The sequence below is a fragment of the Microcaecilia unicolor genome, chromosome 8 (assembly GCF_901765095.1).
Source record: "Microcaecilia unicolor chromosome 8, aMicUni1.1, whole genome shotgun sequence".
NCBI classification, from domain to species: Eukaryota; Metazoa; Chordata; class Amphibia; order Gymnophiona; family Siphonopidae; genus Microcaecilia; species Microcaecilia unicolor.
In genome coordinates, this window is record NC_044038.1 from 41400738 (window position 1) to 41544916 (window position 144179).

The 144179-nt window shown below is 44.7% G+C and overlaps 1 protein-coding gene across 1 annotated transcript; it reads right to left on the minus strand.

Moving 5' to 3' along the window:
• Nucleotides 1-759: 759 nt before the first annotated feature.
• Nucleotides 760-82619, minus strand: LOC115475834 (LITAF domain-containing protein-like). Its single transcript, XM_030211864.1, has 4 exons — nucleotides 82565-82619; nucleotides 3873-3963; nucleotides 2665-2827; nucleotides 760-1683 (listed from the first exon to the last, which is right to left on the minus strand). The coding sequence occupies exons 2-4, from the start codon at nucleotides 3961-3963 to the stop codon at nucleotides 1575-1577; spliced, it is 363 nt and encodes a 120-aa protein (XP_030067724.1). The 5' UTR covers nucleotides 82565-82619; the 3' UTR covers nucleotides 760-1574.
• Nucleotides 82620-144179: the final 61560 nt, after the last annotated feature.

Below are 144179 nucleotides of genomic sequence, written 5' to 3' on the forward strand. Positions count from 1 at the left end.
TTTGGCTAACGTTTGGAGAACAAAACCCCCTTCCTCAGGTCAGGATAGGATACTGTAACAGCACTATACTGTATTGACCTGAGGAAGGATGTTTTGGCCTCTGAAAGCTAAATGTATTAGTCCAATAAAATGGTATTATTTTATTTTCTATATTTGTTTTATTTCTATTTGTTAATTTGTAAACTGGTGATTGGTACTTGTTAGTTTTTTCAAATTTACACCTGCTGTCTTTATATTTTGCACAGTATGGTATTTATGGTATTTTATGCTAGATGGGGGGGGGGGGGGGGGGGGCGCCAACTGACAGTCTGCATGGGGGCACCAGAGACCTGCCCATGAGACTCCCATTTCCACACCCATAGCCACACCCCTTTTGAATTGCACAATTAAAAACTTTTGAAGGGAAAAAAAGTTAGAAGAGCTTTAAAGGATGGTCTAGAGTCTGTACAATGTGCAAGTACGATTTTCCTAGCAATGTTGGGAATAATGCCCCAACTTGTGCTGATATCAGAAACCTGCAGAACACATTTTTGTTTTCTGAAAGGTAGCATAAAACAGGCTTGACACTTCATGTTGGTCAACCTGGAAATGCTAATCTCATTCCTGGTTTTGCTGTATTTCATGCATTGAGGTATAATCCTGTTTTCCTTATTGAAAATAGAAGTACAACTCCAGATGGACCGGAACAGGATAAGATGACAAACCTGTCTGGAAAAACAAACACACACCCACCACATGTGCAAATCTTTTGGGCAAAAGTCAGCTTTCAGAAACTAATATATTTTTCCACAATAAATATACAGCCAAAAGGTATAACAATATATATTATTTGTGCCTCTATAACAAACAGAAGATGCTGAATTTGGTAAGTTCAGAAGAACATATTTTTCAGCTGAGGATATCTGTTGCAGTGGTAAAATGAACATACATTGTACTGTGTTGGATCTTGTATTGTACTGTTTTGGGATCTTGCCAGGTACCTGTGACCTGGATTGGCCACTGTTGGAAACTGGATACTGGGCTTGATGGACCTTCGGTCTGGCCCAGTTATGACAACACTTATGTACTTATGATAAAGTTACATTTCCTGTAAGGCCACTGATTTCAGATTGTGGCCCTTAAATATTTTTTTTTTTAATGTGTGATGGAGAGGGATATAGGGGAGGGTGGGAAGAAGGGGGTGAAAAATTGGAAACATATAACAGCTTTTAAACTGTGGATGATAAGCACTGCAAGTAAAATTGTTTTATAAACCTTGGGAGACTTGTGTAATAGCTGGACAACTATCCAATTGTTGTGTATAAGCAATGTAAGACATGTAGTTCTGTAAAGCTTGCATGACTTATATTATTTCTTTCTTAATAAACAAGATTATGGGGAAAAAGTGCGATTCTGACACGATTCAAATCAGTAGAATGAAACTTCATTTTACATGTTAAAGAAATTACCAACAAGCAAAATGTATTCACTGAGCTGGTAAGCCTAAAGCAGCTGCTATCTCAATTAAATTGAGAATGTACAATTTTATTAGCTCTAAAAATGTGTCTTTCTACAGTTTGTATACATGATTCATTTTACAGCCGTTTGTGTTTGTAAATATGATGGTTACAGTTAGGGCAATAATGGTTCACATCCTGGCATGCGTCAACGCAGAAGGGAATGAGACAGCAACCTGCAATGCATCTGAAACAAACAAACAAACAAACACATAATCAGAGCCATATACAATACTGGAGGCCCTACTGCAGCATTTAAGACAGAAGTGGGCAACCTGCGGTCCACAGGGAAGTATACACAGAAAACAGCCCACACAGTCCTTAGTAACCAGAGTTTTGTTGTCAGTGGAACCACTGAAGGATACAATAACAGGACAAGACAGTGTTAGCAACGGTTTGGAAAGACAAGTTTATGGTAACAGACTATTGTGCTATTAATTTATGTTCATTCAGCCATCACATTTAGGACAATTTAAGAATACTCAAATACTAAACTCCTTTAGAAGATGGAAAATGCAATATCACAGTGAGGGGCATTTTCGAACGCGAACACCCATCTCCATGGGCGCCTATTTCCGTGAACGGGACAACCCATATTCAGGGCCGGTCTTAGCAAGTTCGGGGCCCTGTGCAGACCAATTTGGTGGGGCCCCATCCTAGCCCCGCCCCGCAAAGAAACAGATAGATGATGCAAATTTCTGCTTTGCAGATTTTTCACCATATAAAGTTAATGGGAAATTTCAGAACACAAAAATGAAAAAGTCAATGAAGGGGTGGGTCTTTTACGTAGGCGCGCTAGCGTTTTTTGCACACGTTAAAAATAGGCGCGCACTAAATGCTAAAGGTGCCCATAGGAATACATCGACATCTTTAGCATTTAGCGCGCGCCTATTTTTAACGCGTGCTAAAAACGCCAGCTCATCTACGTAAAAGACTCCTCGAGTGCCCCGTTCTTACAGGATTATATTGGGTTTCACAGTCTCTCATTTTATAAATGGTAAATAGCTCTACATTTTGCTTTTTTTTTTGCACTTTTCTCAAAGACTATGGCAAAATATTTTCACAAATATTCCTAATTATCAGTAAGATTTACATAGCATTCACAAACAGGGAGGATGATTCTTAATACTTCCTTTCACTAAAGAATCTGTATATTTCAAATACTCACCCAACAATAGCTAGTCCACCACATAGAAGCCAAGTCAGTAACCCTGCAGAGCGTTCGGTCCTAGTTGTGATATTTTGGTGGCACACAGGGCAAACTGTTACCGCAGGCGTATCTGCAAAATTGGATCCAACAACAACCACCGCTGGTACAGATGTCACCACCGCTGCAGAGCCACCATACAGAAATAACAACAGTGTTATAATGCTTTCATTATTCCATTTTTAAATATATAAAAGCAGTGAACCATAAGGGCAGAACTAGCAGGAGATGTCAATCAGCATGGAGTGAGTGACCCCAATCCAGGTATACATAAGGGCATAATTATCACTCTAATAAAGTATTCTAAAATAGTGTCATCATTAAATTAGTATCTCTTTAGAATTACAGTTGAATATTTGCTAATGAAATTATTCAATTCAAAAACTTCCTTAGAGGAGTGTAATAAATGCATAGAATTGTAAAAATTTAGGGCCCTGTTTACAAAGGCTAGCGTTTTTAGCACGAACTAAAAATTTGCATGTACTAACCATGTAGATGCCCATGGGTGTCTATATGGTTAGTGTGCACTAATTTATAGGTGGGAGAAGAATAATCACCGGGGGAGGGGGGGGGAGAATGCACAGACAGCCAAAACCCGAACCTGTCTTTCAAGCCGGTTTCAGTGCTGAATCCGAAACTGAAATTCAGTTGATCTCTTATATCCTTAGTATGCCCTTACGCGGGTCTTTCCTGCATGCTAAGGCCAAAATGGATGATTTTCCATTTATTCCAGTTAATTGCCATGTGCTCATGTTGCCATTAGCGTGGGGCCATTAACAAAAATTAGCACATGATCCCTTTCTACCACCCATTTTGCAGGCAGTAAGAGCTTACTTGCTAATCCTGCATTAATCAGTTAGTGTGTGGCAATGTGGATGTACTGATTTTTGCCATCATGCCCACTCATTGCCCCTCCCCAAGCATGCCCCCTCTGAAAAAAAAAAATCAGAAATTGTTTTTAGTGTGTGGTTAGTGCGTGCACATTGGGATTTTACCACGGGACAGCTCAGCACATCCCATGGTAAGCCCTTTTAAGATGCAGCAAGCACATGCTAACGTTTAGTGCAGCTTCGTAAAAGGATCCCTTTGTGTAATACTTCTGTGATCAGCACTGGAATTATAAAATGCATGGCACACTCTGTAATTCTTTCACAGCTAAGCCAACATACCTGCTCCATGGGGTTGTGCATAAGGTGGTGGTTGTGGATATGTGGCAGCCATTCGTGTTGTATCCGAGATAGGATATTTGTCGGTATTCATCTAAAATAATGAATGCTTAGAGTGATTTCTCAAAAAAATAAAATAAAATCCTTTTGCCTAATGTTCAAAATGGATTATGGTTTATTTATTTTATTTATTTAAAAATGTATAACTAAAACTAGGTGGTTTCTAATAAAACATTCACAATCCAATATGCATCATGAAAAAATACAATACACATCAAAATACACAGTAACAAAGTCCCCATAACATCATCAGAGCATATTCAAAGAAGTGCAGCCACAAAAAGTCTAGTCTTTAATAATTTCTTGAGCTGCACAAAACTATCACAAAGGCAAAGCTGTCCATATACTGGATCTCCTGTATGCAGATATATCTCAGTCTCATGCAAAAGAAAACTGTCTCTATTGCACAAGTCACATCCAAAGTAGAAGGCAACCAACATTTATTTAAGAAAACTTCTATCAACAATCACAGGTAGGAGAGAACATTCATAAGCAAATTATTCCTAAATATGAGGAGGTCAATATTTAGCCACAGCTAGCAACATATAATTTTTCTCATTAATCTATTAAAATATTTGAATATGATTCTTTGCCATTAATGCCATTTTTAAAGGAATTTATTTTGTGCATGGATGATATTTTTTCCCTACAAATTGGGATCCTGCCAGGTATGGCCTCTGAAACAGGATACTAGGGGCCCTGTTTACTAAGCAGCATTAGTTATATAACCATGTACGTGCCTACAATATCCTTATAGGCGCCTACATGGTTAGCGCACGTGCTAGGTGTAGGCAGGCTAAAAATACTAACGCACCTTAGTAAACAGGGCCTAGGTTTGATGGGCCTTCAGTCTGACCCAAGATAGCAATTCTTATGTTCCTAGGAGCTGTCTATCATTGTATATGGAATAATGTTCACTTATAATAATTTTACACAAAGACCAATTACTTTGCTGACCAAGAACTGCAAAGAATGTTACGAGTCTAGTAAAAAATAACAAAAAAAAGCACTGGGGTGTGGATTAGGAAGCAAGTAAACAGGATGAGTTGCCTAATTCCACGAGGAAGACATTTTGGCCAGTCCTGGTTTAATCTTACATCCTAGAGTTGAGGGTTATTTATTATGCCTGGTTCTACCCAGTGAAATTAGTGGTGTTATGTCCCATAATGCACTAGGATGGGGCAGACAGAAATCCAGGACTGATCTAAAATCTCCTTCCTGGAACTGAGTGACTTGGAAGCTCTATTGAACTGTACTACAGCCTTATTGCTGTCCATTATTATTAGCAGCTCACTTCAAACCTGCCCTGATGTCCTCAGCCAGTCAGGTTTCCAGTGTAGGTGCAATGAATACGCATGAGAAATTTGCATATCCTGATCTCCTGTATGCAGATATGTCTCAGCCTCATACAAAAGAAAACTGTCTCCATTACACAAGTCACATCCAAAGTAGAAGGTAACCAACATTTATTTAGGAAAATTGCTATCAATCACAGGTAAGAGAGAATGTTCATAAGCAAATTATTCCTAAATATGAGGAGATCAATATTTAGACACAGCTATCAACGTATAATTTAAAATGCTGAATATACACATAACTTAGAAAGATGTTTCAAGTAATGCTTGCTATCAGGGGTGGCCTAAGAGTACTTTAGGCCCCCGGGCACTGAGATTACTCTGGGCCCCCAACCCCGCTATGCCGCTGCTGCCTCCACCACGTATGCCCCACCCCTGCCGTGCTGCCTCCCACCGTGTTGCGGCTGTTCCCCTCCACCTCCTACTTTGAAGGGCCCTGGTGGTCTAGTGGCTATGGCTTCTTCGGGGGCAGGAAATAAATCCCCTCTTTCCTGCCCACCCGCTGCCTCTACTCTGCCCGGTGCGGCGCCATGTTTACAAAATGGCTGCCGAGACTTCCTACGTGTGAAGTCTCTGCAGCCATTTTGTAAACACAGCAGTGCAACAATGGAGAATAGCGGCAGTGGCCACTAGACTGTGTGGGCTATAGTGTGCGGCAGCGGGCAACTGGGCAGAGCCTCTGAGCCCCCTAGAACCTCTTGGCCCTCGGGCACTGCCTGGTTGCCTGAATGGTCAGTCCGCCCCTGCTTGCTATATTTGTGGCCTGCCTAAATATTTAGACAGTTGCCTCTAAGTCTATAAATTTCACACCCATGTTAAAGCTTAGCATGCAAGGTTGCATGCAGAAGTTACATAATAAGGTCAGTTACACATGTCTTAATTGACTAATTAGATGCTTATTGACTGTAACCAGTGACTGGCTATAATTGACGTTAATTGGCACCAATTAGCAATCATGTGCACAACTTCCTTTAGTTGGTATTCTGCAAAATGTGTACGCAGGCATCAAGGCAGAGCTGAGTTGTAGGGTTTGATCTGAGGCAGGCGGTACACCTGCTGAAACACAGGCCATGTTGGGTCTCTTTGTATCTACTGTTGATGCTTTGAGAATAAAATATGCATTTTTCCACCCTGGGACATATTTTAGTTTTTGTGTTGAAGCCCTCACTCGTCCCTACTTTGATTGCTGTGTTCAAGTTATTTAACCCTCCATTGCTCCAAGTACAAAACTTAGACTGTGAGCCCACTAGGAACAGAGAAAGTGCCTGCATATCACATATGTAAACTGGTTGTACCACAGAAAGGTGCTATATCCAATCTATGATGCTTTAATATAGAAATTGTGCTCAGCATGCACCATCCTGGTACCCACCTTTAGGTGAGCTATAGCCAATCACTCACTTAAAGGGTAATTATACAACAGGTTGCCTAGATAGAGCGAGCAGATGCATTAATTGTAGCTGGAACGAAGCTGTGGTCACTTACGCAGTTGTAAAAGTTAAGGTATAAAGTATGCATACAAATTGTGCTCCATCCCAGGACATGCTTATACCCAATTCAGGTAATTGTACACATGAGGTAATTGTACAAAGGCATTCATATATGCAGAAAAAGTCCATTTATTCAATTCAGTTCTTGTATACCGCTAATATCCCCTTTCCAAGGGTTCAGTGCGGCTTAAAAGCAGATAGTGTTAGTGTGAGGTATGAGAACATTAGCGATTATTAGTGTAATGCATGAAACTAAAACATTAAAGGAAAAGATGATGGATGATACTAGGAAGTAGAAGTCATGATAGATTATTATGAAGCAGTCTAGGAAGAGAAAGGATTTTAGCCTCTTCCTGAAGTTGAGGTAGCTATTTTCTGTTCTGATGGGAATAGGTAGAGCGTTCCATATTTTGACTCCAAGTATGGGGAATAGAGAGCTGAAAATCTTCTGATTTGGAATTGTCTTTTGAAATGGTGATGCTAGCATTAGTTGTTTCCGTCGGTTAGACTGGACCAGATATAGCGAAGTAGTCTTAGTCAGCTGTTCAGAGGTGAAGCCCTGTAAGATTTGAAAAACTAAACAAGCAGCTTTAAACCTGAGTCTTTCTGCTGTGGAAAGCCAGTGTAGTTTGTTTAGATGAGTTGAAACACTAGTATATCTATTAAATCTGTATATTAGTCTTGCAGCTGTATTCTGTATGATTTGCATATTTTTTTCCTGATATTGACAGTTAATACCAAGAAATAGAACATTACAGTAATCCAAGTGAGGTAGGACTAACATTTGGACTAGTAGTGCGAAGGCTTTTTGGTGAAAAATGGTCTGACTAGACATAGCTGTCTCATTTTGAATAATGTTTTCTTCCATAGCCGATTAATATGGGAGAGAAGGTGAGTGAAGAATCGAGCAAGATCCCTAATACTCTGGTTTCAGATTCAACGGTAAAGCTTTGATCATTCAACAAAGATATTGATGATGAGACCTCCACTCTCTGATTTCGGAACCACATGACCTTGGTTTTTTTGCGCATTCGGTTTCAATTTATTGGTTCAGGGCCCAGGTGCTAACAGCAGGCATATCATTCGCTACAGACTGAGTTGGATCTTTGATGCTGTTACAGATAAGAGAAGCAGGATGTCATCCGCGTATGATAATAGTAGTTCATTAAGTCCCAGGTGTATTGAGGCAAGGGATGACATAAAGAGGTTGAACAGGATCAGTGACAGGGGAGATCCCTGCGAGACCCTACAGTTAGTAGACCAGTAGTTGGAAAGTTTGTTGTTTAGCTTGACAGACCCAAACTCCACCCCTGCTGTCACTCTCCATAGGGAACACTTTTCTCTCTGCAACTTATTTCATCACCACTCCCCTTAGGCTGGGCTTCCTCCCACCGAGACCCCCCCCCCCCAACTTTCTAACCCATTTGCAGGGACCTCCCTTCCCCCAAGGGCTTCTGGATAAAAAATCTCTTTGTATCTTCTTGTAATATCTCATGTGTATTACTCTCCCTCCAGCAAATAAAAGATGATTTTCCTGGTGGGGTTCCTCAGGGGTCAGTGCTAGGACCGTTGCTCTTTAATACTTATAAATGATTTAGAGATGGGAGTAACTAGCGAGGTAATTAAATTTGCTGATGACACAAAGTTATTCAAAGTCGTTAACTCGTGAGAGGATTGTGAAAACTTACAGAAGGATCTTACAAGACTGGCAGATTAGACGGCTAAATGGCAGATGACGTTTAATGTGAGCAAGTGCAAGGTGATGCATGTGGGAAAAAAGAACCCGAATTATAGCTACATCATGCAAGGTTCCACGTTAGGAGTTACGGACCAAGAGAGGGATCTGGGTGTTGTCGTTGATAATACACTGAAACCTTCTGCTCAGTGTGCTGCTGTGGCTAGGAAAGCGAATAGAATGTTGGGTATTATTAGGAAAGGTATAGAAAACAGGTGTCAGGATGTTATAATGTCATTGTATCGCTCCATGGTGCAACCGCACCTTGAGTATTGTGTCCAATTCTGGTCGCCGCATCTCAAGAAAGATATAGTGGAATTGGAAAAGGTGCAGCGAAGGGCGACGAAAATGATAGCGGGGATGGGACGACTTCCCTATGAAGAAAGACTAAGGAGGCTAGGGCTTTTCAGCTTGGAGAAGAGACAGCTGAGGGGAGACATGATAGAGGTATATAAAATAATGAGTGGAGTGGAACAGGTGGATGTGAAGCGTCTGTTCACGCTTTCCAAAAATAGGAGGACTAGGGGGCATGCAATGAAACTACAGTGTAGTACATTTAAAACAAACAGGAGAAAAGTTTTCACCCAACGCATAATTAAACTCTGGAACTCATTGCTGGAGAGCATGGTGAAGGCGGTTAGCTTGGCAGAGTTTAAAAAGGGTTTGGACAGTTTCCTAAAGGACAAGTCCATAAACCGCTACTAAATGGACTTGGGAAAAATCCACAATTTCGGGAATAACATGTATGGAATGCTTGTGGTTTGAGAAGCTTGCCAGGTGCCCTTGGCTTGGATTGGCCACTGTCGGTGACAGGATGCTGGGCTCGATGGGCCTTTGGTCTTTTCCCAGTATGGCATTACTTATGTACTGGTTCCATCACAGGAAATCATCTTCTCTTGTCCTCAAGGGCCAATCTTAGGTTTTGCTCTTCCTTCTCATTGGAACAACACAACCCCACACAATATCATCAACTTTATTCAACATATAACATCATTTTTAACCCGTTTCCTTTATATCTATCACTCCTCTCAGTGATCTTCGACCTTATTTTATTCATCATTAACTTTTTTTCACACCACTTCATTTCCCTCCAAGTAAGTCACTTTCCAGCTTATTTTCGAAAGAGAAAGTCGCTCGACCCAAATCGGGAGATGGGCGCCTTTCTCTCATGGGCGCCCAAATCGGTATAATCGAAAGCCGATTTTGGGCGCCTCCAACTGCAGTCTGTCGCGGAAACGAACAAAGTTGACGGGGGTTTGCCGGAGGCGTGGTGAAGGCGGGACTGGGGCGTGTTTATCGGCTGAGGAGAGATGGGTGTGCTCGGCCGATAATGGAAAAAAGAAGGGCGGCAGTAGCAAGAATTTGGGCCGCTTTTTTTGGACCCTTTCTTTTTACAAACAAATCCCCCAAAAGTGCCCCAACTGCCCAGATGACCACCGGAGGGAATCGGGGATGACCTCCCCTGACTCCCCCAGTGGTCACTAACCCCCTCCCACCAAAAAAAAAAGAACTTAAAAAACTTTTTTTTTCCAGCCTGTATGCCAGCCTCAAATGTCATACCCAGCTCCATCTCAGCAGTATGCAGGTCCCTGGAGCAGTGGGTGGAGTGGACTTCAGGCAGGTGGACCCTGGCCCATCCCCCCCCCTACCTGTTACACTTCTGCTGGTAAATGGGAGCCCTCCAAACCGCCCCCAAAACCCACTGTACCCGCATCTAGGTGCCCCCCTTCACCCATAAGTGCTATGGTAATGGTTAAGAGTTGTGGGGAGTGGGTTTGGGGGGGGGTTGGGGGGCTCAGCACCCAAGGGAAGGGAGCTATGACTTGGGAGGTATTTAACTTTTTTTTTTTTACTTGTTACAAGTGCATCCTAGGGTGCCCGGTTGGTGTCCTGGCATGTGAGGGAGACCAGTGCACTACAACTCCTGGCCCCTCCCATGACCAAATGCCTTGGAGTTGTTCGTTTTTGAGCTGGGCAGCTTCGGTTTCCATTATTGCTGATACCGCCCAGCTCAAATCCGCCCAAATCCGATGCATTTGCCCGGCACCAACCGTATTATTGAAACAAAAGATGGACGCCCATCTTTTTTGAAAATACGGTCTGTCCCGCCCCTTCGCGGACCCGTCTTCGGAGATAGTCGCCCATGGAGATGGGTGTCCGTGTTCAATTATGCCCCTCCCTGTCCCCCATTACCAACCATCTCCACCCAACAATCACTGGACATGTTATCAGTGATTTTTTTCTTCCCAACCAGGATCTCTTCTCTCAGAGATAACCTTCTACTCCTTCTTTCCGTATTTAAACTTCACCATTTTGTATTAGTTTAAACTGGATACCCAGATTAAGCAAAACTCTGACTAGGTCACTTTTTTTCTTTTTTTCCAAGCAGGGGGACATATGAACCCTTCCCTAAAGGTAACACAGGGGGCAACTCTCGGTGGCCATTTTGAATCAGCGCCAGGACCAGAGTCAGCGAGAAGCAGTATGCAGGCGCTCCAGACAGGAAAGAGGGGGCTCTTTTCTGCCCTGAAGAGGTCACTAGACCACCAGGGCAGTATAGTAAGGGGAGGGGAGGATAGGACATTACTAGGGCCTGCCCGTCTGCCCACCAGCCTGCCCGTTTGTCCGGAAATCTGGACAAACGGGTAGGCTGGCAAAACCCGCCTGGTTGCCCGGCCATGTCCTCAAAAAGAGGACATGTCCGGGTAAAACCGGAATTATAGTAACCCTACTCTAAAGGTACTTTTTCTGCTGGGATTCAGATTTACCAGCCTTTATCAAGGATCTATAAATACTCCAGGGTTTTACTGCTAGAGAGCAACCACCACACCCAACCAGAACCATACAGATGATTCAGCATAAGTTTAGCTCTTGCAAAAACTAAAACCAACTGTTACTGAATTCCCAATGTGCCACCAATTTGCCTCTCCCCAAGGTTGTGAGGATCAGATTTTTATTTCCCTTATTCTAATTCAGCTTTTTGCATACAGTCTATATGCATAGTTTGCCCCATATATTTTATTACACTCAATGAATTAATCCCCTCAAAGTGTGTAGAAATGCTCCCATGCACCTGTCTGTCCCTATTTGCATGCAGGAAGCTGAAGGACCCTTCCACATCCAGCAAAATGTAACAAGTTCAGCATTTCCTGGGCAGCTCTACTATTTATTTATTTGTTACATTTGTATCCCACATTTTCCCACCTATTTGTAGGTTCATTGTGGCTTACATAGTACTGGAGAGGCCTTTGCAGGCTCAGGTGTGAACAAATATAGGGTGATGTTGTGGTAAGATCAAGTTCATGTGGTATAGCCACATTAGGGAATCGTAGAATGGAAGAGTTGTGTTATGTCCAATGATGCGTGCTTTAGTTTGATCGTGTTGCTCAGATTGGGCATTTAGGTCAGGTCATTAGGGTATGCCTTCTTAAACAGGTTAGTTTTTCGTGATTTCCAGAAGTTTAGGTGGTCGTATGTCGTTTTCAAGGCTTTTGGTAATACATTCCACAGTTGTGTGCTTATGTAGGAAAAACTAGATGCGTAAGTTGTTTTGTATTTATGTCCTTTACAGCTACTACAGCAAGCAGACTGACAGTTCACCTTCGAAAGAATAAACCTAATTGTGTTTAAAAGCACTTTACCAGGATTTTGTTTCTCACTTTACTCTCATCAAAACCCACTGTACAGGAGGGGTTTAATTATTTTCTTTTCTCGGTCTTGTTTTATTTCTATTTATTACCTTTACAGGTGAGATAGAGATAGACATGGGAAAAGCCTCTGCTTGTCCCTGGGATCAGTAGCATGAATATTGCTACTATTTGGGACTCTGTCAGGTACTTGTGACCTAGGGTTACCATATTTGGTGCCCCCAAAAAGAGGACCCATGCCCCGCCCCATATTGCCCCACCCCTTTCACACGCCCCGCCCACACACCTCCCTAAGGGTGTTCTATCCCCTAGTCCCCTCCCCTTACTCTACTGCCCTGGTGGTCTAGTGACCTCTTCGGGGCAGGAAAGAGCCCCCTCTTTCCTACCCGGAGCGCTGCCCTGCATTCTCTCTCTTCCCCTTGCAATGCTGACGGGCCCGGCGCCGATTCCAAATAACTAGTCTTGCAAGGCCGCCTCAACTCTCGGCAGCCATTTTGAATCGGCACTGGGACCATCAGCATTGCAAGGGGAAGAGAGAGAATGCAGGGCAAAGCTCCGGGCAGGAAAGAAGGGGCTCTTTCCTGCCCCGAAGAGGTCACTAGACCCTAGGGCAGTAGAGTAAGGTAAGGGGAGGGGATAGGACACGATTAGGCCCACCCACCAGCCTGCCTGTTTGTCCTGAAATCCGGATAAACGGGCACGCTGGCAAAACCCGCCCGGTTGCCCGGCCATATCCTCAAAAAGAGGAATATCCGGGTAAAACCGGACATATGGTAACCCTATTGTGACCTGAATTGGCCACTGCTAGAAGCAGGATACTGGGCTAGATGGACCATTGGTCTGACCCAGTATAGCTATTCTTATGTTCTTATGACTAAAATGATACCACACCACCTTGCTTCCTGGAATCCTCATGCTCCTCCTTCCTACTAGCTTCTGGTCTAAAACAAGCATTTTCTAAGCCACATTGTACTTTCCAGAGCCAAGGTTTGCTTAATTTTATGCTAACACACACTGGGCCTAGAGAGACAGCTTTTCCCTGATTAAGAGCCCCTCTGACCCAGGGGCCCCTAATCCAGGATATATAGTGAAAGGGGGAGTTACATAAACAATGATGCCCCGACACTCAGAACTCCTGCAGTAAGCCAACAGCATAAAAACTATATCACTGGAACAGAGCAGAAAATTAGCTCGCCAATGCTCAAAGGAAATAGTATGCAAATCATATGTGCACTGGTAAAGCAAAAGCAAGGAGGGGGGGAAATGTTTGGCTCTTGAGCAGAAAAGTTTTGGAGTAACGTTTGCATAAAATTTATCACTACTACTACTACTTATCATTTCTAAAGCGCTACTAGACGTAAGCAGCGCTGTACACTTGAATATGAAGAGACAGTCCCTGCTCAACAGAGCTTACAATTTAATTAGGACAGACAGACAGAACAAACAAGAGATAAGGGAATATTAAACTGAGGATAATAAAATAAGGGTTCTGAACAAAGTGAATAAGGGTTAGGAGTTAAAAGCAGCATCAAAAAGGTGAGCTTTTAACATAGTAACATAGTAGATGACGGCAGAAAAAGACCTGCACGGTCCATCCAGTCTGCCCAACAAGATAAACTCAGATGTGCTACTTTTTGTGTATACCTTACCTTGATTTGTACCTGTCCTTTTCAGGGCACAGACCGTATAAGTGTGCCCAGCACTAGCCCCGCCTCCCAACCACCAGCCCCGCCTCCCACCACCGGTTCTGGCACAGACCGTATAAGTCTGCCCAGCACTATCCCCGCCTCCAAATCACCAGTCCCGCCTCCCACCACCGGCTCTGGCACAGACCGTATAAGTCTGCCCAGCACCATCTCCGTCTCCCGCCACCGGCTTTGCCACCCAATCTCGTTTAAGCTCTTTAGGATCCATTTATTCTGAGCAGGATTCCTTTATGTTTATCCCACGCATGTTTGAATTCCGTTACCGTTTTCGTTTCCACCACCTCCCGCAGGAGGGCATTCCAAGCATCCACTACTCTCTCCGTGAAAAAATACTTCCTGACATTTTTCTTCAGTCTGCCCCCCTTCAATCTCATTTCATGTCCTCTCGTTCTACTACCTTCGCATCTCCGGAAAAGGTTAGTTTGCAGATTAATACCTTTCAAATATTTGAACATCTGTATCATATCACCCCTGTTTCTCCTTTCCTCCAGAGTATACATGTTCAGGTCCGCAAGTCTCTCCTCATACGTCTTGTAACGCAAATCCCATACCATTCTCGTAGCTTTTCTTTGCACTGCTTCAATTCTTTTTACATCCTTAACAAGATAAGGCCTCCAGAACTGAACACAATACTCCAGGTGGGGCCTCACCAACGACTTATACAGGGGCATCAACACCCTACTACTACTACTATTTAGCATTTCTATAGCGCAACAAGGCGTACGCAGCGCTGCACAAACATAGAAGAAAGACAGTCCCTGCTCAAAGAGCTTACAATCTAATAGACAAAAAATAAATAAAGTAAGCAAATCAAATCAATTAATGTGAACGGGAAGGAAGAGAGGAGGGTAGGTGGAGGCGAGTGGTTACAAGTGGTTACGAGTCAAAAGCAATGTTAAAGAGGTGGGCTTTCAGTCTAGATTTAAAGGTGGCCAAGGATGGGGCAAGACGTAGGGGCTCAGGAAGTTTATTCCAGGTGTAGGGTGCAGCGAGACAGAAGGCGCGAAGTCTGGAGTTGGCAGTAGTGGAGAAGGGAACAGATAAGAAGGATTTATCCATGAAGCGGAGTGCACGGAAAGGGGTGTAGGGAAGGACGAGTGTGGAGAGATACTGGGGAGCAGCAGAGTGAGTACATTTATAGGTTAGTAGAAGTGATGCTTTCTTCTGCTGGTCACACCTCTCTCTATACAGCCTCACAACCTTCTAGCTAGGGCCACCGCCTTGTCACACTGTTTCGTCACCTTCAAATCCTCAGATACTATCACCCCAAGATCCCTCTCCCCATCCGTACCTATCAGACTCTCCCCGCCTAACACATACGTCTCCCTTGGATTTCTACTCCCTAAATGCATCACTTTGCATTTCTTCGCATTGAATTTTAATTGCCAAACCTTAGACCATTCTTCTAGCTTCCGTAGGTCCTTTTTCATGTTTTCCACTCCCTCCGGGGTGTCCACTCTGTTACAGATCTTAGTATCATCCGCAAATAGGCAAACTTTACCTTCTAACTCTTCGGCAATGTCACTCACAAATATATTGAACAGAATCGGGGGGCCCCAGCACCGATCCTTGAGGCACTCCACTACTCACCTTTCGCTCCTCCGAGCGAATTCCATTCACCACCACCCTCTGGCGTCTGTCTGTCAACCAGTTCCTAATGCAGTTCACCACTTTGGGTCCTATCTTCAGCCCATCCAGTTTATTTAAGAGCCTCCTGTGGGGAACCGTGTCAAAAGCTTTGCTGAAATCTAAGTAGATTACGTCCATAGCTCGTCCCTGATTCAATTCTCCTGTCACCCAATCAAAGAATTCAATGAGATTCGTTTAGTATTATGGAAGGATCTTGGGTAACATGATAATGAAAAAGCATGATATTAGTATAACAAGCAAATATCATAAGATAATACTGGATATATGTGGGGGAGTTCACATTTGTTGATCTTTGTGGTATGCCTTGTTAAAGAGATGGGTCTTCAGTAGTTTGTGGAAGTTAGTTAGTTCATAGATTGTTTTTAAGTTGCGCGGCAGCGCGTTCCAGAATTGTGTACTCAAGTAGGAAAAGGTTAACGCATGCGTTAGTTTGTATTTTAGACCGTTACAGTTAGGGAAGTGAAGGTTGAGGAACGTGCGGGATGATTTTTTAGCATTCCTGGGTGGTAAGTCTATCAGGTCTGACATGTAGGCAGGGGCATCTCCGTGAATGATTTTGTGAACTAGGGTACATATTTTGAACGTGATGTGTTCTTTAAGTGGGAGCCAGTGTAGCTTTTCTCGTAGGGGTTTAGCACTTTCATATTTTGTTTTACCGAATATGAGTCTAGCTGCAGTGTTCAGGGCTGCTTGAAGTTTCTTGATTATTTGCTCTTTGCAGCCAGCGTAGAGTGCGTTGCAGTAGTCTAGATGGCTGAGTACCACTGATTGTACTAGGTTACGGAAGACTGTCCTTGGGAAGAAAGGTCTTACTCTTTTTAATTTCCACATTGAGTGGAACATCTTCTTGGTTGTGTTTTTCACGTGGTTTTCAAGTGTTAGGTGTCTATCAATGGTAACTCCAAGAATTTTTAGGGTGTCTGAAATTGGAAGATTCAGTTTTGGTGTGTTAATGGTGGTGAATTTGTTCGTGTTGTGTGGAGAGGTGAGTATTAGGCATTGGGTTTTTTTCTGCATTGAGTTTCAGCTGAAATGTATCCACCCATGAATGCATGATATGTAGACTTTGGTTGATGTCATTGGAAATTTCCTTTAAATCTTGTTTAAATGGGATGTATATCGTTACGTCGTCTGCATATATGTATGGATTGAGGTTTTGGTTTGATAGTAGTTTGGCCAAGGGTATCATCATTAAGTTGAATAAGGTCAGTGAGAGGGGGGATCCCTGTGGAACTCCGCATTCAGGTATCCATGTGGCTGATGTAGTCGAATTAGATGTCACTTAGTATGATCGTGTGGTTAGGAACCCCTTGAACCAATTGAGAACGTTGCCTCCAATTCCGAAGTACTCGAGCATATGTAGTAATATTCCATGATCCACCATGTCAAAGGCGCTAGACATGTCAAATTGTAGAAGTAGTATGTTCTTGCCAATAGAGATCATTTGTTTGAATTTTGTCATTAGAGTAACTAGTACCGTTTCTGTACTGTGGTTAGACCGAAATCCTGACTGGGAATCGTGTAGTATTGAAACTTTGTCTAAATAGTTTGTAAGTTGTTTGGTTACCATCCCTTCCGTTATTTTGGTTATTAAGGGAATGGATGCTACTGGCCTGTAGTTGGTTAGTTCACTAGCACTTTTCTTTGGGTCTTTGGGTATGGGGGTGAGTAGAATGTTTCCTTTTTCCTTCGGGAAGAGTCCATTTTGTAACATATAATTCAAGTGGTTTGTAAGATCTGTTATAAATTGTTGAGGGGCAGATGCCATTAGGTTGTTTGGGCATATGTCTAATTTGCAATGAAATTTGGCAAATCTTTTGAGCGTTTGGGAGATGGGATCCTCCGATTGTATCTCAAAGTTGGTCCAGGTTCTATCTGCTGGGTATACACCAGGGTCTATGTCTAGACTGTCGAGGAGTTCGGCGTAGTCGATGGTACTGACAGGTATTTTAAGTCGTAGTTGTACAATTTTCTCATTGAAGTATTTCGCGAGATTGTCTGCGCCTGGTGTATCTTTGTTGTTGGTTGTTACTGGTGTGATATCTAATAGCTTGTTCACGAGTTGGAAGAGTTTATGTGTGTCCTTGTAGTTTGGTCCAATTTCAGTTTTGTAATATAATCTTTTGGTTTGTCTTATGGTATATTTATATTTTCTTTGAAGTTGTTTCCAGGCGTTAAGTGTAGGGTCGTCTTTCTTTTTATTCCACGCTCGTTCTAACCGTCTAACTTGTGTTTTTAGTTTTTTCAGTTCTTCATTGAACCATGGTGTTGAGCTCTTTCTGTGTGAGGTTCTGGTTTGAATTGGGGCAGTGATGTCTAATATTGATCTACATCTATCATCCCATTCTAGGAGGAATTGGTTTGTGTCTGCCTTTATTGTCCATCCGGTCTATTTTTCCTCTCGTGGAGTAGGTTTTTCGTTCTTGTTTGTTAATTGGGTCTTTCATTCGCCATTGGAGGGAGATGTATGCTTTATAGTGGTCTGACCACGGTGCTGGTGTCCATTTTGTATTTGTTGGTATAAGGTTGGAGTCGGGGTCGAATTTGTGTGAGATAATATCTAGTGTGTGTCCTTTAGTATGAGTTGGTTGCGTGTTAGGTCCGTGAAGATCCTATAGTTGTAAACTCTTTACATTCTTGGGTGTTTGTCGAGGTAAGATCTTCAAGGTGTAAGTTGATATCTCCGATGATGATAAGGTTTGAGGTAGAGTCACAGGTATTCGAAATGAAGTCCATAAAGTGTGTTTGGGCATCTTGCCAGTTACCTGGCGGTCTGTAGAGTAGGATTGCATTGAGGTGTTCTTGCAGATTTAGGTGATTGATTCTAACCGAGGCGATTTCAAGTTGTGGCAGAATGGATTCAGCTGTGGTTGTGATGGTGAACTCGGACTTGTATATCATAGCTATTCCTCCTCCTCTTTTTCCGTTTCTTGTCCAGTGGGTAATTTTGTATCCTAGTGGGGTCTTTAAGGTCGTGGATCCAGGTTTCAGTGATGAATAGGAGGTAGTGATCCAGTCTAAGATCTCTGTTTTATTTACTACTGATCTGGCGTTTACGTATCCCATTTGGATTTTTTTTTGTTGTTGTTACATTTGTACCCCGCGCTTTCCCACTCATGGCAGGCTCAATGCGGCTTACATGGGGCAATGGAGGGTTAAGTGACTTGCCCAGAGTCACAAGGAGCTGCCTGGGCCGGGAATCAAACTCAGTTCCTCAGTTCCCCAGGACCAAAGTCCACCACCCTAACCACTAGGCCACTCCTAGGTTTGGTTTGGGAATTAGATGTGTTAATTTTTATTAATTGCCTGTTTTCTTGGTATCTTGTTTTGTTGTGTCCTTTATTTCCTTTCTGAGATGAGAGTGGAGAGGTACTGAGGAGCTGCAGAGTGAATGCACTTATAGGTCAATAAGAGGAGTTTGAACTGTATGCGGAAATGGATAGGAAGCCAGTGAAGTGATTTGAGGGGAGGACTAATATGAGCATAACGACACTGGCGGAATATTAGTCGTGCAGCAGAATTTAACAGATTGAAGAAGAGAGAGATGGCTAAGTGGGAGACCTGTAAGAAGCAAGTTGCAATAGTCTAAGCGAGAGGTGATGTGAATGAGGGTTCTGGTAGTGTGCTCAGAAAGGAAAGGGCAAATTTTGCTGATATTATAGAGAAAGAAACGACAGGTTTTAGCAGTCTGCTGAATATATGCAGAGAAGGAGACGGAGGAATCAAAGATGACCCCAAGGTTACAAGCTGATGAGACAGGAAGGATGAGAGTGTTATCCACAGAAATAGAGAATGGGGGAGGAGGAGAGGTTGGTTTAGGGGGAAAGATGAGAAGCTCAGTCTTGGTCATGTTTAGTTTCAGATGGCGCTGAGACATCCAGGCAGCAATGTCAGGCAGGCAGGCTGATACTTTGGCCTGGATTTCGGCTGAGATTTCTGGTGTGGAGAGGTAGATCTGGGAGTCATCAACGTAAAGATGATACTGAAAACCATGGGATGAGATCAGAGTACCAAGGGAAGAAGTATAGATGGAGAAAAGAAGAGGTCCCAGGACAGATCCCTGAGGTACACCAACTGACAGTGGGATAGAAGTAGAGGAGGATCCACTGGAGTATACGCTAAAGGTACGCTGGGAGAGATAAGAAGAAAACCAGGAAAGAACAGAGCCCTGAAATCCAAGTGAGGACAGCGTATCAGGGAGTAGGCTGTGATCAACAGTGTCAAAAGCAGCAGATAGATCGAGAAGGATGAGGATAGAATAGAGACCTTTGGATCTGGCCAGGAACAGATCATTGGAGACTTTAGCAAGCGCTGTTTCAGTTGAATGAAGGGGGTGAAAGCCAGATTGAAGTGGATCAAGAATAGCTTGAGATGAAAGAAAGTCAAGGCAATGGCGGTGGACAGCACGTTCAAGTATCTTGGATAGGAAAGGGAGGATGGCGATGGGGCGATAGTTAGAAGGACAGGTAGGGTCCAATGAAGGTTTTTTAAGGAGTGGTGTGACTATGGCATGTTTGAAGCAGGGGCGTATCTGCGTGGGGCCTAAGGGGCCTGGGCCCCCGCAGATTTTGCCCTGGACCCCCCTACCGCCATCAACTCTCCCCCGCTGCCGTTCTTACTTTTGCTGGCGGGGGACCCCAACCCCCGCCAGCCGAGGTGTGCTTCCACCTGCCGCTGCCGTAAAAACATCTTCTTCAGCCGGCGGGGGACCCCAAACCCCCGCCAGCCGCCCCGCGGTGTTTGAAATTCATCTTCGGCCTCCGTGGCCGTGCTGCTGTGATAGGCGCTGTTGAAATCCACTTCGGAGTCTGACGTCGTTGTACGTTGTACGTGCTGCGACGTCAAACTCCGAAGTGGATTTCAACAGCGCCTATCACAGCAGCACGGCCACGGAGGCCGAAGATGAATTTCAAACACCGCGGGGCGGCTGGCGGGGGTTTGGGGTCCCCCGCCGGCTGAAGAAGATGTTTTTACGGCAGCGGCAGGTGGAAGCAGACCTCGGCTGGCGGGGGTTGGGGTCCCCCGCCAGCAAAAGTAAGAACGGCAGCGGGGGAGGGTTGGCGGCGGGAGGGGGGTGGAGAGAGTCACATTGGTGGCGGTGGGGGCTCGGCGGTGGGGGGGGGGCGGCGGCGGCGGGGGGGGGGGGCTAAAATGTGCCCCCTCCCTCTGGCTCTGGCCCCCCCTACCGCCGGAGTCCAGATACGCCCCTGGTTTGAAGGCATCAGGAACAGTCGCAGTGTACAGTGAAAGATTGAGGATATGATAGATAAAAGGGATGACAGTAGGAGAGATAGTGTTAAGTAGATGGGTGGGAATAGGATCAGAGGAACAGGTAGTTGGTTTCGAGGAGGAAATAAGATGTGTAGTTTCCTCTGCTGCTCAATGTTGGTGTAATTGTGGTTAACAGGGCACCTTTCTACATATCTGGTGGACAGGGGCATAGCCAGACCTCGGTGGGAGGGGGGTCCAGAGCCCGAGGTGGGGGGGGGGGCACAGTTTAGCCCACGTCCCCCAGCCGCCGACCCTCCCCCCGTCGGCTCCGCCGCCAGGTACCTTTGCTGGCGAGGGTCCCCAACCCCCGCCAGCTGAAGTCTTATTCAACGCCGGTCAACTCTGGCGCCTTCGCTGATGATCTGTTTCTGACTCCTGACATCCTGCGTGGTAGCCCTGTGCAGGATGTGCACGTAGGACAACAGGAGTCAGAAACAGATCATCAGCGAAGGTGCCAGAGTCGACCAGTACTGAAGACTTCGGCTGGCGGGGGTTGGGGACCCCCGCCAGCAAAGGTATCTGGCAGTGGCAACGGGGGAGGGTCGGCGGTGGAGGAGGGTCAGCAGCAGCAGGAGGGGGGTCCAAGTAGAGGGGGCCAGGGCTTAATCTGTGGGGGCCCATGCCCCCGTGGCCCCACCTAGCTACGCCTCTGCTGGTGGGGCTAATGGTTTTTGGTCTTATTCGAGACATTTTTGGTATATTGATTCAAGTAAATATGGGTTATGGATTACTGCATATCAAACCTATGGAGCTGCCGAGGAAGTATTGTAAACTGACTTAACATTATGGCGACTGGTCATTTAGCCTTGGCATCTGTTTTCTGCACATTTAAATATAAGCTTTTTTTTTTTTTTTAAACTTGGAAGGCTTATATTTAAACTCAGGAAACAGGCGCCAATGTGTGCTTTCACTTTTGGGTTTGCTCAGACTTGTGCACAGTTTCTCGCTACTGGCGCTTAGGAGCTTGCACAGGCTTCCTTCTGCTTCAAAATTAAAGAAAAAAAATTGCAGATTTTAAATAATGGAAAGAGGATTTCTCACAATTCTGACACTCTAACGCCTGCTCCGCACTGGCCTTATTTTTTCAGCAATAAGGTGGCTTCTGTTTTGTGCGCTGTTCTCTGAGCATTTGAAGGGAATAGGAAATGACCTCATTAACATCCGTTTGACTACATTAGCGTGCTATTTGCGCTAATCTCTGGCACGCTCGCTAGAGCCTCTGAGCATTCTGCCCTCACTAATGCAGGTGCTAGTCTGGCGCTGATGACCTCGAGCACCCATGTTTGCTTCTGAGCATCAGGGCCTAAGTGAATTAAAGTAATTGAAAAGTGGTGACCCTCTATATAACTGACCCAGTAGCACATCTTGTAAATGAAAGTTTATCCACTGCAGAACAGGAATAGGATTTGGGTGTGGTACAGGAAAACACATGGAACCCAGTGGCCTCACATTTAAAAAGTAACCTAACGCAGCTGAGATTCAAAATATATACCCACATCTTTTATATGGTACTAGCAGTTGAGCCCGTAAAAACGGGCTGGTATTGGGGTTTGTTTTCCTTCCTTCCTTCCTTCCTTCCCCCTCCCCCCCCCCGCGAGGTCGCCACCGCTACCGTTTCCCCCCCCCGGAGTCGCCGCCGCCACCATCCCTCTACCCGCCCTCCTGTGACGTAACGTCAGCGAGGGCGGGACACAGGCAGGGAAGGAAGGCCGACGGCAGCTCAGCTGATGTGCGTGCTGCGTTCCGGCGAATGGATGTGTAAGTTTAGTAGCGGAGAGAGGGCCCGGGGGGGGGGGGTAACGGTAGCGGTGACCTTGGGTGGGCGGGTGGTGGGGGGGAGCAGTATCAACCTCGGCGGCGCAGTTCCCTCTCTGTCCCGCCCTCGTCATCACGTATTGACGCGGGGGCGGGACAGAGAGGGAAGTCTCTACTGCGCATTTGCGAGTGAGTCGGTCACTCGCCGTTTATATGTTTGATTTGTCTTTTTTTTTTTTTGTTTATGTCTATGACTAAGCTTTTTTTTTAGAGAATAAAGCCCCAAACGTTTCTCTGAACGCCTAATCAATATGATTGACAGTAAAGCTAATTATGCTGGCCTGAGTATGCAAATATTTTATCTGTACAAAGCTAAACATATCTTCAGGGGTGGTGAAATGCAAATGCGGCCCCTAAATATACATGTATAACTTTATGTGAATAAGTTATCTGTACAGAGTTATACAGCTATTTGGCAACTGCCTTTTTCCAGAATGTAATATGGAGAGCTGCTGAATTTCAGCACTCTGTATAACCTGAGGACCTGCCCTCAAAATATCTCCACCTCACTAGAGATGGTTACATTTTACTACTACTACTACCACCATTTAGCATTTCTATAGCGCTACAAGGCATACGCAGCGCTGCACAAACATAGAAGAAAGACAGTCCCTGCTCAAAGAGCTGAAGTGTTCCAGAAGCTGGAAAAATTTTTGAAAAGGCCTGAGGTTGCCAGTAACACTTGCCAGTTATATTAAATCCTGGAGGAGTGGCCTAGTGGTTGGGGTGGTGGACTTTGGTCCCGGGGAACTGAGGAACTGAGTTCGATTTCCACTTCAGGCACAGGCAGCTCCTTGTGACTCTGGGCAAGTCACTTAACCCTCCATTGCCCCGGGTACAAATAAGTACCTGTATACAATATGTAAGACGCATTGAGCCTGCCATGAGTGGGAAAGCGCGGGGTACAAATGTAACAATAAATAAATAAATATTGAGCCATTATTCCACCATGCCTGAAACACAAAGACAGCAAAAAATGGCCAAAATATGCATTTGAGACAAGGCTGCAGTGATGCACAAAGCAGGACATGAACCCAGAAAAAGTGGGCAAGGAGTTGCAGGGATGATAGTGCCTAACCCAAGTTATATGGAGGCTAATTTTCAAAGCACATAGACTACCACGTAATTTTATAAGTCAATGGGGCCAACATTCAGACCACGGAAGTTAGACCAGCTAACTCCTGCGGTTGGTGCCGAGCCCGGATATTCAATGCTGGACTCTTTCTGGTGACTGGCATTGAATATCCAGTTTATTTTTAACCGGTTTAAAGATAGCTGACTAAATCGATATTCAGACTTAGCTGGTTATCTTTAAGCTGGCCAAAGATATCCATCATTTTCACATGGCCAAATATGGCCACTAAAAAAAGAAAAAAGCAGAGAGCCAGTTATATTTGGCAATATAACCAGCTAGCTGCTAACCGGGGATGTTCAGTGGATATAGCCAGTTATCCCCCGCTGAATATTGGCGGATAGCCGGTTAAGCGCTATTTAACTGGTCAGCAGTTGTACTGGCTGGTAAAATAGCATTGAATATCAGGGGAATGTGCGCCATAATCTGGTTTATAGGAACAGAACTGTGAAACGTTGACTAGTGGCATTCACAAACCATAAAGCACTACTAAATGGACTTGGGAAAAAGCTACAATTCCAGGAATATAGTAACATAGTAGATGACGGCAGAAAAAGACCTGCATGGTCCGTCTAGTCTGCCCAAGATAAACTCATATCTTGAATTTGTACCTGTCTTTTTCAGGGCACAGACCGTATAAAAGTCTGCCCAGCAGTATTTCCCGCCTCTCAACCACCAGTCCCGTCTCCCATCACTGGCTCTGGTACAGACCTTATAAGTCTACCCTCCCCTATCCTAGCCTCCCAACCACAACCCCTCTTCCCCCCACCTGCTCCGCCACCCAATTTCAGCTAAGCTTCTGAGGATCCATTCCTGCTGCACAGGATTCCTTTATGCATATCCCACGCATGTTTGAATTCCGTTACCGTTTTCATCTCCACCACCTCCTGCGGGAGGGCATTCCAAGCATCCACCACCCTCTCTGTGAAAAAATACTTCCTGACATCTTTTTTGAGTCTGCCCCCCTTCAATCTCATTTCATGTCCTCTCGTTCTACCGCCTTCCCATCTCCGGAAAAGATTTTTTTGCGGATTAATACCTTTCAAGTATTTGAACGTCTGTATCATATCACCCCTGTTCCTACTTTCCTCCAGGGTATACATGTTCAGGTCAGCAAGTCTTTGGTCATACGTCTTGGAACGCAAATCCCATACCATTCTCGTAGCTTTTCTTTGCACCGCTTCTATTTTTTTAACATCCTTCGCAAGGTACGGCCTCCAAAACTGAACACAATACTCCAGGTGGGGCCTCACCAACGACTTGTACAGGGGCATCAACACTTCCTTTCTTCTGCTGATCACACCTCTCTCTATACAGCCTAGCAACCTTCTCGCTACGGCCACCACCTTGTCACACTGTTTCGTCGCCTTCAGATCCTCGGATACTATCACCCCAAGATCCCTCTCCCCCTCAGTACCTATCAGACTGTCACCGCCTAACACATACGTCTCTCGTGGGTTTCTACTCCCTAAATGCATCACTTTGCATTTCTTCGCATTGAATTTTAATTGCCAAACCTCAGACCATTCTTCTAGCTTCCTCAGATTTCTTTTCATGCTTTCCTCTCCCTCCCGGGTGTCCACTCTGTTGCAAATCTTAGTATCATCCGCAAATAGGCAAACTTTACCTTCTAACCCTTCGGCAATGTCACTCACAAACAGGGGCGTATCTGGAATCCGGCGGTAGGGGGGGCCACAGCCAGAGAGGGGGGGCACATTTTTGCCTCCCTCCCCCCCCCGCCGCCGCCGCCGCCTCTCTCCACCCCCTCCCCGCCGTCAACCCTCCCCCGCTGCTTACTTTTGCTGGCGCCGAGGTCCGACCCGCAATCTCCGTTTTTCGTCTTCCTCCGTGGCCATGCTTCCAGGAAGTAATGCTGCAGTGCTGATTCGTTGAATCCAGTTCGACGTCTGACGTCAGACGCCGAACTGGATTCAACGAATCAGCACTGCAGCATTACTTCCTGGAAGCATGGCCACGGAGGAAGACGAAAAACGGAGATTGCGGGTCGGACCTCGGCGCCAGCAAAAGTAAGCAGCGGGGGAGGGTTGACGGCGGGGAGGGGGGCCAGGGCGAAATCTGCGGGGGCCCAGGCCCCTGTGGCCCCACGCAGATACGCCCCTGCTCACAAATATATTGAACAGAATCGGCCCCAGCACCGATCCCTGAGGCACTCCGCTACTCACCTTTCCCTCCTCCGAGCGAACTCCATTTACCACCACCCTCTGTATAGAATGTTTGTACGTTTGGGAAGCTACTAAATGGACTTGGGAAAATCCACAATTCCAGGAATAACATGTATAGAATGTTTGTACGTTTGGGAAGCTTGCCTTGGCCTGGATTGGCCGCTGTTGTGGACGGGATGCTGGGCTCGATGGACCTTTGGGCTTTTCCCAGTGTCGCATTACTTATGTACAATCAGGACAGCCTGACATCAATAATTACAGTGTATTATGAAATGCAGCCTATGATACTAGCATGAGTACTATGAATTGCAGCACAATGGTCATAAAACTTGATGGTAACAGATTACAGTCTAAGGTGATTCATTTAAAGGATGACTATGCTGATGTGTCCATACAGGGTTATGTGAACAGTTCCATAAGGAAGAGAGTAATGGGCATGGTAAAAACAAAATAAAATCTGCAAATTCTTAATCATTTGGCACTGGCCGATGTACTACAACCTCAGGAGCTGTCTAAACAGAGTGATTTTCAAAGATATCCACAAGAAATATGCATGAGATATAGACTAGACATTCTTTTTTGTGTGTTGCCAATGTTCTGGGACTCATTACATCCCTCCCATCCTCTGTTGGTTGGAGCTGTCTTACATACATTTTGGAGCTGCCTTAAAAACTAATTTTTTCTCTCAAGCATTTGACATGTCTTTGACCTCATGGACAGCCATGGCTTCAAATTCTTCCTGCTGTTTTTTTTCTCTTCTATCCTTTTTCCTTTTTCTATCTTAACCCTCTTAATTCTGTGCTCCTCCTTTCTTCTTCCTCTGTTCTCTATCCTTTTTTCTTTGTCTAAACCCCAATTCTCTGCTCCCTATCTTCTTCCTGTGTTCTCGTCTATTCAAATTGACAAATTAAAGGAATAGTAAATCAGCTGGACCAGATGGCATGTACCCTAGGGTAAAGAACAAACTCAGACATGAAATTGCTGATCTGCTGTTAGTGATTTGTAACCCGTCGTTAAAATCGTCTGTAATACCTGAAGATTGGAGGATGGCCAATATGACGCCAATTTTTTTTAAAGGGTTCCAGGGGTGATCCGGGAAATTACAGACTGGTAAGTCTGATGTCAGTGCCAGGTAAAATAGTGGAAACTATTATACAGAATAAAATTATGGAACACAAACATGGTTTAATGGAACTGAGTCAGCATGGGTTTAGTCATGGGAAGTCTTGCCTCACCAATTTGCTTCATTTGTTTGAAGGCATGAATAAACATGTCAATAAAGGTGAGCCAGTTGATGTATTGTATCAATTTTCAGAAAGCTTTTCCTCATCAGACTCCTAGAAAATTAGTCATGGGACAGGAGGCAATGTTCTGCTATGGATTAGGAATTGGTTATTGGACAGAAAACAGAGTGTAGGGTTAAATGGCCATTTTTCTCAATGGAGGAGGGTGAATAGTGGAGTGCTGAAGGGATCTGTACGGGGACCGGTACTATTTAACACATTTATAAATGTCTGGAAATCAGAATGACAAATGAGGTGATTACATTTGCAGATAACACAAAACAATTCAAAGTTGTTAAAACATGTGGACTGAAAAATTACGGAAAGACCTTAGGAAATTGGACTGGGCATCCATATAGCTGCTGAAATTTAATATGGACAAGTGCAAAGTGATGCACATTAGGAAGAATACTCCCAATCATAATTACTTGATGCTAGGGTCCAAGAAAAAGATCTAGGTGTCATTGTAGACAATACATTGAAACCTTCTGACCAGTGAGCGGCGTGGCCAAAAAAACAAACAGGATGCTTGGAATTATAAGGAAAGGAATGGTAAACAAAATCAAGAATACTATAATGCCTCTATTGGTCCATGGTGCAGCCTCACCATGAGTATTGCATTCAATTCTGGTTGCTCTATCTCAAAAAAATATATATATATAGCGGGATTAGAAAAGGTTCACAGAAGAGTGACCAAAATGGTAAATTGGATGGAACTCCTCTCATATGAGAAAAGGGTAAAGAGGTTTGGCCTCTTTAGCTTGGAAAAGAGATGGCTATGGGGAGGTATGATCGAGGTCTACAAAATCCTGAGTGGTGTAGAACCAGTGGCATACTGAGGGCGGGGCGGTGGGGGCGGTCCGCTCTGGGTGCACAATGCGGGGGGGGGGGGGTGCAGGGAGCAGCCGTGCGGCTCTTGGCTCTGCTGGTTCCCTGCTCCCTCTGATGTTACTTCCTGTTCCGGGGCAGAGGGAACCTGTGGAGCCGACAGCTGCTCCCAGCACCCCAGGAGCTAAGAGCAATTCACCCTGGGGGGGGGGGGGGGGGGGGAGCAGCAATCCGCCCCAGGTGGCAGCTGATCAAGGAACACCACTGTGTGGAACAGGTAACAGTGAATCGACTGTTTTACTCTTTCAAAAAGTAGAAAGACTAGGGAACACTCAATGAAGTTACATGGAAATGTTTTTTTCACTCAAACAATATAGTTAAGCTCTGGAAGTCATTGCCAGAGGATGTGGAAACAGCAGCTAGCATATCTGGATTTAAAAAAGGTTTGGACAAGTTCCTGGAAGAATTGTCCATAGTCTGTTATTGAGTTGGACATGGGGGAAGCCACTGCTTGTCCTGGGATTGGTAGCATGGAATGTTGCTACTGTTTGGGATTCCGGAATCTTGCTATCCTTTGGGGTTCTGGAATGTTGCTACTACTTAGATTTCAGCCAGCTATTTGTGACCTGGATTAGAAACAGGTTACTGGGCTAGATGGACCCTGTCTAAACCCTAATTCTCTGCTTCCTTTATTTAATTTTCTTTTCCTGTCTAATTCTTTGCTCCCCCTTTCCTGCCATTTACTGTTCCAAACTATGTAGTTTCACCTATCTGTTTCGTTTATTCTGTTCTATTGAATTGCTGGAGGTTTTTTTTTAGTCTTTTTGGGCCCCTTTTACTAAGCAGCAGTAAACCCAACGCGGGCTTGCAGCTCACTAAACGGGAAGTACCACCGGGCTACTGCAGCAGCCCGGCAGTACTTCCCAAAACTAATTTTTTTGTAGTGCCGGAGTGTACCCGGTGGTAGTTGGGCAGTGCCGCGTGCTGGGTTAGCATGGGAGTCCCTACCGCCACCTCAATGGGTGGCAGTAAGGACTCCCCCCCCCCGGAAATGGCCGCGTGTCAAGTACTTTACTTGCCGCACGGCCATTTCCTGCAGGAAAGAGAGACTTCCCTTTTACCCGCTGCGGTAAAAGGGGGCCTTGGAGCGTGTGAAAAACATGTGCCGACTCCAAAGCAGACCCCCTTTTGCTGCAGCCTGGTAAAAGGGGCCCTTAGTTATGATTATAAACTGCATTGGTCTGTATCATACGAAAGGTGATATATTAAGCCTGAACAAACACAAAACAAATTCACTGTCTCCATTGTATACAGGTGTAGCTCATCTATACATTCATTGTGGATATCCTGAAAACCTTGCTGCAGAGTACTGGTATACTAGAAGATCTAGTCTGCAAAGCTGCATCTTCCCATAAGTGTTTCTAAATAAATTAAAAACTACCTTTCCTGAAAAGGTTTTATATCTAGTGCCCATATACTTACACAGCTTTAAATCTTTGGCACTGTGATTCATGACAGGAGATCTAGGAGAAATACTAAATTAAGTGTATGACCAGGGCTGGTGTTAGGCAGAGGTGACAGGAGCGACAGGAGGGTTCACACAGGGCCCCGCGGCCCTCCCTCCGACTCCCCGCCACTGCCGCGATCTGACTCCTTGCCTCCCCTCCCCCGAGCCACAGGGTGCCCTCCTGGCACGTACCCGAACCACCGTGGTGGTCTAGTGGAGTCTTCGGGGCAGGAAAGATCCCCAGTCTTTCCTGCCCGCTGCCGGCGCTGACCCCCTTGTTGCCACATTGCTCTTTAAAAATGGCTGCCGAGACTTGATTTGTCTTTATTTGAAATTTTTAAAAAATGTTTAAAACACATCTTGCCAACAAGGGGCACGGCCAGGTGGGGCGGGGCTAGGTGGGATGGGGGAGCCCCATTGAACTGGTCTGCACAGGGCTCCGCAATTGCTAAGACTGGCCCTGTCCATGTCGCACACACGTCCACGGTCTATGCATGCACTTGGGCCAAAGAAAAAACACCTGTCAGAGTCTTCATGTCTCCCCTAACATGTTCGGCAAATCTGGTATGGAGAGGACACCAAAAATAGTTATTAGGATGATTGTTTTTCTATCCCCTCTATCCCGGGAAGAATTGCCCCTCTCCCATGGTGGACACAAGTCCAAATGGGCGAGGGGAGTCCTCCAGAAAGCTGAGAATATATTGACTAAGCATGACCTCTTTTATCTGACTCCTGATACCCATGAATATCAGTAAGTGAATAAATATCCTATCCATACTTAATTTGGATTAAAAAGATTAAGCATTCTGCTAGTCCTTATCTAAGAAGGAGAGAGAACAGGTGGTAAAGGGATAGATAAAAGTTTATTGATTCTTACCAACACAGTACAAGGCAATCAGGCACATCAATCTGATTTCAGAGATCAAACAGGCAGCATCTCTGGAAGAATCTGGAAAGTCTCCAAACTCCACCCAATTTTACCTTCTTTATATACATTTTTGAGTTCATTGAAAACTAATGCATTCTCATTGTTTCTAATGGCCAAGTTGTTTATCCCAAACTTGTTAAACCACAAACTCCGGTACCACCCCTATTCAACAGAAAATTGCCCCACTCCTGCACCTGTCATGATGTTTTTCAGATAAACACTTTGTTTTCTAACTGAGATTGGGTAATTCCACTCTATAACTGGCACTTCAGAGTTTCCATTTTGTTTTCACACTTCTTTGCCCTTTCTTTTCCACTTTAGGCTACTCAGGTCTCAGTTTTGGCTTAAAAACTAGGCCAAACTTTTCCAGTAAGTTTCTAGTTATGCCAACCATCAGAGTTTTGACTTGGCCAATGTCTCTAGTAGCCTGAGCTCTATGGCTCAGCCCTCCACCATTCCAGTGGGGGGGGGGGGGGGTCTCTGGCTGTATTATATCTTATCATTCCCCTCTTGTCACCCCATAGGCGTAATTTGACTGTTTCATTTGGGGGGGGGGGGGGGCAAAGAATGGGTGGAGCATATTAGCATATCATTTGCATATATACATATGCAAATGATATGCTAATATGGAGGAAGGAATTGAAATTTACAGGCAAAATATCACAGATGCACATTTCAAAAAGCTGACACATTTCAATTAATAAATTATGAATAAAATAATTTTATCTACCTTTGATCATTTAGTTTTTCTATTCGCTTTGGTCCCAGTGTCTTCTGTTTTATGCAGTGTCTTCTTTCCAGTAGGCTTCCCTCTGCTCCCCACCCTCCCAGTCCCATCCATCTCTTGCTCCTTCCCTCTGCTCCCCACCCCTCCCAGTCCCATCCATCTCTTGCTCCTTCCCTCTGCTCCCCACCCTCCCAGTCCCATCCATCTCTTGCTCCTTCCCTCTGCTCCCCACCCCTCCCAGTCCCATCCATCCTCTGTTCCTTCCTTATGCTCACCATCCCTCCGTCCCATCCATCTTCTGCTCCTTCCCTCTGCTGTGCCTGACCTCTCCCAATCCCATCCATCTCCTGGTCCATCCCTCTGCTCCCCACCCCTCCCAGTCCCATCCATCTCTTGCTCCTTCCCTCTGCTCCCCACCCCTCCCAGTCCCATCCATCTTCTGTTCCTTCCCTCTGCTCACCATCCCTCCATCCCATCCATCTTCTGCTCCTTCCCTCTGCTGTGCCTGACCTCTCCCAATCCCATCCATCTCCTGGTCCATCCCTCTGCTCCCCACCCCTCCCAGTCCCATCCATCTCTTGCTCCTTCCCTCTGCTCCCCACCCCTCCCAGTACCATCCATCTTCCCTCTGCTCCCCACCCCTCCCAGTTCCATCCATCTTCCTTCTACTGCCCCCCCCCACAAGGTCCAAGATCATGACTCCATTTACCCCCTCTCTTCCTCCCTCCCTCCGGCGCAGGCAACAGTCTTCAGCTTTTTCAGCGTTCCTGGCAGCCGTAGCGATGTACATGCTGCCTTCGGTCTGCCCCGGAAGCCTTCTCTTCAAGTTCCTGTTCCCACCTATGCGAGAACAGGAACTTGAAGAGAAGGCTTTGGGGCAGAGCCGAAGGCAGTGTGTACATCGCTACCGCTGCCAGGAACGCTGAAAAAGACTGCTGCCTGCGCCGGAGGGAGGAAGGAAGAGAGAGGGGTAGACGGACACGCTCCTCTCCGTCCGCTTGGCTTCCCTGCCCTCTCTGTCTGCGTCCCGCCTTCCTCTGACGTCAGAGGAAGGCGGGACGCAGACAGAGAGGGCAGGGAAGCCAAGCAGATGGAGAGGAGCGCGTGCCTGCATGTGTTTTTTTTTTTTAAACTAATGGCGCGGCGGCGCCACGTCATCATTTGGGGGGCATTGACCCCCCCTCAGCCCCCCCCCAGTCTACGCCTATGTGTCACCCCTACTGGTGTGACACAAAGCTAGTTTGTCACCGTCTATTCCAGAAGGTGTCAAACTATCTCAGGGGAGAATACTTCATACCCTTGCCTCAAACTTTCGATCAAGGGGTAAATTAAAGGAGGGATACGGTAAAGCAGTGGTTCAGCGAGTTTGGAAGTACAACTATATATGCAAAAATCTTAATAATAGAAATCTTAATAATAGATATATTTCAATCATTGTAGCTAATTCATTTCCTTAAGCAAATCATATGATTATATACTTCTTATCCAAACCATGCATTGATTATATGTTAATTATCTAAGCTATGCATTGATTACATATCGATACGCTATGGGTTACATAGTGAGTAGCTATTGCTTACGATCATTAAACCATGGTATAAGTAATGTCCCATGTGTAACATTTCTCTAAATAGTGCTAGGTGCTTGCTCTCGTGCATTTGCATAGCGTTTGGTCCACCGCATGGGGAGATAATCTAATGTATTCTCTCCAGTGGTGTCCTGCAGGCTCTTTCTTGCTTATAGCAGTTTCAATTAAGCGTTCTACTAATCCTCTAGCACATGGGATTATACAACATCCAACTAACACAAATATAGCTAGCACTACTATGATGGTGGTTGCTGCTGAGATGATAAATGTCTTCCATTTACCAAAGGCTTTATCCATCCAACTTGTCCAAGACGGTGCAATCTCAGCCTTTTTTTTCTTTCAGAAAGTAAAGCTAAAGAAGTAATCTACCTATGTTTAGTATTCATTTTATACTGGCTTCATGCAACTTGCAATCATTATAGCAACTTGTGATAGATGCAAAATTAACCTGCTTTACCAAAATTCTCTCACTACCCACCACACTGTGTTCCTAAACCGTACTTGTCTTTCAATAAAGAAAACAGCAACAGCTTGGTTGGTTTATGTAAGCAGAAATATGGGCAAGAAAATGGCCGCTATAGGAAAGAGAATGCTGCCTTGATGATTTTGGGTCCAATCCAGTAACACAGTAACCTAGTAGATGATGGCAGAAAAAGACCCGCACAGTCCATCCAGTCTGCACAACAAGATAAACTCATGTGCTACTTTTGTGTATACCTTACCTTGATGTGTATCTGCCATTTTCAGGGCGTAGACCGTAGAAGGCTTGCCCAGCACTAGCCCCGCCTCTCAACCACCATCCCCGCCTCCCCCCACCGGCTCTGCCACCCAATCTCGGCTAAGCTTCTGAGGATCCATTTCTTCCGAACAGGATTCCTTTATGTTTATCCCATGCATCAGGGGCGTAGCCACAGGCGGGCCTGGGTGGGCCTGGGCCCACCCAATTTCGGGTCAGGCCCGCCCAGCAGCAAAGTTCCTGACAGCGATTCCAGTCGCAGGCTCCGCTCACAGTCACAGCGATTTCCACACACTGCCTGCCGGCTGCCGCTCAATCTCCTTGCACTACTAATCGCTAACCCGGAAGTCTCTCCTCTGCAGGAGAGACTTCCAGGTTAGCGCTTAGTAGTGCAAGGAGATTGTTGAGCGGCAGCCGGCAGGCAGCATTTGGGAATCGCTGCGACTGCGAGCGGAGCCTGCGAGTAGAATCACCGTCAGGAACACTGCTGCTGGGCAGGCCTGCAAGGAGGGTGAGATGCTGCAGCTGCACGGGGGGGGGGGGGGGGGGGGGAGGGATGATGGGGGAAAGATGTTGCATGGGGGAGGGAAGACGGGGGACACAGCAGCTGCACAGGGGGAAGGGAAGATGGAAAGAAAGATGCTGCACAGGGGGGAGGGAAGATGGAAAGATGAGGCTTGGTTGGTGGGTGAGGGAGATGCACGGGGAAAAAGGGAGAGCTGCAGCAAAGGGGTGAGGAAGGAAGTAGTCTTGGCTGTGTATGAGGTGGAGGGGAGGGACACATGCTGCATACAGAGGGGATAGGTGGGGAGGGAGAGAAATGGTAGGCATAGGGGTGGAGAGGAGGCAGAAATGGTGGGTATAGTGGTGGAGGGAGGGCGGAGCAGAGAAAATTTTGTGCCCACCCACTTTGGGCTCAGGCCCACCCAAACCTGGCTGTCTGGCTACGCCACTGCCACGTATGTTTGAATTCCGTTACCATTTTCATCTCCACCACCTCCCACGGGAGGGCATTCCAAGTATCTACCACTCTCTCCATGAAAAAATACTTCCTGACATTTTTCTTGAGTCTGCTCCCCTTCAATCTCATTTCATGTTCCCATCTCTGGAAAAGGTTCGTCTGCGGATTAATACCTTTCAAATATTTGAATGTCTGTATCATATCACCCCTGTTTCTCCTTTCCTCCAGGGTATACATGTTCAGGTCAGCAAGTCTCTCCTCATACGTCTTGTAACGCAAATCCCATACCATTCTCGTAGCTTTTCTTTGCACCGCTTCAATTCTTTTTACATCCTTAGCAAGGAACGGCCTCCAAAACTGAACACAATACTCCAGGTGGGGCCTCACCAACGACTTATACAGGGGCATTAAAACCTCTTTTCTTCTGCTGGTCACACCTCTCTCTATACAGCCTAGTAACCTTCTGGCTACGGCCAGCGCCTTGTCACACTGTTTCGTCGCCTTCAGATCCTCAGATACTATCACCCCAAGATCCCTCTTCCCGTCCGTACCTATCAGACTCTCCCTGCCTATTGTGTCGGGGGTCTGTAAACAACACCCACGTGGACAGAGGTTTTATCATCTCTTTTTAAGGTGATCCATATCGCTTCTTCCTTTCCCCAGGTCCCTGTCATTTCAGTTGCCTTGATGTCATTTCTCACATACAGAGTTACTCCTCCGCCTTTACGACCATCTCTATCCTTCCTAAATAGATTCTAGCCTGGTATGTTTGCATCCCATTCATGGGAACCATTTAGCCACGTCTCTGTGATTGCAACAATGTCTAAGTCAGCCTCCAACATCAAGGCTTGAAGGTCATGAACTTTATTGCTTAGACTGCGAGCATTTGTGGTCATAGCTTTCCATCTACATTTCCTAGTATGTATTTCAACTTTAGTGATTTAGGGGTGTCTTTTCTCTTTGGGTACCTTCATATCTTTTTGTTCCACCTTCATTACTTTTTCTTCTGCCTCAGTTCTATTTTCAGGAACATCGTAGTGCTGTAATGGAGCAAAAGAATTCTGTAGGGGCAACACTTGTGAGGGCGGATGCTTGTGTCACATAACAAAGTCTGCCTGAGCCTACCGTGAACCATCTATTCTTAGGTGGTTTTATCCTAAGACTAGTAAAAAAGCCCCGTTTCTGATGCAAATGAAACGGGGGCTAGCAAGGTTTTCTTCTGTGTTCATGTGGGAGTGTGTGTGTCCCTGCCCTCTGCCCTCTCTCCCTTCCCCTGTGCTGTCTGTCCCCTCTGCTCTCTGTCCCCTCCCCCCTGGGAGTCGAGTCCTTCAGCGTTAAGTTTCCTGCTGTGCTGTGTTTGTGTTACAGAGATAGTGAGGGCTTCTGCCCTCTCTCCCCTCCCCCCTCTGAGTCCTTCACTGTTACAGAGAGAGTGATTTGATTTCGTACTTTGCTGTGTTTTCCTTCACTGTTTGTGTTACAGAGAGAGCGAGGGCGGGGCAGACACTCATGGGGAAACCGGATATCTCTCCCCCTTCACACTTCCGGCTGGAGGCTTCATTTAGAACGTTGGTGGTGCCTTTTATATATAGAGATATGGGGGAGGAGGAGAGGTTGGTTTAGGGGGAAAGGTGAGAAGCTCAGTCTTGGTCATGTTTAGTTTCAGATGGCGCTGAGACATCCAGGCAGCAGTGTCAGACAGGCAGGCTGATACTTTGGCCTGGATTTCGGCTGAGATTTCTGGTGTGGAGAGGTAGATCTGGGGGGAGTCAGCGTAAAGATGATACTGAAAACCATGGGATGAGATCAGAGTACCAAGGGAAGAAGTATAGATGGAGAAAAGAAGAGGTCCCAGGACAGATCCCTGAGGTACACCGACAGTGGGATAGAAGTAGGAGGAGGATCCACTGGAGTATACGCTAAAGGTACGCTGGGAGAGATAAGAAGAAAACCAGGAAAGAACAGAGCCCTGAAATCCAAGTGAGGACAGCGTATCAAGGTGTAGGCTGTGATCAACAGTGTCAAAAGCAGCAGATAGATCGAGAAGGATGAGGATAGAATAGAGACCTTTGGATCTGGCCAGGAACAGATCATTGGAGACCTTATCAAGTGCCGTTTCAGTTGAATGAAGGGGGTGAAAGCCAGATTGAAGTGGATCAAGAATAGCTTGAGATGAAAGAAAGTCAAGGCAACGGCGGTGAACAGCACGTTCAAGTATCTTGGATAGGAAAGGGAGGAGGGAGATGGGGCGATAGTTGGAAGGACAGGTAGGATTCAATTAAGGTTTTTCAAGGAGTGGTGTGACTATGGCATGTTTGAAGGCATCAGGAACAGTCACAGTGGACAGTGAAAGATAGAGGACATGACAGATAAAAGGGATGACAGTAGGAGAGATAGTGTTAAGTAGATGGGTGGGGATAGGATCAGAGGAACAGGTAGTTAGTTTTGAGGAGGAAAGAAGATGTGCAGTTTCCTCTTCAGTGATTTCACATAACGAAGTCTGCCTGAGCCTACTGTGAACCATCTATTTTTAGGTGGTTTTATCCTTTGAGGCAGTGGTGTGAATTTGGCTTGATTCTGTGCAGTATGATTTTGTGCAGTCTTAAAAGTTGCTTTAAGTGCATCTAATTCCTGCTTTACTTTACTGAGCTCCTGTTTTAAACTTGTGAGCTGATGACAGATAGGACAAGCCTTAAGTCTCCAGATGATTGGCCTTGAAACCAAAGCACCACAATTATTACAGAGAATAAGAGTCATCCTGTTTTGTTGGAATGGGTATGAAAAGGTATGCTATGATGGGGTTAACAGTGTGCAAGAATTAACTTTACTTCTCAGCCATGCACAGGCAAGCAGAGACAGTTGTAATTTGGGTGCAGTTAATTTGTGATAAGAGTGTATTTAGGAAAGCTATATAGGAAGTGTCAGTCTTGGTTGGGACAAGGGGATGACAAGGTTTAGTCAAGGTTAAGAAATGCACCAGAAATGTGCAAAACCACCGCTCTAGGGTAGGGAAAGCCAGGAATAAAGCCAGCACAAGTCTTATCTGTGTGAGTTTCCTTCAGGCAGGAGTCAAGCAAGGACTTGGAGGCTGCCCAGCTCTCTCAACAGAAGCCACACCTAAGCAAATTGTCTGCAGGAAAACCAGGTGGTTTGTGTGTTCTTAGGATTTATTTTTGTTACATTTGTACCCCACGCTTTCCCACTCATGGCAGGCTCAATGCGGCTTACATGGGGCAATGGAGGGTTAAGTGACTTGCCCAGAGTCACAAGGAGCTGCCTGTGCCTGAAATGGGAATCAAACTCAGTTCCTCATTCCCCAGGACCAAAGTCCACCACCCTAACCACCAGGCCACTCCTCCACAGATTCTATGTTTTCATACCACAAAAGTCAGGAAATAACAAATCTCTTTCCAACAAACTAATCAATAGAAATAAAACAAAATAAAACATGGAAAAGAAAATAAGATGATACCTTTTTTTATTGGACATAACTTAATACATTTCTTGATTAGCTTTCGAAGGTTGCCCTAACACGGCTACCAAACGTCTCTACTCAATAAACTAATAAATCTAAACTGAAGAAAATCAGGTGAATTAAAATTAGAAGAAATTTATCAGATTAGGTCTGTGCCTGGCACTTTAAAGTTAGATGAAACAATTGATCCATCCCAGGAGTACATATGTATTATAAATAATTCTGAAGAAATATTATGTCTAATTATAGGATGACTTGTTATAGGAAGGCATTTTGCATAACAGCCATACAAAGCAGGCAGAACAGCAAGAATAACTCGTATCCACTTCTGCATTTAATTAATATCTTCAGCCAAGGATCGGAACGAAACAACAACAACATTGTCTACAAAGTCAGTACACAGAGGCATAGGAACAAAATTTACAAGTTAGTATGAGTTTAAATCAGGCTTCAAAAACAGATTTTAATACTTATGTACTGGATAATTTAACAGAACGCCACAAGCTAAACTGTCATTGCTATTACTAATACAGATGGTCCAAAGTATTTAATTATGGTGCTGGTTAAAAAAGGCATTTTATGATCAAATTACGTTACAAAAAACTTGTAATTTGTCTAGGTTTTTTTTCATTTAAAAACAGAAAGCTTGTCTAAACTAATCTTGCAACAGTACTTTACATATGAAACCTTCCCACAGAATGAGATTATGATGTGATAAACTTTCCCTTTTAGTATTTGAACATGGTATCAATATGTGACAGAATTTACAAGAATATTTCACAGACTGAACTTGTTAAGCTGCCTTACAGTGTTGGTTTACCTCTGATTTTAAAAGGGATCAAACAGAATCCTCCTACCTGCACAACTGAGATCCAGCGCTGGGAAATCTGGATTGGAAGACTTGTGGGCTGGTTATATATGACAGGTGAAAGGGCAGTTTCCACTGTGATGCAGGCAGCAAGGGTGGAACAGAAGATGCTGTTCACAGATGATTAAAAAAAAAAACCAAAACAAAACTGGAGAATTAGGATATTGGAGAGGCCAAGCAACCAAGTGTCTGGAAGAAAACTTTCAGCCATGTGTGGGTTTTGCACTTATGTCCCGGTGTGTGCTGATATTTGTAGTCCTGATTCTTCTCCTTTTTAGACAATATGGACCAGATTCAGTAAATGGTGCCCAAAGTTACATTACTTTATCATCTTATATCCCACAAAAGTCATCAAGCTCCATGCGGGTAACAATAACTAAACTGAAGCATACTTCAAAGATTTACAGTACAAAACTTCCACAGTCAAAAGCAGTGAAAGAACATATCAAACCTGAGCTCATGAAATATATATATTCCCCCCCCCCCCGAATGCTTTGGGGGCTGCACTCCTGCTCTCTTTCCTTTACCGTGGGGGGGGGGGGGGGGTAGTTAGATGGTCCCCCTTCCCTTCCAGCCCAGCCAGAGGAAAAAACCCTTCAGGTTTACAGCATCAAGTGACTCGCAGTTTCTTTTCCTTTCAAAGCTTTAATGGCTGTTTCAAAACAGGGCATTAATTCACAGTACAGAGACAAACTGCCTCTTCACACTCCTTCCCTGTCCCTTCTGTTTCTCCGGGAAAGGTTGCCTGTCTGTCCAGCAAGAAGCAGCTCTCTCTCTCTCTCTCTCTCTCTCACTCTCTTTGCTCTCACGCTTGTACAGCCTGTAAAAACCTCTTCTAGGGTTTCCTGAGTTGTGAGAACAAAGCAGTTACAAAGCCTTTCACCCTCCTCCTCTGGCTTGCTCTCTGATTCCCATTCCATTAAATCCCCCCTCCCCCCTTCTCCAGCTGTCTGCCGTCTCCATGATCTGTATCCATCCACCAATCCTCCTCCCTCCCCCTCAGCCCCCTGGGATGGGTAGTCTTCCTCCTGCGGCTTCCCAGAAGGCTTCTGTCCCCGCCAGCAGTGGTGTGCTGGTAAATTTTTAACAACAGGCTCTCTCCCCGGTCCACCTCGGCGCTCCCCCCATCCTCCTCGGTGCCCCCCATCCACCTCTGCACCCCCCACCCACCTCTGCGCCCCCCCCAAAAATTGCAGAGCTGGCTATACCCGGGGGGGGGGGGGGGGGGGGCAGCCAACACATTACTCTCTCCAGGAAAAAAAAATTAAATGATCCCAGGTTCCAATCTAATTCATGTTTAATATGGGATAAAATGCCATAAATAAGTAAATAAACATAAACTTTGAACGTTCAGCAACTGATTCTCAAAGTGGACATATTCCAAACACTATAATGAAAATAAAATTATTTTTTTTTCTACCTTTGTTGTCTGGTGACTTTGTTTCTCTGACCATGCTGGTCCAGTATCTGATTCTGCTGCTCTCTATCTGTTCCCTTGACTCCGTTTCTAGGGCTTCCTTTCCATTTATTTCTTTTCTTTCCTCCTTTCTTCTTCATTTCTGGTCCTCCGCATACTTGACTGTACAGTGGATCCAGCTTCTGCCTATTTTCTCCATCCATGTGCAGTTTCTCTCCTCACTTCCTTTTCCCTCATCTAATCTCCTTCCTCTATCTTCCCTCCATGTCCAGCATTTCTTCTCTCTCCCTTCCCTCCCCTCCATCCATGTCCAGAATTTCTCTTGCTCTCCCCACCATCCATGTCCTGAAACTCTCCTCTCTCCCCTGCCCCTCTCTATCCATCCATACCCAGCAATTCTCTTCTCTCCCCTGCCCCCTCTGCCCATCCATGCCCAGCAATTCTCTCCTCTGCCCATCCATGCCCAGCAATTCTCTCCCCTGCTTCCCTCTACCCATCCATGCCCAGCAATTCTCTCCCCTGCCTCCCTCTGCCCATCCATGCCCAGCAGTTCTCTCCCCTGCCCCCCTCTACCCATCCATGCCCAGCAATTCTCTCCTCTGCCCAACCGTGCCCAGCAATTCTCTCCCCTGCCTCCCTCTGCCCATCCATGCCCAGCAGTTCTCTCCCCTGCCCCCCTCTGCCCATCCATGCCCAGCAATTTTTTTATTTATTTATTTGCATTTGTATCCCACATTTTCCCACCTATTTGCGGGCTCAGTGTGGCTTACAATACATTGTGAATGATGGAAATACAATTTGTTGCAGTACGATTATGGGTTACATTGTGAAGAGTTATGGGAAGACAAAGTAGAGTCAGGATATCATTTGGGAATAGAACAATGGAATATAACAGTGGGGAATTGATAGGGCGATAAAACAAAAGCAAGGGAACATAAAGGTCTAACAATTTTATCTGTGGGTAGAGTTTTAGGTGTGGTGAAAATACGGGGGAAGAGAATTCAGAAGAGAGTGTATTGATGCGTATCTATTAGTGTGTATGGACTTCATGTGTTTTGATCCTTGCAGTAAATTTTCTCGAAGAGATAAGTCTTCAGTAGTTTGCGGAAGTCGGTTAGTTCGTAGATCGTTTTCAGGTTGCGTGGTAGTGTATTCCAGAATTGCGTGCTCATGTAAGCGAAGGTTGATCCGTGCAGTACTTTGTATTTTATGCCTTTGCACTTAGGGAAATGGAGATTGAGGAAGGTTCGGGATGATCTTTTAGCGTTTCTGGGTGGCAGGTCTATTAAATCAGACATGTATGCAGGGGCTTCACCGTGAATGATTTTGTGGACTAAGGTGCATACTTTAAAAGTGATACGTTCCTTGAGTGGGAGCCAGTGTAGTTTCTCCCGTAAGGATTTTGCACTTTTGTATTTTGGTTTTCCGAAGATGAGTCTGGCTGCTGTATTCTGGGCTATTTGAAGTTTCCTCAGTATTTGTTCTTTGCAGCCTGCATATAGTGAGTTGCAGTAATCCAGATGACTGAGTACGAGTGATTGCACTAGGTTGCGGAAAACAGATCTTGGAAAGAATGGTCTTATTCTTTTTAGTTTCCACATGGAGTAGAACATCTTTTTGGTTGCGTTGTTCGCGTGAGTCTCAAGTGTTAGGTGGCGGTCAATAGTAACTCCAAGGATTTTTAAAATTTCTGACATTGGCAGATTTAGTTTAGGTGTGTTAATGGCGGTAAATTTATTCGTGTTGTATTGGGAGGTAAGTATGAGGCATTGAGTTTTTTCTGCGTTCAGTTTCAGTCAGAATGCATCTGCCCAGGTGTTCATGATGTGTAGACTTTGGTTGATTTCGTTAGAGATTTCATTAATGTCTTTTTTGAATGGAATATATATCGTTACATCATCGGCATATATGTATGGGTTAAGGTTATGGTTTGATAGAAGTTTTGCCAGGGGGATCATCATTAGATTGAAAATAGTTGGTGAGAGGGGGGATCCTTGCGGTACTCCACAATCTCTCCCCTGCCCATCCATGCCCAGCAATTCTCTCCCCTGCCCCCCTCTGCCCATCCATGCCCAGCAATTCTCCTCCCTCCCCTGCCCTCCCGCTCCCATCCAGGTCTAGCGATGTCCTTCGCCCCCCCCCCCTCCTCCCCTGCCGCTCCCATCCGTCAGTTTCAAATACCTGCCTCGAAGTGCCGCATTATTTAAGGCCTGCCTGCTGCCCATCTCCAGCTGCCTTCCCTGCTTGTTTCTCAGGAGTTCGGTTCGCACCCTTAGTCCCACTGCGGGAAAAGGAAATGACGTCAGAATGACATCAGAAGGTGGGACTATGGGCACAAACCGAACTCCTGAGAAGCAAGCAGGGAAGGCAGCTGGAGACGGGCAGCAGGGCTTTAAATAAGGTGGCACTTCGAGGCAGGTATTTGAAACTGACGGATGGGAGCGGCAGGGGAGGATGGGGGGGGCGAAGGACATCGCTACACATGGATGGGAGCGGGAGGGGAGGTAAGCATGGCGCCCTCCTGCCATGCTTACCTCGTGCAATGGAGCCGGCTCGCCCTGTACAACAACCGGCTCGCAAGAGCTGTCAAAATTTAACAAGCGGCTCTTGCGAGCCGGTGTGAGCCGGCTCCAGCACACCACTGCCCGCCAGGGTTTCCGGGAGTTGAAGTCCCCCTTCCTATCTCTAGTCTCCAGCTGTCCCTGCCCCTCAGAGAGCTGATCCACCCGACCCTGGGGATTCTGGGATTTGTAGTGAAGATCCCTCTTACAGGTTCGGGTAAGTCTTGCCTCTTCCCCAAGCTCCCTCCTGTGTCTCCTCCTCACAATATATATATACTAGCCGTTGAGCCCGTTAAAACGGGCTAGTGTGGGGTTTTTCCAAGGCCCCCTCCCCTCACCGCTGCAGGCCCCCCCCCAAGGTCGCCGCCGCCACCCCTCCACCCAGCCCAGGCCCTCTCTTCGCTATTGAACTTACGTCGCCGAAATGCAGCACGCAGATCAGCAGAGCTCCCGTCGGCCTTCCTTCTCTGCCTGTGTCCCGCCCTCGTGTGAAGTAACATCGGCGAGGGCGGGACACAGGCAGGGAAGGAAGGCCGACGGGAGCTCAGCTGATCTGCCTGCTGCATGTCGGCGATGTAAGTTCAATACCGAAGAGAGTGCTCGGGCCGGGTGGAGGGGGGGCAGCGGCGGCGACTACGGGTGGGAGCGGTAGCGACGTCGGCTGTTCCCTCCTTCCCCTTTGCGCAGTTTCCCTCTCTGTCCCGCCCCCGTCATCACGTATTGACGCGGGGGCGGGACAGAGAGGGAAGTCTCTGCTGCGCATTTGCGGGTGAGTACGGCCACTCGCCATTTATATGTTTGATTATATATATATATATATATATATATATATATATAATTTATTTATTTATTTAAATAAAGAGCTATCTTTGCAGGCTTCTAAAATGACAGTAATTATCTATTTGTCTACTACTATTACCACTTATTTCTAAGGCGCTACTAGACGTACGCAGCGCTGTACACTTGAACATGAAGAGACAGTCCCTGCTCGACAGAGCTTACAATCTAATTAGGACAGACACACAGGACAAACAAGAGCTAAGGGAATATTAAAGTGAGGATGATAAAATAAGGGTTCTGAACAAGTGAATAAGGGTTATGAGTTAAAAGCAGCATCAAAAAGGTGGGCTTTTAGCTTAGATTTGAAGATAGCCAGAGATGGAGCTTGACGTACTGGCTCAGGAAGTCTATTCCAGGCATATGGTGCAGCGAGATAAAAGGAACAGAGTCTGGAGTTAGCAGTGGAGGAGAAGGGTGCAGATAAGAGAGATTTACCCAGTGAACGGAGTTCCTGGGGAGGAATGTAGGGAGAGATGAGAGTGGAGAGGTACTGAGGAGCTGCAAAGTGAATGCACTTATAGGTCAATAAGAGGAGTTTGAACTCTTGCATTACTCATTCAGTCTTTGGATATTAGTTTTTATTCATATGCAGATGATTTTCTTGTGATTCACTATGTAAAACCATTAGATATTGAATTAATACAAATTCAAAATTGCCTTGCTGAGGTGGCAATCTGGTTACAAAGGCACCATTTGATACTGAATCCAGATAAGACTGTTACATCTTGGATTACAGGTTGTGAAACAATTCCTGCTGTAATAACTACACTATTTGATAAACAGATAACAACGGTGAAATCTTGTAGGTACCTAGGAGTCATTATTGACTCAGTTTTATCGTTTAGTGAACAAATATCAGAAACAGTCAAGAAATCATTTTACCATCTGCGAAAATTGCGTTCTATTAGAAACTCTATTGATAAAACTTCACTATGTACCTTAGCACATGCATGTTTTACAACACGTCTGGATTACTGTAATATCGTCTATGCAGGTCTTACTAAGATTAATATAAAACGGCTACAGATGATACAGAATACTGCAGCTCGTATTATCTGCAGAGCGTCAAAATATGATAGGATTACACCTCTTTTATACCACCTTCACTGGCTCCCAGTTGAAGCCAGAATAACATTTAAGGTTCTTACTCTGGCTTTTAAAGCTCTACAGACGCCTCAATATTTAGCCAACGTTATTTTACCATATTCACCTACACGAACACTCCGATCACTTACCAATAACAGACTAATAATTCCATCACCACAAAAGGCTAGATGGGAATCTACTAGAAATTCAGCTTTTTTTCTTTCTAGCTCCCTCTCTCTGGAATTGTCTTCCTAAAACTATTAGATTGGAAGAATCGTATGTTAAGGATCGCAAACTTCTAAAAACACATCTATTTCAGAATACATTTGACAGTAATCTGGGATGAAAAAGGGGACAGAATGAATACACAGTAACAAATCATATGTTTTGCTTATATAAATTTATGATTGGATTGTCCACTGATGTTATTACTTTTTAGAATGGATGTTTTTAACTTGCTGTGCTTTCCTGTCAAATAAATGGAGTTCTTATATGTTATTTTAAATTTTGATATTTTATTGTTTAAGATGTAAACCATTCTGGTTTGTGTATGCAATAAGAAACGGTATAGAAAATAAATAAACGATAAACTGTATGTGGAAACGGATAGGAAGCCAGTAAAGTGACTTGAGGAGAGGACTAATATGAGCATAACGACACTGGTGGCATATTAGTCGTGCAGCAGAATTTTGAACAGATTGAAGAGGAGAGAGATGGCTAAGTGGGAGACCTGTGAGAAGCAAGTTGCAATAATCTAAGCGAGAGGTGATAAGAGAGTGGATGAGGGTTCTGGTAGTGTGCTCAGAAAGGAAAGGGCGAATTTTGCTGATATTATAGAGAAAGAAACGTCAGGTTTTAGCAGTCTGCTGAATATGTGCAGAGAAGGAGAGGGAGGAGTCAAAGATGACCCCAAGGTTACGAGCTGATGAGACAGGAAGGATGAGAGTGTTATCCACAGAAATAGAGTAACATAGTAACATGGAGGGGCATAATCGAACGGCGCCAGCCATCTCCATGGCCGGGCCATCTCCGGGGCCGGCGGGCAACTGGACAGAGTCAACCGTATTGTCGAAAAAGATGGCTGGCCATCTTTTTGTTCACTAATACGGTTGGGGCCGGCTTGATGTTGAGATTGCCGGGTTTAGAGATGGGTGGCTTCGGTTTTCGCCCATAATGGAAACCCGGCCCAGCGATCTCAAACCCGGCGAAATGCAAGGTATTTGGTCATGGGAGGAGCCAGCATTCATAGTGCACTGGTCCCCCTGACATGCCAGGACACCAACCGGGCACCCTAGGGGGCACTGCAGTGGACTTCAAAAATAGCTCCCAGGTGCATAGGTCCCTTACCTTGGGCGCTGAGCCCCCCAAATCCCCCCCAAAACCCACTCCCCACAACTCTACACCACTATCATAGCCCTAAGGGGTGAAGGGGGGCACCTACATGTGGGTACAATGGGTTTTGGGGGGGGGGGTGTTGGAAGACTCCCATTTAGCAGTACAAGTGTAACAGGTGGGGGGGATGGGCCTGAGTCCGCCTGCCTGGAGTGCACTGGACCCACAAAACACTGCTCCAGGTACCTGCATACTGCTGTCAGGGAGCTGGGTATGACATTTGAGGCTGGCATACAGGCTGGCAAAAAACTGTTTAAATATATATATTTTTTTGGTGGGAAGGGGTTGGTGATCACTGGAGGCGTAAGGGGAGGTCATCCCCGATTCCCTCTGGTGGTCATCTGCTCAATTGGGACACTTTTTTGAGGCTTGGTCGTAAAAATAACTGGACCAAGTGAAGCCGGTGAAATGCTCGTCAGACCCAGCCATCTTTTTTCCATTATCGGGCGAAGCCGGCCATCTCGTAAGCATGACCCGTCCCGCCCCGTCCTGCCTTCTGTACCCTGCCAACACGCCCCCTTGAAATTTCGCCGGATCTGCAACGGAAAGCAATTGAAGCCGGCCAAAATCGGCTTTCGATTATACCGATTTGGCCAGATTCAGGAGATTGCCGGCCATCTCCCGATTTGTGTCGGAAGATGACCGGCGATCTCTTTCAAAAATATGCTGGATAGTAACATAGTAGATGACGGCAGAAAAAGACCTGCACGGTCCATCCAGTCTGCCCAACAAGATAAACTCATATGTGCTACTTTTTGTGTATACCTTTCCTTGATTTGTATCAGCCATTTTCAGAGCACAGACCGTAGAGGTCTTGCCCAGCACTAGCCCCGCCTCCCAACCATCAGCAAATCCCATACCATTCTCGTAGCTTTTCTTTGCACCGCTTCAATTCTTTTTACATCCTAACAAGATACGGGCTCCAAAACTGAACACAATACTCCAGGTGGGGCCTCTCTCTATACAGCTTAGCAACCTTCTCACTACAGCCACCGCCTTGTCACAATGTTTCGTCGCCTTCAGATCCTCAGATACTATCACCCCAAGATCCCTCTCCCCGTCTGTACATATCAGACTCTCCCTGCCTAACACATACGTCTCCCGTGGATTTCTACTCCCTAAGTGCATCACTTTGCATTTCTTCGCATTGAATTTTAATTACCAAACCTTAGACCATTCTTCTATCTTCTGCAGATCCTTTTTCATGTTTTCCACTCCCTCCGGGGTGTCCACTCTGTTACAAATCTTGGTATCATCCGCAAAAAGGCAAACTTTACCTTCTAACCCTTCAGCAATGTCACTCACAAATATATTGAACAGAATCGGCCCCAGCACCGATCCCCGAGGCACTCCACTACTCACCTTTCCCTCATCCACCACCATCTGGCTTCTGTCCGTCAACCAGTTCCTAATCCAGGTCACCACTTCAGGTCCTATCTTCAGCCAATCCAGTTTATTCAAGAGCCTCCTGTGGGGAACCGTGTCAAAAGCTTTGTTGAAATCTAAGTAGATTACGTCTATAGTACGTCCTTGATTCAATTCTCCGGTCACCCAGTCAAAGAATTCAATGAGATTCGTTTGACACGATTTCCCTTTGGTAGAACCATGTTGTCTCGGATCTTGCAACTTATTGGCTTCCAGGAAATTCACTATCTTTTCCTTCAGCATCGCTTCCATTACTTTTCCAATAACCGAAGTGAGGCTTACCGGCCTGTAGTTTCCAGCTTCATCCCTATCACCACTTTGTGAAGAGGGACCTGCTCCGCCGTTCTCCAATCCCAAGGAACCTCTCCCATCTCCAAGGATTTATTAAACAAATCCTTAAGAGGACCCACCAGAACCTCTCTGAGCTCCCTCAATATCCTGGGGTGGATCCCGTCCGGTCCCACGGCTTTGTCCACCTTTAGGTTTCCTAGTTGTTCATACACACTCTCTTCCATGAACGGTGCTATATCCACTCCACTCTCATATGTACTTTTGCCAGTCAATCGCGGTCCTTCTCCAGGATTTTCTTCTGTGAAAACAGAATTATCTATTTAGCAAATTTGCCTTTTCTTCATCATTATCTACATAGCGGTTCGCAGCATCTTTCAGTCTCACAATACCCTTTTTAGTCATTTTCTTTTCACTAATATACCTAGCCATTTGTTCTTCCGCTTGCGCTTTTGCCAGACGCATCTCTCTCTTGGCTTCCTTCAGTTTCATCCGGTATTCCTCTCCGTGTTCCTCTTCTTGAGTTTTTCTGTATTTCTGGAACACCAACTCTTTAGCCTTTATTTTCTCAGCCACTTGCTCGGTTTCCTTTTTCTCTTGCTTTAATTTACTCTCCTTACATAAAGGTTTGTGGCCCTATTTATAGTTTCTTTCAGCCTGGACCACTGCCGTTCCACTTCTCATACGTCCTCTCAGCCCATCAGCTCCTTCCTCAGGTATTCCCCCATTTTACCAGTCAGCATGCTTGAAATCCAGGACTTTGAGTTTTGAATGGCCGCCCTCCACTTCAGCCGTCATATCAAACCAAACCATTTGATGGTCACTGCTGCCCAGGTGGGCACCCACTCGGACATTTGACACACTATCCCCATTTGTGAGCACCAGATCCAGCGTTGCTCCCTCCCTCATGGGTTCCGTCACCATTTGTCTGAGCAGAGCACTTTGAAAAGCATCCACAATCTCTCTACTTCTTTCCGATTCCGCAGACGGAAACTTCCAATCTACATCTGGCAGATTGAAATCTCTTAGCAACAGCACCTCTCTCTTCTTTCCCAACTTTTGAATATCTGCGATCAGATCTTTATCTAGTTCCTCCAATTGTGTCGGGGGTCTGTAGACAACACCCACATGGTTCTATCCTCTCGTTTTAAGGTGATCCATATTGCTTCTTCCTTTCCCCAGTTGCCTGTCAGTTCAGTCGCTGTGATATCATTTCTCACATACAGAGCTACTCCTTCACCTTTACGAACATCTCTATCCTTCCTAAAAAGATTATAGCCTGGTATGTTTGCATAACCATTGAGTCACGTCTCCGTGACTGCAACTATATCTAGGTTTGCCTGCAACATAGAGCAGAGGAGTGGCCTAGTGATTAGGGTGGTGGACTTTGGTCCTGGGGAACTGAGTTCGATTCCCACTTCAGGCACAGGCAGCTCCTTGTGACTCCATTGCCCCATGTAAGCCGCATTGAGCCTGCCGTGAGTGGGAAAGCTTGGGGTACAAATGTAATAAAAATAAAAATAAACATCAGGGCTTGAAGGTCATGAACTTTATTGCTTACACTGTGAGCATTTGTGGTCATAGCTTTCCATCTGCATTTCCTATCTCCCCCGCTGCCGGTTCGTGCTTTAAAAATGGCCGCCAAGACTTCCAGAGGCGGCCTCGCGAGAAGAGAAGGGAGTCGCTGGGCATGGGTGGATGGAGAGGAGAGAAGGGTCGCTGGGTATGGGTGCATGCAGGGCAGGGGAGAGGAGGGGAGAGAGAAGAAATGCTGGACATGGATGGAGGGGCGGGTTGAGGAAGGAGATGAGATGAGGGAAAAGGAAGAGAGGAGAAAAACTGCAAATGGATGAAGAAAATAGGCAGAAGCTGAGGACCAGAAATGAAGAAGAAAGGAGGAAAGGAAAGAAATAAATGGAAAGAAAGCCCTGGAAACGGAGTTAAGAGGACAGATAGCAGCAGAATCGGATACTGGGCCAGCATGATCAGAAAAACAGTCACCAGACAACAAAGGTAGAAAAAAATCATTTTATTTTCATTATAGTGTTTGGAATATGTTCACTTTTGAGAATCAGGTGCTCAACATTAAAAGTTTATATTTATTTACTTATTTATGGCATTTTATCCCACATTAAACATGAATTAGATTGGAACCTGGGATCATTTAATTTTTTTTTCCTGGAGTAATGCATTGCCACCCCCCACCAGGCTCTCTCCCCGGCTATAGCCAGCTCTGCAATTTGGGGGGGGGGGGGGGTACAGAGGGGGACCGGGGGGGGGGGGGCGCAGAGGGGGACCGGGGAGAGAGCCTGTTAAACATTTACCAGCACACCACTGGGTGGAGGTGACCTGGTTGAGAATTCAAGTTTAATCTTGTGAACCTTATCATGAAAGAACTCAGCCAGAGTCTGGGGGGGGAAGTGAAGTGGGGGTTAGAGGTGAAGGCACTTTGAGGAGAGAGTTCAGTGTGGCAAAGAGATGTCAAAGGTTTGAGCCAAGAGAATTTGTCAACTGGATGTAATAGTCCTGTTTGACAAGTAAAAGAGCAGACTGGAAGGAGGTCAGAAAGAATTTGAAATGTATGAAGTCAGCATGGGCACGGGATTTCAGCCAAAGGCGTTCCGCAGAGCAGGCACAGGAATGTAGGTAGCGGATTCTAGAGGTCAGCCAAGGCTGGGGTTTGTTACGTTTTACAGGACGGGGAATGGGAGGAGCGAGAGTATCCAGAGCAGAGGAGAGAATCTAAGAAAGAGGGGAAGAGAATGCCAGCATAATGCTGCCTGATAACAAAAGGGACGCGCCAGGAAGAATCCACGCAATGCGCTATTCTATAAAGGGTGCTCTGAGCTGAGCACTCTGTATAGAATAGCACTTAGGGACCCTTTTACTAAGCAGTGGTAAAAAGCGCCAATTAGGGGCCATTCTTCTGGCATCTTTAGCACCTCAGTGCATCCTGTGCTTTTCCCTGAGCCAATCAGGGCTCTTTAGCGCTTTCGTGCCCTTGACATCCAGGACATCAGTGCCTGGTCTTGCTCTTCTTCTCGCCTCCCAGGTTAAGGGTGCACTCTTGCAGCTTGTGGCGCTCAGGACTGCTGTGGCCCCTGACCTGCTGCTGCCAAGGCTCTTCTGCCTCTAGGGCACAACAATCCTGCCTCACAGCAGCAGAACCCAGTGTCCTGTGAACCAGCACGGGAGCACTTCCAGGTTGCAGGTACCTGCGACTCTGCCCTCATGCCGGTACATACACTGCCTGGGCTCCCGAAGTAGCTCAGGTGAGCGCATTTACACTCGCCTTGTTGTTTTCTCATATCTTAATTAGTGCCAATTAATATCAATAATTCCTAATTAGTGAGCAAATTTCTTTGCGCACAGATCTGAAATCCATGCCCAAATTTAGGTGACCTTTATAGAATCCGGGGGTATGAGAACAGTTCTATTAAATGAGCCTATTCTATGAAGGAAAATAGGCACCTAGCTTACTTTTTAGCAGGGGTTCTCAACCCAGTCCTTGAGACACACCTAGCCAGTCAGGATTACCACAATGAATATGTATGAGAGACTTCCATACAATGGAGGTAGTGCATGCAAATTTATCTCATGCATATTTGTGAGTATCCTGAAAACTTGACTGGCTAGGTATGTCCCGAGGACTGGGTTCAGAACCCCTGCTTTATAGATTACCCCCCCCCCCCCTGATATTCAGAGCTATTAAACTGGCCAGAGCAGCTGCTGGCTAGTTAAATAGTGCTTAACCGGCTATCCGCCGATATTCAGCCAATTTTTAAAGCCGGTTTAGAGGCCATATTTGTCCACATGAAAACATGAGATATCTTTGGCTGGTTTAAAGATAGCCAGTTATCTTTAAACTGGCCAAAAATAAACCTGATATTCAATGCTGGTCACCGGAAACAGCCTGGCATTGCATATCTGGACTCCGTGCCGACCGTTGGAGTTAGCCAGTCAACTCCCGCGGTCTGAATATATCGGCCCATATTAGCTTAACCAGATACATGTGTGTATGTATTGTGGCGTGTAAATCATTGGGCATATTTGGGAGATGCATGTGTAATGTAGAGTATTTTAGGTGTATGTTGCATCTGCAAAGTAAGTGTTATCAAAAATAAGTACATACATGCAGAATAGTATGCAGCTAGATACTGTCATTTGCACACACATGTATTCACAATCATTTATTTATTTGTTGCATTTGTATCCCACATTTTCCCACCTATTTGCAGGCTCAATGTGGCTTACAATATTACATCATGTCAAGCGTCATTCAATAGTAGATACACAATTAATTACATACAGAACAAGTGTAGACAGAGGATATAATCAATTCAGTAAAAAAGAAAACAGTCAGAATATCAAGTGACTAGCGATGTGTTAGAAATCCTATTATTGATTATTATGGTAAGTCTTGTTCAAAAAGGTAAGTCTCTAATGATTTTTGAAAGTTGATTAGGTCGTGAATAGCCTTCAGATCCAGTGGCAATGAACTCCACATCCGCGTGCCAATGTAGGAAAAGCCAGACGCATGTACTAGCCCGCATTCTAGACCCTTACAGCTAGGGAAGTGAAGTCCCAGGAATGCGCTTGCTGATCTTCTAGCATTTCTGGGTGGGAGATCAGCAAGGTCTGACATGTAGGCCGGAGCACGTCCATGAACAACCCCATGAACCAGAGTACACACCCCGAATACAGTACGTTCTTCAACTGGAAGCCAACGCAGCCTCTCTCCTAGGGGCTTAGCACCCTCGCACCTTGTCTCTCCAAACACCAGTCTAGCTGCGGTGTTCTGAGCCGTCTGAAGCTTCCTGATATTCTCTTCACAACCAGCATAAAGTGCACCGCAATAGTCTAGATGACCTAGCACCACCGACTGTACCAGGCTGCGAAAGATACCTCCTGTGAAGAAAGGCTCCAATCTCCTGAGTTTCCACATTGACTGAAACATCTCCCCAGCCGTATTCTTCACATGGCCCTCAAGTGCGAGATCTCGATCAATGGCAACTCTGAGAATCTTCAGGGTGTCTGAAAGAGGAAGGGAAAAGTCTGGTGTGGTAATGCAAAAATGACTAGAATGCTAGCATTTACATGTGTATCTGTCACCTCCTACCTGATGGCTCAAACGAATAGACTTGTGTATTTTAGCCTCTCAAATATTTGCACATGTACTTTCTTCGCAGAGGGAGCAGGTGCTAGCAGAGTAGTGTAGCTGGCAAAACCTTTGCAAATGTAAAACCTTATTTGTGATCTCTAAATTTTCATCTTAACGTCGTAACATAGTAGATTATGGCAGATAAAGACCTGTATGGTCCATCCAGTCTGCCCAACACAAACTCAGAGCATAAGGTGTGATGTGATACTATATATGTATACCTGATCTTGATTTGTCCTTGCCATTTTCAGGGCACAGACCGTAGGTGTCTGTCCGACACTGGGCTTGTTCTCCAACTACTGAACCTGTCATCAAAGCCCCACTCCAGCCCATCCAAATCTGTCCAGCCATGATCAGGGCACAGACCATAGAAGTCTGCCCGGCATTGGCCATGCTTCCCAATTACTGGAGTTGCCAAGTTTTATTTACTTTTGGGGTTCTATATTAAAGCTTAGCGTGCGCTAACAGACATTAGTGTGTGTTAAATGCTGTGTGTCATATTTTATACCTATGGACTACATGGTATTTAGTGCATGCTAATGTCCATTAGCATGTGCTAAGCTTTAGTAAAAGGGCCCCTTTGTTTTGCTTTCAGAAGCTGGATTTTATCTTCATGATTCACTTACTTGTTTTTTTTCCCCCTTTAGATTAGCCAGTATAAAAATTCTGACTTACATAAGGACTTACTGTAGCAGTGCTCACCTACAGGGCCAGTGTTAGGAGGGGTGGGGCAAATAGGGCAGCTCCAGGGGGCCCTGTGGTCCAGGCATCTGTTCCCCTTCTTCTGTAAAGGAAATGTTTGTGCTTGACATTAAGTTCTGCCTAAGTATTGTTATCATCTACTATAATAAAACGCACCTCCAACGTTCTGAAGCTGACTCTGTGGCTTCAGTGAAGGGTTCGTAACATCGTAACATTCAGTGAAGGGTTCGTAACATTGTAACATTCGTAAGTCTGTCACATCTCTCTATGCTCCGCCCTCGCATCAAAACGTGATGACGTCGAGGGCGGAACAGTGAGAGTGAAGGCAACTGTGCACAGTTAAGACGTCGAGGGACGTATCACATGGAACTGTATGGGAAGAAGGGAGGAGCGTCAGGAGAAGGGGTCATTTTCAGTGAGTGAAGACAACGGTGCACAGTTGCTAGGCAACAGTACGCGACGTCGACGGACCTATCAGAGGGAACTGTATGGGAAGAAGGGAGGAGCCTCAGGCAATGGTACGCAACGTCCAGGGACCAATCAGAGGGACGTGTATGGGAAGAAGGGAGGAACGTCAGGAGAAGGGATCATTTTCTCTGAGTGAAGGCAATGTGGCTTGAGGGGGGCAGTGGAGAGAGGAGAATCGCTGGGTGGCTGGAGGGGGGGCAGGGGAGACTAGAATCGCTGGGTGGCTGCAGGGGGGGGGGGCAGGGGACAGAGGAGAATCGCTGGGTGCCTGGAGGGGGGCAGGGGAGAGAGGGATGGGTCCTGAGACCTGACAGGGGGCGAGGGGATCCTGAGACCAGAGGGGAGGGGGAGGGGTCCCCACACCACAGATGGAGGGGGGAGGTATCTCTTGTCACACACACACTCTCTAGCTCACAGTCAGTGTCTTTCTCTCTCTCACACTCACACAGTCTCTCACACTATGTCTCACACTGTATCACATTCACTCTCTATGTGTCACAGAGTTACTCTCACACACTCTCTCGGTCTCACAGAGAGTCTGTATCGCACACATACTCTCTCACACTTTCTCTGTCTCACACACTCTCTCTCTCACACACAGTGTATCTGTGTGAAACACACTCTCTCTCTCACACTCACTGTGTCTCACATACGCACTCGTACACACTCTCATTCAAACACACACACTGTCATTCTGACACATACTCTCTCTCACAGACACACTCGCACCCAGACTCAGTCTCTCTCTGTCACACACCAGACACTCGCACATTCACTTTCTCTCTATCACACACACTCACTCTCACACACACTCTCTGAAACATACATACTCCGAGGAAAACCTTGCTAGTGCCCGTCTCATTTGTGTCAGAAATGGGCCTTATTTACGAGTACTTGTTTCCTTGAAAGTACATAATGAGTTCTGCCTATCATATTTAATGTTTCTTGGCAGTACATAATGAAGTAATGATATCATAGTTAATATTCTCTTGAAAGTACATAATGGACTCCCATATGAATATTTAATGCTGCCTTGAAAGTACATAATGGACAGGAATTGATAGCATTATCATATTAAATGATGAAGTAATTTGTACTAAATGGAATGACAACATGTTTAGGGCTAAGGATGATGTTTCACATGAATCTCTGGAAACCTGGCCAGTTCCTGTGGATGCATTAAGAAACTGTCTCAACCTTAACTGCACTTCAGCCTTATTCAATTGAATGAGATCATGTTTATTGGTCAGTATAAAAGCTGGGAGTTAAAGGCGGACAAATAGAAGTTAAAATTCAGAATGGGAGCAGGAGTGCTACCCAGGCACCTTGTGCCCACTGAAACTCTCTGCCTGGCTGCACCCCAAGCCTCCCAGTCGCTGGCAGAAGATGTTTATGTAATAACCTTTGACCGCCTCTATAGTATATGTCTGACAGAGATATACTCGAAAGAACCTGAAGCAGAACATCTCTCCACCACAGTCCATCTCCTCCCTTCCCATCAGCTTCCTGATCTTTAAAAATTTCCCTTCTCAGAGGGGCCCCAGTGCAGTGGCCATCCTAACAAGCTACTTCCGGCTGCCCTGAAGCTTTCCCTCTCCCCTCCCCACCCCTCCCCAACATAATTTCCTGTTTTTTCCTGGGGAGATCGCAGAAGAGAGGGAAGGCTTCAGGTCAGTCGGAAGCATCTTGTGAAACTGGCTGCTGTGCTGGGGCCCCTCTGAGAAGGGAAATACATTTTTTAAGAAGACCACAAGGTTGGGGAAGGCAAAGAGACAGACCATGATGGGGAGAAGAGTAAGAGATTTCTGGACCGCATAGTAGCAATGCAGGTGGGGAGATCGGAAGGACGGGGGAGGAGAGGGAATCAGGGATCAGGGTCCCCCTCCTTAATTTCTGCCATGGGCTCCACCATGTCTAAAACTGGCCCTGCTCATCTATCAAGCCTATTGTTGGTATGTACTGTCTTCTCTACATGTGTGTGTTGAGGGGGGGTTAATTCTATATGTACGTGTGCAAGTGTGCGTAAACGCCAATATTCCAGCTACACACTATTCTATAAAAATTTATTTATTGCATTTGTATCTCACATTTTCACACCATATGGCAGGTTCAATGTGACTTACATATTGCTAAAAAAGGCGGTTACAAAATTTAGACTTGTAGAAATCTAGTACATAATACAGAAGTACAATAAACGCTTAGGTTGATAAATTAGCATATTGTGAGAGAGGTTAATATTATTGTTTTCTATTTCTGAACTTTTTGTGATGTATGGTGGTGTGGGATTAGGCAGATCCAGGGGGGAAAGACGTCTTGAAAAGATGTGTTTTCAGGTTTTTTCTGAATGGTGTCTAAATGCAGTGGTGGATAGTTTGAAGGTTGGTGGAGACATGGGCAGGGCACACAGTGATGTGTGTAAATGGTAGTCCACTATAATTTATACACGTATCTAGGCATGGGCATTTATACCAGCTCTATGGCTGATGTAAGCAGTTGCGCCTAAGATATACATGTGTATTTGTCCTGCTACACTAATGTTCAAGAAAAGTAGATGCCTACTGTACTTTAAAGAATAGGCTATGAATAGATGCCTTTTAGGGAGAACTTGTTGGGGGGGATGGGGTGTCATACACCTGTAAACAGCATTTTACATGGCTTTGGTAGGTGCACCAGAATACAAATGCATAAATGTAAGTTGGGTACAGTAGGTTTTTGGTGGGTTTTGGAGGGTCCCCATACAATATGGCAGACGGACAGGAGCACTAGTGAAGAGCTCCCAGGCCAACAGTGCTCCCACACTGATCTGGCCCTCCGAACCACAACTCACAGACCGACCCGAACGACCAACATCAACAAAAAACAACAGGGGTGAGCCGTAGCTGTACTTCATGGCTTCGGGCGGCTACCCCACGGCACCATTGGCGACCAACCCTGACCACGCGGCCAGCGGTGAACTTGACCACGCGGCTAGCAGAAAAAGGCCCACTGACTAAAAGGTCACGGAGCTGCTGCGAGTTGACCCGATCGGGAAAGAACCTAGAATGGGAACATCTGACAGGCAACCACGTTCAAAGATGCGGCAGCCTCACAGTAAGCTGTTGCTGACCCGGGCAGACGACCTCCCAAGGAACTAGAGCGGAAGGCGCCGCCGAAACCGAGACATCCCCGTGCACCCCACCACAACACCTCCCTGCCCCGGGGCTGCGGAACCACCCAGACAGACCTCGACTCCCACCCGCACCCTGGATGAACAGTCCATCCGGGAACTACAGCGAGAGGAGCCCGAGCACAGCAACTAAAGAGAGCCCTACAGACATCCTCAACGGACGGATCGATGCTGAGAGTGGCTCCCACCCAACCTCAGGGCCTCAGCACTACCACAAACAGAACGTCGGAGCCTACCCATAATCGCAGCACCGCCGGATTACCAGCGCCCCTGCACACGATGTGTAGCATGGAGAGCAGCGAGCGGCTGGTTATCCGCGACTGCAGGGTGAGGTGAAGGAGAGGAGCGCCACACACGAGGCAATAAAGCCGAGAGGACAGAGGAGACGAACAGCCCGATAGATCACAGAAGTATGGACAAGAGTATTCACAGAAGTGGAACCCATTTCCAGCAAACTGAACCCTATTCCCTGGAACAAAGACACTTATACAAAAGAGAATTAAGTAGAGTCATAACTAAGATCTTTCTTGTTTGATCTTGTCAGACGGTACCTGCTTTTTACTTGTTTGTATTTGTTACACGGTACTTGCTTTTCACTTGCATATTATCTCTTTGACTGATAATATGTCATCTAATTGCAATAAAGAATCACTGTCTTAATGGTAAACTCTAAGCTTCTCATGCACATGATAGCATTATACCAAACTGTAGCAGTACTTACTGTCTTGGGGTTGACTCAAAGTTTTTGATGCACATGATAGCATTTTTGTTGGCTGACCTCACGCTTTCCATATAGCTGATAAGATGTTATTTAATTGCAGTAAGAATCACTATCTTAGTTGTTAACTCTAAGATTCTCATGCATATGATAGCATTATACCAAACTGTAGCAGTACTCACTGCCTTGTAGGTTAAATATATGTCCTCTAAGCAGCGTAAAACAACAGTCTGAACTGTAGTAAAACCTGCTGTCGTGGGTGCTAACATATGCTTATTTTGCATCTAATAGCATTATACCAAATCGTAGTAGGAACTACTGTCATGTTCTCCATGCTCTCAAGACATTTTATAGCAGGACACTGAGCTGCAGCAGAACTATACTACAAACGTGGACATTGGAAGTATTGCTAGGCTGTATTATTACGTGTTTAATGTCTTTAAACCCTAAATGTTTTCAAATGCTTTTTATGCATCACATAGCATTATACTGAACTACCCAGCAACACCAAATACACTAACATCAACATGAATACTAACAAACTACTCCTAATCATCTACTGTCTCTACCTAATTCTTCATGCACTAACAACCCCTCTCGCAGACAATAATCTACCCACAGCATACAAACCATGCACACAACCCAAATACAACACACCTAACCAAAAGATTAAAAAATGGAATGGACAACCGATCACCTACGGAAACAACCAACAGAAAGGAAAGAAGGGACACAACAAATTCAAAGACCAAGAAGACAGACAACTAATAAAAATCATCACATCCCCAAACCCAATTGAACCCCACCGAATAATACAAATGGGTTATATAAATGCCAGATCTGCAGTTAACAAAACCACGACAATAACCGATTGGATCAAAACAGATAATCTCAATTCTCTACTTATAAGTGAAACCTGGATTCATGACCTCAAAGACCCCATAATTTTAGAACTATGTACAAGATCACCCATTGGACAAGGAACGGAAAAAGAGGAGGAGGCATAGCTATAATCTACAGATCCCAATTCACCGTCACAACAACAGATGAATCCATACTTCCCCAACTTGAAATTGCCTCAGTCAGAATCAACCACCAAATCCTACAAGACCACCTAAACCTTATTCTGTTCTACAGACCACCAGGCAATTGGCAAGACTGCCAAACACACTTTATGGATTTCATATGGAACTCTTGTGTTTCTTCCCCAAACCTCCTCATAGCAGGTGACATCAACCTCCACCTGGAGGATACTAACTTAACAAACGTGTGTGAATGCAAAGACTTCCTTCAATTATGGGAACTCCAATGGCCAAACATAAACCCCACCCATACTAAAGGACACACACTAGACACTACTGTAATCATGGCTGCTACCTAAGGGTCACGGAACAAAGAGCTCCGTAGACCCCGGCCAGAATTCAGCGACAAACAGATGAGATTGGCTGCAGAACTGCGGGAACGGACGCTGACCCGATTCAAAAACCATCAGAGCGTTCTCTGTGAAACCTGTTGGACGATTCAGCCGAGAATGGCGAGGGCAGCGACCACCAGTCGAGCTGACCGACCTCATGGCCACCAGTCGGCCTAACCAAACCCACGGCCTCACAAATAGACTAACGGACGAGAAAACACCACTAAACGAACCGACCGACCAACGGCCATCTGCCCACCGACAACACAGGAAGAATCGCTAAGTGCAGGGAGAGGAGAAGGTGCAAGCAGTACCTCGGCTGATCCGGAACAGGGAGAGGCTGCTGCTCCTCTCTCCAAGTGAGTCATACATTGTCCTGAGCACACAAACATCCCTTCCGCTTGCTAACCTCCAAAACAGGTGAACTTGGCAGCCGTCGGAGCAGCGACCACCTGGGAAAGTGACCGAGCCAGAACATCCACCTACCTGGATTGCCGACCACGAGCCAAAACACACGAGCCGCACACTGAGAGGACACATCGTGAGGAGCTCCGTTGGGAATCGTTCCGAGGATCGGCTTGCCAGCGAACCCCACTGCATCACTGTCGGAGTGTAAACCCCAGGAGAACCCCAAGCAAAGGATCCACACACGTTGAGAGTCCAACCCGCCCAAGCATTGGCTTTGCCGACCACAAGGTCTCACACAACGCCAGCATGCTCCTCGGCAGAAACAGCCCGGGTGCGAGTCAGGGTGGATAGGAGAGGATCCCAGCGGAGTCTTCCGAGATGCGTTGAGACACCCACACTAAGACCAAGTGGGTAAAGAGAACCGAGGAGTTCAGTCGCAACCTCCGACACGAACCTCCCAGACCGAGTGAGGTTGGATGCGAATCACCAGACTGACTCCAATGGAAAATACGGCGATCTCCCAACGCCTCAGAACATGAACACTACACGCCTGTCCCCCATCCGGTCCAGCCAGACAGGAGACAGATAGCCGGCGACTGCGAAGTTGGAGACGAGAGGAACTGAGGAACCTGCCTGCTCTAATGCAGCGGAGGCCCGACAAAAACTAATCATTTTGTTCAGGTTGTTCAGAAAGTACCCTTCTTCATAGACTGAGACTGCATTGGAAAGATCTCTCTTGTTTAAACGCGCCGAAGTAGGGAAAAGACATTGGGGAGGCCGCCGCCGCCGCCGCGCGCGTGACTGCGGAGCGAAAAGGGCAAGCCTTAGACTGCCTCAGGTACAAAGATAACATGGTTAGCCCTCTTCAGCAGAAATTTACTACTGTACTGTACTGCTGCATGTGGACCGATTACATGAGGCAGCTTAATAGCTTAACATCTTTGTCTAGCTAGGCAGAATACTATCATTGATGTACTGTATTACCAAATTATCTGAAGGCTTTAACTGATTGATTGCTTGAAAGACTTCTATACGCTAATCAAGCAGTTAACTCCATGCTTTGTTGCATAACCTGCCACATGCGAACTGAATACCTAAGATATCTCACTAACTTAGCATTTTTGTTCTAATCTAGGCTGAATATAACCATAGATGTAATGTATTACTGAATTACCTGTTCACTATAATGGTTTGATTGCCTGATTTACTCCCATACGCAGTCAACATGAACATCAACAACTTGCTCATGATAATCTACTTCCTCCCCAAATCTACCACGCATGGACCACTCCCAATATAAACAATAATCTACCCACAGCACACAAACCCTACAGACAACCCAATTACAACTCACCAGACCAAAAGAATAATAACCAAATAAAAGGAAAAACAAACACATTTGGAAACAACCAACAGAAAGGGAAGAAAGGACACAACAGAACCAGATACCAAGACAACAGACAACTAATAAAAATTAACACATCCATGTCCCAAGCTGAACCTTACTGACAAATCCAAATGGTATACGTAAACGCCAGATCAGTAGTAAATAAAACAGAGATTATAACAGACTGGATCACTTCAGACAATCTTGACCTACTATTCATCACTGAAACCTGGATTCATGACCTTAAAGACCCCATAATCTTAGATTTATGCCCACCAGGATACAAAATTACCCACTGGACAAGAAACAGAAAAAGAGGAGGAGGAATAGCCATAATATACAAATCCGAGTTCTCCATCACAGCCACAGCCGAATCCATTCTGCCACAACTTGAAATCGCCTCGGTAAGAATTAACCACCCATACTTGCAGGAACATCTTAACACAGTCCTGCTCTACAGACCGCCAGGTAACTGGCAAGATTCCCAAACACACTTTATGGACTTTATCTTGAACACCTGTGTCTCTACCTCAAATCTTATCTTAATAGGAGATATCAATCTGCACCTTGAAGATCTCAACTCAACAAGCACCCAAGAATACAAAGAGTTCCTACAACTATGGGATCTTCACAGGACAAACACGCAGCCAACTCACATCAAAGGACACACACTAGACTTCGTCACATACAAATTCGATCCCAACTCAAACCTTATACTAACAGACACAAAATGGACACCAGCACCATGGTCCGATCACTATAAATCAAACATCTCACTCCAATGGCGAACGAGAGACTCACCGAACAAACAAGAATGAAAAACCTATACCACAAGAGGAAAAATAGACCCGGTAATATTCTGGTAACAAATCTACTACAACGGATGGACAACAAAAGCAGACACAAACCAATTCCTCCTGGAACGGGACAAGAGATGCAGATCCATATTAGACAATATTGCTCCAACCCAAACTAGAACCTCACACAGAAAGAATTCAATACCATGGTTCAATGAAGAATTGAAAAAACTTAAAACACAAGTTAGAAGGTTAGAACATGCATGGAATAAAAAAAAAAAGATGACCCCACATTTAACACCTGGAAACAACTCCAAAGAAAATACAAATATACCATAAGACAAACTAAAAGACTATATTACAAAACTGAAATTGGACCAAACTACAAGGACACACAAACTCTTCCAACTCGTGAATAAACTACTAGACACTATACCAGTCACAACCAACAGTAAAGATGCACCAGGAGCAGACAATCTTGCAAGATACTTCAATGAGAAAATCGTACAATTGAGACATAAGATACCTGCCAGTACCATCGACTATGCTGAAATCCTTGACTGTCTGGACCTAGGCCCTGGCGTATACCCAGCAGACAAAACCTGGACCAACTTCGAGACATTATCAGAGGATATCATCTCCCAAACGCTCAAAAGATTTGCCAAATCTCATTGCAAACTAGACATATGTCCAATCAACCTTATGACATCTGCTCCTCAACAATTTATAACAGACATAACAAAACACGTGAACTACATGTTACAAAATGGACTCTTCCCGAAGGAGAAAGGAAAAATTCTGCTCAGCCCCATACCCAAAGACGCAAAGAAAAGTGCCAGTGAACTAACCAACTACAGACCAGTAGCATCCATTCCCTTAATAACCAAACTAACAGAAGGAATGGTGACCAAACAACTCACAAACTATCTAAATAAATTCTTAATACTCCACGACTCCCAGTTAGGATTTAGGTCTAACCACAGTACTGAAACAGTACTAGTTACACTCATGACTAAATTCAAACAAATGATTGCAACTGGAAAAAACATACTACTCCTACAATTTGGCATGTCAAGCGCTTTCGACATGGTTGAACATGGAATACTACTACATATCCTTGAGTACTTCGGAATTGGAGGCAACGTTCTCAATTGGTTCAAGGGATTCCTAACCACACGATCATACCAAGTGACATCTAACTCGACTACTTCAGCCACATGGATACCTGAATGTGGAGTCCCACAGGGATCCCCCCTCTCGCCGACTCTATTCAACTTAATGATGATACCCTTGGCCAAACTATTATCAAACCAAAACCTCAACCCAGACATATATGCAGACGACGTAACGATCTACATCCCATTTAAACAAGATTTAAAGGAAATTTCCAATGACATCAATCGAAGTCTCCATATCATGCATTCATGGGCGGATGCATTTCAGCTGAAACTTAATGCAGAAAAAACCCAATGCCTAATACTTACCTCTCAACATAACATGAACAAATGCACCACCATTAACACACCAAATCTGAACCTCCCAATTTCGAATACCCTAAAAATTCTTGGAGTTACCATCGATTGACATCTAACACTTGAGAACCATGCGAAAAACACAACCAATGTGGAAATGTAAAAAAAAGACCTTTTTTCCCAAGGACTGTTTTCCGCAACCTGGTACAATCAATGGTGCTCAGCCATCTAGACTATTGCAATGCACTCTATGCCGGCTGTAAAGAGCAAATAATCAAGAAACTTCAGACAGCCCAGAACACTGCAGCCAGACTCATATTCGGTAAAACAAAATATGAAAGTGCTAAACCCCTACGAGAAAAGCTACACTGGCTCCCACTTAAAGAACGCATCACGTTCAAAATATGCTCCCTAGTCCACAAAATCATTCACGGAGAAGCACCAGCCTACATGTCAGACCTGATAGACTTACCACCCAGGAATGCTAAAAGATCATCCCACACATTCCTTAATCTGCACTTCCCCAACTGCAAAGGTCTAAAATACAAACTAATGCAAGCGTCGAACTTTACCTATGAGCACACAGCTATGGAATGCACTGCTGCGCAACTTAAAAACGATTCACGAACTAACAAACTTCCGCAAACTACTGAAGACCCATCTCTTTAATAAGGCATACCACAAAGATCAACAAATGTGAACATACTCCACTCCTCCAAATACATTCAGAACTGTCATAATATCTGTTTGTTATACTACTATCATGTTCTACTATTATCATGTCACCCAAGATTCTTCTGTAACACTAAATGTCTACTTTCTAATATATTTCCACTATTCATGATGTATTGTAAGCCACATTGAGCCTGCAAATAGGTGAGATAATGTGGGATACAAATGCAATAAATAAATAAATAAATAAATAAACATACAAAATTCTCACAGGAACTAAATATCACAATAAAAGATACAAAATGGACAGCCATACCATGGTCCGATCACCACAAAGCGAACCTCTCTCTTCACTGGCAAACAAAACATTCACAACACAAACAAGAACAATCAACTTACACCACGAGAGACAAAATAGACCCACTAATATTTTGGCAACAATTCTATGATAACGAATGGACAACACCAACAGACTCACTCCGATTTCTCCATGATTGGGACAACAGATGCAGAACCATATTAGACAACATAGCACCACTCCAAACCAGAACCTCACATAGAAAAAAACTCAATACCATGTTAATAAAGAACTAAAAACACTTGAACGTGCATGGAATAAGAAAAAAAATGACTCTACACTCAACGACTGGAAGCAACTACAAAGAAAATACAAATACACTATCATATTATATTATAAAACTAAAATCAGTCCAGGCTACAAGGATACACATAAACTCTTCCAACTCGTAAATAAACTACTAAATACCACACCAGGTTACTTCTAATAACATAGATACCCCATCAGCAAATAACCTTGCTAATTACTTCAAAGAGAAAATCATAAAGCTACGAACTATGATACCCAGCAACATAATTGATTATACAAACCTCCTTGAGTGTCTAGATCCAATACATGGGGAATATCCAGCAGACCGAGCATGGACCAAATTTGACTCGCTATCGATCGAAAATATCTCCCAATCACTCAAAAGATGCGCCAAATCGCAATGCAAATTAGACATCTGTCCTAGTAATCTGATAAGAAATGCCCCTCAACAATTCATAACAGACCTCACGAGACACCTGAATTACATGCTGCAAAATGGTCTCTTCCCAAAAGATAAAGGAAATATTCTACTTACTCCGTTACCTAAAGATGCAAAGAAAAGTACAAGTGACTTAACCAACTATCGCCCAGTAGCATCTATCCCGCTAATAACCAAACTTATGGAAGGTATAGTGATGAAACAACTCACTAACCACCTAAATAAATACTCAATCCTGCATGAATCTCAAACAGGATTTCGATCGAACTACAGCACAGAAACAGTACTAGTAACCCTAATAAATACATTTAACAAACAATTGCAACTGGCAATAACATACTTCTCTTACAATTTGACATGTCCAGTACCTTCGACATGGTCAACCATGGAATATTACTACATATCCTGGAATACTTTGGAGTTGGAGGCAACGTTCTTAACTGGTTTAGAGGATTCTTGAAAACAAGATCATACCAAGTAACAACTAACGCGGCAATATCAGCCCCATGGTTACCTGAATGTGGAGTTCCCCAAGGATCCCCCCTCTCACCAACCCTCTGTAACCTAATGATGATACCACTAGCCAAGCTATTAGACAATCAAAACCTTAACCCATACATATATGCAGATGATGTCACGATCTACATCCCGTTCAAACAAGACCTAAAGGAAATCACTAACGAAATCAACCAAAGCTTCCAAATCATGCACTCCTGGGCGGATGCATTTCAGCTAAAACTCAATGCAGAAAAAACATAACGCCTAATACTCACCTCACAACACAACCCAAATAGATTCACCACCATAACCACCCCTAACTTTTCCCTTCCCGTCTCAAACAATCTGAAAATTCTGGGAGTCACCATTGACCGAAATCTCACACTTGAAAACCACGTGAAGAATACAATGAAGAAAATGTTTCACTAAATGTGGAAACTCAAAAGAGCAAAACTGTTCTTCCCAAGGACCATCTTTCGCAACCTGGTACAATCATTGGTATTAAGTCACCTGGACTATTGCAATGCACTTTACGCTGGTTGTAAAGAACAGACCATCAAAAAACTTCAAACGGCCCAGAATACTGCAGCCAGACTCATATTTGGAAAAACAAAATATGAAAGTGCAAAACCCCTAAGAAAGAAATTACACTGGCTCTCACTGAAAGAACGTACCATGTTCAAGATCTGCACGATTGTTCATAAAATCATCTATGGAGATGCCCCGACCTACATGCTAAACCTCGTGGACCTGCCACCCAGGAATGCTAAATGATCTTCCTGCACCTTTCTCACCCTACACTTTCCCAGCAGTAAAGGTTTAAAATACAAACTAACACACGCAACCAGCTTTTCCTACATGAGTACACAAATGTGGAATGCACTACCAACGAACTAAATAACTTCCGCAAATCTCTAAAAACCTCTCTCTAACAAGGCCTACCACGAGAACCCAACACCTAAACTCCTTTATTCAGAATGTCTTACTCTACAACTGCTTGACCAGATCCTCTTGTTTTCTTTTATCTCTTTGTAACACCAACTGTATTCTTTTCCCTGTTATGGCGATGCCATAACAGATCTTTGTAAGCCACATTGAGCCTGCAAATAGGTGGGAAAATGTGGGATACAAGTGCAATAAATAAATAACTAAATAAATAAATATAAGGGGGTAATGGTGAGATGTGTACCTGGGACCTTTTATGTGAAGTCCACTGCAGTGACCTCTAGGATGCCCCACTGCTCTGCTGAGATGTTTGTGTGATCAGTCTACTCAGAATGCTCTGACTGGGCGGGGGGAGGGGGGGGGATACATCCCATTGGCTTGTTTTTGTGTGGTTTTTTTCCTTGGAAAATGGTCCCTAAAAAGATACACACTGAGCACAAAAAGTCTAGCAAATAGCCTTTTTCGAAACAAAAAAAAGTTTCACTATTGGATTTTTGGATGCTTTTCACAAAATGTCCAAAACTGGATTTAGACCTCATATCAAAAATGCCCCTCGGTATATGTTAAGGATTTGGTTAAGAACCACCAAGTTAGTCCAACAAACAAGTGTCATCTACAACTTGCTTGTTGATCCTACATGATAAAATGGAATGTGACAACCAGAATACTTTACTCAAATCTCCTTGGAAACTGTTTCCTTGTGGGAAGAGTGGACATCAGAAATTAGAAAGTCCAAAAGGCAGCTAATAGATTGAGTCATTAAGGATGTAGATAGGATAATTAGATGAGAAAAAAAACATATGGTCAGTTGTCTATTAGGTCATTGGGTATGGCAGATATAGCACTCTTGCATAAGAGATTTCTGGTTTGGGCTGGGAAAAACTCAGGTGTCATGGTATGCATTGAAACCAGTTACATAAATCAGATTACGAGAAAGGTCTCTCTAATTATAAGGAAGTAGATGCAAAGAAAGGTGAGGCTGAGATAATATTTCTGGAAATACTGCTTGCTGCATACGCTTTGTAGAGCTATAGAAATGCTAAATAGTAGTAGTAGTAGTAGTAGTAGTGCTACATGCTCCACCAGGAAATTAGAGGTGAATTTTGGAAATTAGTATCTGCCTTTGCAAAGGTCTATTTTTAATACTTCTCAGTATTCCTAGGTCACAAGTTGATTTTCAAAGGGCATTTCCTCCCCAAGTTTTCCTTTAAAAATTCTGCAGTAAGCTGGTGCCACAGGGAGGTTGTAACCTATGCACTTTATAAGGCTCTGGTGGCAGTTCATCACGCAACATGTCATCACTCTGACACTTCATCAACTGAGAGTTCCATCACTTTCAGTATTTTTTTTTTTTTTTTTTTTTTTGCTTCCAACTCCCAAAACAATGAGAGAGAAAATATGTACTAATTATCACTTTCAGAGTATACAAGTATATATATAACGCCGATTTTTAAAAAAGGTTCCAGGGGAGATCCGGGAAATTATAGACTGGTGAGTCTGATGTCGGTGCTGGGGAAAATGGTAGAGGCTATTATCAAAAACAAAATTATAGAGCACATCCAAGGACATGGATTACTGAGACCAAGTCAGTACAGCTTTTGTGTGGGGAAATCTTGCCTGACCAATTTACTTCAATTCTTTGAAGGAGTAAACAAACATGTGGACAAAGGGGAGCCGGTTGATATTGTGTATCAGGATTTTCAAAAGGCGTTTGACATTGTGCTGTCCCTGGAACCGATGCTCCGCACACTGCTGAGTAAAGAAAAAATTACAGGGGTATCGATGGCGGCACAGACCATAAAGGTACTAGCTTTTGCGGATGACCTATTAATGACGGTGACAGAGCCCGCCAGATCTATGGCCCCCTTATTAAAAGAAATAGAAAACTTTGGTAGGATTTCGGGGTTTAAACTAACCCTAACTAAATCAGTAGCCCTCGAGATAGTACCGGACATACACAGGGGCTGGAAAGATAAAATTCCCCTTACCTGGGAACAGACTTCTATCAAGTATCTAGGAGTACGAGTGACAGCAGATCTATCCCAGCTTTACGAACTAAACATTCATAAACTACTATATGAGACTAAACAGACCTTGCAGGCTTGGAAGGCACTTCCTGTATCCCTATTGGGTAGGATTGCATTGTTTAATATGGTTATTGCTCCGAGATGGATATACATCTTTCAAACAATACCACTATACCTGAAAAGGGGGGACGAACGTATACTGCATCGTCACTTACAACATTTTCTTTGGAAAGGGAAAAAGGCACGGCTCCCTATCTCTTTGTTAAGTATACCGGTGGAATATGGGGGATTGGGACTATTGAATATAAAGTTCTTGAGTATAGCTTGTGGCATGAGACATATAAATGATTGGTACAGACACACCGAAGATTACACTAACACGTCTTTGGAACTGGGCCTAATGCGAGGGATACACTTTAGTAACTATCTACATAGTGCGGGAGTGCCCATGCCCCAGGCCTTGAGAACTTCCGGGATACTGACCACTGCTAGGGCAGTATGGGGATGGGTGTGCTGACTGCATCAATTTTCAGCTAAAACTACACCATATTTGTCTATATGTGATAATTATGCTTTTATGCCAGGGCAAATGTATTCCATATTTCGGAGATGGGAATCCAAAGGTATTAAATATCTCCTTCACGTGGTGAATAAGGAAGGCCACATTAGACCCTTCGGGGAATTGCAAAAAGACTATGGCCTGCCATCAAGCGATAAATTATTTTATGGACAGCTAAGACATTATATATCAACACTGAAATGGACATCGCTGACAGAGGACGTACAGGAGGAACTCTCCTCCGCCTACTCTTTGGAGTCACAGCAGAAAGTACCCATGGCATACCACCATAGACACATAAGAGACACAGCCTTGGAGCTGGACTACCAGGGTTTGGCGCAGGCCTGGACTAAGGATTTACAAATGACAATCATGGCACAACAGCTGCAAGCCCACATTCTTCATATAAGAAAGGTTACAGATTCTGCTGTGCATTGGGAATTACAATACAAGATGGCCCTCCATTTGCATATCCCACCGAAGAGAGCATTCTACATGGGACTCTCACCTTGGGGTGAATGCGCAAAATGTGGTAATCTCGGTGCAACGGTGGGTCATATGTTTTGGCACTGCGTGGGTGTCCAGAAGTTTTGGAAAAAGATTATAACCAATGTGACTCGCACCTGGGGGCAGCACTGGTATTATGATGCTTGCATGCTATTTGGCCACCCGCAATTGGGGAAGGCAGCTAAACGAGGTTATAAAGCATTTGCACTCAGAGCTATTCTGATTGGCAAACAAACGATACTTTCAGAGTGGATGTCAAACCAGCCACCTACTTGGCAACAGTGGCGTACACGAATGATACTTCTAATGCGAATGGAACGCATGGCTATAAAGGATTTAGACTCGAGGCCGGGTAAGGCATTTCAGCAACGATGGAGCCCATTTTGGAATACAATGACTCCGGCTGCCAGAAGTCACCTATTAAATTTCTGAGACTGTAAATTTACGTGCCAGAAGATAAATTGCTAGACACTGGAGTAAGGAGGGAAAGGGGAGGGAATAGGGTAGATTGGGGAGGGAGGAGTTTAAGGGACGGGGAGGAAGGTGGGGGAAAAACAAAAATATATATTTGTCAAGCTACAGAATGATGAGATATTTTGTTACATTACGTGATTATCATTGATTGTTTTATATCTTTGTAATTCTCTAATAAAAAGGAGTTAAACATAAAAGGCGTTTGACAAGGTACCTCATGAAAGGCTACAGAGGAAATTGGAGGGTCATGGGATAGGAGGAAATGTCCTATTGTGGATTAAAAACTGATTGAAGGATAGGAAACAGAGAGTGGGGTTAAATGGGCAGTATTCACAATGGAGAAGGGTAGTTAGTGGGGTTCCTCAGGGGTCAGTGCTAGGACCGCTGCTTTTTAATATATTTATAAATGATTTAGAGATGGGTGTAACTAGCGAGGTAATTAAATTTGCTGATGACACAAAGTTATTCAAAGTCGTTAACTCGCGACAGGATTGTGAAAAATTACAGAAGGACCTTACGAGACTGGGAGACTGGGCGGCTAAATGGCAGATGTTTAATGTGAGCAAGTGCAAGGTGATGCATGTGGGAAAAAAGAACCTGAATTATAGCTACGTCATGCAAGGTTCCACATTAGGAGTTACGGACCAAGAAAGGGATCTGGGTGTCGTCGTCAATAATACACTGAAACCTCTCAGTGTGCTGCTGCGGCTAGGAAAGCGAATAGAATGTTGGCTATTAGGAAAGGTATGGAAAACAGGTGTGAGGATGTCATAATGCCGTTATATCACTCCATGGTGCGACTGCAACTTGAGTATTGTGTTCAATTCTGGTCGCCGCATCTCAAGAAAGATATAGCAGAATTGGAAAAGGTGCAGCGAAGGCCGACTAAAATAATAGTGGGAATGGGACGACTTCCCTATGAAGAAAGACTAAGGAGGTTAGGGCTCTTCAGCTTGGAAAAGAGACGGCTGAGGGGAGACATGATAGAGGTATATAAAATAATGAGTGGAGTGGAACAGGTGGATGTGAAGCGTCTGTTCACGCTTTCCAAAAATACTAGGACTAGGGGGCATGCGATGAAACTACAGGGTAGTAAATTTAAAACAAATCGGAGAAACATTTTCTTCACCCAACGCATAATTAAACTCTGGAATTCGTTGCATACATACATGCATAGATACACACACTTTTATCATCACTTTCAGTGTATAGGGATTTGTTTTGCTCCCAAAAGGTCAGATTATAATCACTGTGGCTCGTATTTTCTCATGTACATTATCTCATACACAGTTTTGGGAGCAAAAAATATATATACTGAAAATGGTAAGTGTTAGTGGCACATTTTCTCATGTGCTTTTTAGAGGGCACATACTTTTAATATGCAGACATGCAAATTTATTAAATCCCTTTTTCATGTTAAAAACCAGGCTTTACACATGGAGGCATTAGAAAATTATCCCTCCCCCCCTCGCATGTACCTCTGAATAGCACTGAATGCATCCAGTAGGCACGACAAATTAATCATAATAAATCATAATAAATGCTAATTATTGATGCCAAGCCCATGGGAAACAATCCCGATGGGCATTGCATCATTCAGGCAGTTTGATCGTTGCTCAAGAAAGTTAAATATAATATTTGTAAGAACATTGTGTGTGCTTTCTAGTCCTGACAAAAGTTATTAGTCTTGATAGTCTCACACACGAGTGATACGGACTGAACGCACTGCAGTAGGACATGTGTATACACTCCTATCCTGAGATGATATTTAATTGCCTCTGACCTTATGTGCAACTTTCTTCAAATTAGGAGTGGAGTAGCTTAGTGGTTAGAGCATTGGTCTTGATACCAAGAGATGGTGGGTTACTGCTGCTCCTTGTGATCTTGGACAAGTCACTTAACCCTCTATTTTTTTTAATGCAGAAGTTTTTATTAAAGTTTGAAAACCAGAATATAATCAAGAACAAGACAAAACAAAAATGTCACTATGCAATTTATCTTGCTAGGCAGTTTAAACTTCAAACCATAACTCTTTGGCATATTGCTATTACCCATATCCAAAGCAAGATTTAATCTTCTTCATATCCCCCCAGAAACTTTCCCTCCCCTAATTAACACTTCCCATGAAGCTAACCCTCCCCCCCCACCCTCCCTGAGGACAGTAGCATGGAAAACTGAGGACATGTTCGCAGGAAGGACAACAGTTTATTCCTTCAAAGTGCTGTCAGTTTATTTGTACGGCAGACAAAGTTCACTTTAGCTATTAAAAATTCACATGTAGGGGTCCGTGATTGTTTCCAAAGAGTTGCCAAAGCTAAGTGGGCTGCCGTCATGACATTAAAACAGTACTTCCTCTGTAGATCCGCAGTTTTAATATGCAGAAGTCCTCATCCCATGTTTGCCTGAAACTGGTGTCACTTAACCCTCTATTACTTCAGGTTACAAATTTAGGGGTCCTTTTACTAAGGTAAGCTGAAAAAAGGCTTGCGGTAGAGTAGCTGCGTGTTTTGGGTGTGCGCCGATCCATTTTTCAGCGCGCCTGTAAAAAAGGCCTTTTTTAAATTTTTGCAGAAAATGGACGTGCGGCAAAATCAAAATTGCTGTGCGTCCATTTTGGGTCTGCGACCTTACCGCCAGCCATTGGCCTAGCAGTAAAGTCTCACGTGGTAACCAGACGGTAATGACCTGCGCACGTCAAATGCATCAAATGCCACTTGGTGTGCATCCGAAAATAAACATTATTTTTCAGCCGCATGTATCGGACATGCGCCAAAGATGAAATTACTGCTAGAGCCATGCAGTAACCGGGCGGTAACTCCATTTTGGCATGTGTTGGGTGTGCGTACATGCTTACACGTCTTAGTAAAAGGGCCCTTTAGATTGTGAGCCCTTCGGGGTCAGGGAAATACCTAGTATACCTGAATGCATCTCACCTTCTTATTTCCATTACTCATGATGTATTGTAAGCCACATTGAGCCTGCAAAGAGGTGGGAAAATGTGGGATACAAATGCAATAAATACTGAAAAGGTGCATCCAAAATCTAAATAAATAATTTTCTAATACATCTTACTCTTACCTCTTACCTATCTATATGTTCCAACTTTGCTTATATCCTATACTGTCTATTAAAATGTTTTATTATGTATTGTGTTAACATTGCCATACTTTGTATTATTTGAACATTTTTACCACTATAATTGTCTACTGCTTATCACAACGCAACAATGATTTTGCTACTGAGAGAAAAACATGTGATTTATACTAAACTAGCCGTTGAGCCCGTAAAAACGGGCTCGTATAGGATGGGAGGAGGGGGGTTTGAAAGGCCTCTTCTCCTCGCCACTGCAAGGCCCCCCCCCGCCGCCGAGCTTGCCGCTGCCCCTCCGAGGTTACTGCTACGCCCCCCCCCCCCCAGAGTTGCCGGCACCCCTCCACCCGGGCTGGGCCCTCGCTTCACTATTGAAACAGCGCGGGAACGCAGCACACAGCTCAGATGAGCTGCCGTCCTTCTTCTCTACCTGTGTTCCGCCCTCGTGGGCGAGATCGGGACACAGGCAGGGAAGGAAGGCCGACGGCAGCTCAGCTGAGCTGTGTGCTGCGTTGACGCTGTTTCTATAGTGGAGTGAGGGCCCGGCCCGGGTGGAGGGTGGGTGGTGGCGGCGACGACGACCTTGGGGGGGGAGGCGGTAGCGACGGCGGTTTCGTCCCTCCCCTTGCGCAGTAGAGACCCTCTCTGTTCTGCCCACGTCATCACGTATTGACACGGGGGCGGGACAGAGAGGGTCTTTACTGCGCATTTGCGAGTGAGTTCGGTCACTCGCCGTTTATATGTTTGATTGAACCCGCCGATTCCAAATATGAACTCCGAATTTGCCTGGCACGTCTAGATTTTAAGTTATACATGCAAAGCCTATTCACTTATAATATTAATGCTTGGGATGCATTTATGCTAGTAGTGCAGAACTTCCTTGGGAACAGACGAGCTGAAAACTATGCAGAACTAGTAGACAACATGCTTAAAGCATATGAACAACTTGGCTGCCAAATGTCATTGAAAATGCATTTCTTACATTCCCATCTTGACTTTTTCCCACCCAATTTGGGACACGTAAGTGACGAACATGGAGAGAGGTTCCATAAAGACTTTTCTACAATGGAGAACAGATATCAAGGCCGCTGGAATCCCAACATGATGGGGGACTACTGCTGGTTTTTGCAACGTGAAAATATAACCGGTCACAAATGCAAAAGTAGATGCCTGAAGCACTTTTAACAGTACTGGGCCTTGCTGAAGTAGTTTAAATCATTTTTATTGATGGTAAAATCACAATAAAGTACAGCTGCAAGGCTTAAGTAAACAAAACATGAAACCATCAAGCATTTTACATTTAACCCCCAAGTCCACCCTCCATTCCTAATGCCTCCTCCCCTGTTATGGTATTGCTTTTATGTTTAACTTTTTTAACATGAACACAAATATTTCGATACTAGAACCAACAGCTTACAGTAACTTGGTTCACTTTTGCGACCTCAACCTTAATTACAAAATATGTTTACCATTACTGTGTTCTTACCACCTAACTTGCACTCCAACCTTCTCTCCCCCCCCCCCCTTTTCCCCCATCCCTACCCTTCCTCTCCTCCTCCCCCCCTTTTTCTTATTGCCTCGGGGATTCCATCTCATCAACTTCCAACACTAAAAAAATAAAATAAAAATAAATTCATAACAACAGCACACAAGTATCTCTAAAGTTCAGAGGTTCAGCAAATGACTCCGTGCCCCTGACGTAAGTGTCATCCAGAACGGGGCCCAACACTGTTGAAATTTCCTCCCTTCTCTCGAGTCCAAATCGACAAGCCCAGCTCGTTCCAAGCGCATCAACAGCAGCATTCGTGTCCGCCATTGCTGCAGCATTTAGTCACAGTTATTTACACCAACCGTTGACATGGCATAAGTGGTGCACCTAAATGTTGGCACCTAAATGTCAATTTATGCTAGTATTCTAACGGTAAGTTGGCATTAGATAAATTTGTGTGAGGAGATCTACTGATCCACCTTACCAGCAGTGCACATTTCACTGGGATTTCTATTTGTGTGAGGCATGTGAAAAGGAAGAGATATGAAAATAAGTAATAAATGTAGGTTTCTCACAAATAAGATAATGTATCCCTTTATCCCACTGGGAACATTGGCTACTAATTAGCTATAGAATAATTTTTAAGATTTTGATGATGGTTCACAAAGTTCATTACTCTCGACTTCCACTTCTTTACCTATCATGCCTCTTGATTCTCTGTGCCAGGTCTTTAAGAGCTACATGACACAACCATCTAGTGGTCCCCTCCTTCCGCATTATATGCCTTGATACCATCAGAACAAAGATTTTCAGTGTTTCTGGTCCCTCCCTCTGGAACTCTCTCCTTACCTCTTAGAATGGAACACTCACTTCAAACTTTAAAAAAATGTCTTCAATCCTTGTATAATTTCAGGATGTATAGGATGGGAATCATCCCTCTTGATTAAATTTCCTTCCTCTCCTTCCTGCCCCTCTGAGGGACAGGTGGACAAATCAATGCTGATGTGCCTTTCTACTGCCTTCTCTCATTCCTTTTAGAGACTATTTCCTTTCAAACCCTGGTTTCAATTTTAATACTTCTAAACCACTTAGAAAGCTTACTGAATGAGTGATTTCACCTGCCTATCACCTCCTCCTGTGCAATCTGAGCTGATAGTTTCAACAACACCTCTGACTGTGTACTTGCATCTGCTCATCAGCGCATAGGAGCCAACTTTCAAAATGATTAGGGGTGCTTAATTTTTTTTTTTTACAGGTGGTGCATTTCTCCCCCCCCCCCCTCCTCAGAGTTCCAGGCCCCCTCCCCTCTCCTCAGCGTTCCAGACCCCAATCCCTCCCTCCCTCCTTCCTCAGAGTTCCAGACCCCCCTCCCTCCCTCCGAGTTCCAGACCCTCCCTCCCTCCAAGTTCCAGCCCCTCCCTCCCTCCCTCTGACTCCCAGCCCCTCCCTCCCTCCGACTCGAGTTCCAGTCCGACCTCTTCTCCCACTCCCACAACAGTCCTTCACCTGCCCCTCGCCTTCCTGCATGCCGCCCATAACTTAAAAGTCATCTTACCGGGGTCCCGGCGGCAGCAGTAGTGAAAGGCGACCACGAGCAGGCTTAGCGAGTCAGCGCTTCAGCCTGCCTTTCCTTCTCGTTGCTCTCAGCTTTGCCTCTGGTCCCGCCCTCATTTCCTGTTTCCACAAATGGCTCCCTCTGTGCTCCTCAAGTATTGATGATTTCCTCTCTAACCTTGCGCCTCAAAATGGCCACTTTCCAGCAGATCACTTTTGGACTACCTTTGACCCTGTTACAACTGAGAGGGTCTCTCAAGCCATCAGCAAATTTTCAAAAACCCACTGCAAATTGGAGAGCTGCCCTAATTACTTACTAAAATCGGCACCAGAATGTTTTATTGATGACTTTGTGTCCTATCTGAACTTCATGCTCCAGCAAGGACTCTTCCCTAAAGATCATGGTCGCATCCTCCTTACACCAATCCCTAAGGACCTAAAGTCCAAAACTAGCATTATATCTAACTATCGCCCTGTTGCAACAATCCCATTGCTAGTCAAGATTATGGAAAGCTTGGTCAATGTACAGCTCACTGATTATTTGGAAAAATTTTCTATTCTCTATGCCTCCCAATCTAGGTTCCGGTCTCAACATAGTACCGAGACGGTACTGGTTACACTCCTATCCAACTTCAAGAGGGAAATATCAATTGGGAAAAACATCTTACTTCTACAATTTGATATGTCCAGCGGATTTGACATGTTTGACCACAGCCTCCTTCTTACTTTATTAGCTGAATACAGTGTTGGAGGTACTGTTCTAGAAAGGATCGAAAGGAGAGAAATCCTTTAAACCAATCAGGTTAAAGTCAATTCACCTCCTTGGAGATCTCCATGTGGAGTACCTCAGGGCTCCCCACTATCACCAACCCTATTTAATATTATGTTGACTCCACTTGCAGCGGCCTTATGCAACCATGGCCTTAACTCTTTCATCTATGCAGATGACTTAACTATTTACATTCCCTTTAGATCTTCCTTAAACGAAATCTCGGACGCAATTCAGAACAGTTTTGCCATCATGTTCAACTGGGCGAACACATTTTAGTTCAAGCTTAACAAGGATAAAACAAAATGCCTCATTCTCTCATCCCAGTTTAATAAATCTATCCCGAGCTCAATTGCTGCGCTGGACTACTCCCTCCCTATCACAGATAGCTTGAAGTTGCTTGGTGTCATTCTGGATTCCCACTTGTCTCTCGTCCTTCAAGTTACATCTGTAACGAAAAGAATGTTCCTCTCCATGCGGTCACTTAAATGCATCAAGCAATTCCTACCGTGTGGCCTATTCCGGACTCTAATCCACTCTCTAGTATTGAGCCATTTCGACTACTGCAATGGAATTTACACCAGCTGCAAAGAATACATCCTAAAGAAACTCCAGACGGCACAAAATATGGCAGCGAGATTAATATTTGGGAAAACAAGGTTTGAAGCAGCAACACCCCTTAGAGAGAAACTTCACTGGCTCCCGATAAAAGAGCGTATCGAATTCAAAATCTGTGCTCTAACCCACAAGATCGTATACAGGGAAGCTCCAGCTTATATGTACAGCCTAATTGACCTCCCTTCCAGGAATTCCATAAAACCTTCTTGGACCTATCTCACTCTCCACTATCCTAACTGCAGGAATCTGAGATACAAATTGCTTTTCTCCTCCTCCTTTTGCTTTGTGAGTCCTCGTTACTGGAATGCTCTTCCATCTACAATAAAGGAGACCATTGACTACAATCTGTTCAAGAAGTCCCTTAAGACTTATCTATGTGGCAAATCATACTCTTCTGCTATTTAACTTCCGATCGGCCCTCGGTTGTTACACCTGTTGTTTGCTCCCCTCCCATGATGTTGCTTACTCTCTATTCTGACCTAGAATTTGTATGATATTCTTTCCGTAAATGTTAGCCACATAGAGCCCGCCATGGTGGGAATCTGTGGGATATAAATGTTCTAAATAAATAAATAACCAAATAAACTTGGAGACTTGGAGAAAGTCCATTAACCATTGGGGAAACCTACTGCTTATCCTTGGGGTTATGTAGTATGGAAGCTATCTCCCTTTCAGGATCCTGTCACGTACTTATGGTCACTGTTGGAAACAGGATACTGGGCTCAATGGACCTTTAGTCTGACCCAGTATGCGGATTCTTATGTTTTTATGCTCTCCCATTGGAGAGATCTGTTTGGTACATTCCCCTGTTTAAGTAGGAAGCATGAATTCTTAGAGGGAGAGAAAGAGCGTATATGTAGAATGAGTTTATGGTTGGATGTTGGACACAGATTAAGCTGAACACCCTCTCCTGAGTTCTGAAAAGTTATCTGATCATTCTGGGTCTGGGAGTGAAAGGCATGGTAAACTTCATGGCAGAGGGACATCCTGGTGGCAAGTGATAAATGCAGTGTCTGGGAATACTTGTGGAGCCAGAGGAGGAGATGGGGTACATTCTAGGGTAACAGTCCCCCACCCCTACTAACTCATCCATGGAGCCAACACCAGTGTGAGAACTGAATCAAGAAAGAGGAAGAATAAGGTGGATAAGAGGTACAGTTTCCGGAGACCCTTTGCAGAATGGGAAACCTGAACCTGGAAGCAAGAGGGGCATTTTGCATCATAAGCAACAAGAGAAGGAGGCATCTCCAGTATGAAAGAGAACCTGAAGGTTTTACATGACAGATGAACATTTTCAGAGCTTACGAAACATATATATATAACCTGTGTTACAGGAAAAAAGTGAAATAAACTATTTTTGATGGGTGAGACTTAATTTCAGTTCGCATCTGTATTATGCTTTTTTAAAATTAAAACACTAACATAAGTGATGTCATTCAGGGTTCAGTGCATTCCTAAGCTATGACTGCTGTCATCTAGAAGGGTGTGAGATCAGATAGCGCAACTTACACCTACCTTGTTTTATAGACTTCCTCTAAGCAAACTCTACACTTGCTACAGTTGGACACAGGAAACTGAGCTAGAGGGACCTTTGATACAATCCAGTTTGGTCATTTATACATCCTTGTGTCCTCATGGTTTTTTTTTTTAACCCTATAGTTCTTTGAACAAGAATTTACAAAGAATCAGAGAAAAATGAAGGCAGATAAAAACCATGGACTGGATTCAGTAAATGGGGCCCAAAATTTGCCACCAAAAGAAAATAGTGCTGAACAGTATTCTATAACACGCATTCTGGGATCAGCTCCCTTTATAGAATAGTGCGTAGTGCTGGGATCCACGCCCAACTTTGGGCACGAGGAGTTACACCAACTGAAGGCAGGTGTAAATTCTGGTGAGCAAGCTGGGTGCAGCTCCGCTCCAATCTATAACACTTTGCACATTTTAAGGGAACACCCCTGGCCTGCCCATGCCCCTCCCATGGCCACACCCCTTTTGCAGATTCACATGGAAACACACAGGCTATATTCTATAAACGGGTGCATAAGTGTGTTTTTGCGCAGATCTGCTGTTTCTGCCCCATTTTGGCACCTTGCATTCATTAGAACACTTTTCCACTCAAAAATTTCAGGTTGGAAGTAGTGCCTAATGGTCAGCACCATTTGTAGAATTCCCCTGCATATGGCCTATCCAGTCTGCCCATCCATGCCATCTACTACCCCTTCCTCTCCCCTGGAGATCCTATGTACTTGTTCCAAGCTTTCTCAAATTCAGATACAGTTTTCATCTCTACCACCTCCATTGGGAGGCCATTCCACAAATTCACCAACCTTTCTGTGAAAAAGTATTTCCTCAGGTTACTTCTGAATCTGTCCCCAAAGTTGCAGTAGGACTTGAACCACCAAACTCCCCCTCCCCTCTCTCAGCCCTGGTTTTCAGCAACCTACTCTAACCATTAGGCCACTCTTTACAGAAAATAAATTTATGTAAGAGCTCCAGAAGCATCCCTACAAAGCAAAGCGTCCTTGTAGATGGGACATGAGTAGGTTAGAAGAGTGTTCCATCTTTCCACAGCATCCCTCCCCCCAGGGGTGGACTGAGAATACTCTGGGCCCCCGGGCACTGAGACTACTCTGAGCCCCCCCCACCATGCTACTGCTGCCACCACCAGTGCTCCACCCCTGCCGTGCTGCCTCCCTTCCACCATGTTGCTGCTGTCTCCCCCCCTTCCCCCCCCCCCCCCACCTTGAAGGGTCTTGGTGGCCTAGAGGCTGTGGCTTCTTCAGGGGCAGGAAATAAATCCCCCCTTTCCTGTCCCGCTGTCTCTACTCTGCCCGGCATGGTGCCATGTTTACAAAATGGCTGCCGAGACTAGGAGTCTTCACAGCCATTTTGTAAACACAGTGGTGCAACCAGGGAGAATAGCGGCAGTGGCCACTAGACCACCAGGGCCCCATGAGGGCTGTAGTGTGCGGTGGCGGGCAACCAGGCAGAGCCTCTGGGCCCTCGGGCACTGCCTGGTTGCTCGAATGGTCAGTCTGCCCTGCCCCCCCAGTGGAGATTGCAGCAATGGGCCTGTCCTAGGTTTATGCTAGTGAAAGACCCCTAGGGGACAATTCTATAACTGGGTGCCTGGGAACCTCTTCTGTAAACAGATCATAGACATCTACTTTCCTTTAAAGAATACTAGCGTAACAGTGAAAATATGCGCCTATAATTTAGGGTTCAGTACTTACACCCAGTGGCGTTCCTAGGGTGGCTGCCACCCGGGGCAGATCGCCGATGTGCCCCCCCGGCGAAAGGACACCCTCTGGGTGCATTTTTACCTGCTGGGGGGGTGCCACGCGCCTGTCGGCTTCGCTCGTTCCATGCTCTCTCTGCCCCGGAACAGGAAGTAACATGTTCCGGGGCAGAAGGAGCACGGAACGAGCGGAGCCGACAGGCGCGTGGCACCCCCCCCCCAGCGGCGTGCACCCGGGGCAGACCGCACCCACCGCCCCCCCTAGGAATGTCTCTGCTTACACCAGCAATAGAGCAGGCATAAGTGCTTATGCCTAAATGCCAGACATACACAAGTAACCTATGGTATTCTATAAATTATACACATAACCAAGTTCTGCTCATGTTCTGCCCAGACTCCACCTACATGTCCGCCTACCTGTAGACTATGCACTATGAAAGATATGCACATATTTACAGAACAGCACTTAGAAGTTTGGCATATATGCATGAGATCTATTTGCATATAATGGAGGAAGTGCTTGCAAATAGATTCATTTGGGGAAATCCTGAAAACGAGACTGGATTACGGCACTTGAGGATTGAGGTTGGACAACCCTGTTTTAATGTCAAAGAACAACAAAAAGAGAGTCCAAATCTCCCGCAAAAAAAACACAAGAAAACAAAACAAGTGGAAGAAATCCAGAAAGACCAGACTACCACAGATGGTAAGAGCATCTTACCATCTGTGGTTTCAGTCTGGTCTTTCTGGATTTCTTCCGCTTGTTTTGTTGTTTTCTCAACCCTGTTTTAATACCTGGTCCAAAATAGGTGTTTAAATGTTTGCGCTTTTTCTGAGCCCATGGAAATAGTGGATGCGGAGTGCATAACACATTGGGGCCCTTTTACTAAAGTGTAGTGTGCGCTAACAGAATTTGTGCACACTAGATGCTAAGAAGCCCATAGGTATAAAATGGGTTTCTTGGCATTTAGTGCTCACTGAGCTTTAGTAAAAGGGCCCCATTATTTCTTGTTGGAACAGTAAAGCCTCACTTTATATGTTGTTTCCTTACGCGCGAGGTCTTGTTAATTTTAATGTGGCCTCTCTTAACTTTACTTCATAGAAAACTATTTTTAGCATGCACAAAAGGCCCGAAACCTACACTGAGAAATGGAAACCATCCCAGAGACAAGACATGAGTTGTCACTGTAAACTGACCTTTCCAGCACACCGGGCTGTTTGCCAGGCAGAGAATAACTGAGCAAACACAAAGCATCCTATATAAAAAGCACCTCCAACGTTCGGAAGCTGACTCCGTGGCACTTAAACCTTGAGGCATTCGTGCTCTCCATCTCATGAATTGACGTCAGTACTTCCTGGTACGTCACCAGCGACACTGACCAACCACATGAAAGCAGCACGAGGCACACCAATGGACTGATGCACACTGCCACAGACCTCCCTCTCCTGTCCGACTTCAGACACCCGCCCTCTCCGACTTCAGACCTCCCCCTCCTCCCCGACCGACTTCCTCCCGAGTCGCCATGCCGCTACAAAAAAAACCCAAAGCCCACACTTACCAGCTGATCCCCCCTGCAGCGCAGCACTGACAGCTGGAGCCAAGGGAAACGCTCTGGATCTGAAAACAGCAGCAGTCAGTCAGACAGGAACTAACTCCCTAACTCTCCGCAAATTCTTTGTTTAAAATAAATGTTATGGTTCACAAAAATTTTTTTTTCAAAGTGAGAAGAGAATGAAAGAGCCAAGCAGAGAGCACAGAATCCTGTCAGATGAGAGTACAGGGTGAGGCAGGGACCTTGCAGTAAGGTATGCCCCCAAAGGTGACTGAGGGAGGGAGGGGGGGGGAGGGCGACCCTGGAACTGGGAGGGAGGGAGGGAGGGAGGCGGGGGCCCTGGCACGCACTCTCATTCTCACAGACACACTCTCTCTCTCACAGACATACTCGCACCCAGTCTCACTCTCTCTCTGTCACACACACACATTCACTCTCTCTCTGTCACACACACAGTCACTCTCACAAACACTCTCTCAAACATACACACTCCGAGGAAAACCTTGCTAGCGCCCGTTTCATTTGTGTCAGAAGCGGGCCTTTTTTTCCTAGTGAGATAATAATATCAGCATTGTTCCAAGTATTGTTCTTTCAGAGTAAAGACAGAAGCTCATTGTGATTATTTGGACTTACTGTACTGTTCTGAAAAAGCAAGTACTGGTGAAACTTGAAAGTTTTGATACTATGCAGTGCTGTTCAGGTAACTTGAAAAGTGTCCAAAGGAGAACTATCATGGAATTTAGTAGAAGGCAAGAGCGCCACAGTTAGAGAATTACCTTTTTTTTTTTTTTTGTTCCATTTCCAAAATGTACCTAACCACTTAAAGAATCTGGTTAGTAATTTATTGTAGATGCTTTTAGTTCATTAAACCCTCTTCTCCTCAGTTGTCATCTTAATTGATTTGAATTAGTGGTTTATAAAAACAGGTTAACAGTAACAATACTTATTTAAACATTTTAACAAAATATTGTTCAAAAATGATTTTTGGTGACTCGTTTATTAACTTATAAAGAGAGACCATCACTTTATTTTGATGTATTAGGAAAGGGATTTGGATTTAGCTTGAGCTTTTTCAGTAGCAGCTTGAGGCCAGTTACTTACTGCATCTGAGTATATTTCCCTTTTCTTAGAAGCCTTAGAATCTAGTTTGAACATGAGGCAATGGATTGTTAAGTGACTTGCCCAAGATTGCAAGGAATATCAGTTGAATTTGATCCCTACCATCCTTATTCTCAGTCCAGTGACCAAACCATTAGGCTGCTACTCCTGGTAATGTGGTGATAATCTGCAAGCTTAGCTTCAATACCAGACCAGTCCAGAACCTGTGGGTTATATCTGTTGAACAGCAGATGGAGACAGAGATACAAAGTAGTTCTTGATTTGCCCCTTAAGGGCACTGTGCAGCCATAACATTGCTCTGTCTCCAGAGGATGGATGACTGATACCTGGAATAGTTTTTCAGGCAGTTGGAGAACTGAGCTTCATTTGAGCTGGGAGTACCTTTTAAGGTCGGAGCTCCATTAAAAAAAAAAAATTGGAGATGGGGTATAGCTCAGAGGAGTCTGAGGTTTTTCACCCCCCGCCCTCCTCAAACCTGTCTCCTCTAATTCTCCTCCTTCTTGTGAGGTGCTTCAAGGCAGCTCATTTTTTATTCAAATGGATAAAGGTTTTTAGCACCATTTTGAGCCTTGCAAGACTTGTTCTCTGTGGGTAAGCCAGAATGTACTCCATCTACAGATGAGGGGTGAGATTTCTTGGTGGTGGCTTTCCTGAAGGAGCTCTGGTTTGTAGTCAACCTTAATCACTGGCAGTGTCTTTGGAATTTTGCTATCAGACTATGCTAAGCTTTGAGGTGCATTCAGGGAGTTTTGATAGCAGCCCCTGCGTTTCTATGCTGTTGCCTTGCTGTTTTATTAGAAGCAAGTTGGGTGCTTCCTAGCTTTTGCCAGATACCTTTTTTTTTTCATGTTTGGGCCTAGCCATAGGAGCCAACGGTTGAAAATGATTGCGGGAGCTGAACTCAACACAAATTTTCTCTTGCCAGAAAATAAGTAAATAAATAAACGTGGGGGAAGACCCATGTGGCCACATCAAAAGCTAGAGTCTTGCCAGTCTCTCTTCCCCCTCACCTCCTCCAGCCCCTCCATGCCATGCTCTCCATTTTGGGCTAGAGACCTCATCACCACCCATTGACTTAGCGGTAAGGTCTCACACATTAACTGGGCAGTAATTGTCAGTGCGTACTGCCGATTACCACCTGGTTAGCGCCACGCGGTAGAAAATAAAAATATTATCGCCGGACGTATCAGACGTGCATAAAAAATGAAATTACTGCCCAGGGCATGCGGTCACCGGGCGGTGGTTCCAAATTGATGCGCGTTGGACTTCATATTCACTTCTTTATCACTGAAAGCTATTATTCAAGTTATTACAGGATCATTTTTTTAAATACCTACAACAGGACAGATGACAAGGATATGTCAGTTTATAGAGTAGCTATCAGACCTTGCCAGCCATTTAGAGGGGGTCTTTTACTGAAGCTTGGCGCGAGTTATCTGCAGCAGGGCCCATGTTATTCCTATGGGCCCTGCTGCAGATGACTTGGACTGGGCTTTAGTAAAAGACCCCCCCTTATTGATTTGTTCCTTTCAGTTGATTAGTACAACCCATTGTACAGACTACTGCTTTATGTCATGTAAAGGGATTATTCATTCTTAAATGTGTGAAGGGGAATAAAATAAAGACTATTAGTAGATTAAAAGATATCTCAACTGAAGAGATCTGTCAGTTGTATGAAGAAATAATGCCAGATTTAGAGGAGTGCAGATCAGTAGTAGGTAATATGTTATGGCAATGTTCACTCAAGAATTTAGCAGAAAAAAATATTACTATAGATATAATGGTCTGTATTAGAAAGCAGGGGTGGTTTCATGCAGGATTACGTTTGTAGTGTCAGTCACACCATCGAGAGGAAATAGTAGAAGACTAAGGGCTCTGTTTGCTGAGCCGCGCTAACTTTTTAGCTCATGCTGATACTAGAGACACCCATATATTCCTAAGGGTGTCTTTAATGTTAGCGCGCCTACAGCACAGCTTAGTAAACATAAAACATAAGAGTAGCTATACTGGGTTAGACCAATGGTCCATCTAGCCCAGTATCCGCATACAGTTCAAACTCCTCTTATTGACCTATAAGTGCATTCACTGTGCAGCTCCTCAGTACCTCTCCACCACTCTCATCTCTCCCTACATTCCTCCCCGGGAACTCTGTTCACTGGGTAAATCTCTGTTATCTGCACCCTTCTACTCCACTGCTAACTCCAGACTCCGTTCCTTTTATCTTGCTGCACCATATGCCTGGAATAGACTTCCTGAGCTGCTACGTCAAGCTCCATCTCTGGCCGTCTTCAAATCTAAGCTAAAAGCTCAAATTTTTGATGCTGCTTTTAACTCCTAACCCTTATTCACTTGTTCAGAACCCTTATTTTATCGTCTTCACTTTAATATTCCCTTATCTCTTGTTTGTCTGTCCTAATTAGATTGTAAGCTCTGTCGAGCAGGGACTGTCTCTTCATGTTCAAGTGTACAGCACTGCATATGTCTAGTAGCGCTATAGAAATGATAAGTAGTAGTAGTAGTAGTAATATATGTATGATGGGCCATTATTCTAATGACATACACTCATCATTGGCACATAAGTGTGTGCACACACTTTATACAATTGTCCTGCCTATGTTTCTAGTAAAAGAGGGCTGGGAGAGTTTTAAGAGTAGGAGCTTTTTGTCCCTCTCTCCTGTATTAGATCCACAGGCCAGATGTCTTAAGTGTTAGATGTTCTCTAGGCCATTATAAAAGATTTATCTGCTAGTCCACTTCAAAGGGCTGGTGAGTACGTTCTATACTTTTGTTTTGCCTTTTTTTTTTTTAAAGAAAGATTGTTCCAGCTTTCCTTCCTAGTGAAAAAGGATAACATGGATGGGATTTAATATACTGCCTTTCTGTGACGACAATAAAAGCGGTTTACATATTATATACAGCCAGGTACTTATTTTGTACCTGGGGCAATGGATGGTTAAGTGGCTTGCCTAGAATCATAAGGAGCTGCAGTGGGACTTGAACCTGGTGCCCCTGGTTCTCAGGCTGCTGCATCAACCATGAGGCTGCGCATCCACACTAAAGGTTGCCCAAGAACTAGGTGAAAACCTCATTCCTTCTGGGTTTCTTGCCTCTTGCAGGTTATCAATAGAAATCAAACAAAATAAAACATGGAAAAGAAAATAAGATGATACTTTGTTCATTTGCTTTTTCATGCGGCTGTATGCGGTATCTTCCATCTTAAGTAGAGAGGTGTGGTAGCTGTGTTAGTCCACTCTTAAAGGTTATCAATAGAAATCAAAGAAAAATAAAACATGGAAAAGAAAATATCAATAGAAATCAAACATGTTCTTTTCCATGTTTTATTTTGTTTGATTTCTATTGATAACCTTTAAGAGTGGACTAACACAGCTACCACACTTGCCTCTTGCAGGAAGAAGATTAGTAGTCTGATTCATTTGGAAAATAAGGACGCTTTCTGACTGCAGATTACCCTGATCACCTCATGTCTCTAAGACTGAGGGACTCAGTGGTGAGAAGTGGATGCCTAGTCAGTGCCACAGATGAGAAGAAAGGAGAAAGATACCCACCCAGTACTCATCTGAAACAGTCAACGGATTTGGTGCATACCCAATGCAAGGAGCATGTTGTGAAGCATAGGTGCAAAGATATAACATAGGGAAAAGGCATTTTCCCACATGGAAAGGCTGTATCTACTTTCATGCCATCTGTGTAGACTTTCCCAGAGGTGTAGTTTGAGTGGATGTGCAATATGTGTGCATATTTTATAATATGGAAGTCTATGTGTAGATTACATGCAGACATTTATACCACCTTCAGCACAAGTGGAAATGTGTATGTCAGCATTTCCCCTCTATTGGGGCTAGTTCTGGGTGCATATTTTATTAAAAGACATGTGGAGGGGCATTTTTGAAAGGGACGTCCAAATTTTGATGAGGACGTCCTCGCAAAACGTCCCCATCCCATCCAGGGACAGGGAAACCCGCATTTTCAAAACAAGATGGACGTCCATCCTTCATTTCGATAATACGGTCAGGTACGCCCAAATCCTGAAATTTGGTCGTCCCTAGACTTGGTCGGTTCTGATTTTCGGCGATAATCGAAACCAAGGACATCCATCTCAGAAACGACCAAATGCAAGCCATTTGGTTGTGGGAGGAGCCAGCATTTGTAGTGCACTGGTCCCCCACCAACCGGACACCCTAGGGGACACTGCAGTGGACTTCATAAATTGCTCCCAGGTACATAGCTCCCTTACCTTGTGTGCTGAGCCCCCAAACCCCCCTAAAACCCACTACCCACAACTGTACACCACTACCATAGCCCTTACGGGTGAAGGGGGGCACCTAGATGTGGGTACAGTGGAGGGGACAACCCAGATTCTTAGCTCAAGGAGTTCCACGTGACAGGAGAAGGCATAGATCATTTTCCCCAGAGGGCTGGAGGCAGGGTAAAAACTATGATTCCCAGCAGCCCTTGAGGAGGTCTTACAACAGAATCAAATACTTCCTATCCCAGCAGCCCCCAGTGGAGCCCAAGGGAAAGGCAGGTAAAGGTGAAACCCAAGACACAGTCGGGAGGCCAGGAATGGAGGGGGAGCCTCTAAGCAGAACTAATCAGGGGGAGAAGGATCAGCTGCAGAATGGGTGGGGCAAGGAGCCCATGGAATGGAAGGGGGAAGAAAAGGAGGAGGAAGTGAGGCAAGAAGAGCCGATGGATATTGCAGCTCTAGCAAAAAGTTCAAACAGCAGGTAACCGTTTGGTGCGGGGTCTTGGTAAAAAAAGGAAGGCAGTGGCTATTGTGGAGGAGCCAGGAAGCAACAGGGTCAAGTGGGAGGAATAGAGCTGGCCAGAGAAGGGTGGGACCCCCGGAGCCTCTCTCCCTCTGAACTGCTGGTGGGATTTTTAAACTGCCTGTTTGGAAATGCTTGTTTTCTTTGAACTGCTTGTTTTTTTTGAACAGTTTTGTTTTTGGAATTGCTTATTTTGAATTGCATCATTGTGACCGCTGAGATTCATGTCCTGTTTGTGTTGAACTGCAGTATTGAAGTTGATGGGGGATTTCCGAGCTGGGTGTTTATGAACTGCATTTTTTAAGCTGTTGAGATTCCTGAACTGTTTTGCTTTTGGAACTGCATTATTAAAAACCACTGAGGTTTTTTTTAACTGTTTGTTTTTGGAACTACATTCTTGAAACTGCTGGAGTTATTCTCCTGACTGTATATTTCGGGAGCTGTGCTGAAATAGTGCTGTTGACATACCCCAAGTCAGAAGGCACATCTGGGAATTACAGGGTGTTGTATCCCAGTGGATATCATATATAAAACTTGGGCCGGAGGCCAGAGTTTCCCTTAAAGGAATGGAGGGATCCTTCACAGTACGTGCAGGGGTACATAAATGCAACTGTTTCAGGCTCATAATGTAAGCATCTTTCAATATTTTGTATCTGCTGATAGAACTGAAAAATGGGCTTGCGGAGCTATTGTTAGAAATATGTAATTTATCCTTAAAATCGAGCGTGGTACCGGAAGATTGGAGGGTGGCCAATGTAACGCCGATTTTTTAAAAAGGTTCCAGAGGAGATCCGGGAAACTAAAGACCGGTAAGTCTGACGTCGGTGCTGGGCAAAATGGTAGAGATTATTATTAAGAACAAAATTACAGAGCATATTCAAAAGCATGGATTAATGAGACAAAGTCAACATGGATTTAGTGAAGGGAAATCTTGCCTCACCAATATACTACATTTCTTTGAAGGGGTGAACAAACATGTGGATAAGGGGAGCCGGTTGATATTGTGTCTGGATTTTCAGAAGACATTTGACAAAGTACCTCATGAAAGCCTCCTGAGGAAATTGGAGAGTCATGGGATAGGAAGTAGTGTTCTATTGTGGATGAAAAACTGGTTAAACGATAGAAAACAGAGAGAGTAGGATTAAATGGTAAGTATTCTCAATGGAGAAGGGTAGTTAGTGGGGTTCCCCAGGGCTCTGTGCTAGGACCACTGCTTTTTAACATATTTATAAATGACCTAGAGATGGGAGTAACTAGTGAGGTAATTAAATTTGCTGATGACACAAAGTTATTCAAAGTCGTTAAATTGCAGGACGATTATGAAAAATTACAAGCAGACCTTACGAGACTGGGAGACTGGGCGTCTAAATGACAGATGACGTTTAATGTGAGCAAGTGCAAAGTGATGCATGTGGGAAAGAGGAACCCGAATTATAGCTACGTCATGCAAGGTTCCACATTAGGAGTCACAGACCAAGAAAGGGATCTAGGTGTCGTCGTTGGTGATACGTTGAAACCTTCTGCTCAGTGTGCTGCTGCGGCTAAGAAAGCAAATAGAATGTTAGGTATTATTAGGAAAGGAATGGAAAACAAAACTGAGGATGTTATAATGCCTTTGTATTGCTCCATGGTGCGACCACACCTTGAATATTGTCTTCAATTCTGGTCGCCGCATCTCAAAAAAGATATAGTGGAATTAGAAAAGGTGCAGAGAAGGGCGACGAAAATGATAAAGGGGATGGGATGACTTCCCTATGAGGAAAGGCTAAAGCGGCTAGGGCTCTTCAGCTTGGAGAAAAGGCGGCTGAGGGGAGATATGATAGAGGTCTATAAAAAAATGAGTGGAGTTGAACTGGTAGATGTGAAGCGTCTGTTCACGCTTTCCAAAAATACTAGGACTAGGGGGCATGCGATGAAGCTACAATGTAGTAAATTTAAAATGAATTGGAGAAAAGTTTTCTTCACTCAACGTGTAATTAAACTGTGGAATTCGTTGCCAGAGAATGTGGTAAAGGCGGTTAGCTTAGCAAAGTTTAAAAAAGGTTTGGACGGCTTCCTAAAGGAAAAGTCCATAGACCGTTATTAAATGGACCTGGGGAAAATCCACTATTTCTGGGATAAGCAGTAAAAAATGTTTTGTACATTTTTGGGATCTTGCCGGGTATTTGTGACCTGGATTGGCCACTGTTGGAACAGGATGCTGGGCTTGATGGACCTTTGGTCTTTCCCAGTATGGCAATACTTATGTACTTATGTAATTTATTGGATGTTATTGAACCTGCAATGAAGAATTTGAACTAAAGAAAAAAAGTCACATATGCATCTATTATCTCTCTATATAAAAAGCACCTCCAACATTCTAATGAAGCCTCATTTTCCCAACGTTCTAAAGTGAGGCGGCAGAGACCACTTTTTGAACATCAGTGTTTGCCCCGCCCACGCGCTGCTGATTGGCTGTGCCTCAGGTGATGCACACAAAGTACGGTTCCACCTCCCAAACACTCACATGGACTTAGAAACCACCAAGCCTTTGAATGGGACCGGTGCTGCAGAGGAGCAGGAGTGGGACAGCGAAGAAAATGCAACGGCGTTCAGGAAAAAACAAACAAACACACACGAGTCCCGCCCCTTCCTGAGGAGGGGGTAGCTACCAGCACGGGGACCAACCGCGAGGAAAGCGCGGACGAAGAACGCCACTAAACAACCACTACATCGCGGACCTTACTCTGCAAGCTGTTCATGCGGTGAGTCTCCAAGCCGGCGTTCAGTGCCTACAACAGAGACTTCCAAACACATGCGCCCTCAGCCCCGCCCCCCCTACAGAATGCCACCCACATTCCACACTAAAACCAAACCAACCCCCCCCCCCAAAAAAAACCCACCCAAACGGAAACCTCCGGCGCCCAACCCCCCCCTAAAAAAACGGATCACAGCCCACCTGAGTGCCCAGCTGAAATCAGTGCCTACAAGGAGACCTCCAGACACATGCGCCCTCAGCCCCGTCCCCCCCTACAGAACACCACCCACATTCCACACTCGAAAAAAAACCCATATCTACTCCTACTGCCTGCCTGCAATGGATCCCTCTGGTTTCAACAAAAATACAAGTACCTACAAATACCACATCAGAGTGCCCTGCTGAATTAAGATTACTGTATCACACTCACACGCAGAGAATCACCCCCTACCAGCCACAAAAAAACCTCACATCTAATATGGACAATCAGCATCACTCACTAACACCAGGGGCGTAGCTACGGGTGGGCCTGGGTGGGCCCAGGCCCACCCAATCTCAGCTTAGGCCCGCCCAGTTTTCCTTCTCCTCCATTCAGTGCAAGCCAGCCTTTAGCCCCGCAGCCGAAAGAGCAGCTCTTCTCCAGCATGCGGCACCGGTCGCGTCAGGAGAAAGCAGTACATACGCTGCTTTAGACCTGCCCCGAGAAGCCTTTCTTTCTCCTTCAACTTCCCTTCCTGTTCCCGTGTAGGCGGGAAGTTGTAGGAGAGAGAAGGGCTTCCAGGCAGGGACAGGTCTAAAGCAGTGTTTGTACTGCTTTCTCAATGAAGCTGCGGGGCGACTCGAGGGATTGGAAGACTAGGGGGAGGGGATGATACCAGGCAGCACGGGGCTGGAGGGAGAGAAAGAATGGCCACAAATTCTTGATGTCACCTGTGCTGGAGGAGCGGAGGCAGCTACAGTCTCTGCAGCAGAGCTGGATTCCTGGGTCACAGACATGTCGGAGCCCGGCATAGAGGTGAGAGAGCACATTTGCATGACACTGTTAACTCTGCTCTCTGGCTGATCAGGGAAATGAACTCAACAGCTAATTGCAACTTGAAATGTTTTATTTCAATTCCATGTGGGCAGTGATTTACTTTCAATCAGCAGTGCAAGGGCTGCCTTCACATGTTTTCTTTTTCCTGTGCTGCAAAGAATGTACCCAGAACCAGAGCCTTTGTGATACCAGCAGTGAAAAAGCAGGTTGTCGATGTGGGGGAGGGATCAGGTCAGATGGACAGCCCTGGGGTTAACTCTCTGTCTCTCTCCGGCATAGGAGGGGAGATGGCAAGGAGAGTGGCTTAGTATTATTACGTTTAAATAGACTGAAGCATGTATGGTAAATCATTTCAGTTTTCAACTGATCTTTCCACGTAGGTGGGAGCACAAATTACATTAGGCCGTCTGGGTACCAGGAATCTGTGATAGAATATTAGCATAAGCTGGCATTATGGACCTGTATTTAGGTGCATCCACTTATACCATGTCAGTGCATGAGCCTCAACACGGCACTTTAGCGCATAGTTTACAAAATTGTGTATGATATGTTGGACACTCCCATGCCCTGCCCAGGGCTGCTGGGGGGGGCGGGGGTGACAAAATTCCCCAGGCCCAGCCTCCAAGGGGGGCCCGGTGCTGAGATCTATGTCTCTCCTGCTCCTGTCAGGACCCGGGTGATGGCGTTAACGTGATAACCCGGTCCCGGCACACAGGAACAGGAAAGAGACAGACCACGGAAGGCTGTCAGACTGTGCGTTGTTTTTAAGGCAATCGGCAATGTATTCCAACGTTGCGTGCAGATGTAGGAGAAGCTGGATGCATATAATGATTTGTATGTAAGTCCCTTACAGTTAGGGTAATGGAGGTTTAAAAAAGTATGTGAGGAACTTTTTGTGTTTCTTGCTGGTATGTCTATAAGGTCTGAAATATACGTCGGGGCCTCTCCATGGATGATTTTATGAGCCAGGGTGCAGATTTTGAATGTAATTCAGTCTGTTAGTGGGAGCCAATGTAATTTGTTTCTAAGGGGACTGGCGCTTTCATATTTCGCTTTTCCAAATATGAGTCTGGCTGATGCTGGGGTGTGGGGGGGGGGGGGGGGGGTAGGGTAGAGATGAGAAGGGCTGATGCCGAGCTACAGCGTTGGATGAAGGGGTAGGGAAGCAAAGTTTGAAGGATATCATTTCTGAAATTATACTGTAGGATCCTGTCGTGTGTTATGTTTGCCATTATAGTGTTGCAGGAATGGATGCATGAATTTGTGATGCTTCAGGAGTCAGACAGCACACACCAGTATGAGAGAGAAATCTTCTTTATTTGCCAGCAAACAAAGCAAGACATCAGTTCTAGCTCTCTTCTCTTCTCTTAGCTCTTTATGTCTTTCTCTCAGCTCTCTGGGTCTTTCTCTCAGCTCTCTGTGTCTTTGTCTCAGCTGCTTCTCTTCTTATGCTGTCTTCTCCTTCTTCTGTCTGTTCCTTCTGTCCTTCTCTTTCTTCTGAGCTCCTTCTGACGTAAACTGCTTCTGCTCCCACTTAAATAGGGTCCTAAGCCCTCCTCCTAGCCTAGCCCCCTTTACTCCCAATTGGTTAAGAAACTGATTGGCTACCTTGCCTCAACCAATCATTACTTTTGAAATATCAGTTACATAGGTTCCAGACATCCTAAACTGACCTGTGACCTGGGGCCCCTCAAGCCAGACATTTGGTCTCCAGTCTCTTACATTCCTCATTATGATTGATGTCTCATCTATAGCTTAGACTGGATTCCCTTAGAGACCAAGAGGCCCCATCTAACATTGGTTATTCTCATATCCCTAGTCTGGTTCATACTAACTGCTAACTAAACTCTGGCATTCATTAAAGAGGTCAAAAGTCAGTCTTACTTAATAGCATACATATCAGGCTATTGCTTCCAAGACCATTTCTGCATTTTACCTATAATTAATCAAGGAGAAGAGAGCTGACTAGCCCTGACCTCTTTCACCTATCAGCTTATACATTGCACCAGCCAGAACTATGGCTAAGTCAAACCATATGTTGATCTCCTCACTGCAGCCTTAAACAGCAGACAAAGGATCATTTTAAAAGTAACACAGAGTTGAACAAACATCCTACATAGAAATTATAGAGAATAAAACATATTCTAAAATACACAGAATCAGTATTCCTTATAAGATATATCTAAACATCAGGAATATCTAGAATTATTTAGAATCTAACTAGCATTAAACTAATTCTTTTAAAACTACGGCATGTCTGGCTCATGCTTTGTTCATTCATAATAGTTTACAGCTGTGCCAGCTAGCATTGGCAATTCACAAGGGACATTTCTCACTGACCTTTCCTAACCTTAGCTCGGCAGCTAGAGTTCAATATAATCTGAACCATCTGGCATACCTTCACTTCATTTACAGAGTAAAAAGCTGATTTTGAAATAGGAATTCAAACACCACTTTTAAACCCCAGATTTTAACAGTTAATATCACTTCTTATATATAATTTCTTTGTCCACTGCCTCATTCCCCCCTTTGAGACTAAAATCAGCTTATGCAGAGATAAGTCTCACATCTCAAACTCTGGAGACTATAGTGATCCTAACTAGGAATAGACTTGTGAATTACCATTACCCTACTTGTTAAGGTCCGACGGCATACTGCCGAAGCACATGAGGCCAGGAAACAAAACAAAAACCCTGCTAAAACTAAGACTATTAGGGAAATGAACAAGGGACGTATCCAGGAGGTCAATGACCACCACCAGGAGGTAAGGTCTAATCCTCCTCGGTAATCTTCCACATTAAGGCTGGCCAACTGTAGGACTTTATCCATGGCATGCCTAACCACATGCGTCCTATTTATGACAATAGTACAGCACTCTGAAGAATTTAGCACTGTGCAGAGGCCACCCTGAGCTGCAAAGAGATAGTCAAGGCCCATACGGTTATATCTAGAAACTATACTTAATTCATTAATTTGATCCTGCAATGCATTGACTACCACGTTCAGCTCATGAACTAAAACATGGAGTAGGGATTGAAGTCTCCGGGTAGCCATACCTAGTTCAGTAATACCCGCTACCGGGCCTCCAATTGGAATCCAGGCCGTGGCAGAAAGGGCTACAAGTCTCTTTTTAGTCAGAGGATAAGTAGAATTAATATACTGGAGGGCTAATTCAATCGCCTCATCCTCTGTGGCAACGGAGGAGGGTAAGGACAAAGCCTCTCGCTTAGAGCGGTGCGGGGATAGTGGCTTAAGAGGAATAACTTTAGGAAAATAATTCAAGGTTACCAATACACAAAAATCATATGTGGAGGGAAGAATCATGTGGAGGACATTATCACAGAGCCAGTAATGACCAAGGAGAGGGCGACGAAAGTTCCCAATAAATGTAGGCACAGGATGGAGATTAGGATGCCCATAATGCGAGCCCCTATCCCAGGGGGAACGAAGAAGAAATGGAGACTTTGCACACCATAGGTGCCAATCCCCAATTGTAACAGACCGCTCATATGATGCAACCCCTTCATCCCCCGGGGACTTATGAAAGTAGAAAATAGGATGGGACACTATAGTCTTCTCAGTAGTATAGTTAGGAGCCAGATAATCACCTTGGTCATAATCTACAGGTATGGTAGTAGGGCACATAGGAGTACCTGGAGAAACTACCCACACAGGTTCCTCCTTCTCTAGGAGAACATTAGTATAGTTACAGGGAATGGGAAGAACAGTTGAGATGCTTCTTGTTAAACAAAACACTCCAGAAGCTGGATAGGGAGACGTAAAAACTGGCCTTAGAGAAGAGTCAGAGGGGGAAGTAGCATTATAAAAGGACCACCAAGTATAATCCTGGCTCCAAGGGCCTGAACTCGAAAAGTAGGGAGGTATAAGAGCTGGGAGTTGCACAGGGACAGGAACAGCTGGGACATCTGTAGTATAAGGAGAAAATCGGGAACACACAATACAAGGGGAAGTAATCTTTGCCTGGCTAATTAGTTCCTGGACTGAGTGTAACCAAAGGTTGGAGCGAGTTGGGGTATTAGGAACAAGGAGGCAAGGAGTAGAAAACAACAAAAGCATCCAAACTACTAACATTTTCTTTCTTCCTAATCTAAAACAAATACAGCAAACTAATTAAGCAGTAATATTTCAACAGTCTGTGCTAATCACAGATTACTCTAATATAGTGTTCTCAGTCTTTGAGTTCTTATACCAGTTGGGATAGACCCTCAACTGACAAGGATCAAGCTCTCAAATTCCAGGAAAGCCAGAATCCGGCAAGAAAGAGTCTCAGTGTGAAGCCGAAGTTCAGCCGCTCCTGCAGTATGCAGTTGACCCTTCTTTTCAGCTAGTAGATTCTTTGGTTCGGGTCAGGCGCAACTTCAATGGCTCCGCTGGATCTCTTTCTGCTCTCCACTGTCTAGGCTCCGTCTGATCCGTGCTGGGCTCAGTCTGGTCAGCAGACTTAATTCGAGACCAATGGACCCATGGAGTTATCCCTGCGACCTTCACAGCTGCAGGGGTAGAAAGCAAAACAGTAAAAGGTCCTTTCCATCGGGGCCCCAAAGGCTGGAGCTTCCAGTCTTTCACCCAAACTCTATCCCCTGGCAGGAAGGAATGTACCTGAGCCTGGAAGGGGACAGGGTTTATTTCTCTCACATAAGACTGAAGCTCAGAAATTATCTTCCCCAAGAGGGCTACCTGCTCCTGCACCTGGGCAGACCCTAAAATCCCTATGTCTCCCTTAATTCCCTGTAAAATGGCTGGGGGCTTCCCATACACAATTTCAAAGGGAGAGAGGGCTGTTCCTTTAGTTGGGGTGCATCGGAGGCGGAAGAGGGCTAGTGGCAGTGCCTGTGGCCATTTCAGTTGGGTTTCCTGACAAATCTTTGCTAGGCTATTTTTCAAGGTTCTGTTTGCTCGCTCAACCTGCCCTGAACTCTGGGGACGATAGGCACAATGCAATTTCCAGGTAATGCGCAATGCGCGGGACAGGGCCTGAAGTGTAGCTTCAACAAAGGCGGGACCATTATCTGAACCTATAGCAAGGGGCAGTCCATACCTGGGGATGACATCCCTAAGGAGGGCTCGAGCTACTTCTGTGGCTTTCTCAGTGACTGTAGGATATGCTTCCACCCACCCAGAAAAGGTACAGACCATGACTAAGAGGTATCGGAACCTACCACTCCTGGGCATTTCTGTGAAGTCTATAACTAGGGACTCAAAGGGTGTTAGTCCTCTAGACTGAACTCCTGGTGGAATACGGGGTCCCTGACGGGCATTATTCTGGGCACAGAGAGTACATCGGGCAGAGGCAGTGGCAACCAGACTATCCAATCCTTCCAGCACCACTACTCGACTGAGTAGACGGGCTAGTGCTGTTTTCCCTAAGTGTGATAGGTCATGAGCTTGAGACACTACAGGCCAAGCTAGGTGGCGTGGCACCAGAACTCTGGTATCAGGGAGATGTAACCAGCCATCAGGTCTCCTTACTGCACCTTCTTCTTGAGCCCATTTCTCTTCCATTTGGGTATACATAGGTGTCCATTCTTGCAGTCGAATTTGGAACAGGGGGGTCACAGTACTTGCTGGGGGTCCTCGAGCAACTTCCTTGGCCACCCGATCAGCATGGCGGTTCCCTCGGGCCACTGGAGTATCTATTCTTTGGTGTCCCCTGCAATGAATAACAGCTACCTTCTTAGGGGCCCACACAGCCTCTAGCAGCTGAAGTATTTCAGGTCCATACTTAACAGGTTGGCCTGCAGCATTTATAAGTCCCTTTTCCTTATACAAAGCTCCATGAGCATGTAGGGTTGTGAAAGCATACTTAGAATCAGTATAAATGTTGGTCACCAGTCCTGCTGCTAGCTCCAGAGCTCGTATGAGGGCCACAAGTTCTGCTTTCTGGGCTGAAGTTCCTTGGGGCAGGGCTCTTGCTTCTATCACCTTGTCCTCTGTCACCACAGCATAGCCTGCCAATCGCTTGGAGTTCTCCACATAACTGCTTCCATCTGTGAAATAAATTACATCTGGGTCCCTCCACGGAACATCTTTAAGATCTGGTCGACTGGAGTACACTTCATCCATAGTTTGGATACAGTCATGATCCGGTGGTCCCTCAGATGCTGGCAAAAGAGTAGCAGGATTGAATGTAGCCACTGTTTCCAGGTGTATCCGTGGATTCTCACACAAGCTAGCTTGGTACTTAACCATACGGTTATTTGTAAACCAGTGGTTGCCCTTATACTCCATGAGGGTGAGAACTGCGTGGGGGACTTTAACAACCAGTTCTTGCCCCAAGGTCAACTTATCAGCTTCCTGGACCAGTAAGGCTGTTGCTGCAATGGCCCTCATGCAGGCTGGCCATCCTTTAGCCACTCCATCCAGCTGTTTAGACAGGTATGCAACAGGCCTCTGCCAGGATCCCATCATCTGGGTCAGCACACCCAGAGCAACCCCCTGTCTCTCATGGACATACAATGAGAAAGGTTTCTCCACATCAGGAAGGCCTAACGCAGGGGCTTGGAGTAGGGCTTTCTTTATGGCAATGAAGGATTGTTGAGCAGTAGGTCCCCATTCAAATGGTTCCTTTTCACCCCCCTTTGTGGCTTGGTAAAGGGGTTTCGCCATCAATGCAAAATTTGGAATCCAAATTCTGCAGAATCCAGCTGCTCCCAGAAATTCCCTAACTTCTCTTCTGGACTTGGGTTGGGGAATTGCAGCTACCGCTTGCTTCCTACTAGCATCCAGTCTCCGACTTCCCTGGGAAATGCAAAAACCCAGATACTTCACTTCTGACTGACAGAGTTGGGCCTTTGAGCGTGAGACCTTATAGCCTGCATCCAAGAGTAGCTCCAGCAATTCTCTGGTAGCCTCAAAACACTCTTCCTGGGTCACTGCTGCAATCAGGAGGTCATCTACATACTGGAGTAAAACTCGCCTGGAAGGCTCAGATTTAAAAGTCTTAAGGTCTTGCCCTAGGGCTGTCCCAAAAATAGTGGGGGAGTTCTTGAACCCCTGTGGCAGGCGGGTCCATGTATACTGAAGCTTCCTTCCTGTTACTGGGTTTTCCCATTGAAAGGCAAAAAGCAATTGACTGGCGGGGGCCACCCGAATACAAAAGAAGGCATCTTTTAGGTCTAGTGTCGTGAAATGGGTAGCTCCAGAAGGTATCAATCCTAGCAGGACATATGGATTAGGCACTACAGGATGTAATGAAATAGTGGATTTGTTGACCACTCGTAAGTCTTGGACTGGCCGGTAGTCCTCAGTCCCTGGCTTTTGAACTGGCAATAGTGGCGTATTCCATGGAGACTGGCAAGGTCGAATAATTCCATGGGATAACAGACGATTCAAATGTGCTTGAATCCCTTCCAGAGCCTTTCTGGGAATTGGGTATTGGCGAAGATGGATTGGCCGGGCACTTGGAAGTAAGTCTACATGTACAGGAGGAATATTTCGGGCCAACCCTGGGGGATTATCTTCTGCCCATACCCCACTGACCTGAAAGCTGTCTGCCAGGGGTAGGTCAACTTGGCCATGCGACTGATGCAGCCGCCATTCTTCTTCAAGAGGGCAGCAGAAACTCAATATACCCTTAGGGCTGGATGCTGGGGGCCGAAAGGAGACTGAAGTCTGGCCATCAGAGTCAAAAGAAATTTGGGCCCTAAGCTTGGACAGCAGGTCTCGACCTAACAAAGGGATTGGACAGTCTGGCATATACAGGAATTCATGAGTGACTATGTGTGAGCCTAATTGGCATCTACGGGTTGTCAGGAAAGGCCTCCGGTTCTGCACCCCCGTGGCTCCCACCACTCGGACAGTTTTTCCAGACACAGGCGCTAATCGCTCCGTTACAACAGAATGTTCAGCTCCTGTATCAATCATGAATGGAATTGAGCGGCTCCCTATAGTTAGCTTGACCATAGGTTCCTGGGAGCCCAGTTTATAGGAACCCGGTCTGTCCTATTCGTCCCATTCTGCCATCTCGGCTATCCCGATGATGTCAGATTCAGGAGGCTCATATCTTCCCTCTCGAACTCGGCCTCGGCTTCCTCGATCTCCTGGTCCCCTTCTCAGTCCCTGGCGCCTCTGGGGGCATTCATCTTTCCAGTGCCCTCTTTCCTTACAATAGGCACACTGATCCCTCTCCAATCTTGGTCTGGGATTCTCCCCCCTTGGCCGGGATTGATTGAAGGAATCTCGGGCCCTGGCTGGTGGTCCGGGGTCCCACTTTGGCTTCCCATTAGCTAGAAGTCGACCTCGGTTAAGAGTGGAATTAGTAATGGCTGCCGCTAAAAGGTCGGCCTTCTTCTGCATCTTCCGGTCAGCCTCTCGGCGCACCTCCTGATCTCTATTAATGAAAACCTTGGTTGCGATCTCAATTAGCTGGGTGGTATTCATCCCTGCGAATCCCTCCTGACGCTGCAACTTCTTCCGGATATCTGGCATACTCTGGGCCACCAATGCGCTATTCACCATTCTCTGGTTTTCTTGGGCTTCAGGGTCAAATGGGGTGTATGTTCTGTAAGCTTCAATTAGTCGCTCTAGAAAGGCCCCAGGGGATTCAGTTGCCCCTTGGAGAATTTCAGAGACCTTTGCCAGATTAATGGGCCTCTTTATACCTTTCCTCATACCTTCCAGTAAGTCCCGGCAATAGCCAGACAACAGTTCATAGTGCTGCCCATCATTTGGATCCCAATCTGGAGCTGCGCGAGGAAACCGAGCTCTAACCCACCCCTCTAGGTCCGGTGTCCTCTCGGGAGCACGCTCTCGCGTGATGGCCTCAGCATTTTGCAAAATCTTCCGCCTCTCCTCAGTTGTGAAGAGGGTCAGGAGAAGTTGTTGACAATCAGTCCAGGTTGGGTTATGGGTGGCCATAATGCTAGTCACTAGGTCCACCACTGCCTGAGGCTTTTCAGTATAAGAGGGGTAATGCGTCTTCCAATTCAGGAGATCGGTGGTTGTGAAGGGTACATACTGGTAGGCCTGTGCCTGTATAACCTGACCCTGATTATTAGGATCCGGTCGAGTGGTAGTTACCTGACGAAGTGGCAGAACTCTCGAGGAAGTGGGGATGGAACCTGAGGTAGAGCTAGGAGCTACCCTCCTATCATGCTCAAAGGTGATTGCAGCAGGTCTAACCCATTCAGTGGAGGTGTGTTGAACCCCTGAGGGATGGGGAGGGGTACTCATAGACTGAGAGGTGGTCACAGGTGAGTCAGTCCATTGAAAGGGATACCGGGCCCCTAATGAGTGGGTAGGGGTACTAGAGGGAGAGGCTGGGCTGTCAGGAGTTGAGGAGTCAGGGAGTGGAGCCCAAAGTGGGTCTTCGGAGGTTAACAGGGGAGGATGTGGCACAGAAGGGTAGAGGCCAGGTGAAGAGTCCAACCTAGGGTGTGGCAGGTTTGGCACAGGAGGGGAAGAACTATCCGGAGAAGCCTGTGCTGGAGAGGCTTGGGCTGGGCGGCGTGGATCTCTAGGGGTGGCACGGAACCCCAACAATGGGCCATAAGGTGGTGGCTCAAGGTCTGAGGGGTCATCAGAGAGTATGGGTTTCTCAGACAGGGTAGGGGCGGAAGCCACCGATTGGGTGGTAAGCTTCCTGGGGCTCTTTCCCTCTTCTAGTTTAGATTTTCTAATCTTTCTTTGAACACGGCCTAACATGAATTTTACTGGGGATCCCATATAAGTTTTCAACCAGGAGGGAGGGTCAGTCACAAGGCTGTCCCAGGAATCTATATAAGGGAGTTGTTCAGAATATTCTGATTCTCCTACTACTATGCTGTAGACCTTCCGTATTACTTCAATATCTAAGCTGCCACTAGGGGGCCACCCCACTCCCATAGATGGCCACTCAACTTCACACAAGGTTCTTAAAGTACCTGAGCTTAAAGTCTGTCCATAGTCATTAATTAAAAAGCCTTTCTTGAAATTTCTAAGCATACAATCTAGGGGGGTAACAATTTGTCTAGATGATTTCCCACCCATAATGCTTACAATTACAACACACAAAAGGGAGGGAGTTTTTGAGAGTGCAGTAAGGGGTCCGCACTCTCGAGACACTAGGTAGACAGACAACAATCGCTTCCTTCCGTTGCTGACCAATTGAACTCGCGTTAATTGGAAATGCAGCTATAAGAAGTCCGCACTCAGTTAATCATTCACGCATCACACATTCCATACAGAAAATCCCACCCAACAATTTCAGATTTCTCAAATACAGATAAGCTCAAGCGTTTTCGCTTCTAGTCCCCGCGACTAGAAGGTACTAGGGCCTTTGCTGAGAATTGATCAGATTCTCCTTCCCTCCTTCTTGAGGGGCTGGTTTACAATTTCCTAGCTAGGATTACAATACAAAATACAGAATACATACCCGGCGAATGTTCTCCAGTCAGTTGGGTGCTGGGATTAATGCAGGATTCATCCCACCGCTGCCACCAAGAATTGTTGCAGGAATGGATGCATGAATTTGTGATGCTTCAGGAGTCAGACAGCACACACCAGTATGAGAGAGAAATCTTCTTTATTTGCCAGCAAACAAAGCAAGACATCAGTTCTAGCTCTCTTCTCTTCTCTTAGCTCTTTATGTCTTTCTCTCAGCTCTCTGGGTCTTTCTCTCAGCTCTCTGTGTCTTTGTCTCAGCTGCTTCTCTTCTTATGCTGTCTTCTCCTTCTTCTGTCTGTTCCTTCTGTCCTTCTCTTTCTTCTGAGCTCCTTCTGACGTAAACTGCTTCTGCTCCCACTTAAATAGGGTCCTAAGCCCTCCTCCTAGCCTAGCCCCCTTTACTCCCAATTGGTTAAGAAACTGATTGGCTACCTTGCCTCAACCAATCATTACTTTTGAAATATCAGTTACATAGGTTCCAGACATCCTAAACTGACCTGTGACCTGGGGCCCCTCAAGCCAGACATTTGGTCTCCAGTCTCTTACATTCCTCATTATGATTGATGTCTCATCTATAGCTTAGACTGGATTCCCTTAGAGACCAAGAGGCCCCATCTAACATTGGTTATTCTCATATCCCTAGTCTGGTTCATACTAACTGCTAACTAAACTCTGGCATTCATTAAAGAGGTCAAAAGTCAGTCTTACTTAATAGCATACATATCAGGCTATTGCTTCCAAGACCATTTCTGCATTTTACCTATAATTAATCAAGGAGAAGAGAGCTGACTAGCCCTGACCTCTTTCACCTATCAGCTTATACATTGCACCAGCCAGAACTATGGCTAAGTCAAACCATATGTTGATCTCCTCACTGCAGCCTTAAACAGCAGACAAAGGATCATTTTAAAGTAACACAGAGTTGAACAAACATCCTACATAGAAATTATAGAGAATAAAACATATTCTAAAATACACAGAATCAGTATTCCTTATAAGATATATCTAAACATCAGGAATATCTAGAATTATTTAGAATCTAACTAGCATTAAACTAATTCTTTTAAAACTACGGCATGTCTGGCTCATGCTTTGTTCATTCATAATAGTTTACAGCTGTGCCAGCTAGCATTGGCAATTCACAAGGGACATTTCTCACTGACCTTTCCTAACCTTAGCTCGGCAGCTAGAGTTCAATATAATCTGAACCATCTGGCATACCTTCACTTCATTTACAGAGTAAAAAGCTGATTTTGAAATAGGAATTCAAACACCACTTTTAAACCCCAGATTTTAACAGTTAATATCACTTCTTATATATAATTTCTTTGTCCACTGCCTCAATAGTAGACTTACGCCTGGTCAAGTTTAAGATGTGCGACAGTGTAAACTATATTTTAAAATATTGGTTTTTCCATATGTTGATGCTGGGCATACTACTTAGAAATCCATCATCAAGTGCATTCTAATGCATTATTTTGTAGCAAGAAACACTACTCACACCTATATACACAGTGCCCACCCATATTAGCTCTGGGCCCACCCAAAATGTTAGGTCTGGCTACGCCACTGACTAACACACATACATACAACCAAACTGCCCACCACCCAAAATGCCACACACTGCCATGGACAGACAACATCTTGCTTTCACACTCATACACACACACTCCCTCCCCCAACCCCTTAATACAAAAACTGAAACAGTAAAAACCTACATCTCTCTCTTACAAACACCCACAGAATCCCATAATCCCCCCCCAAAAAAAACAGAAACACTCATACAGAACAACCCTACCCCACAAACACCCCCCCACAAAATGGCACACACACCCACAGACACCCACAACCCCCCTCAAAACCACAAACACTCATACAGAACAATGCTACCCTACCCCACAAACACCCCTCCCCCCAAAAAAAATAGCATACACCCATAGACCCCCACAACCCCCCCTCAAAACCACAAACACTCATACAGACTTTACAACTTAAAAAAAAAACTCTTTTCCTTTTTAAAAAAAAAAATATTCCTTAATATCAAACAGAAAAAGAAAAAAAAAAACAAAAACCACATGCTAGCGCCCGTTTCATTTGTTTTGGAAACGGGCCTTTTTTACTAGTGTCTCAATAATATAGGCTTAAAACAGGTGTTTTTTTTAACATTTCACATGGGCACTCTTTATAAAAAGCCCCAAAACAGGAAACCCCAAGCTTGAGTCATTTACTTCTGTGTGTTTATAAGCCACTCTTACATCCATTATGCTCATGCACATAGGAACAGTGGCATAAAATGCTGTACATTTTTTAAAATCCATTATGTTGTAAGTGAAACCATTCACACCCATCTCTAATTTATACTGTAACTGGATTCCTGTCCAATGCATTTCAGAGCTCTGTGGTAGCTCTGCAAATACCCATTCTACATTTCAAAACAATTCACACACATTAACTTCTGAAAGTTGGACAGCCTAAGAAAACTGTGTGAGCGCCACCTAGTGTCAAGATGGAAAAAAAACCCCAAAATGTTGATATTTAAAAACATTTTCCAAGTAGTAGGTGCTGCTCCCTGAAAAATTACCACTGAGAGATAGAGAGATAGTCAGTGGCCCTTGAGCATGCTCATTTCCTAAGGCCAGACTCCTTGCAGGACCCTTAGTCTTCCCCACCTCTTGAGGCAACTCTTGGGGGAGGCTCCCTCCCTCCCCTTGCCCATGGTGATTCTCTCTTTTCCCCACACCCTTTGTTATTGTACATATCTTCACATTTTTATTTCTCATTCATTTTTTACCTTTCCCCTTCCCTAACCCCTTTGTAAATATGTTGCCCTGCCTTTTTATTGAGGTTTTCAAATATTGTTATATGTTCTCAAACAAAAAATGTATTTTAATATAAAAAGTTGGAAGTTTATATGGGTGTCTGGTGTTTTGTTTTGTTTTTTTCTTACATTTGTACCCTGTGCTTTCCCACTCATGGCAGGCTCAATGTGGCTTACATGGGGCAATGGAGGGTTAAGTGACTTGCCCAGAGTCACAAGGAGCTGCCTGTTCCTGAAGTGGGAATTGGACTCAGTTCCTCAGTTCCCCAGGACCAAAGTCCACCACCCTAACCACTCCTCAGTGCCCATGGTTGCCCTGATATCAAGGTTCTGAGGCTAATACACTGGTTTTCTGCCCACTGTGAAAAGTGGAAGGACAGGAGGGATAAGGAGTACTGTCACTATGCAGTGTCATGATCTAGGTGTCACCTGCGAGGGTATTAGATAAAGTTTGAGCCAACAGAGGCTATTCTGAGGGCTACTGTGTATCCAAGTCATCTATGAGTCAATATCTGATCACAGAGACGATGAGTAAGAGGCAGTGAAACCTTTATTGGGTCTTTAATAGGATTGAACAGTAGATGCATTGATGCAAGAAACTACTTAGCATCATATCTATGTTAGTTGAATGCTCTAATGCATGCTTATTAGGTGTATCATTAGTATTGTGCTAACATTGTATTATATCTCTGGTATTTTAATTTGCTATTAAATGCGTATATTTTTTATGCTGTTTCATGGTAGTTCTATTAGGTTTCAATTTACTGTTTTCAAGTGTACCTCATTTATTGTATTTATGTTTATTCTTGGTTATTTTACTATTGTTATGCTGTTAACAAAATTGTAAGTTTGATGTTAAAACTATACCTAGTGTACACTGCCTTGGGGTGAATCTCTTCATAAAGGCGGGTAATAAATCCCAATAAATAAAATAAATAAAATATCTTTGACTGGTTTAACCTGAACTGGCTAGCGCTGAATATCAGCTTGGCCAGCTAAATTTAATGCTATTGCAAGCCTCAGCATAGTTCATTATTTGAAATATATATTTGGCCATTTTGTGCTCTGCTTCTCAGAGCTTTTCACTGCAGTAACTTTTGCAGGAGATGAAAGTGTGGTGCTCAGCAGAGTCGTCCCCCCCCCCCCCCCCCCAGTACATTCAAGGGCCTTTGAATTTATGGCTCCTCTTTTTGAACTTGTCACAAAGAAAAGCATTGGGCTACAGTATGTTCTACTGTGCTTAGCTGAAGTGACTTGAAAACACCAGGGTAGAAATTGGTCTCCAGATAAATAGGTACATCTTGCCTGAAAGTATCAAGGATCTAATTTGCAGGCATAAATTCAATTATTCTGACTATGCTACATTTTGCTGCCAGGTCTATTTAGATTTTGCTCACACCTTCTTCTGTAGTAGCTCAAGGTGAGTTACATTCAGGTAAACTGGGTATGTCTCTGTCCCTGGAGGGCTCACAATCTAAGTTTGTATCTGAGGCAATAGAAGGCTAAGTGGCTTGCCCAAGATCACAAGGAGCAGCAGTGGAATTTAAACCAGGCACCTCTGGATGTCAAGACTGGTGCTTTAACCACTAGGTTATTTATTTATTTATTTATTTATTTAATTTATTTATTTATTGCATTTGTATCCCACATTTCCCCACCTCTTTGCAGCAGTGGCGTAGCCACAGATGGGCTTGGGTGGGCCAGGGCCCACCCATTTATGGCTCAGGCCCACCCAACAGTAGCACATGTTTAGTGGCAACTGGAGGGAATCCCAAGCTCCGCCAGCTGAAGATTTTCCCCTGATGGTAACGAAAACGCTACTCTCCATGACACCAGCGCATGCCTGCTGCCAAGGTGGAAAGAAGCGTTTTCCCACCAACTGAGATATTTTTTAAGGGGGGGGGAGGGGTAGAACACTTGGTGCCCACCCAATTTTTGCCTAGGCTAACTCAAAATCTGTTGTCTGGCTACGCCCATTCTTTGCAGGCTCAATGTGGCTTACTTCTCCACACCACTCACTGGTCTTTAGTACTACTCTTGATAGAAAGTCAGCGGAAAACATACCTGATCCATCCCACTGGCAATTCATAGACTTCTTCCTGGGAGACCAGATTAACCAGTGTTCCATTTCCTACTCTCCAACTAGAGTATGGAGTTGAAAACTATTACAACCATTGACACTTTTGGATAGCTCAGCTCAGGGGTAGGCAACTTTGGTCCTTGAGGGCTGCAATCCAGTTAGGTTTTCAAGATTTTCCCAATGAATATATATGAATCTATTTGCATACAATGAAGCCTGTATACAAATAGATCATGTATATTTGTTGGGGAAATCCTGAAAACCTGACTGGGTTGTGGCTCTCAAGGACTGAGGTTGCACACCCTTGGGATAGTTCATTTCATTATTTTTTTTTTAATTGTGGTTCATTATTATGCAGTCAAGTATCCTTGCAGTCCAGCCTCACTGTCCTGAGTCAGTCTTGACTGTAACAGCACAAAGCCATCATGACAGGATCCATGGAATCTTGTTTATGCACGAATATGGAGCCTCACACTGCACACCATCTCATTCATGGCACGGTAGCACTTGTAGTATTATAGCCCCCTTATCCTGCCCAGGTGGTCTTAGGGCAATGTGTATGTAGTGTTTGGGCCAGATGCACTAAACTCCCCGCAACCAGTCCATACCTCACTGATCCCCATTGCCACTTACTGATTTTGAAAAAGCCAGGCATGCATGAAGGAAATTGCATGCAAATGAGCTGCTCGCTGTTAGCTCATTTGCATGTGGTTTTCTTCATGGGCCTATTAAAGCGGTACCTTATAAATATCTCTTCCTTTGTGAGCTGCAAAAAACTCATGGCCTGTAGACCCTATGGGGCCTATACCTACATCTCCTGCAGTAGGCCAAGGGCTGTGGCCAAGTTTGCTGTTGTCTTTGCTGCCTTCTCCTCCTCACAAGGTACATCCAAAACAGCTTTGCAACGGCTGGAATAGTGACTGCTATCAAGGGAGCTATGCAGCTGTATGCTGGGGATATTTCCAGATATCCAAACCACAAAAGGGATAAGCATGGAAATCGCTGTCCTAAATATAACAGGTTGTCATCAGGTGCCAGGCTTTCCAGTGCTGAATATTTAAATTATCTGCTAAACTTTTGTCCACACCCCCCAAACAGCCCCAACATGCCCCTGCGGTTGTCTGTTATCTACTAGTGGAAAGTCGGCTGAATATTGCCTTTAAAACATTAAAATGTACATAAACTGTTAAACCCACATAATTGACGCCTAGTTTTCTGAATGTTGGCCCCTAAATCTATGCTACTGTTGGTAAGGTGACTACCTTACTATGGTCTCTCTCTAGCTCACTCAATCCTCGGGACACACCAAGCCAATTAGATTTGTATGCACTACCTCCTTAGTATGCAAATCTATTTAATGAGATATCCTGAAAATCTGATTGGCTGGGTGTGCCCCAAGGGCTGAGTTTGTACCATCTTTGTGAAGAAATTCACCCAAGACGGGTTGAGAAGTACTATTTAGCTTCGTTGTTTAATTTCTCTCAAAATGACAGGTAAAATTTCTTATAATAACAGGTATTATGTAAGCCACATTGAGCCTGCAAATAGGTGGGAAAATGTGGGATACAAATGTTAACAAATAAATAAAATAAACTAGAGCTTTGTTCTTGGAAGTAGGAATTCCACATTTTAGCCAGTAGAGGGCTCACTAGTTTGATATTCAGCAAGCACACAATAGTGAGAACAGCTGATGCTGGCGTTTAATTTGATGGCATGTGGTTTTTGATGTTACTCAGAATGAACTATTATCAGAAAATAATGCATAAATAGAAAAGGCTAATTCACTAAGAGAAAATGGCACAAACATTTGTAAAAAGGAAAGAGCGTTCTTTCATAAAAACAGTATATGGCATTACATTATATTCCCAGCAGATCTGGCAGTTCAGGACCTGCAGAGGATTATTTTCATTCAGCTTCCTTGACAGTTATTTTATGCAACAGGGCATTGTGGAAAATGGAATCCACCCCAAGGAAAGAGGACATCAGATAACTACCCCAGGAATCAGTATTGGGGCTAGTTCTGTTCAATATATTTTTTTAAATCTTTATTTATAACTTTTTAGAATAATGCAAAAATAATACACATGTTTGTAAGAAATTAACAATCACCATATGGTATAATCAATAAATCAAACGTTTTCAAAAAGTAAAATAAAAACAATAAACCAAAAACAAAAAAGCAATTAAAAAGCAAACCTATTATATCAGTAGGTTAACAGAAAATAAAGCAAAACAGTATATGCATATATTTTTTTAAAGTTGATTTTACCTTATAAAGTTACATGTAAGTATCACTTAACATAGTTGTCTAGCAATGACCATGTTTTATGAAAGGACAAAATATGACCACATTTTATGGCAGCTATTTCTTCATAATGCCTATATGAACAAAGCAAATTCCACCATTCATGAAATGAGACATCCAGATTATTTTTCCAATGTAAAACAATCAAGTTAAGAGCAAGCGAAATCATTAAAATTAAACAATTTTACATGTTTTAATGGTAATAGAAATAAAACATGGAAAAGAAAATAAGATACCTTTTTTATTGGACATAACTTAATACATTTCTTGATTAGCTTTCGAAGGTTGCCCTTCTTCGTCAGATCGGAAATAAGCAAATGTTGGTAGATGACAATATATATAAGTGAAACATCAAAGCATTCCAGTGACAATCTAACAGGGTGGGGATGGATAGGTGAGAGACAGGAAGAGGGACAGGTGAGATATGCATGGAGACAGGAGGGTGACAAAGCAGTACAATTTTATGGTTTATAATGGGCTAGAAAACCCAGATCTTGTTAAGTCCTGTCTGGTGGGTGACTCAACTATTTCCGCTTTAACAATGATATCTATCTACAAATAATGGGCACTGCGATGGGCGCCAGGACAGCACCCCAATATGCCAACCTCTTTATGGCTGAGCTGGAAGAGACATTTCTGAATACATTTTACGTGCTTATCTTCCAATGTGGTATATATCATTCAGTGTAAAAAATGCAACGAAGGCTGCTACATTGGAGAAACCAGTCAGATGCTAAAGAAGAGATTTAATTTACATAGACACCATATGAAAAATGCCATTACTAATAAAGATGTCACGCCTGTGGGACAGCACTACAAAACCAGAACACTTTACCAGTGACTTCATGGTAAGAATCTTAAAAGGGAACTTTAAAACAATACAGGAACGTAAGACCTTTGAAGTCAGAATTATTAAATATTTTGACACCCACCAGACAGGACTTAACAAAGATCTAGGTTTTCTAGCCCATTATAAACCATAAAATTGTACTGCTTTGTCACCCTCCTGTCTCCATGCATATCTCACCTGTCCACCCCCACCCTGTTAGACTGTCACTGGAATGCTTTGATGTTTCACTTATATATATTGTCATCTACCAACATTTGCTTATTTCTGATCTGACGAAGAAGGGCAACGTTCGAAAGCTAATCAAGAAATGTATTAAGTTATGTCCAATAAAAAAGGTATCTTATTTTCTTTTCCAAGTTTTATTTTGTTTTATTTCTATTGATTACCTTTAAAAGTAGACTAACATGGCTACCACACCTCTCTACATGTTTTAATGGAACTGACAAACCAGAGGTGGATGCTTTAAGGATTAACACTTTAAAAGACAAAGCATCTGGAATAACAAATATTTTTATAAGTGATATTGCAGATAAGATCATGTGACAATACTGCTAGGGTTCGTCAATCCATTTTGGACCTTAAGCATCCGGAAGAGTTTGTACTGCGACATAAGAAGGCCAGCATTAATATTCAGGGAAAAACTTAAGGTAGCAGTTTCTTTGGAGGCATAACATATAAACATTAATGCCTTTCCTCCATTTTTTCTTTTTTCTGATGTGGTCTTGCCTCCATTTTATAAATTATACATTTTTCTTGGTTACATATTGTTATTGACACAGAATACTACTTGTTCTTATCTGTCTTGCATTAAAGTATGTTTTTTCAAAAATGGAGTCTTATTTTGAAAACGTAATAAAATATAAATTTAAAAAAGGTGCATGGTTAGGGGTATGGGCATTCATAGTAGCTACCATCTTGGATACATCAAAAAGGGGCATGGTTAAGGGGGTATATTCATGATACTTCCTGTGATGTCATCAAAACATCCAGCGCCTTCATCAAAAGGGATGGTGAGTGGGTGGGAGGGGCATGGCTAGAGCAGGGAGTGGGTGACCTCATCGTTGATTTGTTGAAAGACCAGAAGTTAGAGGACAGCTGAAACTGTGGCAAAAATTCACTGCACAGTTTTGGCTGAAACCAAAGTCAAAACTGAAACCAGCTGGTCCAGAACACCAAAAGCAGGGTGCACAGCCCCTTGGATCCCCTACAAAAAACTGCTCCTGTCCCCTCCACCCAAAAGTCACTGCTACCCTCCCACCATCCATAGGCCCTCCCCGGGCCTTCCTTAGATGAGCTTCTGGTGGTTTGGAAAATCAAGCTCTTGGTGCGGATTAATTAAACTTGATTTCCTTTTTGGAGTCTTTGGTGTAGGTGGTAACGCAAAGAACCACTTTGGTGTTTACCTTTGCTTTAGAACCAGATCGAAATACTGTATTGAGACTTTCCTTTAGATATTTGGAAATGTTTATGGGATCTACAATATGTGTTTTTTTCCTGATTTAGCTAGGGTAACAACTTTCCTGTGGCGTAAGGCTTTCTTGGCCTATAAGACTAGGGTTCAAGCCTTGGGAGCCAATTTTGTGTTACGTTTTCCTTGTATATGTTTGCTTGTATTTCAAGGTCATCAATTTCAATTTTTTTTTTATCTCAAGCAACAAAATGATTTTCTTCAAATCTAAAGAGGAGGTAAATGTCATTTCCATATGTTCACTGTTTAGGATGGGCCGAGAAACATTTTCGGTTAGTAGTCCTTTTGAATGGCTCTTTACCTTCTAAGTTTTTTATTTCTTATTTTGTGGATGGAAGAATTGAATTATTTCCATTGTTTTTTTATGACATTTCTTTTTTTCCCTTTGTTTTCATGTTCTGATTTCATCATGTATCCCAATTATTGATGTTACTTGAATATTGTATGCATAAAGTTTGAAAGAAAAAAAAAAAAACGAATGCACTAGACTTCTGATCAGATCAAAAGCTTCAGGAGGCAAAGTGGAAAGCAGCCATATCAGCAACTAGGGTACACTGGTGCTTTGTTTTCTGTTTTCCCACATCTCCTCTAGGTCCCTTTGTTAGGCTGTTTGCATGCATTGCCAGCCAGTGTTACCATTTCAGTGCCTGGAGAGTTTTCATTCACTTCAGATTCATGAGACTGAAAACAGCACTCAGCCTAGAACTATTAACATGCAGAAGAAATCTTAAGTAGTTAAATGGGATGGTTGCGAGCAAAGCAGAACCCGCTAAAGGAGCATCTACTTCTGCTACTCCATCTTGTGTCCCACCTTCACTTACACTTCTTTATGCTGTCTATTAAGATGTTTTATTGCATATTGTGTTGACAATATATGTTGCAAAATATGCCACGTATACTGTTATTTGATTATTTTTACTACTGTAACTGCATTGCTTATATTCAACTTATAAACTGTTTTGGGTAAATTTCTTTAAAAAAAAGAAGCAGTAAATTAATTCTAATAAAAAGAAGTAAGTATCAGAGCAGTTTATAATCCAATACTCAAAGTGAAGGGAGGCGGTATATCAAGTCCCCATTTCCCTTCCCTTCTGTGTTCTCTTTCCAAGATCCTCCCCTCTCTGGGTATCCTCCCTTAACTCTGTCTCCACTCCTTTTTCCCCTCAATCAGTTTATCTGTGTTGAAAAGAGTCTATGGACCCTCGCCTCTATCTGAAACAGCCACATCCATGCAGTGCGGGGACTATAAGCTAGCATGAACCCCACCTCACTCTTCCTTGGGCACAAGCAGAGCAAAGCATGCCAGAGGCAGCAGAACACTCTTGTGGTTGGAGGAACCAAATAAATCCATCTTTGGCCCCACACCCAAGCTCTGGTGTTGATGCTGTATTTTGCAAACTATTGGCTGGGCTATTGCCCTGTGGCCCATCCCATTCGGCTGACCATGAAGCATGCACCAGCCTCTGTTCCCCTAGGTTTTGACAGCTATAGGTCCCAGGACAGACTCCCAACACAGTTGGATGGGAAAAAAAAAGGTCGGATAGAAATGGAGAGAGGAAGTGGCATTTGGGCCAAGTTGGGCGTTATTTATGTTCTGGGTGGGTTACAAAAAAACCTACACAATAATTAACCATTACAAATGACTAGACAAATCATTCAATTTCACCACACACATAAAACAAATATCATTCCATTTCCCACTTCCATACAAACATATTGACAAAACAATAGGCTAACAATCATATGTATACTGATCCCATACAGAAACTGATCATTAAGCTACACTACCTTATGCTTCTTTACGGTCCTGAGTTATTTCTTAACTGAGAAAAAAAATAACCTTAAAACAGAAAGCTGTTAGTTCATTCCAGAACGTGGAACCCATGACTCTACAACAGATCTCCTATGCACATTTAATCTAATTAGGAGGAAGCGGGAACCTCAAGTAAATCTTGGCTGCAAGAGCTCTAACAGGCTGATAAAGATACAAACTTGAAGCAAGCATAGGCGAGATTTGTGACTTGCTTTGAAAACTAAAAAAGTCCTTGACTTTACTCTTTGCTCAATTGGTAGCCAATAGAACCCTTTTAGGACAGGTGTAATATGGGTATACCTGGACACACCAGCCAGAATGCTAGCTGTCACATTTTGGGGTGAGTAACAGGTTTGCACAGCTGTTTCTTGCAGACTTTTCACACAGAGAAAGCCCTCTTAATGCCGCTGATTGGCAGGTGTTTTGCCAGCCTGGCTGTTTCTATTGTAAAAGGCCTGCAGCCAGCAGGACCTTTTAAAATGGTAGTATAATTGCTGACACTGCACTGACTGCCTGCTTCCCCAGCTCAGCCGAAATAAACTATAATTATAAAAGAGGGAGAAGTGTTATTTCACTTGCTATACTGCCTGGCTAAAAAAAAATAAGCAAAGAAATTTAACCCCCCCCCCCCCCCCCCAAGATATCACTGTGGTTCACAATGCTAAAACATTAAAAACAAAAGCGAGAACCCTAATTTAAAATGGGAAAGACACACCCATATAAGACTACTCCCACCTAACATTCACAGACACAATCAACCGCCTCAAAGTACAGTACTACCATCAAAACACAGCTGACCTCAATCCTCTAACTCTGGAACAGCAGCAGCAAAGGCTCTAACAAAAAAGTGAACCTTCAAGAGGTGTTTAAACAGGGGAGAGACTGTACACCTCTTAAAGACTCGGGAAGAGAATTCCAGAAGAATGGTGCCAAATAAAAAAAGCCCCATTCCTAGTGGCCATCAGGCAAGTATTCTTCACTGATGGAGTTAGGGTACCTGAGGATCTCTTTCTAGATGAGTGGAGGAGTAGCTTAGTGATTAGTGCAGCGGACTCTGATCCTGGGGAACTGGGTTTGATTACCATTGCAGCTCCTTGTGACTGTGGGCAAGTCATTTAACCCTCCATTGCCCCAGGTACAAAATAAGCACCTGTATATATGTAAACCGCTTTGAATGCAGTGGCATAGCCACAGGTGGGTGGGGTGGGCCAGGGCCTACCCACATAGGGCTCAGGCCCACCCAACAGTAATACACATTTAGCAGTAGCTGGTGGGGATCCCAATCTCTGCCAGCTGAAGACTTCCCCCTGATGGTAACGAAAACACTGCTCTCCACGATACCAGCACCTGCACATTCTCAGTTTTCAGCGCCTGCCTGCTGCAGACTGCTTTTCCACCAGGTGAGATATTTTTTTGGTGGGGTGGTGAACACTTGGTGCCCACCCACTTCTTGCCCAGGCCTACCCAAAATCTGTTGTCTGGCTACACCCGTTTGAATGTAGTTGCAAAATACCACAGAAAGGCAGTATATCAAGTCCCATTTCCCTTTCCCTTCCGTAGATGGAACGTATAGATGTATCAAAGATGCCAACAAAACAGGATCAGCAGCTGCAGTCTATGTGAAAGTGGCTGTTTCAGATAGTGGCAGCCAAGGTCCTCAACCCCCCTTCCACCAAAGTTAAACTTAAGGGAAAAACGGGGGTGGAGGCAGTAGAAGGGAGATGTGCAACTGAAGGGAGTGAGAGGTCTGCAGGGCTAAACAGAAAGAGCAGGAAAGGTTGAGACATTAGGTTGGTTAATTTGGGGGGGGGGGGGGGGGGAGGGAGGCTAAATTGGCAACCCCAACTCTAGCTGCTGTATTAACTAATCCAGCTGTAGAAGTTTGCCTTTACTCCCCAGGATTACATTTAGAATTGTTTCTGTTTAAACTTAGTTCCAGAACTAACTCTGAACTCCATTCACATACATTTAAGGCTGCATTAGTTACTCTGGGAGTAACTAATCTAGGGGTAAACCTACTTCCCAGAGGACTAGTTAATACATTAAGACATTCACTTCCTCTTCATTTTGTAGGGTACATTCAATGCTGGAGAAGGTCTGGCCCAAAGCTGAATCAGAATTACGTGTATTTGAAACCAGTATGGGACTAGAGATCCTTTATCGTGATGCAAGATTTAAAAAGTGAGTTTTATATAGAAAGCAGGACATCCTGTCATGAGGGATTAGCAGGAAGCGAAGTTAAGAAAGCAGCAGCACCTCTGACTACTTGAAGCCAAGGTGAGTCATACAAGATAAACTTTGAAACAGGTCTGAGAAAGCAGGAGGTCCTTTGAGCAGGCCTCATGCCAAGACTGGGGCCTCTTCCCAGAAGATAAATTACTTTCCTTCATGTTTACCCTGGAAGGGGGGGGGGGGGGGGCAAAGATGAAAGAGCATTGACAATTTCTTAAATCCTATTTATGCTCTGATAAAAGCTCCAGTAAGAAGGTGGTAACAGTGTCTTAATTTGCTTCTCAGTAGAAAACAGCGACTGCTGTTGCCCCCAGTCAGGGCCTGTCTTAGCAACTGTGCAGACCAGTTTGATGGGGCCCCTTGCCTAGCTCAGCTTCTTTTGAGAAGCTATTTTTTTTATTTATATGCACTGCCCCTCCCCCCCCCCCCCCCCCACCTAACCCCATCCCTTTTGGACAAGATTTTTTTTTTTTAATTTATGTGCACTGCCCCTCTGAGCTTCAGGGTGCCCTCCCCGAACCTATCTTAATGCACCCTGGTGGTATAGTGGCCTCTTCAGAACAGGAAAGAACCCCACTCTTTCCTGCCTGCTACTGCTCTGCTCGCTGCTGCTTCTTCTTAAAAATGGCTGCTGAGACTTCAAGCGGCGGCCTTGCAAAACTTCTGCAGAAGTCTCAGCAACCCTTTTGAAGAATGTGGCAGCGGGCAGGAAAGAATGGGATTCTTTTCCTCTCTGAAGAGGCCAGTAGACCACAAGGGTATGTTGCGTTAATGTAGGTATGAGGGCCAAGGGGCCCTGTGCATGTGAGGCCCTGTGCGGCTGCCCCTGCCTAAGACCAGTCCTGCCCCCAATGTCTGTATGTCTGCAATATTCCTCAAAGTTGATGAAAAGCTAGCAGTTTCTTTTGCACTTATTTGCCTCTAGCTGTGCATATTTAGGGGCCCTTTTACTAAGCGGTGCTAAGCACTAATGAGTGCTCACCACACACTAAAAAGCTACTGCGGGACACTCAGGCATCCTGCAGTAGTTTGGGGATCAACGCATGCTACCAACACGTTCAAAAATAGGTGTGGGCTGTGTGTTTGGAGGCAGAGAGTAGACGTGCCTTGCTCTAACTGGATAGCGCAGGTAAAGTGCCACATGCGTAGGGTTAGTGCGTGAGCTCTTACCACCTAGTAAATAGGTGCCAGTAGGAGCTCACATACTAATGGCCGTGTGCCGATTGGGAAATTAGCACATGCCCATCAATGGGGAGATAGAAACTGCAGCCATTTTACAGACGTACAGTAAATATGCACGTGCTAAAAATAGCACAGGCCACTTTTTAGCATGGCTTAGTAAAAGGGCCCCTTAATCTGTCATGTGAATCTGCTGGGATGCACATACACCCAGATTTCAGAAGAGGATTCCAGCTCTTATTTCTTACACCGTGATTTTTCTCCACACTACTAGAAGCAAGAACCTCTCTGCCTCAGGAATTTTGTAAGGACAAAGAGCAGAGTAGAAAAGATTAAAAACTTGAATGCCCATAAATTTAGACTCTTAAATTGATTAACAATGTTGAGTCCTTGAAAGTGGATTTAATTACAAAAGATATTCAAATGAAGAAAGAATTGGACCAGTTTCAGGAATTTAAAGCAGCAGTGGCCAAGGATAAATGTTTAAGAGGATTGAACAGATAGAGAACTTTAATAGGCGGTTAAACTTGCGGCTCCAGAACTTCCCCCAAATACCAGGGTCACTACCAAGAGATTTGTTTAAACGATTCCTAATGGAAAATTTAAAAATGCCTCAAGATGCGATTCCTCCAATAACTAAAATATTTTATATACCGAAGAGACCAGGTATTAAGGAAGGTGAAGCTCAGGATCGAGAACAACTGAATATTGATGTGAATATTATATCCGCCATTTTAGAACAATCTTTGGAAATAATACCTGAAAGAGCTACTTTAGTGGTTACGTTTGTTTTTCAACAAGACTTAGATGCAGTTCTGACATTGTACTTTAAATTGCCGAAGACCCCTTTTTGTGGGGAAAAATTTTGGATTTATCCGGATGTAACTCGACAGACTCAAGATCGGAGAAAAGATTTCCTGAAAATTAAACAAGAAGTTTTCAAAATGGGAGGGACTTTTTCTTGCTTACCCATGCAGGTGCTTAGTTCATTTTGCAGAGATCACATATACCTTTTTTGTGCCTGATCAGTTAAAAAATTTTCTAGATTCCAAACAACTGTGATAATGTTGGTGTATAAGATATATTGAAGTCCACATGTGTAGCCTTTAATTTATTATGATCATAATATTCCGCTAATAATCTTCTATAATTTTGGACATATCCCCTAACTATAGTGGTCTAAGAAGGTGACAATTGAATTATGTTATATTTTCTTTATATTTTTATTTGACATATTTCTTTTTCATTGTTAAAGCTGTGTTGCTTTTACAAGTATATGCTTGTTAAAATAAAAAATTGCAATAAATAAATAAATTAATAATAATTAAAAAATTTAGACTCTTAAGACAGCCCAAATTACAACAGTCTCCTGATTATAGATAGCACAGAAGTGGGCAACCTTTGTACACAGAGCCACTGGCAGGCCATAACATTAAGTAATGTTGGAACTAGAAATGCACAGAGCTCCATAAACCTGTGATAAATAAATCAATACAAATGTAACTGAAAACAAAAATAAACTGCTAGAGTGGCTACTCTGAAATATTTGCAAAATACAGTATTTAAAATCACCAAAACTCTGTGAATGACGTTTTCTGTTTATTCTTCCCATGGTCTCACGGACTGCACGTAATTCAGTGGCAGGCTATATTCAGCCCATGGGCCACAGGTTGCCCACCCCTGAAATAGCAGATTTCATTCAATAAGACACATAATCCACCGTCTCAAAATGTTCACCATAAGCATTAATGAGGTATATTCAATGCAAAATATGGAAATGATCAAATTAACCAATTCAGTTATGTCCCCCCCCCCCACGCCCTTTTAATTTAAAATAAGAAAGCATGTAATTACGGATAATTGTTTATTACATCAGAGTGATTCACAATAAAATACAGTGAAAACTGAAAATAAAAGTAGAACTCCGAAGTATGATAGGAAAGAACCAAACAAATAAGAAATAGATAAAATACATATTAATTCAAGAACATAAAATACATATTCATTCAAGAACTGTAGTCTCACAACTGAGTGCCGCAATGCCTGCCATTCCAGAATAAACTGACGGAACTGTGAAAGCTGTGTCAAACAAATAAGTCTAACTCAGCACAAAATGTATTATACGAATGTTCCAGACGCGGATTCTTAGGCAAAGAATTCCACAAAGCTGGTGCAAGAAAATAAAATGCAGAACTTTGGGTAGAAACCCAATTGGCCTGTGAGGGGTGTGGAATCATTCATTCATTTTTGGGGGGTTTCTTACTTGCTAGGTTGTCAAAAACACTCTTTAGAGGGGAAAAAAACAGCAAATACATCATATCCAATGTCAAACTATATGAATAATAAAATAAAGCAAGCATATACAGGTTGATATTCAAACACACTTATCCAGACAACAGCACCTGCAAGCTGGAAAAATGCTGTTTGACCATGATATTTAGCAGCAGTATCTGGATACTTCTTTTTCAGGGCCATGCAGATAGAGCAGAGCAAGAAAAATCCTAGAAACTGTTTATAATAGTAACATTCAGTCTGTTGTTCAGATAGCTTATCTGTTGTAATTATAAACACACAAACTATGTTATATATTTTAGATAACAACAAAGACTATTACTACAAATAACTACTTTTGCTAATATGTTCTAACAGTTTCAGTATGTATAAAAATACATTACTACCAACCCCCCCCCCCACCCCCCACTCTTCTCTATTATCCTACGTGGATGACATCCTGACAGCATCAAATAAAGACAACTCAGACTGCAGCCAATGGCATGACTGCTGTTAGCACCTGGGCTCTGACTAATACACTGACATTGAATGCACAAAAAAACAAGGTTCTGTGGTTCCGAAGTCCCATCATCAATATCTTTGTCCAATGGTCAAAGCTTTACAGTCGGGTCTGAAACCAGAGTACTAGGGGTCTTGCTTAATTCTTCACTCACCTTCTCTTACCATAGTAACGCCCATCTTATTTTGCTAATACGGGTTGCCCCGCCCCTTTACAGGGCCGTCCTTAGAGACGGGCGCCCCTAGAGATGGGCGCCCCCATTCGATTATCCCACTCTGTCACCTACGGACCTTAATGCAATATAACTATTTCTCATTCCGGAAATGGCGATCGCCATTACAGAACAATGTAAGCCACATTGTGCCTGCAAATAGGTGGGAAAATGTGGGATACAAATGCAACAAATAAATAAATAGAAGAAATGCTTCAAACCAGCTGTCTACAAGAAGACTGTTTGGGTATATGTACTATCTAGTTAGTTAGGGAGAAGACCTGGGACCCTGCATGGGTTGACAATAGTCCAATAGAGAAGACTATGTGGGAGGTGGCAGGGGAGAACTAACCCATTCCTGTGGGGAGGAGGTCACTTTGATATTCTCAGGAGGACTGAGGACAAGAAGAAGCCAGGGAAATAGAGTTGAATGCTAATCAGCATATTAATCTGCATAAGGTGAACATCTAGGACTTTGGATGGATTTCACTCTAAAGGAAAAGACACTGGACCTTGGGGCACAGAAGGGAAGGTTGGAAAGGTTGGAAAGAATGGGAGGGTGACCCAAAAGTTAGGAAAGACTCACCCTGACCAAAGAAGGGATCAACAAAGAGGAGCAGGCAGCAACCAAACTAAGGAGATTAAGTTTTGGGGTTTTTTCTTTTGTTGAGGGGACAGGAGGAGAAGGGAAAGTAAGTTAGTAAGTTGCAAGGTTTTATAGTATGGGTAGATTTCTCAGGTTTTTTGGGGGGGGAAGAGTTCTAATTTATTCAGCTTTTGAGTAGGTAGTAGCTGCATTGTTATATTGGCTTGTGCTTGGATAGGTGATGACATTATAGCATGTTATGAAGTTTATAGGAATAAAATGGGCTTCTTAGCATTTAGTACACCGTAATTATTAGTGCATCTTATGAAAAGGAGCCCTCAGTGCCTTATCCAGATATATAGCACTGGCCACCCTCTGATGCTGAATATCTAGCTATTTGATTGCTGTGGCTGGCATTTAAAAGGGCCAAGCATGATAAAAAATTATGGGGTTCCTTGACTAAATTATGCTCCTGAAATTCTGGGAGCTCCCTCCCAGTCAATTGTATATAATTTTCTCCTTGTGCAGGTTGAGTGGGTTCCCCTTCCTAGAGGTTGTGGGACGGGGTGGGTAGGATTTGGTTTGGCTTATTGTCTAATGGGATGTTTGTGGGAATATATGTTGTTCAGTACCTATATAAAAAAACAAACTAAAAAGTGAAGTTGTACTTAACTTCTGCCTTATTAATTTTGGACAAATAATTAGTAGTTTTGGGTGGGATACCTTGGAATGCTGTAAGCTGCTGATATTACTCCTGCTGGAATTTTACATCAAAAAAATTAAACTTCTGCGCACAAAATTTCAAACTTCTGTGTACAAAGTTTGCAAATTCATTTGTAAATTTTTTTGCAGCTCCCTCCCTCCCACTGCACCCCTTTTTTTTTGCAGCTCCTTCTACCCACAGCATCCCTTCTTTATAGCCTCCCTCCCATCCACAGCAGCCCCCCATCCATATCCCTTTTTTTTTTTTTTTAAACATCCACCCACAGCATGCCCACATTTTTTTTCTTTACAGCTGCTTCCTCCTTCCAGACACTCCAACACTCACCTGAGGTAGGAGGAGGAGCTGCAGTGGGAGTGAGTACCTCTTTGGGGGGGGGGGGGGGGGTCAGGAAAGAACCCCACACTTTCTTGCTGTCCTGCCACTGCCACTCTCTTGCTGGTGCAGTGCTTTTTCAAAATGACCACCGAGACTTTAATAAAATTTTCATAGTCTTTGTCTTTCCCAGTTTTGGGCACTTTGCACCTCCGATATTTGTATTTTGCACCATGTAAGAAGAAATACAATTTGGCTTCTGTTTCTAGAGTGTTGTTCTGTAGATAGAGTCTGGTTTCTTGGGGTTTCCTGTTCAGTTTTGGTCTGCATATTTCTATTTCTAGTCTGTGGTAAATTAGTTTGCATTTGGTAAAAGTCTGAATTATGGTAAAATGCACTTCCCTATGTGGTTCCAGGAAGAACATTCTAGACCCCTGTTCCAAAAGGGTACCAGTGGAAGGTCTATTCTAAGAAAGTAGCCCAATAGCATTGAAACTATATAGACCTCTAAGTTCTCCCCAAGGGAGAGTCCAGTAAGAAGGTGATGTAAAGCCGTGCTGAATAAGTACCCTACTTGGAGACCCACAGGCGCATCAGCTCCCTTCTCTAGTTAAGGAGAATTAGAACCCAGTACAGTGGTTGCCAATGTGGTCTGCAGCATTCCCATGGATGGAGTGAGACTTGTTCTCAAAAAGTGTGAACAAATAAGGGAACGGGGAAGGCATGGGCATAGTTTGTGTCACTTGGGGGGGGGGGGGGCAAAGGGTACAGTGTGGAACATTAGCATATTAATTTGCATACATACACCTCATACATATTTATTATGGTTATTAAAACAAATTGTGCCCCTATGGATGACCTCAGACCTAGTGGTAAGTTTCTTGCATTGTGCCCCCATGGATGACAGTGCACAGTTTTACGTTGCTGCAGGTTAGATAAAAGTTCACTTACTATGCATCTCATCAGCACGTAACCTTGGGGTCATCTTCAACTCTTCCCTCTCCTTCGCTTCACATATTCAACAGACTGCTAAAACCTGTCGTTTCTTCCTCTATAACATCACCAAAATTCGCCCTTTCCTTTCTGAGTATGCAACCAAAACCCTCATCCACACTCTTTATCACCTCCCGCTTATACTACTGCAACTTGCTTCTCACAGGTCTCCCACTGAGCCATCTCTCTCCTCTTCAATCTGTTCAAAATTCTGCTGCACGACTAATATTCCGCCAGTGTCGTTATGCTCATATTAGCCCTCTCCTCAAGTCACTTCATTGGCTCCCTATCCGTTTCTGCATTCAGTTCAAACTCCTCTTACTGACTTACAAATGCATTCACTCTGCAGCTCCTCAATACCTCTCCACTCTCATCTCTCCCTACACTCCTCCCCGGGAACTCCGCTCACTGGGCAAATCTCTTATCTGCACCCTTCTCCTCCACCGCTAACTCCAGACTCCGTTCCTTCTATCTTGCTGCACCGTATGCCTGGAATAAACTTCCTGAGCCGGTGCGCCAAGTCTCATCTCTGGCCATCTTCAAATCTAGGCTAAAAACCCACCTCTTCGATGCTACTTTTAACTCCTAAACCTTCAACTGTCCCCTATCCCTGATATGTCCTGTCTGTCCTAACCCTTATCCCTTACTTGTCCTGTCATAATTAGATTGTAAGCTCTATTGAGCAGGGACTGTCTCTTCATGTTCAAGTGTGAAGCGCTGCGTACGTCCAGTAGCGCTATAGAAGTGATAAGTAGTAGTAGTATGCATTTTAATATACTGCACACTGATGTCTACCATGTAAGTTAATTTCAGTGCAGAAATGTTTTCTACATTCAGTGGCCACTAATGAGCACATAAACTGTTCATTAACCATGTGTTCTTGCCTGCAGTAGCTTTCTGCATTGGTCCTACAAAGCGAATTCACAAAAGGTAATGCATCAAATATAGTTTAAAAGGGACCGCACTATCCTAATAATGTCACAGAATGTGGACGTGTTTATGGACTGTTCTCTATATTTACTGACAGGCATATTTGATCCAATAAAAAGGTATCAACTACAGCTTGTTTTGTTGAGTTGTCTTGTGTTGGAGAATTGTTGGGTTTTATTGTGTTGTCTATTTTGGTTATTTCCAGGTTTACCTGTAGGGCCTATGAACTGTTCAAATTCTTCTGCAGACCTTCTAGGGAAGGGGACTATTCCTGTATTTCCTCCTTCCCTTTCCTTTCAGGGTCTCTGCTAAGACTGTATTTAAGCTCTTCAAAGTAGAAGCCACCCAGGGACAACCCAATCATTAGGGAAGACTAGGCTGCTAAAGCAGTGTGGTGGGGAGGGGAGGGGGAAGCAAACAGTAAATCCTGACAGCTACACAAAGTCAAAGAACAATCAATGCATACTTTTACCTGCAGGGAGAGTGGTTAATTCTCAAAATAGCCCATTTAATAGTAAGGTGGAGTGCCTGGGAACTGACTGCAACATGACACTCGCACCCAGGACAACCCACATCTGGCTGACAGGAGGCTTTTGGGCTACCCAGGGCTGGGGTGGGGAAATTCTTCGCATGGCAGCCTGAGCACTCTGCCCTCTGTATGTCTTTACTTTTAAATAAAGGTTTATAATCACTCTTGTGTGCTCTGCTGGTTGTATTCCTGGTCATAACAAGAGAGTTGAGGTCACTGTTGGACACAAAACCTCATGATATAGTCTCTCTCTCTCTCTCTCTCCTTGGTAGGAGGAAAGGTGGTGAGGTGATGTGCTTTGGGGGGGGGGGGGGGTGACGCAGCAGTGACCCGCCCTGGTTGGCGAACAAGTTAGGTATGCCACTGGGAAGGTGGGTAGAGGAGAGGGGAAGCAGGATTACCGGGGCTGCCTATGTCACCTGGATAGATGACTTTTTGATATTGCTCTCATTATGTGTGTGTGTGATATATATATATCACACACACATAATGAGAGCAATATCAAAAAGTCATCTATCCAGGTGACATAGGCAGCCCTGGTAATCCTGCTTCCCTGATCTACTACCCCTCTCCTCTACCCACCTTCCCAGTGGCATACCTAACTTGTTCGCCAACCAGGGCGGGTCACTGCTGCACCCCCCCCCCCCGGTGCGTCACCCCCCCCCCCAAGCACATCACCTCACCACCTTTCCTCCTACCAAGCATGTGGCTTTCAGCTCAGCAGGTCTGCCGTTCCCCTGCCCTGGAAGAGGAGGTAACGTCAGAGATGGCAGGGGGACCGGCAGAGCCAACAGCCATGCACCTTCTCCGTGCTCACCCTGGTTGCCTGCACCTGGGGTGGACCGCCCCCACCACCCCGCTCTTGGTACGCTACTGTACCTACCTTCCAAGGTCCTGTATGGGAAGGGTGCCTGGAGCGAACAACAGTGGTAACAACTTGGCAACAGTTTTATTGAGTATACAAATGATTGTTATTACAAATCATTGCTAGGAGGAAAGGTGGTGGGGTGATGTGCTTTGGGGGAGAGGGGCACAGTGGCAACCCGCCCCAGGTGGTGAACTAGTTAGGTATGCCACTGGGAAGGTGAGTAGAGGAGAGGGGTAGTAGATCAGGGAAGCAGGATTACCAGGGGTGGGTCATGGTATCACAGCTGCCTATCCTGCTTATAATCGAAATAGAAAAACGCCTATATTGTGACCCAAATCGGGAGATAGACGTTTATCTCACAAAAACGAATAAAGCGGTATAATCAAAAGGCGAATTTGGACGTTTTCAACTGCACTCCGTCGCGGATGCGGACAAAGTTGATGGGGGCGTGTCGAAGGCATGGTGAAGGCGGAACTGGGGCGTGGTTATCGGCCGATCAGAGATAGGCGCCTTTCGCCGATAATGGGAAAAAAATATGCGTTTTTAGCGAGAATTTAGGACACTTTTCCTGGACCCTGTTTTTCCATGAATAAGGCCCCAAAAAGTGCCCTAAATGACCAGATGACCACTGGAGGGAATTGGGGATGACCTCCCCTGACTCCTCCAGTGGTCACAAACCCCCTCCCACCACAAAAAATGCCGTTTCACAACTTTTTATTTTCACCCTCAAATGTCATACCCACCTCCCTGGCAGCAGTATGCAGGTCACTGGAGCAGTTATTAGGGGGTGCAGTGGACTTCAGGCAGGTGGACCCAGGCCCATCCCCCCCCCCACCTGTTACACTTGTGCTGGTAAATGGGAGCCCTCCAAACCAGCCCCCAAACCCACTGTACCCATATGTAGGTGCCCCCTTCACCCTTTAGGGCTATAGTAATGGTGTAGACTTGTGGGCGGTGGGTTTTGAGGGGGATTTGGGGAGCTCAACACCCAAGGGAAGGGTGCTATTCACCTGGGAGCTCTTTTACCTTTTTTTTGTTTTTGTAAAAGTGCCCCCTAGGGTGCCCGGTTGGTGTCCTGGCATGTGAGGGGGACTAGTGCACTACGAATTCTGGCCCCTCCCACGAATAAATGTCTTGGAGTTATTCGTTTTTGAGCTGGGCGCTTTCGGTTTCCATTATCGCTGAAAAACAAAAACGCCCAGCTCAAAAAAAGATAAACGTCCATGTTTTCCGAAAATACGGTTCGGTCCACCCCTTCACGGACCCGTTCTCGGAGATAAACGCCAATGGAGATAGACGTTTCCGTTCGATTATGCCCCTTTATGTGATCTGGATAGATGACTTTTTGATATGGCTCTCATTGTGTGTGTGTGATATATATAGACACTATCATGAGGTTTTGTGTCCAACAATGACCTCAATCCTCATGTTATGACCAGGAATGCAACAGGCAGAGCACACTGAGTGTTTAGAAACCTATCCAAAAAGTACAGAGGGCATAAAGAAACACAAATGCCACATACACACAATATACACAACAGGAAAAACCTCCAACAAAAGACAAAAGCAAAACACATTGTAACCAAATTCAGAGTGAGGTTTGCAACAAGCTTGTCTACCTAAGATAAAGCAGAACAAATAGGCCAACTAATATGTAGAGCACATAAGTGTTTAGAAACCTTTATTTAAAACACAAAGACATACAGAAGCAGTGCATTTTTCTAGCAAAAAAGGTGCCGGTACTCAAATGCTAGGCCAGCCTTCAGGGGTGGGATAATCAATGAGGGACCTACCCCAAAATAGCCAGACCCCTGCAACCAGTCACAGAATTTAAGACAAGGCAGAATTGGTGTGTAGAGCCTGCGCTCTTTCATTAAAACTTGGGGACCATGGGTCAATTTTAGCAGACAATGAGGTGTGGTAGCCGTGTTAGTCCACTCTTAAAGGTTATCAATAGAAATCAAACAAAATAAAACATGGAAAAGAAAATAAGATGATACCTTTTTTTATTGGGCATAACTTAATACATTTCTTGATTAGCTTTCGAAGCAGTGGCGTTCCTAGGGGGGCGGACACCCGGGGCGGCGCCCCCCCCCCCCCCGATGCAGCGCGGACCCACCCCCCGTGAAAGAGTCCCCCCCGGGTGCATTCCGCAGCGCGCGCCTGCTGCGAGTTTACTAACTTTGCTCATTCGCTGCAGCTCCCTCTGCCCCGGAACAGGAAGTAACCTGTTCCGGGGCAGAGGGAGCTGCAGCGAACGAGAGAAGTTAGCGAACTCTCGCAGCAGGTGCGCGTCGCGGCACCCCCCAGCGGTGTGCACCCGGGGTGGACCGCCCCCACCGCCCCCCCCCCTTGGTACGCCACTGGAAAAAAGCACCCTCCCACTCTGTCAGACTGTCAAAGAGTAATGTTTTGATGTTTCTCTTATACAGTGGGGGAAATAAGTATTTGATCCCTTGCTGATTTTGTAAGTTTGCCCACTGACAAAGACATGAGCAGCCCATAATTGAAGGGTAGGTTATTGGTAACAGTGAGAGATAGCACATCACAAATTAAATCCGGAAAATCACATTGTGGAAAGTATATGAATTTATTTGCATTCTGCAGAGGGAAATAAGTATTTAATCCCTCTGGCAAACAAGACCTAATACTTGGTGGCAAAACCCTTGTTGGCAAGCACAGCGGTCAGACGTCTTCTGTAGTTGATGATGAGGTTTGCACACATGTCAGGAGGAATTTTGGTCCACTCCTCTTTGCAGATCATCTCTAAATCATTAAGAGTTCTGGGCTGTCGCTTGGCAACTCGCAGCTTCAGCTCCCTCCATAAGTTTTCAATGGGATTAAGGTCTGGTGACTGGCTAGGCCACTCCATGACCCTAATGTGCTTCTTCCTGAGCCACTCCTTTGTTGCCTTGGCTGTATGTTTTGGGTCATTGTCGTGCTGGAAGACCCAGCCACGACCCATTTTTAAGGCCCTGGCGGAGGGAAGGAGGTTGTCACTCAGAATTGTACGGTACATGGCCCCATCCATTCTCCCATTGATGCGGTGAAGTAGTCCTGTGCCCTTAGCAGAGAAACACCCCCAAAACATAACATTTCCACCTCCATGCTTGACAGTGGGGACGGTGTTCTTTGGGTCATAGGCAGCATTTCTCTTCCTCCAAACACGGCGAGTTGAGTTCATGCCAAAGAGCTCAATTTTTGTCTCATCTGACCACAGCACCTTCTCCCAATCACTCTCGGCATCATCCAGGTGTTCACTGGCAAACTTCAGATGGGCCGTCACATGTGCCTTCCGGAGCAGGGGGACCTTGCGGGCACTGCAGGATTGCAATCCGTTATGTCGTAATGTGTTACCAATGGTTTTCGTGGTGACAGTGGTCCCAGTTGCCTTGAGATCATTGACAAGTTCCCCCCTTGTAGTTGTAGGCTGATTTCTAACCTTCCTCATGATCAAGGATACCCCACGAGGTGAGATTTTGCGTGGAGCCCCAGATCTTTGTCGATTGACAGTCATTTTGTACTTCTTCCATTTTCTTACTATGGCACCAACAGTTGTCTCCTTCTCGCCCAGCGTCTTACTGATGGTTTTGTAGCCCATTCCAGCCTTGTGCAGGTGTATGATCTTGTCCCTGACATCCTTAGACAGCTCCTTGCTCTTGGCCATTTTGTAGAGGTTAGAGTCTGACTGATTCACTGAGTCTGTGGACAGGTGTCTTTCATACAGGTGACCATTGCCGACAGCTGTCTGTCATGCAGGTAACGAGTTGATTTGGAGCATCTACCTGGTCTGTAGGGGCCAGATCTCTTACTGGTTGGTGGGGGATCAAATACTTATTTCCCTCTGCAGAATGCAAATAAATTCATATACTTTCCACAATGTGATTTTCCGGATTTAATTTGTGATGTGCTATCTCTCACTGTTACCAATAACCTACCCTTCAATTATGGGCTGCTCATGTCTTTGTCAGTGGGCAAACTTACAAAATCAGCAAGGGATCAAATACTTATTTCCCCCACTGTATATATATACTATCTGCTACCACATTTGCTTATTTCGGATCTGATGAAGAAGGGCAACCTTCGAAAGCTGATCAAGAAATGTATTAAGTTATGTCCAATAAAAAAGGTATCATCTTATTTTCTTTTCCATGTTTTATTTTGTTTGATTTCTATTGATAACCAAGCAGACAATGAAAAAGGTGCCAGTACTCAGTACCCCCAAGTATCGCCTCAAAAAAAGCCCTGTATAGAAAACAGAAAAACACACAAATACCATACACAGAGTGCCCTATTATGAAATTGAAATAAACCAACTATACAGTAAACCCATAACTAAACTAAAACAGAGCATATCCTAAAACATTACACTTAAGTAAGAACTCAAAAACAATCAATTGCAATATAAATGACTTACAAATCTAGTAGTGTTTTGGGCTGGGCCTCTTTACACTCAGGGTGACAATTCCAGAGACTGAGGTTCAAGTATTCATTCTGTCCAACACTTGCCCATTTGATAGACCAATAACGGTTCTAGCACTTCTTAAGCATTCGGGTTTCCCTGGGCAACAAAGCATACATGGTTAGAGAGTTTTGGGCATGTGCAAATTAGGCTCTTCAAGGCCTAGCCTTATGCAAAGCAGGACCACATGTAGCCTCTTCCAACCAATAGTGTGAGGGCACTTCACCCTTTAATACAGTTCTCTTTCAAGTAACAACGTTGAACTGAGGCTTTTCACTGGTGTACTAGGAACTCAATTTAGCAACCTCCACCCCTTGGCCAGGACAATATTTCACCAATACCTTATGGTGCTCTATTAGTTCTAAAAACAACACAGTGGTTTACTCCACTTTACAATCTTGACATTCTAGAACGTTTCTTCAATAATCTATTAAGGTACATCCTTTTTCTTTATAGGTCCAGTCTAATCTGTCTCTGGTTACAAATAGGGTTCTTTCTTTCTTCTCTCTCTCTTTGCTTCTTGGCAGTACCCCCACCTCATAGAACACTTCTTACTTCCAGAGGGGGCCCAAACTTTCCTAGAAATGGAAATGATCTATTTTATTCTCTGACAGGTACCCGATACCCATCAGTTAATGAAGGCTAATTAAGACTTACGGTTTGGCAAAGGTTTACTGTCAGGCTCGCCAAGTGGAGATGTGAGCCCTTGTGCCCGATGGAGGAAGAATTCCCACCGAGCTGTCGTCCAACCCCAAGTTCCCCCTGTGTCTCCCTCTGTTCCCCAAGAGTTGAGCCCCCAGGTGCGGGAAGCCAACAGCAGGAAGAACTGAGTCCAGAACAAAGTCCACAGGGTACAGCCAGGCAGTGGGCAAAGAAGGTCCAGGAACAGGCAGAGGTCAGTACCAGGCAGCAAACAATAGCGAATCCAGGATCAGGCAGAGGTCAAGACCAGGCAGCAGGGAATAGAAGGTTCAAGAACAGGCAGAGGTCAGTACCAGGCAGCAAACAATAGCGAATCCAGGATCAGGCTGAGGTCAAGACCAAGAAGCAGTCGTGACTGTATCCAGAAGCACTGCAACTACCCAAGTAACAGAGCAGAAGCCAAAGCATGGAAGGACTGGTAGTCGGGCTTTAAATAGAACAGGAATTAAGCCCAAACATGTGCAGCTGTCAACAAGATGGCTGCCCCCACCAGAGACAGCCTTACGCCCAAATATGGCTGTCCTTCCTGAAACTGCCCAACTCCAAGATGACAGCCACAACTTAAGACGCCCACCTCTAAGATGGCCGCCCTATCCTGGAGATACCCAAATCCAAGATGGCCGCCTCATCCTCAGATGCCCATATCCTGAACTGTCAGGGAGCCTGACATTTACCTTTGCATTGACACCCCATACTAAAGGTGTATCTTCTTACTCCTCCTATCCGTGCCAGCCAAGCACCTCAACCTAAAGATGCATTTCCTTATATCTCCTATTCATGCCCAACATGCACCCCATCCTAAAGGTACATTTTCTATCTGTACCAGTACCAGCCACATACCTCAATGTAAATGTGCATTTCATTACTCCTCTTATCCATGCAAGCCAAGTATCCCATCCTAATGGTGCATCTTTTTACTTCTCCTTTCCATTTGGCAATGCCACAGGGGTTTTATGAACACTAAAAAGCACCTCAGTGAGACAATGCATAGCATAAGGGAGCCAGACAGAAGAGTTACTTAGCTGGAGCCTGGAGCTGGGTCTGGGCTGGACTATAGAGCTGGATACCAGGTGTCTGCAGTGTGTGGAGAGCGCGAGCTGCATATCTGGATATAATCTTTGTCTTTTCTGGGGTTTGAGTTGGGATAAGGGGACTCTCTGGTGAAGCGACAGGTGCATCGTGAGGCAGTAGTGAGTGACTTCACATTACTGAAAAGCAAGTAAGAAACATACCCCAGCAAAGCAACAAAAGCAAAAACGACCCAAGCTGCCTAAAGTTTATTTAGCTTATTCATGTGTTATTTTAGCATGAAGTAAATGTGCCCAGTATGAAGTGCCAGAAAGTGCAGCCTGGAGCTCTGCATTCCCTGCAGGTTTGGGTTATCAATAGAAATCAAACAAAATAAAACATGGAAAAGAAAATAAGATGATACCTTTTTTATTGGACATAACTTAATACATTTCTTGATTAGCTTTCAAAGGTTGCCCTTCTTTCTCAGATCGGAAAATCCACCAGGTTTGGGAAAAGCTTGCATATCAGGGGGCGGGATGGGGTGTTCTGCTTCCTTTTCTGTATGGGTCTGTGTGTGTGGGTGATGTCTGGAAGAAATGGCTCGATAAAAGAAGGCTGTACCTTTCTGCGTGTATACACATGCTCTTTGGCCTCTAGGCCGAGGCAAAAGGGTTCAAAGGAAACAGCTTAAACGTTTGAGATATGATTCTGCCTGTGTGAATGCAACTTGGTGCTTGCATTCTTTTTCTGGCTCTTTCCTCAGTTTCCGGATGGTTGGACTGAGTAACCTGAGGGAGGATGTAGGGGACCAGTGGGGAAGGAGGAGAGATGGTGGCCCTCATTCAACTGTTGCAGCCTCAGCTGTGATACCTTTTATTCAAAATTTTCAAACTTTAGTCAATTCTGTTTTTTTTTCTCCTCCGTCTTCAGTATGCTTGTAGAAAAAAAAAAAAGATGCAACTCTGCAATCGGAAAAACATTTGAATATGAAGTTTTATGTCAGTACTTTAAGTCACCAGCTTTTCACAGAATCTACAGTTTCTTGAGGCTGTTGCTGTTTCCCTTTTGCCCTTTAGAACAAATAGTATGTTCCATATCTTGAGAGTTTACTTTGTCTTTGAATAGACTTTAAATATCTTTAGTGTGAAACTTTCAAGACTGATCGTATCTGCTCAAAAATGAAATATAAGCAGGGGTGGAAATACATTTATGAAACTTAGGTGCCAGGGAAAATGTTTTCCTTGCTTTTTTTTGCTCTTTTATTTTTTGTTGTTGCTGTTTTTCTCATAGCTGAAATTTTTGATTTATGGTAATTCTTTAACTTGTATCACATTAATAGAATATTTGGTGTCATATTGTGTGATTTGACTGAATTCACAAGGCAACTTGCCTTGTTTTGCTAACTTTTATTTATTTTTTAATATTAGTTGTATATTGAATCTTCCCCTTCGCAAAAAAAAATCTAAGGTATTATAGTGTAATTTATTCTTAAGCTTTATGAGTGGCTTCACTGATGGTTTCCTTTGGGCCTTAAACGTAAAGTACATTTACTGGCACTCCAAACAGAAGAGCTATAATTTAATTGTTTACATTTTTAAGTCATTCAGGCGTCCGAGATACTAACCTGCAGAAGCGCTAGTGCGTGCTTACCACAGCTTAAAAGGGCTTACTGTGGGACGTCCTGCGTTAAGTTCCCAACTGGCATGATGTACCTGCGTGCTAAAAAATATTTTTTTATTTATGTGCGGAGGGGGGGGGGGGTGTCTTGGGGCAGAGAGTGGGCATTCCAGCACTAATCAGTTAGCGTATCCACATTACCACATGCTAACTGATTAATGCAGGATTACCATGTGAGCCCTCACTTCCTGTAACATAGATGTTGGTAAGTGCTCCTGCAATATTGTTTTGTAATGGCTGTGCGCTAATGACAATATTAGCACATGGCCATTAATTGAAAAAAAAAAAAAAGAAAATCAGCCATTTTCTGACTGCGGTAAAAACCCAGGGGTCCTTTTACTAAGGTGCACCAAAAAATGGCCTGCGCTATTATAGACGCATGTATCAGACGTGCGCAGGTCCATTTTTAGGGTGTCTGCAAAAAAGACCCTATTTTGGGGTGCCGAAAATGGATGTGCGGCAAAATAAAAAATGGTGCGCATCCATTTTGGGCCTGAGACTTTACCGCCATCCATTGACTTAGCGGTAAGGTTTCGTGTGTTAACCAGGCGGTAATCAGCGTGCGTACACTACCAATTACCGCCTAGTTAGCGCCACACTCTAAGGTTTGGCAATTAAAATTCAACGCAAAGAAATGCAAAGTGATGCACTTAGGGAGTAGAAATCCACGGGAGATGTATGTGTTAGGCGGGGAGAGTCTGATATGTACGGATGGGGAGAGGGATCTTGGGGTGATAGTATCTGAGGATCTGAAGGCAACGAAACAGTGTGACAAGGCAGTGACCATAGCCAGAAGATTGCTAGGCTGTATAGAGAGAGGTGTGACCAGCAGAAGAAAGGAGGTGTTGATGCCCCTTGTAAGGAGGTTGGAGGGTCTAAGCAGCTCAGGAGGAGATATGGGGCTAGACTACATTCCCCACAAGGCCCTGAGAGAAGGGATCGGGGTGGTAGGTCCCAAAACCCGGTATGGCTCCCACGTGGAAGGGAAGGGGAAAAGGACTGGAAAGAGCAGCTGCTATGGCAGGCGAGGGCCAGAAGGGGGAGCAGGGATGATAAAGCTCAATACCCTTGAGTTAGAAATCAGTACAAGATTCCTTCCACCTGGGAGGGGGAGGAGGTCTCCAACCAACAGCCTAGCAGAGAGGCAGAGTTAATGGAGTGTTTGGAGAGACCAACACACCAGGTTTGGAGGAGCCAGTTGACATGGACTGTAATTGTACTTTCGGGCAGAGTTGCAGGGACTGAAGGCAGTGGGTGGTCACAGGAGTCAATTAGCTGTGTTGTGGGCGGTGTACTGCCATTCTGCAACCACCCAAGCGGAAAAGACTTTTAAAACTGAAACCCAGGCTGTTGAACTGGGGGAGAACTTGGATTTAAAGGCAAGTTTTTTTCTTGTTGCTTTATTTTGGAAACTGAATGGGACTTTCACCCCTTGAACTGAGATTTTGTGGAGGAGGGGAAATAAACTGTTTGGGAACTAAAAGCTGTGTTGTCTGGAAGGACTTTGTTTGTGGACTGCTAAAGGGAGTCTACCACCCCTGAAGGTTTGCTACCGGGATTACAGTTATTACACCCTGTACAAGTCGTTGGTGAGGCCCCACCTGGAGTATTGTGTTCAGTTTTGGAGGCCGTATCTTGCTAAGGATGTAAACAGAATTGAAGCGGTGCAAAGAAAAACTACAAAAATGGTATGGGATTTGCGTTACAAGATGTATGATGAGAGACTTGCTGACCTGAACATGTATACCCTGGAGGAAAGGAGGAACAGGGGTGATATGATACAGACGTTCAAATATTTGAAAGGTATTAATCTGCAAACGAACCTTTTCCAGAGATGGGAAGGCGGTAGAACTAGAGGACATGAAATGAGATTGAACGGGGGCAGACTCAAGAAAAATGTTAGGAAGTATTTTTTCACGGAGAGAGTGGTAGATACTTGGAATGCCCTCCCGCAGGAGGTGGTGGAGATGAAAACGGCAACGGAATTCAAAAATGCGTGGGATAAACATAAAGGAATCCTGTTCAGAAAGAATGGATCCTCAGGAGCTTAGCAGAGATTGGGTGGCAGAGCCGGTGGTGGGAGGTGGGGCTGGTGGTTGGGAGGCGGGGCTAGTGCTGGGCAGACTTCTACGGATTGTGCCCTCAAAATGGCAGATACAAATCAAGGTCAGGTAAACACATAAAGTAGCACATATGAGCTTATCTTGTTGGACAGACTGGATGGACTGTACAGGCCTTTCTCTGCCGTCATCATCTACTATGTAGTAGAAAATAAAAAAATATTTTCTGCCGCGCGTATCAGATGCAAGTAAAAAATTGAATTACCACCCGGGGCACGCGGTAGCCAGGCTGTAGTTCCAAATTGATGCACGTTGGAGGCGCGTAGGCACCTACGCGCCTTAGTAAAAGGGTCCCAAGTAAGGATATGCTAAGGCCAACTTTTACCACAGCTTGGTAAAAGGATTCCTTTGTTTCCTTGTATTTGAATGAGACAGTGGCGTTCCTAACGTGGATGGCACCCGGGGCGGATCGCTGATGTGCCCCCCCCGGGTGCAGCGCGCGTGCCCCCCCCTGCCTGCGAAATGACACCTTCCCCCCTCCCCGGCGAAATGACACCCCCCCCCGGGTGCATGCCGCTAGGGGTGGGGGTGAGGGTGCCGCGGCGCGCACCTGTGGGCTACGACTTTGCGAACTTCGCTCGTTTGCTGCAGCTCCCTCTGCCCTGGAACAGGAAGTAACCTGTTCCGGGGCAGAGGGAGCTGCAGTGAACGAGCGAAGTTCGCGAAGTTGGAGCCCACAGGCGCGCCCCGCGGCACCCCCAGCGGCGTGCACCCGGGGCGGACCGCCCCCCCCTTGGTACGCCACTGGAATGAGAATAGCTGCATACCAAGAACTTTGCCCAGCTTGTATTGAGTTGACTTCTGCATTACTTAATACTATTATCACAAAGTTGTAGTTCAGGTGGGAATTATGTGCTTGTATTCACACTTTAGGAGTGCCGTCTGTATCATATTTGTTGTTGTGTTGTGTAAAACGCTTTGTCTCCTCTACCTTAACTATGTATTTCTTTTTTTCCAGAACTGTTAATCACCATTACGGAAATATGTAAGCCACATTGAGCCTGCAAATAGGTGGGAAAATGTGGGATACAAATGTTGTAAATAAATAAATAAATTCTAATGTGATGCATATAAACATTCTAGGACTCAAAAGTCCTGAACATGTTTAAAAGCTTTTCTGTCTCAGGAGAATACGTTTATAAATGTTGGGGCTACAGTAATTGGATTCTTTCATTCACAGTGCTAACGGAAATTCTGCTTATGATAACAGGGTTGGGCAAAACAGCAGTGTCTGCTAATCCTGGCTAAAAACCATTAGTGTGTTTACAGTGGATGTCATACTTTTCCGGAAGTCACACGCTGCTGGTCCCGACAATGCAGCTGTGACTAGCACGGAATCGTATAGGAACCCATTAGGGCAAAATTTCCCAGGCTGGAATGACACGGGAGGAGTCTCCAGTCTCCGATTCCAAGACACAATAGGAAGAGAAAGCCCCCCTCCGGCCCTTTCCTTTGTAGGAATGTGGAAAGGAGTGAGGAAAGGATTCCTTTTTGAAGGGACAGAGGGGATTTTCTGCTATCGCTTTCCTCACTCCCTCTCCTCGTTTCGGCTGGTTCTCTCCCCTCTTCCTCCTCCATGACACAATAGCAGGAGAAAGCCCCCGACCCCCCCCCCCCCCGGGTCTCTGCCCTTGTAGGAATGTGGAAAGGAGTGAGGATTCCTTTTTGAAGGGAGAGGGGATTTTCTGCTGTCTCTTTAGTTTCCTCACTCCCTCTTCTACTTTCGGCTGGTTCTCTCCCCTCCTCCATGACCATGACACAATAGCAAGACAAAGCCCCCGACCCCCGGTCTCTGCCCTTGTGTAGGAACGTGGAAAGGAGTGAGGATTCCTTTTTGGAGGGGATTTTCTGCTGTCTCTTTAGTTTCCTCACTCCCTCTTCTACTTTCGGCTGGTTCTCTCCCCTCCTCCATGACCATGACATAATAGCAAGACAAAGCCCCCGACCCCGGGTCTCTGCCCTTGTGTAGGAATGTGGAAAGGAGTGAGGATTCCTTTTTTAAGGGCCAGACCAGAGGGAATTTTCTGCAATCACTTTCATCACTCCCTCTCCAGCTCTCCACCCCTCCTCCTCTATGTCCACAGTTTTGTTTGGCCTAACCCCACCCCCACCCGTCGCTTTGTTTGTTCTCTGACTCCTCCTGTCCTTTCAGACTCCTCCTGTCCTTTCATATTGGCCCGTCCTCCTCCTCTCACAGAGGGAACGGAATTAAAGGAAGTGTGCTCAGTTCACCCCCTCTCGATCTAAAGAAGCTGAGCTGCAGCTTGACTCTGAGCCCAGCCTGTACCAATAACTTGCTCGACATAGGAGGTAAGGGGAGAGTTGCGAGGCTGGTGGGGAAGCCTTGAAGTTGCTTTTAAATACAGTCTATCCTCAAAGCGGGGGGGGGGGGGGGGGGGGGGGGGGGGGCATCGTCTGATGTTCCCCATGTTTCATATATACGTGTTTAGTGCGCAAGTTTACGCTGCCTGGTTTTGTGTGCTTTATTACATCCGTAATGTTAATCCTTTTTATTCTTTTCTTCCAGGGATTTAAAATTTTATTTATTTAATTTTTGGTAACTGTTCGCTGTTTCCGCCGTCTGTTGCTCCGAGGATTGACTGTACTTTAGTTAAAATTACTGTGCCGATTTGGGTGGAGGTTATTATGGATTGCAAAGATTAACAGTTAATTTTTTTTCTTTTTTTGCATTGTGTTCCTCCCTTCCCTCTGTGGTCAGTCTCTCTTGCCCTCTTTTGGATGACTGTTTTAACAGCCTTGTATTGGGTTTGCTTTTCTTTAGTTCCTTTTGCATTTTATTTGCACATTTTAAAGCTGTGTTTCTCTGCACCTCCCTCACCTGTTCCCCCTCCCATTTTTTGTTTAAAGGCCGGTCAAGTGTACTACCTTAAACTCTGTTTTTCTCCTCCCCCAGAGGCGCTCTGGAAGTTTTTAGTCTTGTCTTTCTTTTCCTTCCAATCCCTGCTTCTTTCTACTTATGCATGCAAATAATTAAAAAAAATTATATACACAACTCCTTATACTGTAGATGTGTGCATATAGTAAGTTGGAAATATTTATTAGGTTAGGAATTGGTCTGAAATTGTAAGATAAGTAGGCTCATGGTTCTCTGCCCCTCCCCTCCAGTGGAAGGGGGGTTCCCAAAGAGAATGAAGATTTGTTCCCTGCTTGAAAATTAAAAGAATCGTTAAGAGTTAATAGGGGCCTTTTACAAAGGCGTGCTGAAAAATGGCTTGCGGTAGTGTAGGTGTTGGTTTTGCGTGCACGCTGATCCATTTTTTAGCACGCCTGTAATAAAGACCTTTTTTTTTGCCGAAAATGGACGTGCGGCAAATTCAAAATTGCCGTGAGTCCATTTTCGGTCTGAGACCTTACCGCCAGTCATTGACCTAGCGGTAAAGAATCGGCAGTAATGACCTATGCACGTCAAATGCCACTTGGCGCGCATTCATTACGAGCGCCTGAAAATAAAAAAAGTATTTTCCAGACACGCGTATCGGACGAGCACCAGAAATGAAATTTACTGCAAGAGTCATGCGGTAGTCGGGCGTTAACTTCATTTTGGGGTGCGCGTAGACGCTTATGTGATATGATAAAGACGTTCAAATATTTGAAAGGTATTAATCCGCAAACGAACTTTTTCCGGAAATGGGAAGGTGGTAGAACTAGAGGACATGAAATGAGGTTGAAGGGGGGCAGACTCAAGAAAAATGTCAGGAAGTATTTTTTCACGGAGAGAGTAGTGGATACACCTCCCGAGGGAGGTGGTGGAGATGAAAACGGTAACGCAATTCAAAAATGCGTGGGATAAACATAAAGGAATACTGTTTAGAAGAAATGGATCCTCAGAAGCTTAGCAGAGATTGTGTGGCATTACCGGTGGTTAGGAGGTGGGGCTAGTGCTGGGCAGACTTCTACGGTCTGTGCCCTGAAAATGGCAGATACAAATCAAGGTCAGGTATACATATAAAGTAGCACATATGAATTTATCTTGTTGGGCAGACTGGATGGACCGTACAGGTCTTTTTCTGCCATCACCTACTATGTTACCATCAGGCTTATTTTCGAAAGAGATCGCCAGCGATCTTCCGACACAAATTGGGAGATCGCCAGCAATCTGAAACCGGCCAAATCGGTATAATCGAAAGCCAATTTTGGTCGGCTTCAACTGCTTTCCGTCGCAGAGCCAGCGAAATTTCAAGGGGGCGTGTCGGTAGGGTAGTGAAGGCGGGGCAGGGGCGTGCTCACGAGATGGCCGGCTTTGCCCGATAATGGAAAAAAAAAGCCAGGCATGACGAGCATTTCGCCGGCTTTACTTGGCCCCTTTTTTTTCACGACCAAGCTTCAAAAAGGAGCCCCAACTGACCAAATGACCACCGGAGGGAATTGGGAATGACCTCCCCATACTCCCCCAGTGGTCACCAATCCCCTCCCACCAAAAAAAAAAAATCGAAGTGCTCTGACGTCCTAAATCAAAAGTATTTTTGCTCAGCTTTTTTAGTAGTACCAGTGGGATTTGAACTGGCCACTGGTGCTCTAACCACTTGGCCACAGCTCCACTTACTTGGCTGTCCTTCTCTTTTGATTATGCCCCTTCAGGTCTCTCTCAGCCAATCACAGACAGAGGTTTGTCTCAGCCAATCACAGCACATTTAGCTGTCTGTGAGTGGCTGAGAGAGACCCCTGTCTGTGATTGGCTGAGAGAGACCTGAAGGGCAGGGTTGCCAGATGGGCGGTTTTCCGCAACCCGCCGCGGGAAATTTTTGCCTGCGGCGGGTTGCGGTTTTTTTGGCTGCTTTTTGGGCTTCGGGGCGGTTTTTTAGGCGGCTTTTTCGGCCGCGGGGGGGCGGGGTTAGTGACGTGTTTGGGCGGGGTTAGTGACGTTTTGGGCGGGGCCGATGACGGGGGAGGCGGGGCCGGTGACGGGGGAGGCGGGGGCGGGGTTGATGACGGCGGGGGCGGGGGTGATGATGCGGGGGTGGGGGTGTCAGGGGCGGGGTCTGAGTTTGGGCGGGTTTTATGCCAGATTGGGTGGGAAAAAAATTTTCCACCTGGCAACACTGCTGAAGGGGCATAATCAAAAGAGAAGGACAGCCAAGTAAGTAAGTGGAGCTGTCGCCAAGTGGTTAGAGCACCAGTCTTGTAATCCAGAGCTGGCCTCGAAGATGGCCGGCCCGCTGTTTGATTATGCCCCTCCATGTTACACGGCTTAGTAAAAGGGTTAGTTAACGGCAGTAGAACTAGCTTCCAAAAGAAGGTCATTTGATGGGAGTTTCAGTAGAGGATTGAAGGCTTCACAGCTAGTATTAAACATACTGGTGCCCAAGGCAGAAATTTGGGAGGGGGTGTTAAAGCTCACCAGCAGGCTTTATCTCCTTCAGCTTCAAATGGGCTGGAGGCCCAGGGCAATTGCAATGCATAAGGTGTTCTTGCAGTGCTGTAAAGACTTAACTATACAAAGCTGCCACTTTTTTCTTCCTTGAGTTCTTTAGAATAGCAATGACAATAATTCCCAAACTTGCTTTACACTCACAACACAAACACAGAGAATGTTGGTCAGCTTTTTCATGCATAGCAGTTCCTTCTCAGTAGGTCAGGGCTGGTGGAACTTTGTCTGTTTAGAAAACAGTTTGTCTTTATTTGGCTTGGTTTTTTTTTTTTCTTTTTATTTTTTTTGCAAAAAAGGTGGAAACAAAATGCTTATTATGCTATACCTTAATGTTTGTTTTTGTTATGAGAACTTGGCTTTAAATTCCAGGATTCATGTCCTCCCCTTAACCCACCTCCCCAAAAGTATTTCTGTGTGTCTTGTTTTATTACTGTTGAAATAATAGAATGTTTGTTTAGAAAAACTGCTTTGAGAGTGTTGTGTACTGTAGTACTTTTCATCCAACTAGCATACAAATGAGCTTCCCAGTCATACTTCACAGGTTTAGCCTCATTAGAAGCAGAAAGTCGGGGTATAAATTGCAGTGCCTGTTCAGCTTAACCTCTAGTGAAGAACGAAGGAACAAAGTTGTACCATTAACTGTGAAAATTTGACATTTCCTCAGTTCCTCACTTGCTAAGTTCTCTAGCTGTCTGGATGTGTGGCTTTTACTGCTTGGGGAGTGTAATTGAGACCAGTAGCTAGTACGGACACCATACCACACATACTTCTAGCAGAGGGCCTTCCACAATTCTTGTGAAATACGTGTCTTAAATGTTCTAAAGTATCATGTATTTAATTTGTATGGCACATGGATTATAAATTACAGTCAAGCTGTTTAAGAGAATACCACAATATTCAAGCACCAGAGATTACCATAGTACCCTAGTAGAGGACAGATTTTTTTATTAGTTACATTTTTACCCTGCGCTTTCCCACTCATGGCAGGCTCAATGCGGCTTACATATACAGGTACTTATTTGTACCTGGGGCAATGGAGGGTTAAGTGACTTGCCCACAGTCACAAGGAGCTGTGCCTGAAGTGGGAATTGAACTCAGTTCCTGAGTTCCTCAGGACCAGAGTCCATCACCCTAACCACTAGGCTGGAGCCAAAGCCAAAACCGTAAGCGTAGTCCTGCCACAAACCTGTCCCCCTCCCCCCAACAGAAAACCCATCCCCCCAGGCTTCCCACCAGTTCCACCCACCTGTGGGCCTTCCCCGTGCCTAAATTCAAAAAGACCTCGTTGGAGCAGAAGTGATCCTGAGTTGCTCCTGCCCCTGCTCGCTGCGTAATGAAAATGGCAGCTGTAACTTCCCATAGCAGCCTCACGAGACTGCTTCAGGAGGTTGCGGAGAACATTTTGAGATTGGAAATGATGCGAACAAGAGTGACTGGGGATTGGTCCTGCCCATGCCGATTCTAATCCCAAAATGGCCGCTATGACCTCTCGCATGAAGTAGTGGCTGCCATTTTCATTATGCAGTAGGTGGGGACAGGAGCAACTCGGGATCACTCTGCTCTAAAGAGGCCATCAGGGCTTTTAGAAGGTAGGCCTGGTGAGGGCGGAGCTAGTGGGCAGCCCAGGAGGACAGATTTTTTTTGTGTTTAGAGAGATCACTTTCAGTTCAAAGGCCTTCCTATTTAGCCGCACCAGTGCTGCTTGAACCTGTACCAAGGTGATGGTCTTGACTGTGGCATTCCTTTGAAAGGAGAAGACACTCTTGACATGATGCAAGCAGCAAGATGGTTGTCATTTGAATGAATGAAACCATTGGTTTATGTTTCAACGTCGAGATACAATCCCTGAAGAAACCGTTAGAGTGAAACGAGTCTGGCTGCTGTCGGGTGTGTTAAGTGCTCGACTTTTTGCAGTTTATAAAATATAAGAATAAGGAACAAGAATGAAGTTCAGCTATTGCTGCTCTGAGAAATATGTGTCATATTTGAACAGACATTTGAAAAATTAAATAAAAATTTTCTTTTAGAAAAAATTATTAACCAATACAGCTATAAATAAAATTAAAATGTCACAAAGTTTTTTTAAGAGTGGGAGTACGACCAAGGATACCAGAAACTGGAAGATGTTCTTAAATAAAGATTTTATTAAAGGTATGAAGACTTTATTTAAGAACATCTTCCAGTTTCTGGTATCCTTGGTCGTACTCCCACTCTTTATACACTATTGTTTTTACCGTGGGGTGCTTGAGTTTTCCGCTTGCTGGTGGATCTTCTCTCACAAAGTTTTTTAAACCAATGATGAATAGCACAACCCCAGTGAAAGACGCTGAAATTGTAGTAAGTGTTTGGGTCATGCTTTATTATATCATTGAGACCATATATTATTGAATTATTTGCTGGGTTCTTCATTGTATTGTTGGTGTTTTTCAGTACCCATCAAGGGTATGTCTCTTCTCAGGCTTGAGTAAGCAAGCTTTGGTTCCAGATCCAGACCTTCTGTGCTTATCTAGCACCTGGGATTATCAGCAGCTGCTGGGTACTGTGAAAGTAATGCCATGGGCCAGGTCCCACGTGTGCCCCCTTCAATATGCCCTCCTGTCTCGCTGGTCCCCATCAGTCCCAACAGTTTGAATTTAGTCTCCCCCTATCGGTCTCTGCGGAGTCATCTGTAGTGATGAGCAATTCTACCCATTCTCCTCAAGGAAGTTCCCTTGGAGCTTCTAGACAAGGTTGTGATAATACTACTACAACAAATCATTTCTATAGCGCTACAGATGTAAATTTTGGTGGTTTTGGCGGGGGGTGGGGGGAGCTCATTATCGGGACAGGGTGGCTAAGGGCCACTGGTCATCCATGGAAGCTTGCCAGGTGCCCTTGACCTGGATTGGCCGCTGTCGTGGACAGGATGCTGGGCTCGATGGACCATTGGTCTTTTCCCAGTGTGGCATTACTTATGTACTTATCTGACCAGTTTCTTATAGTCATCACTTTGTGACCCATCCCCAGGCCACTCAGGGCCAATACAGAAAACCTACCGGGCCAGCAACGTGCAATTTTGACCGGTTCTAGCCAGTTTAGCAAGCATTCAGCATGAAATGCACAAAGGGGTTCTGCCGGCTCTTTTCTGTTTGTGGGAGCAGCCAATAGGAATTGTATGTAAAGTTATTAACAGTGAGTTAATTACTCTTCAGATGTACGTTCCAAGTGATACACAGCCATTTTCCGAGCGATGCACAGAAGCAGCCGCTACAATTTTATGAGGAAATTTTTACGGGAGGTCAGGAGCCTGTTGTAGCATGATGGCGGCTTCTCAGTGGAGCAGTCTACTGGTTTGTTTTTTGCAAAATGATCACCAAAGTTCGCAAGGCTCATCTCCTATTAGTAGGTCCGTTCTCCCACTGTTCATCACAGCAGTTGTCTCCTTTTGGATCCCTTGCAGGGCGGTTCTCTTGAGGCAAGGGCGGGACAGACACTTGGGTGCTGTGGTGGCTTGGAACAAAAAAAGC

Coding starts and splice junctions, on each gene's coding strand:
- LOC115475834 (XM_030211864.1), bottom strand. CDS start 3,963: ATGAATACCGACAAATATCCTATCTCGGATACAACACGAATGGCTGCC. Junction 2,828..3,872: donor TGCACAACCCCATGGAGCAG/GTATGTTGGCTT, acceptor GTGGCTCTGCAG/CGGTGGTGACATCTGTACCA. Junction 1,684..2,664: donor GGTGGACTAGCTATTGTTGG/GTGAGTATTTGA, acceptor TGTTTGTTTCAG/ATGCATTGCAGGTTGCTGTC.